Source organism: Equus asinus, chromosome 15, assembly GCF_041296235.1.
Source record: "Equus asinus isolate D_3611 breed Donkey chromosome 15, EquAss-T2T_v2, whole genome shotgun sequence".
Lineage (NCBI taxonomy): Eukaryota > Metazoa > Chordata > Mammalia > Perissodactyla > Equidae > Equus > Equus asinus.
Genome location: NC_091804.1, coordinates 21,664,696 through 21,787,094, shown reverse-complemented (window position 1 = coordinate 21,787,094; position 122,399 = coordinate 21,664,696). Strand labels below are relative to the sequence as shown.

The 122,399-nt window shown below is 49.0% G+C and overlaps 5 protein-coding genes across 18 annotated transcripts in view; 3 read left to right on the top strand and 2 right to left on the bottom strand.

The window, feature by feature from the left end:
• Positions 1–10,403: 10,403 nt before the first annotated feature.
• TMEM74B (transmembrane protein 74B) lies at positions 10,404–17,258 on the bottom strand. 2 transcript variants are annotated; one of them, XM_044748244.2, is made up of 2 exons: positions 16,966–17,258; positions 10,404–12,951 (listed from the first exon to the last, which is right to left on the bottom strand). In XM_044748244.2, the coding sequence occupies exon 2, from the start codon at positions 12,908–12,910 to the stop codon at positions 12,212–12,214; it is 699 nt and encodes a 232-aa protein (XP_044604179.1). In that variant the 5' UTR covers positions 12,911–12,951; positions 16,966–17,258; the 3' UTR covers positions 10,404–12,211. The 2 variants fall into 2 exon arrangements, with proteins under 2 accessions (XP_044604179.1, XP_044604180.1); XM_044748245.2 differs by lacking the exon at positions 16,966–17,258 and adding an exon at positions 16,723–16,954.
• Positions 17,259–29,251: 11,993 nt separating this feature from the next.
• On the top strand, positions 29,252–35,130 carry C15H20orf202 (chromosome 15 C20orf202 homolog). Its single transcript, XM_014845089.3, has 2 exons — positions 29,252–29,408; positions 33,118–35,130. The coding sequence occupies exons 1-2, from the start codon at positions 29,343–29,345 to the stop codon at positions 33,349–33,351; spliced, it is 300 nt and encodes a 99-aa protein (XP_014700575.2). The 5' UTR covers positions 29,252–29,342; the 3' UTR covers positions 33,352–35,130.
• A 13,042-nt stretch (positions 35,131–48,172) lies between these two features.
• Positions 48,173–71,209, top strand: RAD21L1 (RAD21 cohesin complex component like 1). Its single transcript, XM_014845105.3, has 13 exons — positions 48,173–48,340; positions 49,513–49,642; positions 51,208–51,301; positions 53,017–53,123; positions 54,964–55,134; positions 56,252–56,347; positions 57,506–57,616; positions 59,015–59,241; positions 59,481–59,580; positions 60,426–60,550; positions 62,732–62,827; positions 65,104–65,181; positions 70,133–71,209. Exons 1-13 carry the CDS (start codon positions 48,197–48,199, stop codon positions 70,319–70,321), a joined length of 1,668 nt encoding a protein of 555 aa, XP_014700591.1. The 5' UTR covers positions 48,173–48,196; the 3' UTR covers positions 70,322–71,209.
• An 8,167-nt stretch (positions 71,210–79,376) lies between these two features.
• On the top strand, positions 79,377–115,589 carry SNPH (syntaphilin). 13 transcript variants are annotated; one of them, XM_044748777.2, is made up of 7 exons: positions 79,377–79,535; positions 79,784–79,888; positions 105,809–105,850; positions 106,367–106,463; positions 107,164–107,271; positions 110,742–110,891; positions 114,227–115,589. In XM_044748777.2, the coding sequence occupies exons 4-7, from the start codon at positions 106,414–106,416 to the stop codon at positions 115,347–115,349; spliced, it is 1,431 nt and encodes a 476-aa protein (XP_044604712.2). In that variant the 5' UTR covers positions 79,377–79,535; positions 79,784–79,888; positions 105,809–105,850; positions 106,367–106,413; the 3' UTR covers positions 115,350–115,589. The 13 variants fall into 13 exon arrangements, with proteins under 13 accessions (XP_044604712.2, XP_070341797.1, XP_070341793.1 ...); XM_070485696.1 differs by having other exon boundaries at positions 107,065–107,271; XM_070485692.1 differs by adding an exon at positions 104,911–105,034 and having other exon boundaries at positions 105,809–106,463; positions 107,065–107,271.
• A 3,750-nt stretch (positions 115,590–119,339) lies between these two features.
• SDCBP2 (syndecan binding protein 2) overlaps positions 119,340–122,399 on the bottom strand; it is a 23,098-nt gene continuing 20,038 nt past the window's right edge. The window contains exons 6-9 of the mRNA XM_014845002.3: positions 122,273–122,399; positions 122,023–122,194; positions 119,956–120,047; positions 119,340–119,713 (exon numbers count right to left, since the gene is read on the bottom strand). The exon at positions 122,273–122,399 is cut by the window's right edge and continues 49 nt beyond it. Coding sequence (XP_014700488.1) covers positions 119,659–119,713; positions 119,956–120,047; positions 122,023–122,194; positions 122,273–122,399 — 446 coding nt within the window. The 3' untranslated portion in view covers positions 119,340–119,658. The remainder of the gene's footprint in view (positions 119,714–119,955; positions 120,048–122,022; positions 122,195–122,272) is intronic.

The following is a 122,399-nucleotide window of genomic DNA, read 5'->3' as shown; positions in this document are numbered from 1 at the left end:
TAGAGCAGGTCCTGTCTATAGGGAGGTTCCCATGACCTTTCCAGGTCTAGTGAGATTCATGGCATCACTTTTGCCTGGCTTGAAATTTCTTTGTTCATCCAGTGCCTTACAAGTAAAATAAAGGTCTGGTTCCAAATCCTTGTCCTTTGGTGAAGTGCTGTAAACCACTTGTACCATCTCTGGCAGCTCCTACATCCCCACCTTCTCCTTGCCTTATCTCCTTCCCAATTCTTAGAGCTGGCTGTGTTTTTCATTGCATCTGTCTACTCAGTCTGTCAGCCTCCATAGTGAAGTCATGAGTCTCTTGAGACCCTGAGTCCAAGAATGTATTATGGTCAGGTCAGTACCTGTTGACATGTAGTTAGAAAACGAGTGGCAAGCCCACACAGCCTCACTCTTAAGAACCCAGCTTCCCTCTCGGCCTGTCTTCCTAGTGTCATTAATGACATTGTTAGTGATCCATGCCTCTTCACACAGAGAAAATTAGAGTCTGTGGAACAGGTAATATTCTCTATCACCTTCCAATCTTGTCTACTTTGGTGCAGTTCCAATAAGACAGGTCCACCACCAAGGAGAGGAAAGATCCCACACACACGTATCCTCAGCTTTCTCTTGTACACCTTGCATGCTTGTGGGCCACTATTGACTGTTTGCACTAAAGGACAGATTCAAAGGCAGGCATCCAAGTTCACAGCCCTTGTTTGTCCTTGGGATACCACAAGGCCCGCCTCAAGCCACTGCCGCTGTGCTTGGCCCTGAATCTGACCCGGAGAGTGGGTCAGAAGGCAGGAGTGGCAGGCAGTGAGGATGGTGGGCAGTGAGGGTTGGCAAGACCCAGGTGACTAAGGACAGACCCTAGAATGCAGGGAGCAGCAATGACCAAAGGACCAGGTGGGAGATATAGAGTTGAAGGTCCAGCATCTGCTTAGGCTAATGGTGCAGTCTAATAGAGAAGATTGAATGACCGCAGAAAAGGCTATGTTCCATTTGAGCCACATAAGGTGAGTGTTGTGAGAGTGACAGTGTACAGGTTTAGAGGGAGGAGGGGGTGGGGGGATCCTGCGGAAGTCTTAGTCCTGGGGTTCAGTTCTAGTAAACAGAAGCTACTTTAGCCTTTTTAAACAAAAAGGTTTAGATACAGAGATCAACAAGATCCATCATCATCGCCATGATCTGGGGATCAGGAAACTAGAGCCACACAACAACTGCCTGGATCTGCACGAGAAAGTGAATGCACCGCTCAGCTCACTTCCAAGTTCAAGGCTCAGTTGAATGCATCTGATGGTTGGAAGCTACAGCACCTCGCAGACCACAGCTGCAAGGGAACCTGGGAAAATGCCTTTGTTCCCTTTTCCCACCTCTCCTTCAGGAAGACGCACTGGGGACAGAGGTCTGGGGAGCCAGTCTCCTGTGTCTGTCTACGCCATGGGCCATGATAACAGATGTGGACCACAGCCATGCTTCCCCAGCTTGCCTGAGCCTACCAGTCTCCTGAGATGCTTGCTCAGAGTACACAGTATATCCTGGGCCCCAACCCAGACCTGGATCCAGTTCACTAGGGAAGGGCCTTTAATCCGTTTTTATGAGTTCCTCATGTGACTCACGTGATCAAGCAAGTTGAGGACTCCTGAGAAGGGAAGGGAAAACTTTCCACATCCTTGCCACTCAAACCAACAGCCTCACCTGGAAACTTGTTAGAAATGCGGGATCTCAGGCCCTGCCCCAGACTTATCAAGTGCGAACCTGCCTTGTAAACAGTTCCCTGGTGATTCGTGTGCACATTAGAGTTTGAGATGCTGTAGTGTACAAACTTTATATCTTCCTCCTTCACCTGGATATCAGGTAGAATTGAGTCAGTCTTGGTTCGTAGCACACTATGATGCGTGCAAGAACCTGCTCATTTTAAGGTTTTCCAGGTTTACCCTGTGTTCTCTCCTCCCCTTGCTCCTTGTAGGTCACTCAAATATGTTTCATGTATGTTTTTAAATATGTATGTACCCTTGTAAAATAGCGCACATTATATCTTCAAATCATAACAAGCATAATGAGATAACTATCCCCGTTTTCTAGACCAGAAAAATGGTTTGGAAAGGTCAAGTAATCTGCTCAAAGCCAAGTAGGAGTCTCAGAATCAGGTAGGCATGGGTGTGACTCCCAGCCCTCCCTCTGCTGGTGTGCGGCCTTGTCTGCAAAATGAGCATCACCTCTACCTTCAGAATTCTTGCAGAGTTCAGCCAAATAATGTGTCTTACAAACAGATAGTTGGAGCTGTCATTAGTACTGAGACCATGTGGGTAGATAGGCTACGGGCACATGAAGAAGACAAAGGGAACTTGAGGCTGCCCTCCAGTGCAGAGCACAGGCATGTATCTGGTACCCCCAGCATGCTAGGCCTCTCCTAGGCTCTTGTAGTACTCCTGGCCACCCCGAGGGAAACGCTTAGCTGCTTTAGTAGAGGCACTGGGCTTGCCCTTCTACATGTGGCAGAACCATGATGAGAACCTGGGTCAGCCTGGTTCTAAAGCCAGTGCTCTTAGTAAAACTGCCGTGCCCAGACCCCACCCTGTTCAGGTGAGGAGCATGGATCCCTGGCCATAGCCATTCCTGAAGCGGGAAAACCAAGTCAGGACTTGTGTGAGAAAGGAACAATGTTGCATAATCCCCAGTATGCTCTCAGACTCCCAAATCAGTCCCAATTTCGAAGTGTATCTCATGTTTCGGAGCACTTCCACCTACACCCACAGCATCCAGAGCACCCAGGTTAGGAGCAGCAGAAACCACCCGGCACGACCGCCACTCCACAGAGGAGGAAACAGGCCATGGAGCCTCTGAGGGTGAGCTCCTGAGAGCCTTACTGGGCCCCAGAGATGGACCTGGGCTGCGTGGGGCTGTCACTAGCTCCAGATGATCTCACCTCAGCCTTCCGAGTGTGGTAGGATGAGAGCTACTCTCCCCATTGAACAGATGAAAAGCGGGTCCAGAGCAGTCGAATGGCCTTCCCCAGGACACAAAGACCACAGAAATCCTAGCTCCAAAACTTTCCCACTAAACACTGCCCAAAACAGTCATGTTGGTTCCTGAGTGACAAAAATGTGAGAATCCCCTTCCTTCTCACTTCCCTTTCTAAAGTCAGCCAGCCTGTGTGTTAAGAGGAAGGCGCTATACAGGTTCAGCACCCTGGTCAGCGCCCACCTTATGCGCGCCGGCCAGAGGCAGCCTTTTGGCCAGGATAGGCCAGTGCCTGCTGCTCCCGCTCAGGGTGGCCGAGCCCAGGGGACAGGCAGGCATCCCTAAGAGAAGGGAACCTGGACCTAGGTGTCCTGCCTCCAGGAAAGAGACACCTCTCCTCCTCTCCTTGAGATTAGAACTGCAGGAGCACAGTTTCATCCTTGGTTCACAGGAGATAAATTCACATGAGAAGCCTGTGAAGAGGAGAGGGACAGGCAGGGGCCCTGAGCCGTAGTGACCCTGAGCAGGGCCTGCCCCCTTTAGTTTTCCATACCTGTAAAATGGAGATAAAGGTGGGCCGACTGTCTCCAAGATTCTCCCCATCTGTGAGAGTCTGTTATTCTAAGTGGGTTCTACTCCCCGACCTGCCCTCCTCCTCCCCCACAGAGCTTCCCCATTCTCATTCACACCATGGGCCTCAAAGTGGCAGCCCACAGCCCAGATATGTCCACAAACATGCTCTGACGGGCCTGCATATTATTAAATTTGAGTCTTGATTCTGCTATTTGCCAGCTGTCTGACTTTGGGCAAGTCACTCAACCTGCCTGTGCCTCATCTTACTCATCTGTAAAATGGAAGTAACTCTCAAAGGTTGTTATGAGGTTTAAATGAGCTGGTAGATGTAAAAACTTAGAAGAGTGCCTGGCACAGAAAGAATACTATATTTCATTTAAAAAAAAATGATGATCTAATGTGTATAATGCATAACTGGTTCATTGACATGTACAAACATGAAATGTTTTCTTTTATCCAACTGTCTCAAATCCCCCTTTCTCATCTCAGCATTTGGGGCCCAACCAATAACTAACTGGTCACTTTGATTTTCAAACTCAGTCCAGTCCAGTTTAAAGCTTTCCAACTCACACCCAGTTCCAAGGGGTCTCTTCTGACATCTTTTGGACTGTTGCTTCTCCACTACGGTGGGGTGGGGAAGAGGAAGAGAGAAAATGAAGTGCCCCTTCACTGGCCGTGATGGTGGGGGTGTGGGGGGAGGTGTGCTGACTCTAATTCATACTGGATTTTGGTTTTAGTTTTTGGGGGGGTTGGATTCTGGGGTCTCCAGTAGACAACACGCATAATTTGGGGGATGATGAGAGCTTCATCCTGGACTCTGAGGGGAGTGAGGGTCTCTGTCTAGTCCACCAGAGGCTCACAGCCCATCTGCTCCTTGAGGTGGTGTGCTGGGCTGCATAGCCACTGTGCCACCCCATAGCTCCAGCCTCCTCTCACCTCCCTGTGTCGACACTTGGAGCCCTAGAACACTGAGGTCATTCACCTCCCTTCAAGGGCCTCAGCACACTGGGAGGGGATGCAGGGCTGCCCTTCTTTCTTCCTGATCCCCAATACGACTATCCCTTCAAGCGTTTGCTGTTCTCCTGGGCCTCCCACATCAGAAATTCTCCAGGTGAGAAACAGACCTGTCCTCCACATTCACAATCACCGCTGAGCCCCAGAAGATACATTTCAGGCCCTCTCAAGAATACTCTCCTTTCACCTGTTGGGTGCTAAACTTCCAAAACCTAGCACGGAATTGGTGCTCAAATCTTTGTTGAAAGAATGAATAAAGGATTTTGGATGGACAACACTCAAGTGGTCTACAGGCCTTGCAGTTCCGCAAGCCTCCAGCTGGAGGCAGAGGCTAGTCCACTTCTTGAGGGCGCCCCCATCTCTGAGTGACTTAGTAAGCCCTGGGCCAGCGGAGGGGCGGATGTCTGGCCCTAGCAGGTGGCATCTCACTGGATACTCCCTTGTCCTCAATTTTGGCCCGACAGAGTTCTCAGGCAGTGGGATAATCGCTTTCAGCATCCTTTTACCCACATGAAGGTCTAGATGTCCAGCTGCTCTTGAAAAGTTAGGCGTTCCGGCAGCCCTGAGCCCATCCACCATAGGGCAGCAGCCAGCCAGAGCTGGAGCTGAACCCTTTAATCCTGCCTCTGCTGCCCACAGCCACCTGCTTCATTCGTGACTGTCACCTGCTGAGCCCTACAGGCATTTGCACTTGGGCCCCGGCTTTCATCTTTGATGGGGAAAGATGGAGACTTTCAGAAGGAGAGTCAGATGGCTAGCAGATGAGTCAGCCATAGTGACAACTCACCTGTGGGTGCCTCACCCCCAGGAGTGGCTTCACTGAAAAGATATGTGAACACAGAGAGAGAAATCAAAAAGAAAAGGAGGATAGGGAAAGATTGGAGGAAGAGACAAACTGGGATAGGGAGAGACATGGCCTTTCCTGAATGCCCTTAACCCTAAGTCAGTATTGGTTCAGATGCTCTGCCACCTGGGAAGAGGTTGGCATGGCAGCTGCCTTCTTCCCCTGCCCTCCATGTTCCCCTGGGGCCAGTTTTCCTGTGGGAGATCCTTCCACTGACTAACCTTCTCCCAGGCCTAGGAGAGCAGCAGCTGCCACCTTGACCTTGGCAGCTCAGAGGCCAAGAAGGGACGGGTTGCTGAGATGGAGACCTGGAGTTTGAGGTCATCTTCCCTGGCTGCAGCTGGAAACCCACAGTCCCATGGACTAGCCTCCACAGTGCCAACGTCACCCCTACAATGCACCTGCCATGAGAAGATTCTTCCTGCCACACACATCTGCAAGCAATCATAATGGCTGACAGCGAGCTCTCATCACGTACCAGGCCCCCTGCTAAGTGCTGTACCAGTATGAACTCAGAGTCCTCATAACAACACCAAGAGTTAAGGACTGTGGTCGCTCCCATTCGATAGGTGATGAAATGCAAGGCCCCACGATGATGCCCCTGCCCTTCCGCATGCCTCATCTCAACATGCCAGCCCAGAACCTGCAGACCTCCCTCCCCCCCCGCCCCTCCCCAGTACACACAGGCTATTTATGCCTCTGAGCCTCTGCTCATGCTGTTCCTCTCTGCCTAGGCTGCCTTTCCTGCTCCCCTATCTCACCCCACAGCAGATACTGCCTCTCGTTTAAGACTCCTATTAGACATTATTCCTTCCAGGAAAGGCTTTTCTGACGCCAACTCAACCAGATGCCTCCTCTGCACCCCATCCCCCCTAAATACACACACAGCCTGCTGTGTACCATCCTGTTTCCCCAGATAGTCTGTGACCGACTCAAGGGCAGGGCCCGGGTGTCCCCGCAGAGCTTCACCCAGGGAAGAATGCACATTAGGTGTGAATGAACGAATGAACATGAACAGCTAACATTGCTGAGCGATGATGAAGTGCCAGGCGCTGTGCTAAGTGCTTTACAGGTGTCATCTCCTCTACTGCTCACCAGGCTTACAGGGAAGGTGTTCTTAGCACCCCCATTTCACAGATGAGGAAACAGAGGCTCAGGGGCATTAGGCATCCTCCAAGCATCCAGGCAGACAGACTCTGGAGCCAGTGCCCTTCTACTTCTATCTGATGGGTGACCCTCAGTGGACCCCCTGCATAAGGGGCTCTGCCCTCGGTCCCTCAGATCTGAGTAGGGAGAAAGCTCAGAAGCACTCGGCCATCTGGTAAGAGGAAGGCAGTAATTCTGCTGCCCTCTGCACCAGTCAGATATGGCGGGCATGCCCATCTGCTCAAGGACAACCTGACCCAGGAAGAGGACTGATCTGGGGAAGAGGGTCTTTGGGCCAAAGGCAAGAAGATACCGCAGGGCCAGGGTGCTACTGGCTTTAGCCAGGCTCTGGCCACTGGGCCATTGGGTCTCCTTCAAGGAGGGGGGTTGGAAGTCTGGGGAGCCTCTTGACCAAATCCTACCCAACTCCACTAGGCTCCATCCCTGGAGATAATCAACACCTGACTGGTAAGAGCTAACATACCTCCACTGACAAGGAGCTCCCTACCACTCCAACCTAGGCAAGATCTCAGCAAGCTTCTCCTTCCCTTAGCTGAAATGCACTTCTTCGGGGACATCAAGGGGAGTCCACTCTCTCTGGGAGAAACCAACAGTCTCAGCTGGAGGACATCTTGATGTTGTCAGTGCCACCAGCACCCCGCTTTCCTCCCAGACAGAACGCTTAGACAGAACGCCACCTCCTGTGGCTTCTTCATAATGCCTCCATTCCTGCCCCCTCCTCTTGCCTCTCCCAAGCTCCCCAGACACAGGGGCCCATGCTCTTCACTGTGGAAGCCCTCTGCTGCTGTTTCCTGATCCCCTCAGTGCCTGGGAAGGCAAGGTGGGAAGGTTTCCAATCTTACTCTGGAGGACCAGAGAGGTGGAGTGATTTGCCCAAAGACCCAGAGGGGAGGGGTGACCTGCAGGACCTGGCTCACCTGGTTCCCAGCCCAGGACCACACAGAGGGGGAGCAGAAAGGATACAGAGACACCAGCCTAACCTGGAGAGGGAAGCTTGACTGTTGCTGTGAGGTTAGCTTCCTGGGAACTGCAAGGCCCATGGCTTCTGGAGAAAGAGAAAAAGTTATCAATAATCAGGGGTTGCCCAGCTTGGAGCTGCTTCAAAAGAGTATGTGTCCTTGGCTTCTGAGCTAGGTCAGACAAGAGAAAGCCCTGTGTGTGTGTGTGTGTGTGTGTGCGAGTGTGTGTATGCATGCACAGGTGTGTGCTCCTGCATGTGAGCATGTGTGTGTACAGTCCTGCGCTGCAGAATGACGTTTTGGTCAATGGTGGACTGCATGCATGATGGTGGTCCCATAAGATTAGTACCATACAGCCCAGGTGTGTAGTAGGCTACCCCATCTAGGTTTGTGTAAGCGCACTCATGATGTTCACACAACGATGAAATCGCCTAATGACGCGTTCCTCAGAACGTACCCGCCGGTAAGCGATGCATGACTATACACATAGGTGTGTACGTGCAAGGAGGAGGACCTTTTAAAGAGAATCCCAGAGAAGGTACTGCTTACTCCCAAGGAAGGGAAGAATAGTGTTGGGATCTCAGGCAGCAGGCCTTTTTGGCAGGGAGCCTGATAGGATGCAGAGGTAAGCGGGCAGCTGTGCCTGTGGATACTGGGGTCCCAAAGCCAGGCCTGGGGGAGCGTCAGGCTGGTGTCTCTCACAGGCTCCTCAACTCCCAGCAAACGTCCCCCAAGACCAGCTGGACCCTCGCTGTCTCCTGACAAGGCTAGGGGAGTGGGTCGTCCTCCCTCCACCTCGCACACATAAAGCAGCGCCAAGGCCCTAAGAGAGGAATGCAGGTGGGCCCCCAAGCTCCAGCATCAGGGCCCAGTGACACAGTAAGCTTTCAGTACTTCCAGGCACGTGATCTACAGGATTGCTCTCACCCAAGGGGCTCCGGAGGGGGTGGCAGGGACCGTGGGTCTCCAGGCCCTGCACACGGCCCTGCCTCGCTGCAGCAGGTGGAGGAAACTTCTATGTGTCACTGTTCTAGCACCAGGAGTACAGCAGGAGCCAGTTAGACCCCAATGCCAGCCCGCATGGAGCTTGCAACCCAGTGGAGAATGTGGTGAGAGAGACAGACAGTAAATAAGTACAAGACACAGCCTGCTGGGTGGTGACGAGTGCTCGGAGGAAAATAAAGCAGGGAAGGAAGAGAGGGATGAGATTGGAGGGAGGGGAGCGCCCTTTAAATAGGTGGTCAGCAAAGGCCTCATGGAGAAGGTGATATTTGGCACTAAGGAGGTGAGGGAGTGGGCTTTGAAGATATGAAGTAGAAGCACCTTCCAGGCAGGAACAGCAAGTGCAAAGGCCCTGAGGCGGGAGTGTGCCCAGCAAGGTTGAGGAATGGCCAGGAGGCGAGTGTGGCTGGAGTGGAATGAGCAAAGAGGCAAGGCGGGGGGGAAAGGTCAGAGAGGCATAGGGCCTGACTGCCTTGGGTTTTATAGGCCACTGTGAGGGTCAGACTCAGGTTTGTGGGGACCTGAATTTTATGCAGTGTAAGGGGCCATCCTTAAAATAAGTCAAAATTACCAATAAAAATTTGACTCAGAGCCCGTGCAAGTGAGGTACCTGGATGGCAAATCTGCCTCTGGCTGTGGTGAGAATTTTGGCTTTTGCTGGGAGGGAGAGGGAGCCATAGGAGGGTTTGGAGCAGAGGAGTGACCTAACCCAATTAACCTTTTAACAGGATCATCTGGGGATGAACTTGAGTGGAGGGCAGGCAGGAGAGAAGTTAGGATGCCAGTGAGCAATTGGACCAGGTAATCATGGCTGAGGGGTGGGCAGTGGTCAGATTTCAAAGGCAGGATGAGATCTGCTGATGGGTAGAATGAGAGGTGTAGGTGTGAGAGAAGAAAGGCAGAAGGGTTGACCCTGAGGGTGGAGGACTTTTTTTTTTTTTTTTTTGGTGAGAAAGATTGGCCCTGAGCTAACATCTGTGCCAATCTTCCTCTATTTTGTAAGTGAGACGCTGCGGCGGTGTGGCTTGATGAGCAGTATGTAGGTCCACACCTGGGATCTGAACCCGCGACCCCCAGCCACTGAAGCGGAGCATACAAACTTAACCACGGTGCCACTGGGTAATCGAGTTATCCCAACTGAGAGGGGGAGGAGAGTGATCATTGTGACTGGACCCCAGACCACGCAGGTCTCTATCTTATCTCTATCTTATCTCTGATCGCCACCACCTCCCTGAGGCCGAGCATTCATTCATCCTACTTCACAGATAAAGAAATTGATACAGAGAGGTCGAGTAACTTACCCAAGGTCACACAGCCAGTAAATGGCAGAGCCTGGATTCAAACCCAGGTCTTACCAACTCCAAAATCAATACCTGTTCTGATACACCAGAAAAAGCAAGGTTTGGGGACCCCAGTAGGATGCTGGGTGGGAGAAGCAGTTCCTGGAGGTGAGGCACGTTCCAGTGACCACAGAGTCCCCGGGACCACCCCACACCTACCCCCAAAAAACCTGCAAAGACAGTTCTCAGCATCCTACTCCACACCCGACTCCTTCCTAACTCCGTTTCCGATCCACCGGCTGGGAGATGTCAGCTGCGATCTTGGGGAAATGTTTTCGCATCTCTCCAGTTCTCTTAATTCACTGACGAGGTAATGACTGCCTCCAGCCATTACACACATTTTCTCAGGGAGCTTCTGCATTAGGATGCAAAGCAGGCTTCTCTGGCTTGGAGAAAACCTGAGATTCCTGGGATTTAATCTTCTAACAGATTTAGCCCCTAAATACAGTTCATTGCCTTTAGACGGATATGAATTGATGGTCCCAGATGCATCCACTCAACAGGTCTGGTCTCCAGACAGATCCCCCATTGTCACAGTAATCCATATGGCTTGGACTGATATTTTTATTATCATCATTACGGATTGGAAAGGCCTTAGCCCATCATTTGGGATGTTTAGTTCTATTGTAGTTTACCTGGAATAGCTCATGCCACTTTCTGCATCCTCTCCTCGCCTGGAGCTCGGGAGAGACTGACACATCAGCGGAAGCCCTGGGACTTGTGAATCTTTCTCCATCTCGAGGCTTTGTTCTTCTCAAACCACACCCCTTCAACACCAGGAACAGAACCTGGCAGGCCGAGCTGAATAGCCCTTGTCCCCAGCCCTCTGCTCCTGGCAAAACCTGCCAGCAGGAGCAGATATTTGATCTGCCAGGGAAGCTGTGATGTTCCACTGCCCAGATGTTCAACTCCCGGGATTGAAGGCTCGGGTTACAGCTACTCAGAGCTGCTCCGGCCTCCAGCCCCCATGCTCACCCCACCTCCCACCCCAAGAGACAGTTAAGATCCTTGCCCACATGGCCAGCGGAGACAGAGTAAGTAGGCCCTGCACGCGGCCTGGGGGCTCACTGAAACGACCCCTTCAGAGTCTTCACGCCAGTGGCCTAGAGGGCATGTACTCTCCAAGCCCTCTAGGACATTCAGACTGGACGACGCCTCCCCCAGTTCTCAAACACCTGCCTCCCTGCCTCTCAGGGCCCACTTGCTTTCCTTGCCAGTAGTTTAAAAAAGAGTCTGGAGAGATCCGGGAAACATTCCATAGGAGAAACAGAATGAATGGTCATCAGTGTGGCTGGCGTTTCCAAGCCACCAGAATGTGCCTGATTTCTCCCCAAATAAACTGGGGCTGCACTTTACTGCTAAGGGGGAGGTTACAAATTCAGCATTACAAAAACTTTTTTTCCTGCTACCACAATAAGGTCAGGCCCAAGAGACATGCTATTGAGGAAGGGGAGGTGAAGAAGGCCCCATCGTGTCCAAATACAGCAGAGCCTTCACCCCTCCTGGTATAAAAGACCCCTCTTGTCCAGGGAGTTGTGAGCACTGTGCACTTGACTTTGTAAAATGTGTGCTAAGATCTAGTCACTGTGGGTAATGTGATCCCAAGACCAGAACTAGACTGGAGCAGACTCTGGATTTAATCCAGCCTAGCCAGGGGACCCAGGGGCTCCCTAGCAGGACCATGTGAGCTGCTGGCTGTCTGACACTGGCGGCCACCAAGGCCAGGCCAGAAAGTGGCATGGAGAATGGTCAGCCTGCTGGAGCCCCTCGTCCTCTGAAGGAGGGGCTGGAGCAGATCCTGGCTCCAATTCCCAGGGCGAACTGGAGGGGCCCCAGGGATCATCCAGGCCAACCCCCTCCCTTCACAGTCACAGAGATGAGGCCTGGAGAGGGGAGGGTCACCCAGGGCTGACTTCTCTCCTCATAGTGAAGTCACCTCCCACCTTAGATGGTCAGGGCTGAAAGCGGTCCCTCCAAGGTCGCGCAACACCCACACTCTGCTGATGAGGACAGCAGAGATCCCGGAATTCCCCAAGGCATGAGGACCAGGATGGGCAGCCTTTCAAACAGCTCTCAATCCTCGGAAATGCCAAGAAACCTCATCCTCCAAGGACAGCAGTTTCCAAACTTTTGTATTTTTAGCAGCAGAAGCCATCCTTTCAAACAAAACCTTATGCAAAACCTCAGGCTATAAAACAGGTCAGGGGGCCGCTCTCCCAAGTGGAGCCTGGGCCAGGCCCCGGGCTCCCCTCCAGCACCCAAGACTCCTTCCACAGGGCCCTCTGTGGAGCTCAGTCTGAAACCCCAGGCCTTCGGGGCCTTGTAGCCCTGGAGCTAAAGCAGCCAGATAGGGTGGCTCTTACTTAAGACCCCTGGAGGCTGTGGCTGGTCTCTGAGACCTGGACAACTTCGTTCTCCACCAGGGCCTGGCCCCCGTCCCCATTGAGCTGTCTCATGCGCAGGTTAATGGAGCCGTAGGTCTTCCTGGAGCCCCTGCCGGGGACGAAGGTGGGCCGGCGGTACAGCTCGCCCTTGCACAGGGAGACCATCAGCAGCACTGACAAGAGCATGCCGCCCACCGTGAGCAGCCCCAGGCCCGCGATGATGCACTTGTCCAGGTGGGAGCCCAGGCGGGCGTAGTACATCTCCAGTCGTTCCATCTCCCGCGCTGTCACTGTGTCCGGGTTGACGCGGGCCTCGCGGGGGATGGCGTATGCTGTCACCACCAGGAGGATCCCACTCACCAGGAAAACCAAAGCGGAAACGAAGCCGTAATCCACTGGGCGGCTCACGGGCTCCACGCCCGGCCCCTCTTCTGAACGCAGGGACACATCGTCCCGCTGGGATCGGGGCTGTGCAGGGACAGCCCCAGGGGGGCTGGGGGAGCTGCTGAGTCTGGCATCCCCAGGGTTCTGGAAATGGGTCTCATGCTCCTCTGAGGAGAAGCAGGCATTCTCGACACCCTCCCTGGGTGGGGCCACCGGGCCCAGAGGAGCTGGTCTCCTTGGGAACTTGGGGCCATTGCTCAGTGTCTTCAGTTCCAGACCAGGGGGAGATGCCATTGGGAAGGAGGGCCCCAGCTCATCCCTTGGCCCCTTGGCAGCTAGAAGAGAAAATAGAAAGTCAGTTGAATTTAGCAAACCTCTACCAAGAGCCGCTGGTGCCAGGATCACACTCGGCCCCCAGTGATCAGGTGAGTCAGGCACAATTCCACCTTGGGGAGCCCGCGGACAGAAGGGGCAGCGAGGAATAAGATAACGACCGAGCAGTGCGGTCCAAACCTGCTAGGATCCCTCTTACCACTGGCTGGCATGTGGCACTGGGCCATTCCCTTAGCCTCTCTGGGCCTCAGTTTCCCCATCTATAAAATGACACTAATACTACTATTCCCTACGTAATGGGGCTGATGTAGGGACTGAGATAGTCCACATAAAGTACTCAGAACAGTAAGTGCTCAGGAAATACCAGCGATGAGCTATTATGGTAGAGGGAATTCAGATACAGCAGATATCAGGTTCAAACCCCAGCTTCACCACTTGAACTTGGGCACACGATGGGACTCTCCAGACCCAGTTTTCGCATCTGTTAAATGGAAATAAGCAAAACACCTCCCCCACAGGTTGAGGGGAGGATTTCATAATATAATGCACATAAGGCCCCAGCCACCTCAATTAATGGACACTGCTGTGATGAGGTGAGGATGACTGGGGCAGGGGAGGGGGCAGAAATGAGGAAGGTGGCGTAGGAACAAAGAGGAGAAAGTCAGGGAAGCTTCTAGGCATTGGTGGCACTTGAGCCAGACCTCAGAGGATGAGCAGGAAATCCCCCAGCAGTGGGAGGGGATGAAGGCATTCTGGAGAAGGACTGGGGGGCCTCCGAGGTCAGCTGGGACCAGCTCTCAAAGGCCTCTGACAGCCAGGCCCAGGAGCCAGGGAGGCGAGGTGCTGTGGCAGGGAGCGCTGACACCTGCCTAGGTTTCAGACAGCTCTCTCCGGCTGCTGCGTGGAGGACTGACGGGACAGGAAGGAGCAGAGTGGAGGGCAGGGGTCCAGGGAGGAAGCCAGCGTGGTCGGGGGGGGCACCGTGGTGGCTGACAGGGCAGAGCAGAAGGAGCATACTTGAGAGCCATGACTGAGGTCAAAGCCAAATGCCTGTTTGTAAGCAGAAGTTGGGGGGGGGGGCGGGGTGTGCTGGATGAGACCATGGGAAGGGAGCCAGGTGGGGGGGGGCACTCTGCTCAAAGAGGAGATACCCCACCCAAGTACCTCACACACACCTGTAGAGACAGACAGACAGCACATGTGCATTCCTGCCAAAGGATACCTGCTTACAGCCCAGAGGCTGTATTTGGCTCATAAAAGTTTTGCTTGCTTTTCATTTCTGGCCTGTTCATTTGTTTTTGTTGTTTCAGTTGCCAATATATAAAAAGCAAAAGATTTTACATTTTAAACTTTGGATTCCTGGCTTCTCTTGCAAAATGGAAGGATCTGACCCCCCTAGGCCCCATTCCTCCCAACGACGCTCCACGGGAGTTGGTGATAGAGGCCGCCCTTCAGTAGGTCCAGGGCTGTCCCCCACAGGTCCCCCTCCGTCCCTTCTCCACCTACTCGGAGAATTCCTGAGCCACAGCAGAACTGCGGCAGTCCCTGTACACACCGATGTCCTGGGGCTGCCACACCCGGGGCCCCAGGCACACAGACCCAAGTCCCCACACTGGACAGAGACCCCCAGGTGCAGAGTGGCTCACGTGCTCCAGTGTGTCTACACATACACATGATTCTAGAGGTTTCTCTGCACTCCTATGCCTGAGTTTATTCTCCAGTGCTCTGTGGTACTGTGTGTGTGTGAGAGAGAGAGACAGACAGAGAGAGAGGGAGAGAATATGAGCAAATGAATGAAGTGAAAATGAATGAATGAATGAATGAAACTCAAAGAGCCTCAGTGCAGGCAGGCACGTTTTTCCCTTTTTCTGATCTTCCTTCCAACACGGACCTGCCTCAGACACCTCCTCTTAGCACACAGGGCCTTTCATCTGAGTACAAAGCCTGTTTCCACTTACAACCCATTTCTATCACCACCTCCCTCTTTCCTGAGTTCCAATTTAATAAATGTTTACTGAGCACCCACACCCCCTGTTGGGCCCTATAGCAGGCACTTCACTCAGGAGTATCTTGTGTAGCCCTCACCAGCCCCTCGAGCAGGAATTACTATCTTAGTTTTACAAAGCGTGGCCAAGATCCCATGGCATGCATGTGGGGGCTAGGAGCTGAATGCAGGGTCCCTAAGAATTGTTATCACCTACAAACCCCACCCTGTACCAGTGCCATCACTCCTCCCTCCCTGGCTGGCTCTTCCAGCCCTGGCTCAGTGACTCTCTATCCCACTGTTGAACAGCAGTGGGGAGCTGCTTGAGGGCAGGGATATGTCTGGATTCTGACTGGGTCCCCAGCCGCCTGCACAGGGCTTGGAACACAGCCAGCCCTCAAGAAGAGCCGGGCAACCACCCAGGCAGGCAATCTCCCTTCCCCTTCCCCCACCCCCCACACCCCACGTGGGGCCAGGCTGCACCCAAACTGCTCTCACTTTCCAGTAAACCGAGAGGAGAGGGGTGTTGTTTGGCTTTTTCTCTCTTCACACCACAAGCATTTTCCTGAGTGGCCAGCCACAAACAGGGACTGGCAGTGACCACTCTTGCCCAGTGGGGGTCCCGATGTGTTGTGTCCATGTACCCCCCTCCCTCGGTCTTCAGCACTCTCCACAGAGCTCAGCTCCTGGAGTGGTCCAGGAAGGAATCCCCTTCCCAGACGGGCACACTGATGCCTCCACATCCCAGAGGAAACCCAGGGCGCCCGAATTCTGGAAGCAGGGCTCTCCTGCACCCAGCAGGAGCCCAAAACTTTTTCTTAGAATGTCAGAGTTAGGAAGAGGGCGAGGAAAAAAGGAGGCTCCCTCTCACCCAGAGTTGCGACGTCCCTCACACACAGGCTCAAGAGAACCCACCAGTTACACAAGGGCATGTCCAGTCAATTACCCAAAACAGAAGCAGAGACAGACAAACTGACAAAGATGCCGGTGTCCACTGCTCGCAGCCGCAACTGTGCCAGTTACACTCCGGTTTCATCTGCGGTCCAACAGGACCTGAAGGGCACATCCCAGTTCCACACTCACACCCCCAGGGGCCTTGTCCACATGCAGCACCCACAGACATGGGAAGCCACACAGTGAGACCCACAGGTCCACAGACCACACTGGTACCCACACCCCGGGAAGGGGTAGAGCTGGTCACACACAGACATACACACACACACACACACCACACACACACAGTTAACTGGGGGTACCAGGACTGCTAAGATCTAAGCCAGACCCACCAAGGCCCGCCTGGGCCCAGCACCCCACCCTCCGGCGCGCACTAACACGCGGGGAGACAGACGCACAGCGGGCGTGGGTGAAGCTTCACAAAACCCAATCGACAGACACACGCACGAGTTGTACACAAAGCCTCGGGGCGCGCACATACGCACACGCAGGTCCACGCTGTCATACCCAAAGTTCCGCGCAGAAAGCCTCGGCACCCCGGCGGCCCGCTGCACCCCGCGCCCTCCTGCCCGCAGCTCAGACCCCTTGCTCCTGTCCTTGACCACAAACGCAGCCGGGCCGGGCCAGGCCGGACCGGGGCGGGCGGCGCCGGTAGCAGGGCGGCCAGGCGGCCCAGGGAGGCCGGGCTCCGCGCGGACCGGCGTGCGCCCGGGGCCCCTGGCCGCGTGTCCTTCGGCCGGGCCGCGAGGTCAGGCTGGCTCTCCTTCGCCGCCCCTCCCCGCCTTGGGCCCGCCGCCTCCCGCCGCCCCCAGCAGTTGCCTCTCCGCGTGCGTACCTGTGCCGGGCCTCCCTCCCTGCCTCCCCGCGCGGGAGGCGAGGGCGCCGGGCGGCCGGCGGGCCAGGGCGAGGGCGCGTCCTACCCGGCGCCCACCCGCCTCCCTGCAGCCGGCGTCCGCCGGCCGGTGTCTCCGCTGCGGCGCAGCCCGGGAGGGCGCGGGCCCGGCCGCCACCGCCTCGCCCTCGCCGGCTCCCGCCCCCTTCCCGGCCCGGCCCGGAGCCGCTGCCGAGGCGCACGTACCTGCTCGCGCCGCGCGGGGCTGTACGGCGGCGGCCGCGGCCGCCGGGGGCTCCGGGGAGGGAGGGACAGGGGAAGGGGCGGGAGCCGGGGATCGCCGAGCGCAGCGGATCGAGCTCCGCCCGCGGCCGGCGAGGGAGCCCGGAGAGTTAGCGCGGGGAGGGAGGGGGAGGCGGGTAAGAGACTGGGGTAAGGGTTGGGGGACGCAGCCCCATCCTCCTCCCCCTCCCCCTAGGGCATATCTGTTTCGCCCGCGCCTGGGTTTGGGGAACTGGAGCCTTGAGCCCGCCGAGCCAGGGCGCAGGGGCGGGGCGCGGGGGTGGGTGCCTAAGGAGACCCCTCCCCCCGCCGCCTGCCTCTCCCGGACGCTGGGGAGCCCCTGCTGCGCCAAGCCCAGACGCCTCCTCCGCACCCTCCCCCCGCCCCCCACACCCAGCCCCGAGGTGGGACCCAGGGTCCTCTCCGAGGTCCTCAGATCGGGGTGGTCTTCTCGGGCGCGTGCGGCTCCGTGACTCAAGGGCGCCACCTGAAGGCTGAAAGGAAGCCTCTGACGGGCCCCCTCCAACCCCGCCTTTTTCCCTGCTTTTCTTTCTCTGTGGGACAGTGGCTGCAGAGCCCGAGAGGGGTGTTCTCTTGGGGCATTGCCAATGGCCACACACACTCTCGCCCTCCAAGGCCCAGCTGCAGTGCCTCCTCCCCTGGGAAGCCTACCTGGCTCCCCCCGACACTCGCTCCTCCCAGGAGCCCCTCCAGCTGGGCCCTCCCTTTGCCTGCATTGCTGTCCTTATGTCCGGGAGTTGTGCCTTTCTGTAAGCGCCAGCCTGCTTCGTGAGACCGGCAGCTCCTGGAGGACAGGCCCGGCGCGGAGGGTGTGGGTGAACAGGTGGCAAGCAGGAGTGACTTGCACTGTTTCTTTCCCTTGCAGGGCCCAGATTAAGGTGAGCCAAGGAGGGTGCGGAGAGCGCAAAGTTAAGGAGATGCTCCTTTTTGGGGGCCCAAGCCAAACCCAGAGAGGAGTTTGGTCTGGAGACTGGGGGATTTCCGGGAAGACTCTGTGGCCAGCTCACTCATGTGGCCTCAGATAAGCCCTCACCTCTCTGAGCCTCCGTGTTGGCCTTTGCTGATGGGATCATGAAAATGCAGGCTTGGGCTTTGAGAGGGCCAGCAGAGTCAGCCATCTGGAAGGACAGCAGATGAGGATACCTTGTCCTGGCTCCTCAGCCACGCCGTGGGAGAGCCTGCCCCGCCGTGGGAAAGCCTGCCCCACCCTGCTCCTAAGTCCTGTGCAGCCCTCCACACCAGGAGAGAGGAGGCCACCCGGGAGCCAGGTGCCTGGGCCTTTGAGGCGGGTGTGGCAGACCCGGATGGGACCTCCAGGACAGGAAGGCTTCAGTCTCTTCCTGCCTTCAGAGGCCTGCATCTTGTTAGGGACTTCGAGGGGAAGCTGGCTGTGGCACCAGACTCCAGCTCCACCACTCACGGCTGTGTGGCCTTGTGCCAAAGGCTCCCCTCTCCAAGCTCAGTTCCTCATCTGTGAGACAGACTTCGGAGGGTGACGGGGATCTGCTGAGATGCTCCTTGTGAAGCGCTCACGGTTCCCTCCCTCAGTCATGCACGGCCCCGCCTCAGAGCCTTTGCCTTTGCTGTTCCTTCTGCCTGGCACACTCTTCCTGATATCCCAGAGCTCCCTGTCTTACTTCCTTCAAGTCTTTGCTCAAATGTCACCTTCTCAGAGACACCTTCCCAGACCACGCTTTTCAACCATCAGGGCCCCAGCATCCTTGACTCCTTCACTCTGAATTTTTCTGCATAGCATTGATCAACCCCTGACAGCAACTTCCTTCTTTGTTTATTGTCCCTACCTTCCCACTAAAAAATAAGTGCTGAGAGGCAGAAGCTTTGCCTGTTTCCCTCCCTGCTGTATCCCCATAGACCAGAAAAGGGGCTGACACACAGGAGGCCCTTGATAAATATTTGTTGAATAAAGAATGAAGAAAATAAGCAAATCTTTATCGAGCACCTTTATGTACTGGTTTACTGAGTAGACCACATCCCTACCCTCAAGATGTTCATATTCTGGCAGGAGAAAAAGAGAAATAAACGTAACTCTCCTACTGTAGTAAGAGCTACAAAGCCAAGGTATACAGTGCTGTGCGAGCTTGAAGCAAGGTGCTGACCCTGTCTGGGAGATGGGATGGCCCCCTGCAGAAGCTGGGATGGAGCTGAGATACGAAGGATGGACAGGAGGCAGCCAGGTAAAGAGAGCAAGGAGAGAAGCCCAGCAGAGGAACCGGTGCGGGCAGAGGCTGCGGGAGAGAAGGGAGTATGGTGCTGTGAGTTTTGATGGATGGAGACCAGGGTGGTTGCCATGGAGGGACGTGGGAGGAGATGAGGCTGGACCGTCAGCAAGCCAGGCCACTGCAGAGCCTTGCAGGCCACGGAGTTTGTACCTTATCCCCAGAGCAATGGGGAGCCACTGATCACTGTAAGTAAGGGGTCAACAAAGCCTTTTCCTCTTTTGCCTGAGAATTTGACCTTTGGTTAACTGTCTAGCCCTGTTTCCTTGGAAACAGATAAACAGATGTCCACTGTGTTACTAGGCAACATTGCTATGATAAAAATGACCCCTGAGGAGGAGGATAGAATGATCCATGTGGTTATGGATTAGAATCGGAGATATCAGTATGAACTCATGTTACCTTCATATCGATGCAGGTGATTAAATATAGAAATAGGTAGAGATGCATGTCTACACACAGGTTAGTATGCACACATACATTCCCTTTCTCTGTCAGCTGAGAGGCCCTAGAAGCAATGATACAGTATAGCAACGAGCACACCCAGCGCCCAGATCTTGGTTTCTAATACCATTCTCCAATAAAAGGAACCAGGGAGAAATGGCTGATGCTAGGACTGGAGCAGGAAATATACAGGATAAGCCCGGAGCATCTTATACTGCCAGGAACAAACAAAACACAACACACACAATGATGGGGGCATGTCAGAGGACGTGGGGGCCAACTGAAAGAGCTCCCAATGGCCAAAGCTGGAAAAATTTAATCAATAAAATAAATAAAGTAATATTGGATTGTAACCTAAAGTATGATAAATGAAAAAAAAAATGGGGAGAAATGATGACTCTCCCATGCAGAATTCCAAATATGTAGATACCCCATCCTCAAGGAGTGGAAGCATAACTCCCCGATTCTTAACTGTGGGCTGAGCACAGCAACTTTCAGAGAGACCGTATGAAAGGCGGGAAAGAGTAACTTTACATGGAGAAACTTGATTACCTCAGCCAGATGATCAAGGTCAACATCAATGGTCAAACTATGTTCATAGTGTGGACCCTTGGTACAATGGCATGAGAGGGGCACTTTACCTCTTTGGTCTTCCTCCCAAAACCCATGACCCCAGTCTAACCATGAGATAAACATCAGACAGATCCCAACTGTGGGACATTCTATAACATCCCTGACAATACGCCTCAAAGCTGTGAAGGTCATCAAAAACAAGGAAAGTGTGAGACACTGTTACAGCCAAGAGGAGCCCAAAGAGACATACGACTAAATGTAGTCTTGTATCCTCGGAACAGAAAAGGAACATGAGGTAAACACTAAGGAAATCTGAATAACATACGGACTTTAGCTAATAATAATGTATCATATTGGTTCGTCAATTGTAACAAACGTACCGCACTAACGTAAGATGTTGATAATAGGGCAAGCGGGGTGTGAAGACTACAGAAACTCTCTGTACCGTCTTCCCAATTTTTCTGTAAATCTAAAACTGCTCTAAAACGTAAAGTTATTAAAGAAAAAAAAAAGACTCCTGATTGGTAAATTGCATCTGGGCTGGGAGGAACTAAAAATACCTGGTGGGAAATCATACTTTGGGCTGCCCAGGCACTCGTGTAACTGGACAGGTCCAAAGACATCGGCTCCCGTGGGACGTGAAGCTTGTAAACCAGTAAGGGGAGCGCCTGGTGCCAGCATCAAGGGCCACGCCAGCAAGCTGAGGTTCCCGTCGTGTATCCTTCAGCGGAGGTCAATACCAAGTGTGGCTGATGATCATCCATTGAGTCTGAATTTGTAGTTGAACCCAGGAAGACCCCTTGTGGATGTTGCAGTGGGTGATAAGCAGGAGAGGGACGTGATCAGATTTGCATTTTGAGAAATTCTCCTTCTGGCTGCTCCCAGGTACATAGGGACAAGAGAGAAAACAGAGACCTCCCTCTGGGAGGTTATTGTGGTCACGTTGGCATAAGACAAGTCTTCAATCCATTCCCTGCAGTTATGAGGCTGTGAGACGTGTGGGTCTATCAGAGAGAGAACAGGGACCTCTTGTAAAACATTAGAACATCACTTAATTCAGAATTTTCCAAAGGGTAGTGGTACATAACATGATTTTAGCTGTTATACAGATAAATGTGTTTGGGTTATCTGGTGCTGCATAAGAAACCACCCCCAAACTTAGCAGCTTAAAAGAAAATCATCATTGATTTGCTCAGTTTTGTGGTTTGGGCTGGGCTTGGTGGGGACAGCTCAGTTCTGCTCTGCGTGGTGTCAGCTGGAGTGGTACAAGCAGCTGCGAGCTGGCTGGAAAAGCTCAGCCTGGGCTGTGTATCCGAGGACTCGGTTCTCACCGCCAGTGTCAGCCGGGTTTTTCTGTTCTCACCACACGATCTGTCCAGGGGGCGAGCTTGGGCTTCCTCCCACAATGGTGGTCTTGAGGTAGTCAGAGTTTTCCTATGGCGCTCAACTTCCCAAGGGTACAAAGGAAGAAGCTATTGGAGCTTCTCGAAGCTGTGGGTTGGCACAGGCACCGTGTAACTTCTGCTGCATTCTGTTGCTTTAGTGCAGGTCACAGGCCAGCCCAGACTCAAGGGGAGGGGTCCACAGAAGGGTGTCAATGCCGAGAGGCAGGGGTCACGGGGTCAGTAACAGTCTCCCACCGACTACACTACATCTGGACCTGTGCACACGCACCCATGTGTATATGTGTGTTCATTTTAGCGCCCAGGTATTTAGTTTAATATATTTTAGAACAATATATAACTAGCTCATGAAACCAGAGATATCATGGAAAATAATGCTTGGAGTGAGGGAGAAAAAAATATGAATCTATATAAACTTGGGGCAACATAATCTGCTGGTTTCCTCTAATATCACTCTCCCTTTCCCCCACTGGGATAGAATCCTTGATCAGTAGCTGGCACAGCGCACAGCCGTGATGGCCTAGTGGTTAAAGTTTGGCACTCACGGCTTCGGCAGCCCAGGTTCTGTTCCCAGGCGTGGAACCACACCACTCATCTGTCAGTGGCCATGCCGTGGTGGCAGCTCACGTAGAAGAACTACAAGGACCTACACCTAGAATATACAACTAGGTACTGGGGCTTTGGGGAGGGAAAAAAAAAGAGAGGAAGATTGGCAACAGATGTTAGCTCAGGGTGAGTCTTTCCCAGGGGGGAAAAACTGAGAGGAAAAAGAAAGCACTTAAAAAAAAAAAAAAAAAAAGCTGGCACAGTGCACTCAGAATAAGAATTCCATTTCTCAGACTACCTTGCAGTTATGTGTGACCAAGTGGATAGTAAGCCCTTAGAATATCAGAGAAGGTGGTATGGGCAAAATGTATTAACTGTTCTTAAAGGAATGGGCTACGCTCTCCTTCTCTCCTTTTTGTCCTTCCTGCTGCCAGGATGCAGACCTGATGCCTGGAGCTTGAGCAACTATCTTGGACCATGAGGTAGAAATAAGTTAGTATGGGAGACAACAAAATTGAAGGACTCTCGATCCCAGATGACCAAGGAAACACCAGCCTGGGATAGTTTCCCGTACTTTTATTTGTAAGAGAAATAGACTCCTGTCTTGTATAAGATACTATTATTTGGGATATTCTATCACTCAGAAGAGCTATTCCTATCTAATATGGTCATTTTAAAGACAAATACAAGTAAATCAAAGTAGAGGTGGTAGGTGAAAATTGAGCAAGAGATATGTGAGTGGCTGAAGTTTGGAAAATACAGATCCAACCCAACCCACTGTGTCCCAGGTGAAAAACCTCTGAAAACAGCCTGCAGGGTGTCCAGGAGGGTGACATGAAAGAATAACCTGGTAAGATTGAGGTTTCACGAGGTGAAGGAGCGGGGAGAAAGGAAAAGTGTTCCTGGAAGAGGGAACAACACTTAACAGGCTGAGAGACAAAGTAATAGTAATGAATTAGTTGTGTGTTTATTTTATTCGACAAACACTTAGCCCAGCCCTCCCCATATGCCAGGCCTTGTTCTAAGTGCTTTACAAGCATTAACTCACTTATTCATCTTAACCACCTTATCACATAGGTGCTACCATTATCCCCATTTTAAGGTGAGGAAATGGAGACACAGAGTGGTTAATAACTTGCCCAAGGTCACAGAGCAGGTATGCCACAGATCTGGTATTCAAATGCAGACCCTAGCTCAGTGCTCGTAACCCACTACTCTGGGTTCCATCATAATTTTCAGAGCATATGCAGAATTCCTGAGTTGTTAATGTGAGCCCCATTTTTACCTTTGGGAAAATTGAGTGCCAGAGAAAAGAGATGGTCCTATGGCCACACTGAGGGTCAGTAGAAGTGCAACCAGGACGGAAGGCCTCTGACTTCCAGATGGACTTTGGGACCTCAGACAGACCCACAGTCCTGGGGCTGCAGCCACGTGCCTGCTCTCCCAGCCCCATTCAGTCTCATCTGTCTCTGAGCGTCTTGCTCAGTTCTGGTGTTTGGGTCTCCTCCTCGCTTTACATCTGCCCTCTGGCACCCGCCTGCCTCATCTGGTCTTCCTGGAGCTGTGATGCTGTCATGGAGCCGCTCTGATACCCCGGTAATGGGACATAGTTCAGGGATTGGAGGAAATGAATTGGTGGCCACTCTCCAGGCCCTGGAGGGAGTGTCCACACACATGCCCACGCACACGCGCATCCTCAGCCAGCCCGCTGGCACTCCCCTCCTCTCCACTGGCCTGTCTGAAGCTCCCAGCCTTGGGGAATGAAAAACCTGGGTGCTGAGACCTCTCCCTGCCTGAAAAGAGGTAGGAGGGGAGTTGAGACCCACGTTCCAGTCTCTGCCAGAGCCTGCACCGCTGCAAGGCAGCTCAGCTCCGCGAGGGCAGAGCCCTGTCTTCTCGCACTCGCGTGCCCTTCTCCCTGGGCCAGCACAGGCCTGGGACACTGGAGGCGCTGGGTTAGCTGGGAGAGGATGGGCCCCGGAAGAGAGGGGCGGGGAGCCTTGATGGAGCTCCCGCTGTGTGCGTGTCCCTGAGCGGGGCTTCTTGTAGGCTATCTCACCCGCGCAACAGCTTGATAACTTGGAGCTCATTCACCAGGGGCGGGAACTGGGGCTCTGATCAATCAGGCAACTTGCCTCAGAGTCACACCGACGGCTAGCTGGGGCCAAGGGACACGCTTCCCACTGTCCCATTCTGCTTCACCAGAGTCTCCACCACCCCATCGGAGTCAGGAGCTGCACTCCCCTCGCATAGGACGTGGGACTGTGTACTGGATTCCGGGGTGTCAGGCGGGTGTGCGTAGGACACACGTTCATGGGGCCTGCCTGAGACATGGACAGAGTAGTTCTCATCTTTTGGCTAGGGCAAGTGGGCTCCTTTAGCTCTGCTCCTGGGTCCGACTCCTAGTCAAGGGCTCCATCCACCCTTGGGGCTGCCCCCTCTCCTACCTTGGGCACCTGAGCCCTCACCCCCACTTCGTAAAATCCAAAGGAGGGGTATAGAGCAGAAGGGCCGGAACACCCGTGTACAGGACACTCACGTCCAGTCATGACGTGACTCAGGTGTACAGAGCACACATGGATGGGACAAGTTGTAGGTTCAGTTTCCCCAGAAGTAAAGCCAAGACAGGAATTTGAGGGCGAGCGTTTTCTCTGGGAGGTGGTCCCAGGAAGCGCGATAGAGGAGTAGGGAGGTGAAACCCGGAAGCGAGGGCTTCCAACGTACCGTGGGCGTGCCGGTAAGCACACGACTGCCCTGAGCAACTGGGGCTCAGTCCTGCTGGACTGCGGGTTGTCCCACCTGAGAGCTGAGGGAGTGGAGGTATTTATCTGCCAACACCTGTTTGTCACGGTTGAGGGCTGCTCCCAGCGCTTCCAGCCTGTCCTCTGACAGCTCGAGTGTGTTAATTAAGCAGAGTCAGGTGTGCTTCGCGGTAGGCAGCCTTAGACACGTGGAGAAGGTAGGTGTTGAGGGGATGCGGATGGGGCCCTGGCAGCATTTGCTATAGGACACAGGGCACAGGGCATGTGTTCAGGACCCAGGAGGACACAGATAGAGGGCACAGGTGGAAGACAAATGAGTGGATTATTGGCCTTGATCGTCTAGGCCAAAGGGAGGGCCCACTGGAAGGGGATAAACAGCCACAGGAGGAGAGGTGGCGCTGGGACCCCCACGCCTACATCATGGAGGATGCACTCCATCCTCATGCTCCCTCTGGCTGGGTGACTGCAGGTGCTGGCATGGTAGGACGGGAAGGTGGGCAGCTTCTCTCTGCTAAACTTCCACCTCATCTGCATTTTACAAAGTGGGGATGAGGGCTAAGGTGCCCAGGATAGGAGAGGGGACAGCCCCAAGGATGGCTAGAGCCCTAGACTAGGAGTCAGACACAGGAGCAGAGCTAAATGAGCCCACTTGCCCCATCCGAGAGATGAGGATGACCGTCCATGCGTCTCAGGACAGGTCACCTACTACTCTTGCATCTCAGGGTCCTGTCTGCCCAGTGAGCTTTGTGGAAGTCCTCTCTGCTGTGGACTTCACAGAGCTGTTGTGAGGAGTAGATCAGGTCACGAATGAGAAAACACTTGGGAGAGAATAAAACACTTAAATATGTAGATGGGGATTCTGGAAATGGCCTCAGTGGGGAAATCACAAGACCTGGCTTCTACTGCTATTATTTTTAGGACATTGGTTTGACTCCTGTAATAAAGAGACCCAAAATAATAACATCTTCAATAAAACAGAACTTATTTATCTCTCATGTAAAAATATACTTGGCAGTTAAGGCTGACATGGTGGCTTCACCAATCGCAAGAGACCCAGGTTCCTTCTAGCTCGTTGCTCTGCCATCCTCCACCTTTTGTTCCAAAATGGCTGCTCCAGCTCCAGCCCTTAGGACTACATTCCAGTCAGCAGAAAGAAGTTGAGGGGAAGGGGCGGGAACCCTCCTCCTTCCTTTTAAGGGCACAACCCAGAAACTGCATACATCACTTCCATTCACATCCCATCGGCCAAGATTTAATAACATGGCTACACTTACCTGCCATGTAAGGGAGTCTGGGAATGTAGTCTTTTGCTACATGTGAATGGGAGACGGGATATTGAGGGGCAACCTGCAGCTTTTGCCACAGCTGCTGACTTGCTTGGGCAACTCACATCTCCATCTGAGCCATAGTTTCTTCAATTGCAGATTCCTTTTTCATTCATTCATGCTACATATATATGAGCCAGACTTGTGGCACAAAGTACAGTTTTTGAACCACTTGATTGCTAATGCATCTTCTAAGTAGCTAGACCATAGGTCCCGTGAGGTAGGTGTGAGGTCTTTCTTGCTCACTGCCGTACTCCCAGCATGCAGTGCAGGGTCTGGCACTTGGAATCCATATTATTAGCTGCCCATGGATGGCCATTGTGGCTTTTGTATTCAGTGAGAACGTTTTTCCTTACTCAGGAATTGAAGTTCTTTCTCTTTCCAGGCCTCCACCACCCCCCCATCCCCCTATGCCAAGCCTTTCTAAGTCTGTGGAGTAAAACGTGCTCTGAGCCAGAATCCTAAGAGTGGGATTAAAAATAAAGGATGGTGCCTCAAAATAAGTTAACCACGAGAAATGGCTTCCCAGGCTGGTTAGGCGTCAGTGCTGAGGGCCAAGGACAAGGCACCAGACGCCTGAAGATCTGAAGCCTGACTCAGACCGTCTCAGCCAGCCCACACGCTCAACAGCAAGAGTGGACAGTGGTTTGAAGGCATGGAGTTTTCGAGAGGTTCGTTACACAGTGTCCTTGTGACAATCCAACCTCGCTGTTGGGGGCAAACTCTAATTCCCCGAGAGAAGCTCTGGGTGGATCACTTGGTCACCACCCAGATCACAGCTCCTTTCACGCCAGTCACCCACAAACCGATCACCTCCCTCCTGCCCAGTCTGAAGGTGGCTGCCTCTGGCTGGGGCACCCATCTCTGATCCAGGCAGTTGTCCCATAGTTACAGGGTCATGTGACACAAAGCCCGGTGACCTGCCTAGAAGAAATCATTTCTGGCCTTTGTGTTCAGAAGGGGTGTGAACATGGCAGGTGAGTTTCTCAGATCTTCTTTGGTTCTAAAGAGTGACAACTAAACTAGGAGAAATTGCACATAAAATTTTCTATGCATCTGGCAGAATGCGTCTCAGGATGGAAACCCCAGGGTATGAAAAATGTGATGTTTCTTACAACTCATTTTAGTAACTATTTTGAGCTTCATTGTGCCTAAGATGGAAAGGATGAGGCCCAAGTTCACAAAGAAAGTTTGGTAGAGCTGGAGTTAGAACCCAGTTGTTCTGGCTCCCTATACAGTGCCCCTTTCCTGCCCGGTCGGTCTCACACTTGGAAGGAGCCCCAGGTGCCCCTCTGAGCCACTGGAGCCCCTTGTCCAGCCTCCCTGGTCATCTGGGCTGTCCTTCCACACTCCACCGACTGCGTGCCCACTGCTTGGAAGAAAAATCAGCACACTTTCCTCCTACTGAGACCCAATCAGCTTCCCTGTGTCTCGTACCCTCTGCCCTACTCTATCTTCTGGAGCTACACTACATATATACTCCTTTTTCTTTAATTTATAAATACTTGCTATAATTTTTACTTCTATAAATTCCATTTAGTTCTTTTTCAAACCTGCCTTTTTAAAATAGTGTCTTTTTTCTGATGTTTTTTATTCCTTCTTGTATGACTTTAATTCTTCTCAAAATACTTTTTTGTTGTCTTCCTCTGAAGTTCTTGGGGTGAGGGTCTGATCCTGCTGTTGACGGTGTCCGCTGCCTCTCACTCGCGGTGCATGATTTCCCCATGTGCTTCGTAATTTTGGATTGTGAGCTCATCTTCAGGGGAGCTGGATCTGTGCACGGCTTGTGTGGCCTGGATGGAGGGCAAGTCCCTCCAAAACGAGTTGTGTTTGTTTTGCTGGTCACTTCAGCTCCTTCTCTGGAATCACTTTGTTAATTCTTAGTTTGGGTTCCTAGTTCCTGTGGATAGAAAAAATTGTTTTAAAAAACCTATGTGAGCATAGCTGCTATTTATTTTCATCATAATACTAGTTTGATTATGGTTTGTTTCCATCCACGATGATGTCAGATCTAGGGAAGCACAGCGTTTGCCTCTCTGACTTTGGGCTGTGTCCCCAGTGCCTAGAGCAGAACTTGGCACACAGTAGGCACTCGATAAGTGTTTGTTGAAAGAGAGAGTTAAAGAATACCACCCACTTCATAGTGTGTTGTGAAGAATAAATGGTGTGTCAGTTAGGCTGAGTTCACCCAGTTAAACAGTGGGCTTATCGTCTCAGCCAGCAGGCAGGCTCTGTTAGTGATTCTCTGACTCCGTGATTTCAAATGCCACTGCAACTTTTCTCGGCTTTTATCTTATGGTTGCAAGATGGTTACTGCAGCTCCAGACATCACATCTACATTCAAGGTATAAGGAAAGGGAAAAAAGGGGGAGTAAAGGGTGAGCATCATCGACACTTTTCCTTTTATCAGGTAGGTAAAAGTTTTCCTAGAAATCTAACCGCAGATTTCTATTTAGACTGCATTTACTAGAAATGGGTCATCCCAGAAACAAGGGGACTTGGAGAATGAGCATTTCCCTTTCTCTAGACTACGGATAGGCGAGGGAGGGAGGAAGGGGACTGGGGACACAGACGCAGCATCTGCCTCAAGCGAGATTTTATATGTATACACGCACACATGTAGCTACACGCACACACATATATGCAAAGCTCGTAGAGCAAAACAAGCCTCGGAAAGGGGCCTCTGTTCTCATAATAACTGTTATTGTTGTCATTTAAAGCTTTGCAGTCTCTGTGATGCTGTTGGCATCAGGTTTCAGATTCTAGAACCCACAGGCACTGAGGCGCCCATATCCCAGCGGTCTCCCTCCTGCCCTCCCTCCTTGTTCTGTTCAGAGCACTGAAGCCCTTTAAAAAAAAAAAGAACCTACATTTTCCAACGTGAGCCACTTTGGTGCTCTCATTAACTCCATCCTCAGTGACTTGGCCAGATCCCGCTCCCAGCCTGAAGCAGGTGGGAGCCTATACAAGTCGAAGGTCCCTCAGGCCCATCACCAGGTCAGCGTCAAGCTCTCTCCCAAGGACACAGAGATGAAAACAGCAGAGAAGCCAACCTTGAATCTTGGGCAGACCCTGGAGTGGCTGAGAAAGGAGCTGGTAAGGCTTTGCATTTCTTTTTACCTGACGCCTCTACCCCATATCTTCCAAGGTTCCCTGGTCCCCTCTCCCAGGTGCCTCTTTGGCTGGGGCAGAGGCCACAGGCTGGGGTGTAGGCCCCGTAGGCATCCCTCTGGGACCAGGCAAGAAGTGCACAGTTCCCATCTCAGGTGCCGGGATAAGTAGGTCGTGGCCTACATAGGAGGCTCTGGGTGCAGTGCTTGCCAGACTGGTTTCAGAATGACACCGAGTCTTGGGTATGTGCCCAGCTCTGCTGCTGTGTGGCCTCTAGCAAGTGGCTTTACCTCTTTGAACCTGTTTCCTTATCATAACATGGGGATAGCGATGCTACCAACATCGCAGGGCATATTGTAAGAATTCGGTGAAGAGATGGTGTAATTCACTTAGCGTCTCCTTGGCACATCTGCGTTGGCTGTTACAATCCTGACCCAGGGGGACACAGAGCACACCCGCTGTCTTAGCCTGGATCCTCTAGAAAGAATAGGTTTGCACAAAGACTGGGCTGCTCACACTTTGTTTGGAGGTGGAAGCCCAGGGTAGTGAGAGTGAGGGAAACAGGGACTGGAGGCAAAGGCCAGGGCTTTCTGAGGTGGGGCATTGTGTCCCCAAGCTGGGGCTACTTCAGAGGGAGCCCTAAAGAGGGCCAGCGGCTCCTCAGCAGCTAGTTTACCTGGCCGCCGGATTTCCCTGCAGGGTTGGAAGGAGGATCTGCTCCTTGGAGGAGAGAGAAGGAAGAGGAAGCTTGTCTGCCCCGCTCACTCCTGTCTCTGTTTCCTGTTGGTACAGGCCCAGCCAATGGGGCCTGAACTCTCCTGAATTTACGAGTTACGTTAGTTGGTCCCTCGGTGGCTGCTCGGGGAGCCAGGCCTTATACCTCTCCTTGCAGTGTTTTCTCCAAGTCCAAAGTAGAGGGGTGCCCCAGAGTGCGGGGACACCAGCCAAGAGAGAGAAGGTGGTGGCTCGGGGAAGCTCAGAAGGCACCCAAGGTCTGTGTCCCAACATGCCAGCTTCTTCTGGGGAGGGACAGACAGGATTGTCCAGAAATGACCTTTCTGGGTTGCCAGGCAACAGACCAGCTGGGCCCCAACCCTGTCGTCACCCCGGGGTAGGGGCCGACCCGGCAGGGCTTCTGGACCCAGGGGACTCCAGCAGGAGCTGCAGCTTGTTACTGTCCTCAGGCATCTGGAGGCGGGGCGTCTGGAGGCGGGGCATCTGGAGGCGGGGCCGTGGGCCTTCCCATGCTCCCCTAGGCGCGGGCTGCTCACACTGAGACTGCTAGGTGCCTGAGCCCAAAGTGCCGATTTCCACCTGATAAAGCACCTCCCCCCACCTAAAGAGGGGGCACAAGGTGAGGGCGTGGGGGTGTCTACCTGGGGCACAGCCTCGCAGGCCCGAGCACCTCCCTCCACGTGATGCCAAGAGATGGGAGCCTGAGCCTCTTCCTGCTCATCCCTGACTCGGAACTTCCCAGTCAGCCCATTCTTCACTCCGACACGTGGAATTTACAGGACTCCGTAAGGGGCCCTCCGGAGCACAGCCAAGAAGCTCCACTTGACCATCAGGAAAGGACTAGCCCTGGACAGTCACCTCATGCAGCAGATGAAACAAATTGGTGACAATAATGAGTGCCCGCTACAGACCGAAGTCCGCGCTCTCCCTCCTCTCCTGGGGTCCTGTAAGCCCCAAAGTCCTGGTGGGATCTGAGAGCTCCAGCCGTCTGGTGACGAGGCAAACCAGGCTGATGGGGCGGTGGCAGTCACTCCGTAGGAGGACAGAGCTACACAGTTGGAGACAGCACACCTCCCTACCTTGGAAGCCACTTTGCTCAGGGTTTCCAGCCCTCACAGCCAAGGCACCGAGTCCCCTACCGCCCCTCACGCTGGCCGCCTCACTGTGCTGTCCTCAGAGCACCTACCCAGAGCTGGCACCAAAGGCTGGACGGAAAAAAACGTGGGAGGGAAACCCCAAAATTGAGAAAACCCAGACTTACCGTTTTCCCAGGAATTAGGAAGGGATGGCCCTGGGGTCCTCGAGGTGCAGCCTGAGGCATCCCAGTGTGCTCCGAGGGGAAAGGTTCAGCTGCCACCTTCAGCCTTCTCTGCAGCTCTCTTCTCTCGGCAGCATGACCACTGCTGGAGGGGGCGAGGGGGCTCCATCTTCTATTCCGCAAAGCAGTTTGTCATGCAAATAAAAAAAAAACTTTTAATGGAGAAATCATCTTAGTAATTATCTCTTGGAGAGAGCAACAGACAGACAGACAGACAGAGGGAAAACGCACGTACGTCTTTGGCTGTGCCTCAGGCGGCTTCTGAAGGGAAAACTGCTCTTCCCAGGGGCCGCCTCTGGGGGTGACTGAGCTGTGGCCTGGAGAGGGAGGAGGTGGGGGCGGCTTCACTATACGCCCTTTTGTAGCTTTTAAGTTTTGTATCATGTGTAAGAATTACCTAGTCAGAAAAATAAAATCTTAGCATTTCAAAAGAGAAAGCGAAAGAGAGAAAATGTATGGGAATAAAAGTCCGCAGGGAAAAATGGGAGAAGGAGCGGAGATGAGTGAGTGAGAAGAGTGAGTGGAGGGTTCTCAAAGTTTTGGTCTTACGACCTCTTCACGTTCCTAAAAATTACTAAGGACACCAAAAAGCTCTTGTTTATGTGAGTTATAGCTATCAATATTGACTGAATTAAAAGCCAAAACCCAGAAATTTTTAGTACTTATTTATTAAGGCATTTAAAAAAATAATAAATTCATTACATGTTAATAATATTTTATTTAGAATAACTATATTTTTTGAAGAAAATATTTAATGAGCAGAGGGGCACTGTTTTACATTGTTGCAAATCTCTTTATCGTCCCCTTTAATAGAAAACGACTCGGGGAGCCGGCCCCGTGGCCGAGTGGTTAAGTTTGTACGCTCCGCTCCAGCAGCCCAGGGTTTCATCGGTTCAGATCCGGGGCACGGACCTAGCACTGCTCATTGGGCCATTCTGAGGCAGCGTCCCACCTAGCAGAGCCAGAGGACCTACAACTAGAATCTACAACTATATACTAGGGGGCTTTGGGGAGAAGGAGAAAAAATAGATTGGCAACAGATGTTAGCTCAGGTGCCAATCTTTAAAAAAAAAAGAAGAAGAAAAGAAAATGACTGGATTCTCATCTTCTGCATTCGATCTGATGCCATATCACATGTCTCATAGCTTCTGGAAAACTCCACTGTCCGCTCATAAGAAGATGAAAGCGAAAAGGACAGATAACATCTTAGTATTCTAATGAAAGCAGTTTTGACCTCGCTGACCCCTGAAAGGGTTTTTGGGACCCGAGGGTTTCCCAGACTGATGCTGAGCACAGTGTTCTAAGGGCTCCTTAATACCTATGAAAGGATTTGTGTGCTATAGTGAGGATTAAAGCAGATAGTGGGGTGGTAAGTAAGAATGGTAATATTTAATAACGATGATGATGAAGATCATCACTCACCTGGGTAGTTGAGCACGTCGTATTCTAGAGGGTGGGCCAATTCCTTCAGTCCTCATAAGAGCCGTGAAAGGGAGGTGATTCGCCTTCCACTGTGCAGATGAAGAAACAGGCTGTGGTGGACACGGCTTCTGCACGGTTGTGCGCTTGTCCCCGATGAGACAGTGACGAGAACTTTCTGGGGAAGGTCCAGCCCCCTCACAGACTTGTTCTCTCTCCTAGGCTGAGATGCAGGTCCAAGACCAGAGACTCCTGCTCACGCTGAGACACCTTCACAGTGTCCTGGAGGAGCTGCGGGCAGAGAGTGCCCACTGGGAGGATGCCAGGTCCAGCGGAGGGGCATCCCCCATTAGAGCTCGTGCAGGCTCTGAAGGCAGGAGCCGCCGGCCCAGCTCCTCCAGGGAGCTGGCCCAGCTCCTTGGAGGGGTAGACAGCAGACGAAGCTCCCTCCCTTAACTGGCCAGAGGTGACCCTGGGCTTGAGCCCTCCCACCCCTAATCTAAACTTTGTGGTGATGTTGGGGGAGAGCACTGGAATGGGAGTCAGGAAGCCAGGGCTCTGGGTTCTCCTCTGCCCTCATCTGCTGTGTGTCCCTGGATCCATCACTCAACTTCTCTGTGTCACTGATTCCTTTCCTGTCACTTATCAGGTTTTTGGTGAGGCACAAATAAGTTATTAGATGTGAAAGTGCTTTGAAAACACAAACTTGTCCCATGGCTTCTGGCAAGCACTCAGACGGTAATCCTATCCTTGTGATAGGATAGTGAATTTCTCACTAAGTGATTAGTAAAACAGAAAGAGCTCAGTGTGCAAAGATGTTCATCTAGTGTGGCCATGGTAGAAAACAGACACCCTCCTCACTCTGCCCCCTGCGAGTAGTGACTTGATAATTGTTTTCTGTCTTCCTAGAAGGCTTTCTCAATCCTCTTTATCTGAAAGCAGCAGGCCCTGTCACCACCTGGTCGTAGGGATGGGCATGTGACCAGGCCTGGCCAATTATAATTCCTGGTCACCCTAACAACATGATTGACCCAGTGGGTGGGCATGTGACTCAGCAGGGCCCATGACAGCCCTTCCCAGGGGTTGCTATCTGGACGCTCTTTCTACCACAGTTGCTAAGCTCGGGCTACCAGAGGCCATGATCCCTGTCAGGTGAAGAAGACCTGTCTGCAGTAGGAAAGAAAGGGGCTGCTCTTCAAAGAGAAGGAGAGAGAAAGCCGCATGAGAGATGGGCAGAGAGGAATAGTGCTGGCTCTTCTTCATCCGTGGTTTTAGGCCCCAGTTCTGTGAGTTTCCACTGCATTCTTTCCAGCCACTGAAACCAGTAAATTCCATCACCACCCACCACCATACACACCAATTTGTTTTTGCGTAAGCTGATTTGAGTAGGGTTTCCCTCATTTGCAACCAAAACGGTCTTGAGGAATACAATCCAGATGTTCAAAAGAGCAAAGAAGAGAAATGATGAAGAAAACGGCATTTCACTCACTCAGGGTTGGCAATAACAGCCCTGTGACAGCAGGCAAGGGGGTTAATGAGGGGAAGAACACTCAGTTGTGTGGGGACTGGAGTCACAACTTCGAGAAATTACATCTGCCTGTAGAAAGACTTCACAATGGAGCAGGTGAAAATAAACATGTCCTGGGGTCACCACGGTCCGATTATCGGTAGACCTTTTTATTTTTGAACATCCACTTGCATGTTGTTAGAATACCATTTTTAATAGCCTTGAAAAAGTGAACCCATTGAATACAGAGGCAAAGGGCAGGGGGTGCGTTATCTGTACAATGTTTATAGTCAGACTAACCTGGGATTTTTATGTCATATTTGATAACATTGAAAAAACACTTTTCTGTTTATCGATGGCCGAATGGATAAACAAAATGTGGTATGTACATATGATGTAACATCATTCAGCCTTAAAAAGAAAGAAATTCTGGCACATGCTACAGCATGGATGAACTTTGAAGACATGCTAAATGAAATAAGCCAGTCACGAAAGGACAAATAGTGTATGGTTCCACTTACGTGAGATACCTAGCGTAGTCAAATTCATAGAGACAGAAAGTAGAATGGAGGCTGCCAGGAGCTTGGGGGAGTGGGGAATTATTGTTTAATAGGTACAGAGTTTCAGTTTTGCAAAATGGCAAAAGTTCCATGCATAAATGGTGGTGATGGTAGCATAACAATGTGAATGTACTTGATGCCACCGAACTGTACGCTTAAAATGGTGAAATTTATGTGATGTCGTATTTTACCACAATGGAGACTAAATAAATACTTAAAAAAAAAAATACCTGCTCTGTGGTGCTGGGGCTGGAGACCCACACATGTCTGTGTTACCAGCTGCTCAGGGTTAGGCTTTGTTAGGCTTTGCCAATAAGCAGGTCGGGGCTGGAGAGACAGTGCAGGCCTGGAGGCCGGCGAAAGGACTTGCATCTTTATCATTGTTCTTTGTAGCCTCCTGTTCCTAGGAGCACCACCTAGCAACGCTTCCTCACCTCACAGCAGCAATTCCTCCCTGAGGCACCAGCCAGCACCGATTCTCAGGGCTCTAGGTCCCAGCCCCGTGGGGCCCTTCCCCCGAGCTCAGAGACACCAGCTCAGAAGGCCCAGCACCTCCTCCCCTGAAGTCTGAGCTCCTGCCCTGCTTGGTCCTTCCCTGTGCTCCGAGACACGAGCCCCCGCTGAGCAGAGCTCCCTTCTCAGATCTGTGACGCTTAGCCCCGCAGGGTCCTCCTCTACGTTTTTTGGTTTTAATAATTTCAGCCTCTTCTCTTTGTTCCCTCAGCCCTGGGGGTGGTAGGTGCTTCATGCGAGCACCGCCTTCGTTATATCTTAGAGTTCTTTTTATAACCTTTCGGACTCCCAGTTAACTTTATACCTAGTTAGCAATTCTTTATGTTCAATTCTCTCTGTTAAAATAACTGGGGGGATTTCTGTCTCCTGTCTGTCTCTAACTGACCCAGTTTTTAGATATTATTACCAATGCTGCTGTAATCATTTTTGTTCCTGACACTCCTGCCCCCGTCGCCTCCTCCCCCACCCTGTACAAGTGCAGTCATGCGTTGCTTGACAACAGGGATGCAATCCAAGAAATGCGTTGTTAGGTGATTTCGTCGTCATGTGAACATCACAGAGTGCACTCACACAAACCTAGATGGTATAGCCCAATGCACACCTAGGCTCTGTGGTACTGATCTTATGGGACCACCATGGTATATGCAGTCTGTCGTTAACTGAAATGTCGTTATGTGGCACATGACCGTACAAGAGTTTCTCTAGTGTACGTAGTAAAGAGTTGTATTGGAGGTGTGTAAATGCTTTGGTTTACAAGAAACATGTTTTCCAAAGTGAGCCATTCACTTACACTCCCACATGCAATGTCTGAGAATTCCTGTTGCTCCATGTTCTCGTTAATACTTGGGATTATCAATCTTCTTAATTTTTGCCAATATAATGGGTGCATAATGGTATCACATTACATCTTAACTTTCACGTTCCAGATTACAAATCTGGTTGTTAACCTAAATTCTAATTCCAGCTCCATCACGTACTTACTTTTTGATCTTAGATATGAGGAAATTGATAAAAGAAACCTTAACTAAATTGGAGTCTGGAAGGCCTGTTGGAGGAGCTGTCATGCCCTGACATCCATCACCAATTACACCAAACAGTAGGAAAAGGACACTTGTATCTTGGACAGGAAGTAAAACGACTTTGTTACTGAGGAAAGATTTCTCTCATTGACAAGCAATGGCCTGTCAGTGAGAAAGACCGCAGCTCAGCCAACGAGAAGCTCTCGCCGCCCTGAACTTTTATTTTCCTCCAATGGGTTTTCATCTAGAACAGCTCCTTCCTACTCTCCCTTTTTTTTTCTGTAAAACAACTCCCTTTTTTTGTTTTCTGGATTTGCCTATGGTTTGCCATAGCATGCACCTCCAGAATTTCAATTCTTTTGGCTATTCCCAAATAAACTCATTTTGAGATAAAATAATTAGCAAATTTGCTTTTTAAGTTAACTTATAAGTTCCTCAACTTCTCTGAGCCTCAGTTACCGCTTCTGTAAAAAAAAAAAAAAAAAAAAGAAAAAGAAGAAAAAGGGATAATAGTATCTTGCTCAGAAGATTTTTGTACAGATTAAATGAGATTATGCATATACAGCACTTTACACAGCACTTGGCATTGCAAAGGCTACTAAATGGCAGCTTGCCGTTATTGCTGTGTGATTATATACTGATTTGTGAAACTATGACTTACAAATAGACAAGCTTGTTAGCAACCATCATCGAGAGAGATATCTGCCTGGCCATGCAAAGTAGAAATGACATTGGTTTCCCATGCCCAGTGCCAACCACTAGCACCCTCTGCCTCTCCCAGCTTCCCACAGCTGGGCCCCCAGACCAAAAATCCCTGCCAACATCCCGTCTACCAGTCTGGGAAGACAGATCTGGAGCCCTGAGCCTGCCCCTCTGCTGGGGCGTTTGTTGTTCTCCAAGACCCCACATCTGGAGTAGCAGGTTGGAGTGAAAATGACATCCTCAGTGTGGGTTCCTAGAGGGCTGGGCTGGAAATCATGTCCATCCAGACAGTCAGCGAGCACCAGAGGGAACATGTGGATCGTGGGCTCAGGGAGGAAAATCCAGAGTTTTCTCTGCTAATGCAGCAAAAACAGGACTCTACACCCAGGCTTACATCCAAGGGTGAGGAAAGGAGGGCACACAGATGGGAAAGGAGTGATGAGGTCAGAAGCTAAAAAATTGGGAGCAGGAAGAACAGTTCAAGATGTGACACCTAGAGAGGGTCAGGGCAGGCAGTTCAGGACTTACGCTGTGACTAAGAGAAATGATCAGACGACCTTTACGCAGTGCCTGCCTCCAGTCCTGGGCCAGGCGCAACACCTGATGGATCCTGTGTGTTCTGGCTGTATCCTGGTATGTAAGAAACTGCCCCCAAACTTAGAGCAATGGTCACTTCCCTATTGCAACAACCATTCCTTAGCGTAGTAGATCGTATTTCCCAAGGCTCTGGGGTTACCTGGGCTCGGCTGGTGGTTCTTGCTAGCTCTCTCAAGTGGTTGCACTTAGATGGTGCCTGTGGCTTGATCAATCTCAAAGGCTCATTCACACGTCTGGCAGTGGACATTGGCTCTTGCCTGGGACCTTAGCTGAGGCTGTCAGCTGGAACACCTATGCGTGACCCCTCCCTGCGGCCTAGGCTTCCTCATGGCATAGTGGCTGGGTGCCAAGAACAAGCATCCAAAGAGGGCCAAGAAGAAGCTGTATAGGCTTTATGACCTAGCCTTGGAAGTCACACAGTGTCACATCCACTGCATTCTATGCAGTAAATGCCAGGCAGTAAGGCCAGCTCATATTCAAGGGGAAGGGAATCAGACTCCACCTCTCAATGGGAGGGGTGTCAAAGGATTTACACACATGTTTTAAAGCTACCACACCATGTAAAGCTAGACATGTTTCTAGTGTGGCGCACCGGCCGCAAGGAACAGGCACCAACTCAGGTGGGGCTAATTGTAAAAACGGAGGTAGAGTGATAAGAGAAGCAGAATCTCATCAAAATGCAAGAGCAGGAACTCTTGGAGGTGAAGGGTAGGTCTGGACCTACAAGAGTTCCGTCTGTTGCCCCGGTATCGCGGTGTTTCAGTGTGTGACTGAGAGGCGGGCTCGGCTCTGCTGCTGTGGCAGACAGACCTTGAGACCTCAGTGCCTCCACGCCACCAAAGTCACTTCCTTGCTCACACTACATGTCTTACGCATGGGGTGGTCAGGGAATGTGCTCCTGCTCAGAGATCCAGCCACCATTCACAACGTCACCAGATGCCACAGCAGGGAAGATACATTTGGAAGATACATTTGGAGTCACTGGCTCTTTGACATTTTAGCCAGGAAGTGCTATATATCCCTTCTGCCTATAGCCCATTGGCTAGAATTAGTCATGTGGTCCGTGCCGGCAGGGGCTGGGAAACGTGGGGAGCAGAGGGAGCATGTGTTGAGTCTCACCACATCAGCCACAGGCTCCGTTCTCTCTCAGCAGACCAGCTTCCTCGTCCTGTCAGAGCAGGGTCCTCATCGGTCTCTACCACGGCCTCAGAAGCTCCTCAGATGCGCATTAGAAATGCCAACCCCTGGGCCCCACCCAGGCCCACGGAATCAGAGCTTCTGTCCACAGTCTGCATACCCCCACTGCCCCAGAGAAGTCTGAGAACCAGGGCCGGAGGGTGATCTGCATAGACTGTCCTACCTAGTCTGTCCTACCTCGTGGCTTCAGCTTCCTTTAACGCTACCTGGGCTTTACTTTCTGGTCTTCTTTCTGCATCTTTCCAGTTTCCACTCCCACCGCTAAAGATTTTGCTCTCCCGCTATTTCTCTACAGTGTCAGTGTCTATAGAAAGGGATCTGATTGATCAACTCAACTTTGACACCTGGACACATCACAGGTTGTTAGCATAAGGTAGGTTCACTTTCTCCTCCTCCTCCCTCTCTGGCCCCTCCTCCTCCTCCTTCTTTTTCTCCATCACCATCATCGCTACATAGGTCATATAATGTAGTGATTAGGAGTGGAGGCTTTGACACCAGGCTGCGTGGATTTGAATCCCAGGTCTGCTACTTATTAGCTCTGTGGCCTTAGCCATAACAACTTTTCCTGCTTCAGTTTGCTCCTCTATAAAGTATGGATAATAACAGAAATTACCTCATAGGGCTAATGAGCACAGGCAATGATTCAACATATTCCTAGCACAGAAATTTTCACTATTGTAATTAATGATAACAGTACCATTTTTGAAGTCAGGAGAACATAGCGGTTATAAGTACAACCCGGAGCCTCATTGCCTATGTTCAAATCCCAGCTCTGCCATTTACTAATTACGTGCCCTCGGGCAAGTCATTAAACTCTCTGTGTCTCAGTTTCATCATCTCTAGAACAGGAATAATAGTATTTCCTGTCTCCTGGGGTGGTTGTGAGGAACAAGTGAGTTAATGCACGTAAAACATTTACGACAGTGCCTATCATCTAACAGAGGCTGCGTGTGAGCCACGTAAGCTATTCATTAGCATTATCGGTCATCCACCCCAACCACTGGCACCGTATGAAACACTGAACTCAACAGCTCTGCAAGGGTGATATTATATCTCCATTTTATGGAGGAAGGAATTGATGTTTAGTGGAGCTCAGTTGCCGAAAATAATGCAACAGGTAAATGGCTGTGGTGGCACTAAATCTTAGATGTAACTTCTGCCTAAGCAGAGCTCTTACCCACAATATGGTGTTCCTCCTTGGGCAGCAACAGCCGGGGGAGGAGTGCCATGGGAGGGAGGAGGTGGGGGTCATCAGGCTCACATGCCCCTCCCCCTCCTCCTGGCGGGGTCTGGGGCAAGATGGTCTCCGCGTGGTCCCTGTGCCTCTGAAGGGAACTCAAAGACATTTCCAGAACAACACCCTCTGGAATCATGGTTAGTAAGCAGACTCAGAATCTGGGTGTCCCCAGTAGTGTACCCCCTTGCCTGCTCCCAGTATATCTTGAGCCCCAGTTCATGGATGGGGTTTCTGCCCTGCCTCCACCTGTCCTGTCTCTGTCCCCCCGGGGCCACAGCTCTGCTCCTCTTTCACTGGGCCAAAGTCAAGGTGTAGGCCAGACTGCACTTCCTCAGGGGGCTCCAGGGGAGAATGCGTTCCTGGCCTCTTCTAGCTTCTGGTGGCTGCTGGCAATCCTTGATTTGAGACCCCATCACTCCCATCTCTGCCTCTGTCTCCAAAAAGCCTTCTCTCTGAGTGTGTAAAATCTTCCTCTGCCTGCCTCTCACTGAGAATACGTGTGATTGCATGTAGGGCCCATCCGGATAATCCAGGATAATCTCCCCATCCCAAGATCTTCATCACATCTGCAAAGACACGCTCCCCGACTTTTCCCCTCTTAAAGTAACATTCACAAATTCCGAGGATTAGGATGTGGGGGTCATTTTTCAGCCTGCCACAGTAGGTGATCCACAAAATGGAATTTCTCTCTTGTTCCTTCTGGAAATCATTCTCTGGCCAATGGACAGGGCTAAGAATTTCGTATAGCTGGAGATTGCCTTGGGCCCTGTCAGAAGAAGGAGAACACATGCTTGTTGAACATGTAGTATGCACAGGCCCCAAAACATATCACCTGGCTAGGATGTACGCATTAATATTCCCATTTGACAGAGGAGAAAACTGAGGCCCTTTGAGATAATAGAAAATGTCTATTGGTCTTTGCCCCTGGTTCCTGGCACAGGGCTCCTGAAACTCTTGTAGATTCCTAAGTGATAAGAGCACCGGAAGCATCTTTCGTTCTACTGTTCTATTGACTCTGGTGGGATCCTGGAGGGCTCCTGGGAAGGGGCTGGTCACCAGAAAGACTAAGCTGTGATTAGAAGCTTGGAATTCTCAGCACGCCCCCACCCTCCAGAGAGGGGAGCAGGGCTGGAAGTGGAGTTTTTAATTGATCATGTGAGAAAGCCTCCTTAAAAATCCCAATAGTAAGGGGTTTGGAGAGCATCCAGGTTGGTGAACACACCCACATACCAGGGGGGTGACAAACCCCAACTCCACAGGAACAGAAGCTCCTGTGCTTGGGACCCTCCCAGACCTTGCCCTATATGCCTCTTCATCTGGCTGTTCATCTGTAGCCTTTACCACATCCTTCAATAAGTGGATAAACGTTAAGTGTTTCCCAGAGTTCTTTGAGCCGCTCTAGGAAATTAATTGAACCCAAGGAGAGGGGAGTGAGAACCTCTGATTTGTAGCCAAACTGGCCTGAAGTTGTAGGTAACCTGGGGACCACTACTTGCAATTGGCATCTGAAGTGGGGTGGGAGTAGTCCTGTGGGACTGAGCCCTTACTCTGTGGGATCTGACACTATCTCCAGGTAGACAGTGTCAGAACTGAGTCAAATTGTAGGACACACCGCTGGTGTTGTGGAGAACTGCTTGGTGTAGGGAAAAAACCCTACACATTTTGTGACTAGAAGCGTCAGAGGTAAAGTGTTCTGTGTAAAAGTGGAGACACACACAGGAGGAGGAGAACTGGGTTTTTCCCTACTCAGGAGGGAGATACTAGGTTTTTCTATTCAGGCCCAAAGAGCAATGGCCAAGGAAGCAAAAGCAGGACAGTTGAGAGCAAATTAAGCTGGTGGTTTGAAGCTCCGTCTTTGGCAAACGTTTTTGCGATCCTTACTGAGCGCTGTCAGAGGAGGGTAACTACTCTGTGGGTGGGCGCCACCTGGTGTCCATGCAGAGTAATTCTTCCGGGAATCAGCCTGCACTGGGCTGCAGGACCGGCTCCTCCACCGCCTGCTTTTCTATTATGGGACAGCTTTTTGGGAGGGCCGTGGAGGATGAGGCTTTTGGACCCTTGAGATCTGGGTTTGAATTTCAGCTCTGCCACTGACTGAGTAACCTGTGGCAAGTCACTTCTTCTCCTCTGATCCTCCATTTAATCTTAACTCTAAAATGAAAATGACACCCCTCAGAGGTGTGGAGAGGATCTTGGGAGAGGACTTTATAAACTGGGCATAACTGGAGGCAATGGAAAGAAGCACTGTCTGAGCTCGAACAGGTCTGGATTCATTTTTAAAAACACAATCATGTGCCTGCTGTATGCCAGGTAGTATTCTGGATGTGAGACTATAGCAATGAATAAAAGACAAAATTCACGTAGTTAACATGCTAGCATTCCAGTTTCTGAGTCACTCATTCATTCATCTATAAATATTTTTCTAATACAACTATGAGCCAGGCACTTTCCTAAGCAGTGGGCGTAGAGGGAATGCAATATGGCCAGAGCACAGGGGAGCCACGGGATAGGGTTGGGCAGGAGCGGACCAGGTTTTGTGAGGCCTGAAGCTTATCAAATTTAGGGTATGCCGCTCTTAGAGAAAAAGAATACAAATTCACAAATACAGAACTATATTCTTCTTTTTTTTAGAATGACAAAAAGAAATAACAAATTACAAAACTTTTAAAGCTGACCAATATCATAAACATCATACAATCTAGAAACATCATATTTTTATTAACTGCATGATACGGCTCTATAAGAATTTTTCTCTACATTTTTTGCTGTGTATTCTTTGATTATCTAATCATCAGACAATGGTTGTGTTGTCTTTCCATTAAGAAGATTATTTGGTCTCTACAAGATTGATTAACTTTTTGTGGATAGTTTAAACAATTTTCTTTACGTTGTAAAGCTTAATGCTATGTAAATTTTTAGGATTATTGTCCAATTTGGGAAAGCCTCTAAGTTTCTTTTGTATATGAGCTGTAAGTCTTCTCATATAGCGACATTTTAAGTACTCTTTGAGGTGACAGCACATTAACCAGTTTGTTGTCAGTCTCCCCCCAAAAATCTTCATCCATGTCAGTATTTCACGTCAAAGTCTTTTCCCAATGTATTTATATAATTCACTCCTTTTAATTAGTTACTATCAAACAACCCAAGTCTATTCATTACTTTAATTTGAAATGTATCTATTCCTCTTAATGAATTATTACTTTTGTTACCATCTGCAGGCCATTTCATGTGTAAGCACCAGACATAGCTAGGGCAGAAATGTTAAGTAAGACATGACCCCATACAATGAGATCAAAAGACACGCAACTTCCCACGTGAACATACTAGCTGTTTATAGTACTGCCACGTGTTCGCCACATGGCCAACAAACACAGGACTCTGATATCTGTAGTTTGTGCAAGTCCAACTAGAAAGGAAGAAAAAAATGTGCCAGGCATTTATAATTGTATATGCTGCACTGCCAAATATATTTCTGACTGGGAAGAACCTCTGCTGTAATTAGGCTTTGCTGAGAATTAAATCCTCTGCTTATAGTTTACTATGTCTGGTGATTGGGAGAATTTTCTTCTGGCTCTGTATGTTTCAAATCTTGTTTCCCACCCACTATGTACACACTCCTAATGCTGGGCACTAATCAACGTAGGCCCTGCCCCTTCATGTCACAGCGCAGGAGTATTCCTGGAAGCCATTCCTAGACTAAGATGGACAGCAATGACATCACTATAGATGAGAGTGACTGTGAACCATATAAATGGATCTGGCTGTCTTAGTCTTTTGGGGGCTGCTCTAACAAACCACCATAGACTGAGTGATTAAACAACAGACACTTGTTTCTCATAGTTCTGGAGGCTGGACGTCCAAGATCAAGAGGCTAGCATATTCGGTTTCTGCTGAGAATCTGCCTCCTGGTCCATAGACAGCTGTCTTCTCACTGTGTCCTCACTCAGCAGAAGGGGCAAGAGAGCTCTCTGGGGTCTCTTTTACAAGGGCACTAACCCCATTCATGAGGCCTTCACCCTCATGACCTAATCACCTTCCAAAGGCCCATCTCCTAATGCCAACACACTGGGGCTTAGGATTTCAACAGATTAATTTTGGGGAGACAGAAACATTCAATCCAAAACACCTCTGAACCTGAATTAAACGTACACCTAACTCAACCCTGCCTTAGCTGCATCCTTCAGGGACTCCATTGCCACCAACCTAGTGTGATAAAGGAAGAGTTGGAGTGGAAAAAGATGTTGGTCTTAAAGGATTACAGTTAAATATGCTACCTCTGCAACATTTACAAAAACATATGCCCTGGTGAACATTTGTTATGTTTCTCCCTGGGCCTTGGAGGGGCCCTTGCTGGCATGGGCCCTGAAACTGAAGATTCAGGATTGTCCAGATAAATCCAGCCATGTGAAATGAAGCTGGAATAATAAGTGGGAGACCATGCAGGACCCTGCAGTTGTTAGTAGGGAGTTTGGGTTTTATTCTGAGAACAACAGGAAGGGCAGGGGGTAATGTGATGTGATTTATATTTTCCAAAGACCCCTCTTGGCTTCAGTGTGGACAATGAGCTTAAGGGAGGCAAGTGACACGAGGGAGACTGCTGAGGATGCTGTTGGGCCTTTCCCAGCGGAAGGGTGGAGCAGGTAGAGATAGTAGGAAGTGGATAGATTAAAGTCGTATTTGAAGGTGGAGGGATGGGCTTGCTGATGGACTGACATTAAGGTAGAGGTGAGGTTGGCATCAAGGATGTCTCCCAGATAGCTGCTTGAGTGGTCGCTGTGACACCATTCCTTGAGGTAAAAAATGGGAGCTAAACCTGAGTTTAAATCCTGTCTCTACCCTTCCCCCTAGGTGACCCTGGACAGGTCGCTTTTCCTCTCATGGCCATTTCCTCATTGCAAAAGGGAGAGGACTGGTAACTACCTTGTGAGGTTGCTTGAAGAGTAAACGAGATAACCTATCAACAAGGAGACTGGAATGTTATCAATAGCTATGTACTAGATGCCATTTCTGTTCCAAGATTTATTAGGATTTACTATGAATCTCATAGGAGGAAACCAGCCTTGGATCCTCATGCCGTACTATGACTTTTCTTAGATTCTAACAGTTGGCTTTGACTATTGAAAGCTGCCAGGCAGGAAAATATTTGCTGTCCTCATAGGGTGGGTCAATGTGAATGATCTTTTTAACAACGACAGTAATTATAACTAATATTTATTGAGTACTTATTGTTGCTAGCTCTTTACATGCTCCATCTCATTTATCTCTTACAACACCTATGGCACAGGTACTTTTATTATCATGATTTTGTGGAAATTAATAGAATCCTTAACTAAATTGGAGGCAGGGAGGCCTGTAGGGGGAGCTCTCACCCCTTATCACCATCATCAATTACCTCAACCGGGAAGAGAAGCACTCTCCCATCTTCACGGCAAGTAAAACTACTGAACTACAGCAGGAAGATTTCTCTCTCCACCCAGCAACAGCCCAGCCAATGAGAAATGCCTCAGCTCAGCCAATGAGGAGCCGGTTGCCACCCCCAACCGTTACTTTCCCTCGATGGACTTTCTTTTAGAAGAGACCCTCTCTACTCCCTTGTTTCTCTATAAAAGCAAGTTTCCCTGTTTTCCGCCATAGCATGCACAACCTGAGTTGCAATTCTTTTGGCTATTCCCGAATAAACTCATTTCGAGGGTAAAATAACAGACGAATTTGCTTTGAAGTTGACAATTTGCGCTTTACAGATGAGAAAAACTGAAGTTCAAGGGATTAACTTCTCCAGGGACCTATTAGCTAGTAAGTGGAAGGGACAGGACTCCATCCTAGGGATGTTCAGAAACCAGGCAGAAGCATCAGACATTACCACCTTTCAGTTATTCTGTAGGGCACAAGCCCGCCCCTGTCACCCCACTGCGCAGGCGAGGTCCAAGGTTGGAGGTCCTAGAGTGCAAGCACCACGCCTGGAGACCCTGCTAAGAACTGGAGCGCCCAGCCCCTCCCCCGGCCCCATCCCCTGTCGCCCCGCCCCATCCCCTACTCACGGCCACGCCACGCCCCTCCCCCAGGCCTTGGACCTCCCAGCCGCCTGCCGCTCCGCCCCGCCCCTCTCCCCGCCGCATCCCCTGCGTGCCCCGCCCATCCCTTGTCGCCGCGCCCCTCGCCCCGCCCTGCCACCGGCTCTCGGCCCCGCCCCGCCCCTCTCCCCGCCGCATCCCCTGCGTGCCCCGCCCATCACCTGTCGCCCCGCCCCTCGCCCGCCTCTCTCTCCGCCCCATCCCCGCTTGCCCCGCCCACCGCTGTCGCCCCGCCCCCTCACCCCGCCCCACCCGTCGTCCCGCCGTGCGCTCCCCGACGGCGAGCGGCTCAGGGCGGGCAGCGCCTCAGACCTCCGCGCGGCTCCTCCTCCGGCCGCCGCCCCGGCGCGCCTCTCCTCAGACCCGACGCTGAAAGTAGGGTGCACCCCGAGGGGCCGGGCGGGACCCGGCGGCCGAAGGCGGGCTGAGCGATGAGAGCCGCGGCCACGCGCCACCCAGCGCGCGCCCCCCGGGCCCCTCACGGGCGCGAGCCCCGTGGACCTCGCCTGAGGGAGAACGCCGCAGCCCACGGCCCGGGCTGGAGGCACGACCCAGGCGCTCCTCCCCGACGGAGGGACCCCTCTGGCCCCGGTTCCCGGGCCTGCCGTCCCTGCGCCCCGCCTCCGCGCCCCGGGGCGGCCGGACTCCGCGGGCGCGCCGTCGGTCTAGCGAACCCACACGGCCGGGGCGGCTTGGGCCGCATTTTGGGGGGGGGCAGGGAGAGGTGCTCAGGAAAGTCAATGTCTCAGGAATGTGAAATTCACTGGGTGGTTTTTTTCTTAAGGTATATTAATAATCCTACACCTGGGAGCAATTTAAAGAGATCAATGGAGACTTTTCTCAGATAGCAGACGCGGACTAGAAAGGAAGGGATGGAGCCAAGGCGTCCGTCTCTGGCGCGCCGCCGGGGGATGCGGTTTCTGGGATGCGGTTTCTAGCCTGCGTAGCCCGTGGCCAGGGCCCCGTGACCGGATTCCTGGGGTGGAAAGGGGCGCCGATCACAGTTCACCTGGACTTTTAATTCTGTGGCTGGTTTAGTTTCTGTATTCATTTTGGCTTAATTTCTCTTTCATCAGAACTTGAAGTAGAAAAGAAGCGAAAAGAAGCTTTTCTAGTGGCAGCTTAAGAATTCTATGTAAGCAATAGTTTGATTCTTCTCCAGAAGTCAGCCCAAGTGTTAGAACGTCCCTTAATAACGGAGCCTCTGGTGGTGTTGAGGATAGTACGATTTGCAGGAAAATTCTTTAAGTGGAGGTTTTCTTTTACCACTCTCGTTGCAAAATAATTTGATTCTGGTTTCCTTTCTGCCCTTCTTCTGATTCTTTCCCTAAGGTTTCTTACAGTTTCTTATTTTCTTAATTTCTCCACGTTATGGTCTTTTGGAGTTCCATTGTTCTAACTTCCATGTGTTTAGTGTATTATTGAATAAACCATAGTGTCTTAAAGAGAACAAAGAAATTCAACACCTGGGTATAAATCACTTCTCAGAATCCTTAAGTTTTAGAAAAGTGCTGACCTGTGTTCACTTTTCTTAGCTTTGCCCACCTTTTCCTATTCTAGAGTGTTTTCCCTGTTTCCATCTATTTTTTCCAGCCTTCCTCCTCTATTTATTGGACCCTGTTAATAAGAGAACTCAGATCTTTGTAGGGTGAGACAAGGCCAATGGAAGACGAGATCAGTTATCAGAATACCCTTATCCCAGGTGTTTCTTTACAACAAAAGACTTGGAATTGAATAATACATTGAATTAGAGGATCATCTGAGTGTTATTTTATAGAATTGATGAAAAATGTTTTTGCTTGCCGTCAGAGAGCGCTGAAAGGTTTTCCTAATCAAATTTCAAATATCTTTTAATGTTCTCTCCAGTTCGTTAGATACAACCGAGGAGTTCCGGGGACATGTTCTACACGCATGTGCTTATGAGTAAGCGAGGGCCCTTGGCCAAAATATGGCTGGCAGCTCACTGGGAGAAGAAACTCACGAAGGCCCACGTGTTTGAGTGTAATCTAGAGATAACCATTGAAAAAATTCTTTCCCCTAAGGTATGCTGCTGATTCAAATTGTAGTGTGTATGTGCCATGACTGGTGGAGAGGAAAGGAATTAAAATGCATTTATGTCACGGAATACATTTCCGGGGAAGTTTTACTTCTCAAATGGTCTCTCTTTTAATTCCTATCGTGTTTATTATCAAAATATAAACATATATGTTGGCAATTAACTGTTTCATAGGTTTATCATAAATAGATTGTACCCTGAAGGAGAAAGGCCACAATTTATACGTATTTCGTGATCTTTTCTTATTCCCTAATAAAATACTGTATCCATAGTAGGGACCAAATAAGTGTTTCTTAGAAAAATAATGAGTGAATGAATGGAGAGAGTAGAACGAAAGAAGGAAGATTGAGTGTAAATCAAACTATATATGAAAACACTTCATAAGCAATAAAGTACTGTGTTCATTATAAAACACTATAACGAGCTTTAGAATTTGCATTAAAATATTTTAACGTTTTCATAGGTTGAGTATTTTTCTGTTTGGGAGAAGGAAGAATTCTAATTGAAAACCTACCGCGTATCAGGCACTGGGCTAGACTCTGTTCATTAGTTTATTTAATCTTCACAACAACTCCCCGAGATGGGCTTTGAGCATCAGTGGGGTGTGGTGGTTAAGAGCGTGAACTTTCAGAGTTGGTCAAATTTAAATTTAGTTTCTGCTCCATCACTTAATAGTTATGTTACTTTGGGCATATTACTTAACATATCTGAGTCTCAGTTTTTTCTTCTGAAAATAGAGGTTGTCGTCAAAATTAAATTAAGGTATGAAAAGCTTTAGGACAATTCCTGGCACAAGATAAGCAGATAATAAACTGTAGCCATTATTAATAAATTGAAATTCAGGAAGGTTAAGTGACTCAGCCTCAGCAGCTGATCCAAGGCTTGAACCCAAGTCTGCCCGACTGCAGAGCTCACATTCTTCCCATAAAACCAGTAATAGCATCCTTCACTCAAAGGCCACATTAAATTATTTTCATTAAATAAGAAAAGAAGGTAATCATTTTACAAGGTGAGGTAAAAGTTAAGTGATTCACTTTAACTAAGAATACAAAATGTCTGCTTTTAAAGAGAAGAAATTCTTATGATTTTGTAATTTTCAGACAACAGGGTTTATGAGTCTAATTTTTAATATTCTAATACTTTAAAAATTATTGAAAGGTGAAAATTGCACTTCGAACGTCAGGACACCTTCTTTTGGGAGTGGTTCGAATCTATAATAGGAAGGCAAAGTATCTTTTGGCAGATTGCAGTGAAGCATTGCTTAAAATGAAGATGACATTTCGCCCAGGTATCCGTGCAGTATTGATTTGTGTCGCTCGTCTTGGTTCCCTTGTGCGTTTTTAGTGAATGTAATCTTCCTTTTGATTGAATGGTTTCCATGGTTAAGGACAAATTGTATTCTTTCCCTTGCTTTTTTCTTGTATTTGCAGGAAAAGCTTACGCTTTCAAAAACTTGTAATGTTTGTGCGTATTTACATAAGAAATATTTTTAAAGCTGCCACACTTGTGTAAGAAACTCTGATATTCAGTTTTAATGGGTCACTTTGTTTGCTGTAGCTGTTTGTGCCTTTATGAGATAAATTGGAAATAGTGTGATTGACAAAACCTAGATATCGATAATTGTCCTTGTTTTCAGAATTACCAAGACTCTACGTAATTCTTATATAATTATAATCATATAAAATTATATATATATAATTATAAATTATTAAAAAATAAATATAAATGCTATTTGTAACATATTATAGAAAAATCTCTAGGCTTTCCAAAGTGCTAGGGATTTACATGTGTCATATAACACCTTCGAAATTTAATTTAATTTTAATTTCAGACATTCATCACTTTCCACCTGATATTACGGTTACTCAGGTGCAGGTCTCAGCTCTCACGATAGTCTGCAAGCTGCTTGAAGGCAACATCTGTGTCGTATTTATTTTCCGAGTCCCTTATAGTTCTGGTCTCAGTGTCTCGTGCATGCTATTCCCGTAATATTTATTGAATTGAGATTGAGAAGGGTTTTTTTCTTTATTTAAAATATTTTTAGAATCTCTAGATGGATTTGTAATCATACCAAATATGGTTCATTTGTTCATTATTTCATTTGTATATTCCACAAATATTTATTGATCCCATATTTATGTGAAACACTATGTTAGGCTCTGGGATACAAGGACAAACAAGACAAACAAGGTCCCTTTTGGTCTGGTGAGGAAATCAGATAATGAAAAAGGTTTTTTAAATTATTACAATAATTATAGATTGTGATTGTGCTATGAAGGAGTATAAAAAGAGTACTACAACAGAAAAATAACAGACAAATCTATTTTAGTTAGACTAGTCAGGAAAGACCTTTCTGAGAGGACAGAATTTAAGCTCCGACTTGAAGAATGAGAAGTACCCAGCCAGGTAAAAAGTCCCCCAGGGAATAGCATTCTGGGCACAGGGAACTGCAAGAGCAAAGGTCTTGAGGTAGAAAGTGCTTGACTTGTTCAGGGAACAAACAGGCCAGTCTGGCTGGAGTATAGTGAGTGAGGGAAAGAGTGTGGTTAGGTGATGCCAGTAGGTTTTGTAGGGCTGCAGAGACCCTGATCAGAAATCTGATTTTATTTAAATGCACTGGGGACGTCACTGAAGCACTTTAAGCATGGGAGTGATGAGATCTGATTGCGTGTTTAAAATATCTCTCTGGCTGCTTTGTAGAGAATGGACTGAAGAGGGGTGGGAGTGGATACAGGGAAACCGCTTAGGAGACTAAGCAGAGTGGTCCAGAGAGAGAAAGAAAGGATTTAGGTGGGAGTTTCTTATTTTGTAAAGCGTCATTGCTTATTGAATGTGGGTTCTGATTCTTTTCAGGACTGGTTGACCTTCCAAAAGAGAATTTTGAAGCAGCTTACAGTGCTATCACATTGCCAGAAGAATTTCATGATTTTGACACCCAGAATGTGAAGTAAATTATTTTACTTGTTTTCCTTCAGTTTGATTTTCTTGATATTTTATTGTTTCCGTCTTCAGATTTCATGAACATAAATGGAATGTAGTTAACAACTGAAGTACAGATGCAGTTGACAAAGACAAACTTAGTGTGAAATTTTGAAGTACAACACCAAAAATGTGTCATCATGGTTTCGGAACATAGTTTGCAATATTGGCAGTATATCCATCCATTCATTCAGTAACCCTTTATTGGATGCCTTCCATATGGCGGGCACTGAGGAGATAGCAATGAAGAAAATACAGCTCCTGGCTGCATGAATCTACATTTTAGTTGGGGTAGACAGACAATAAACAAATAAATAAATAAATATACAATATGCCAGGAGATGATCAGCCTTATGTAGAGAAATAGAAAATAAAATAAAATGAATAATAGAATGGTCAGGAAAAGTTTTTGTAATAAGGTCAGAACAGAATCCTGAAAGAGGTGAAGAAACAAATCACTCCGTGATGTGGGGAAGAATGTTCCAGGCAGATAAGAGGAAAGGCCCTGAGGCAGAGCACATTGGACATTTTCAAGGAACAGCAAGGAGGCAAGTGAGACTGGGGAGTGGAGGACACGAGAGTCCAGGCGGTAGGAATGAGGTCAGAGAGGTAGCTGGGGATGCGGCGATGCTGGGTGTTGGAGGCTACAGTTAGTACTTTTATTTTACTCAATAGGGAGCACAGGCCGGTTTTGAATAGGAGAGTGAGTGGATCCGCCTTGATTTCAACATGCTCCCTCTGACTACTTAGTGTAAGGAGGAGAGGGAGGAAGCAGAGAGCCCGTGAGAAGATTAGTACAGTGAGAAGTCCAGGTGAGAGGTGACAGTGTCCATGGTCAGTTCTCAGTCTTCATTTTAGCAAGATGGTAGCAGTCAAATTATGGATCTGTTTTGAAGGCCGAGCCAACAGGATTTGCTGATTGGACATGGCTTTAAGAGAAGGAGAGAAGTGAAGGATGACTATGTGAATTTTGGCATGAGAACGGAGTTACTGCTTAATGATATTGGGAGAACCAGGGAATGGCAAGTTTAAGGGGGGCGGGGTGAAGGAAGTAATTAGGTTTTGGACATCAGTTTTGAGATGACTGTTACACATCCAAGGGGAGTAGGTAGGCTGTTGAATATCTGGGTCTGAAATTCAGGAAAGAGGTTTGGATGGACTATTTAAATTTGGGAGTTGTGAGTTTATAGATGGAACTTCAACCATGAGTCATAAGAGATCTCCAAGGGAATGAGTGTAGATTTTAAAAAAAGAGAGCGATCTGAAGACTGAGTGTTGGGTCATTCTTAATAGCTAATAGTCTGGGAGATGAGAAAGAACTAATAAAGGAGATGGAAAAGGAGCAGCTAATGAAGTAGGAAGGAAATCAGGAGAGAGCAGTATCCCAGAAGCCAAGAGGAGAACGTATTCTGTGAGGAAGAGTGAGCATCTATTTCAAATACTGTTGGTTAGGGTACAGAAGACAAGGATGAGAACTGACCGCTGGGTTTGGTAACCTGGAGATCATTTGTATATATGCACATATAATAAACTAGTGTTTATAAATAATACTATTGAGAAAATGAAAATCTCTTATTTTTGTAATAAAACCTATTTTTTGTTTTAGGAATTTTTTTTTGCTGTAAACAGCAAAATCATTGTGTTCTGTTCACATGTTTTCCTCAATCTTGTATTTCTCCACAGTGCTATTGATGTTTCAAAATACTTTACTCAGAACCAGAGCAGACCAGAAGAAATCACACTTAGAGAAGATTATGGCAGTGATCTACTTTTCCAAGCTGGGAACTTTGGTGAGAATACTTGAGAAATTAAAATTACAAGTCATAATCAATTAAATTAGCATTTTTATATTAAAATGATGCCAATAGAAATAGCTATTTCTATGCCAATAGAAATATCTTTAGAATGAATCTTTTGATATATAAACATAACCCCCAATAAGTTTGTCCTTGCCTTTTTCTAGTATAGGAGAGAAAAGCATATTCTTAGTAGACCTACAGACCTAGGTTTGAAACTAACCTTTCTCTATCGACTTGCTATGTGATATTGGGCAAATTACCTAGCTTCTCTGAGCCTTACTGCCCTATATGTAAAATTGAGACACTACTAGCAACATCACAGAGTTATTTCCCTTATTCCCTCCTTCAGTCCTTTCCACCAATAAGTGATATTTCTCTCCTTCAAAAACTAGCTCAGACCTAACGTCCTCTAAGAAACGTTTAATCTTAATCCATCCCTTTCTGGATTACAATATAAGATTGAAGTCAATGATTATTTCTTTAATCTTTTTGAGTAATCTCAGGTTCTCGTGATGCTCAGAGCTCAGAATATAGTGTCTGTACATAAATGCTATTATCTTACTGACCAAGGCTGATTTTTCTTTTGGGAGCTATCAAGCTACACCTGGAAGATGTGAACATATTTTTAGTTCTTTTTGAAAAAGTCTTTTCTATTGAGCAAATCTTTAGTCCAGCACAGTGAAGGTTGCCTTTTTCAACTCTCCCTTTCTAGAAGTTGTATGCCTATAGAAGAATTTTCGGTATAAGCGATACTTCATGACTTTCTGTACTGAGTAGCACTGATGTGGGTTGTTGGAGGGAGGGAGGAGAAGACCAACCTCTCACGTCTGGAGTTTCAGACTCCTGGACCCATAGATTCAAACTCGAGGAAGGGAAAGAATATGCCTGCACTAATGGCCAATCTGGAAGCCGGTCAGTTTGAAGCAGGGGTCATTTTACCTGCTGCTGTCAGTGTCTTCAGAGTTTTGAAGTCTCATAAGGCTCCATTTTGAAATTATTTTACCAGTCGGAATGCTAACACTGATACTATCACTGTCTCTGCTAGGTTCAGATCCCAGCTCTGTCATATATTAGGGTGTGACTGTGTGCAGGTTACGAAGCCTTTCTGCGGATGTGTTTCCTTGCCTGTGCAATGAGGATTCTAGTGGTATCTTCTAATATATAAAATAATGCACATAATAAGCACTCAGTTAATGTTAGCTGACTGGTTTTTGTCTTTTTTACCACTGTATCTCCAACCCCTAGCATATTGCCTAATACCCAGTCATGCAGTAAATATTTATTGAATGAATGTTGTAAGCCTATTCTTTAATATTTGCCCACCTTTCCTTTCCTAAGGAGGCAGATATGCTCCTTATTTTCTAAACCACATTATGGATAAACAACACAAGGAAGTGTCCTCGAAATAATACAAAGTAGTACTTGAACAAGCATAACATGACCTACCTAAAGTAGAAGAAATCATTCTACTGCCAACAATAACCTGGGAAATTATTAAAATGTACTGCCACTAAGAACTCTCTCCTGATGTTTTGGCTTTTTTTCCTATTGTGTTGGAAAAAATATTATAGTAGAAATCCAGTCTCCACTGATTACCTGGGTGACTTCAGATGTATAATTCCAATAAGCTTTTGCGCTCTCATTCTCCTTGTCTGTAAAATGAGGGGGAGCTATACATCTGAATATATCTATATATATATATATAGATATAATATATCTATATATATATATATATAGAATATATCTGAATATATATATCTGAATTTCCTTCTAACCCTAAAATTCTATGTTTCTATGATTAACTCAGTAGTAATGATATACATTTATTTAGAGGAGGAACCTGAAATTCTCAGAAGACATAGCTTCTTTGATGACAGCGTATTGCTGAGTTCCAGTGGTCCTTTAGTTGAACATAGTTCTGGAAGCCTCATTGGAGAAAAATCTCTGTTCTATGACAGTGGAGATGGATTTGGAGATGAAGGCGCTGCAGGAGAAATGATTGGTATGCTGTCTAGTTCTGTAGAAATTGAATATTTATTTCAATCAAATTACTGTAATATATTAGTAGATCTATTAGATCAAACTAAAATTTCATATATGCTTTTATGTCATATAAATCAACACTTTTTTACGTAAGTCTTCAAAATTTATGGTATATTTAAACATTTAGGCGAGGTCTAAATAAATAGCCATTTGTTTAAACATGTTTTCCAGATAGGTTATGAAATACTGCTTGTTTTTACTTTTACAAAATTTTAATTTTTAGAGAGGAAAGAGTGATAGTATATTCTTCACAAAATATACTGGATCATATACTAAAAAAAAATTGTTTTCTTTAACAGAAATTGTGGGACACCTATTCTAAAGGATCTGTCCAGCATTTTATATTACTTTATTTTTATATTATGATATTAAAAGTAGTCGTAGAAATAGCATAGACAGAAACTGAAAAATCCAAATGCACATATTTTAAAGATATTGACTGTTACACATCAGATCTTTTAAAATTCTCTAGTTTACCTTAAAAGGTTGGTTATGACAAACTTTTGGAAATTTGAAAATTATGAAAAAAACAATGACTCCACCTTAGATCTCTACTAAAGGAGTTTTGAACACTTTTACTTTTTTTTTTCTTTGCTGAGGAAGATTCGCCCTGAGCTAACATCTGTGCCAATCTTCCTCTATTTTGTATGTGCATGGCTGCTGACAAGTGGTGTTGGTCCACGCCTGGGAACTGAACCAGGCCGGTGAAGTGGAGCATGCCAAACTTAACCACTAGGCCACAGGCCCAGCCCCTGAACATTTTTACTTCTTGATTTGAAATCTTAACATGGCTTTGTAACACAGCTGCTATCTTGGTATTAGTCTAGTAAATATTTCCTGAAAATAAACATCTAAAAACAGATTTTAATAAAGTAAAGGAAGTTAAATATATAAAATTCTGTGTTATCCTTCATGAAATGTGATAGTCTATGTAACCAATCAGATCTAATTAAGTAGGGTTCATTCATTTTTGTATCCATTCATGATTCCTTGCATCTAATAATGCCAATAAATGTTTAGTGAACAAATGACAGATTCCACTCTGTATGACTAAAGTATTTATTGTGTTTTTCAAGACAATCTGTTACAAGATGATCAGAATATCCTGTCAGAAGACATGCATTTGAACAGAGAAATTTCCCTGCCTCCTGAGCCTCCTGCTACTCTAGTGGGTATGTTGAAACTTTCCTTTGTGTAGAAACTGAACAGATGCTAATATTCAAATTAAACCTCAGAACTTCTGAGTTTAAGTAGCAGTATAGTATAGTGAAAGATAATAAAGAACATTGTCCCTCAAACTCTCCTAGTCTGACTCTAAACAATAGAGAATAGGAAACTGGGTTCTGAGAAAGGTGCAATGATGCTTATTTAACCAGGATTGGGTTTATTTGGTATGAGAGCACATTTAAATACTCTGCGAAAATATTGTGCTTTTGAATCATTAAAATTATATATATTTCATGGTAAAAACATCATTAATGTTTGACATTAATATGATTATTAAATATTAATATTAATACCATATTGATGTGATTTGACAAACTATACAATTTGAGGGAAATTACAAATGTGTGGATATTTTCTACTTGAAATTTATATGATGGTACTTCAAATGACTTGAGGTCTTTTAGTCTGATTTTTCTTAAGAATTAAAAGTACAATCAGGAAGATAAATGAACATACAAATACTATAAAATACGGCAGACTAAAAGGATTGGAAGAGAAGAGGCAATATCCCTCTCGTGTTTAACCTCAAGCATGTTTTTAGGAATAAATAATAAATATGAATCTAATATATAACTAGACCTTTTAAGAACATGCTGGCCCATTAGACCATTTTGGTTCTTCATTCTTTTTTCTGTTACATTTGCTTCCGAACACAATAGTAGAAATTTAAAATGTAGAAAGAAATAGGCAATAAATATTTAGTTATGGTTCTTTATGAGTCAATTAATAATTAAATGACTTAACAGAATGGAAGATGTTAGCAAATATATAATCAAATTTATGTCAGTCATTTGTTCTGGCTGGTACCACTGTTTTCACTTCCACAGTGACTATAGTCTGAGATGAGTCCAGCCTTAGATGTCACATGTGCGAAAGAAGGTGATGATACTTGACTCACCTAGACACTGTGGGTCCCAGGCCATATAATCTCTGAGCCTCTTCAGTTCTATTAAATATATGATTCTAAAAGAATTCAGACGTGGCTCTAGTTAGCAATATAAATCTTCAATTAGTTTATCTTTCACTTTAATTCCCATATAGTCCTCTAGCTTGTAACATAACCATTATTTTTTTGTAATTCCTTTCATGGTGATGTGGACTAGTAGAGACAGATAATCCAGAGTATGTGTGTCTATCTAAAACTGAGAACATGGATGAAACCACATTATCACATGAAGAGGAAGGATTTACCCTTGACCCAATTGATGCTTCAGGTCAGAGTCATTCATGCTTTTATTTTTGATACACTACTATCTTATTTACTGTGATATATTTGAATGATCTATGAAATATTATAGGAGGTGGTCAATCTAGTAATGACATTTGTAATACAGTAGGGTAAGAGCATGAAGGAAATTTGAGATGATCTTTTCATTATATTCAGTCCTGGTCAAACCATATTTCCAATTTGGAAAACTGGAAAATTTAAAGCTGAGTTCAGTTCCAGTAGTTATTGAGCCATTACTCTGTTTGGGGTACGGAAATGAAGAAGACATAGTTCCTGCTTTTAACAAGCTTACAATCTGATCAGGAAGATTAATAAACATACAAATATTAAAAAATACGGCAGACTGAAAGGATTGGAAGAGGCAATATCCCTTCTAATGTTTAACCTCGAGCATGTTTTTAGGAATAAATAATAAATATGAATCTAATAGATGTAGACCTTTTAAAGAACGTGCTAGTTTTAAGTAGTATAATTGATATGGATTTCAGTTTATAAACTCAGGCATGCAAAGAATAAAGCATTCCAATTTTCTTCTTTACTAAATTCAACTCTGAGCCTCTAGCCAACTGGGCTTGCAAGAATTTCAGTCTTCATAGCTCCCCTATCTTCCCTAAGCCATAGAGTATCAAAATTTGGGAGAGGGGTGTGGCAGGTGGAAGGGAAACTCTGGTCATCAGCTCACCAGCTTGTGGTGCCCACTGACCCAGTTTACATAGCCTCTGGGCCATCACGCAGCCAGCCCCTCTGGGATCTTGTTATGTTCCTAGGATTTTACTGAGGCACATTAGCAAGCAGCTTCCTCTTCCTTCTGGCTCCATCTGATTTCAGATCTTCACCCATTCTGGGAAATCTAACCCTCCCTCCCCTTTTGCATCTTTACTAAAGAAAAGTTTGACTTCTGTTTTCTACCTGATGAAATTACTTATGGGAGCAAAATCCCATGGGCCTGGCTACCTACTTGGAATTTGTGTATGGGTTTCAGTGGGGAAGGGAAAAATACACTGGAAAATACAAATTAATGTTTCAAAAAGTTATCCTATAATGTAGATATTTTTAAGGAACCTCAAAATCGAGTGACTTCCCTCTCAATATACCCTCTGCTCCTCATTTCCTCAGTTGTCCACTTAGTAGGTCAACATAGTCCCTCCTAAGTACCTTCAAGCAACACCATGCAAAATCCATCAACTCTTGGCTGCTCAGACACTCTAGCTGTGTAAAAACCTTGTAAATTTAACATAATTTTCAGTAGAGAGAAGGAGATTTTCTTCCCAATGCAACTCTGTATGTTGTATTGTGGTAGACATTTCTTAGATATGCAGTGCCTACAATATCATTTTACAAAGCTATACAACCAATCACATTTGTGCCTGTTTCTTATATTTAGACATTGCTGAGAAAAGGAAAGTCAAAAAGAGGAAATTGCTCATAGATCCAGTCAAGGAGATCAGTAGCAAAATTATGCATAAACAGCTTACTTCCTTTACTGACACCCTCATGGTCTTGGAGCTTGCACCTCCCACCCAAAGACTGATGATGTGGAAGAAGAGGGGAGGGGTAGATACGCTTCTGTCAACTGCTGCCCAGGACTTGACTCATATTCAACTGCAAATGGTAATAGTTTCCATCCTTTTACATGGGTGTGATGTTTGGTTATAAATAAATAAATGCATATTTACATCCATATGTACAACAGAATTTAAACTTGTGAAAAAATACCTCCTTACTTTTGAATTAATTTGCTGGATGTGTGTGCATGAATTATAGTTTTTACTTTTTAGCATATGTGCCTGTATTTTATTGAATTGCTTTACTTGTGCAGAAATGAGAAACAAAAATTTATATTTTTACAGTTGTTTACAAAATGCCTTGTGTCCTCCGGCTTTAAACTTGGAAGAAAATTGATACAGAAGGAGTCAGTAAAGGAAGCAGTGGAAAGTGACAACATAGTAGGTGAGACATCCTAATTGTGTTGGTGTTTAAGGGAATGTTGTAGAAATAAAAGTTTCATGTTGCATTTCAAAATGAAGATGGGGTCCAATCCCATATTCCCAAATATAAATGCTGTCTCTAGCAGAGTATTTGAATTTAGAAGAAATTGTTACATCAGCATTATATTTTTCTGCTTTGCAGATTGATTTTTGTCCAAAAAGCTACATTAAAAAGATGAAGTAAATATACTATGTGGACTATTCTTAATCTCACTCTTTCCCACCTTCCCACCCCCAAAGACAGTATTCACAAACCCTCATCAAAGGAAAATTTTGTATCTACTAGGATAATGTTTCACTTTAAGACCACTAACATGAAAAGTCACCTAGTGACAAGAATAGCATTTAAACAATACAATTAACCTGAGACATAGCTATTTCCGTCCACCCAGAGGATACGTGGAGTATTAACAGTTGCTGATTATTATTGTGATTATTATAGAGGAATAGTAATACCAACTTATGCGGTGAGTGAACCTCTGCTTCCGGATCACCCTTTCTGAAGGCATTAAAATCTGCTGAACAGTATCCCAAGATGAGCTTGAACCATCCATGTTGTGAGTGAATGTGTGGGAGTGAGTGCAGCGAAGAGAGTTAATGGAGGTTGGGGAGTGGAGGTGATAAAGAGGCAGATGAGGGAAAAAGAAGATAAATGTATGAGACTTAGGGAGCCATAAAAAAGTTTGTTCACCTTTTGTTTAAATTCTGAGATTCTGGTGTCAGAAGTTTTCTTTAGTAACAACCATATCCCAGTTTAAGTTTGAAAGATATTTTGGTGAAATCTTCTTTACTTCCTTAATAATTCAGAGACCTCCATTATGGAAGAGCCAAATTCCCAGCAAGAGTTAAGTCAAACCAAAACCTCAAAGGATGTGATCGATGGATCTAAGTGTAGCTCTCATGAGGGTAGCAATAAAAATATTAACTCTGAGGTAAGTTAACCAAAGAGGATCATAAAAATATTATTATTTTGCTGCCACAGATATAGTGAAGGGATGTTGAGACTTTGGTATATCTTCTTATATTAATAGTTTATATTTCATCTTATATTATTCTGTAATTTCTTTAGTGAGTAGCAGTACTACAGAATAAAACATGATTTTCATCTGCAGAGCAGTATTTTCTAGAAGTTTAGCATAGTAAATCAGAAGATAAGTAATTTCATACTGAAATAGTGTTTTGCATGGTATGTTAAATAAATGATTATACTTGAAACTGGTTGTATGCTGAGAATCCTAAGAGGCTCCACATTCAGTATGTCATGGAATCTTTTAGGACTCTAGACGATATACCTATGTTTTGTTTCTGATCATAAATTCACCCTTCCCACCTTTAGGAATAATATGTTTTAGACCCACTACTTACCTTAGCTTTGAATCTGAAAGATTATATAAAGATCCATGACCAAACAAAATTAAAAACAAATTTTATTTGAAGACATAATTTTTATTTGGAAAACGTAGTTATTTGAAAACATACTTGGAAACAATGTGCTTTAAAATATTTTCCTACTTGTCACTTTATTGATTGTATAAATGTAAATATTATAGCCATACCAGATAAAAATAAACCAGTGCTTTTCTGGTCTGTTCTGTCATCACTGTATTTTGATAAACGCTCAGGGAATTCGAAGTCAACCCCCGTTGAAACTGAATGCTCTTGGAAGGAAAGACTATTCATGATGCATTGAAAGAGAATGTGTTTTACTAAATATTTGATAATAAACTGGATATTGAGACCCTGGATTGCCAATACTATTCTCCTCCTTATTTGGGCTCAGGCATTTGTTAGAGCACACCTACTGAAAATTAGGCAAGCTTGTTTAGTTTATGACTTTTTAAACATATTCACAAAATAGATTTTCCCCAGTATGTGAAATGAAGGAAAGAGATTGTTGCACTAGTTCTTTTGAATCTTTTATTCCTTTACCCTACACTTATGCTTTAACCTTCAATTCCGTTCTTATTCTGCTTCCAAAAATGGCGAACAGATGTGAAATACAGTTAGGAATGGGAGCACAGTCAGGTTGAAGGGACAGGAAAATATTGATTCCGATTAATCATTTTCAAATCTCCATAAAAGAAAATTTTTATGTAAAGTAACTGCAAAATTGAGAGTATTTAAAATGTAGAATATTCATAGAAATTAAGAGAAAAAACACAATATGTATATTAAAGAATAAAATGCACCTCCTTATATTCACTAAAATTTTATAAGCTCAAGAGAAAAATCAAGTAAACTATGTTGTAGGAAGCTCCTAACTTAAGATCACAGGTTACAGCTCGGGGATGAAGCTTGGAGACAGGTTGAAGATGAAAAAACTGGCGGACAGCTTCTATAGCAATGAAGAAGGGAGATGATGGGGAATAGAGAATTTCTGGCTCTCTCTTTTTCCTTCTTCTTTTATGTCTTCATACCATTTTCAGAGGGTACAGGGTTTTTAAAAAACTTATTTTATTGAGGTCATACCAGCTTATACCATTGTGTAATTTCAGGTGTACATTATTATATTTCAGTTTCTGTGTAGACTGCTCGTGTTCACCACCAATAGTCTAGTTTTTTATCTGTCACCATGCACGTGTGCCCATTTACCCCTTTGTTTTTCTTCCCTTTTGCCAGTGACTGCTCCAGCAGTGGTGGCAAGAGCCTTGTCATGGCCTTGTTGGGATATTAATAACCCTTCTCTCATTCCCACTCCCTCTGCTTGCAGATCTCCATCCTCTGCCACCTGGTGCTGACGTGAGAAGAGAGGTGGGGGACGGAGGCTAGATAAAATGCTTCAGAGGAAAGCGGTCTCAGCCACACAGCAGCAGAGATTTTTGATATGAAGTCTGCCGTGGGGAGGGAAAGAGGAAGGCGAAGACAGGAAGGCAGGAGGGAAGGGGCATGCAAGTTCTTCGTCTGTAGGAGGCGTATGAAAAACAGGAATATTTAAGTCAGGGGCTGCCTACCTGGGATATTTCAGAAGTAACATTTTGAGAATGCGGGGAGTATTTTAAGTTAGTTTTAGAAATGAGCATTCATGTGATTAAAGCGTTTAACAAAATGAGATTGTTCCTATGATGACTACTACTACTGGGATGACTTACCTATCCTTTCCTCATTTGCTTTAGCAGGATATTATGGAAATGATTTCTTCAGCTGCTGAGGAATCTTCTTTAATGAATTCCATCTTGACAAAAGAAATTGAAAATTGTCCAGTTGAATTGGTAAATATTTGTATAGTCTTGTGAATGTTTTTAAAAACTTTGTCCCTAAATATTTAACATCTTATTTACCTAAAAACTGGTTTTAGAGCTGTCATGTTACTTTTTAAAGTTGTAATTTAAATTAGTGATCTCAACAAAGATGTGTGTGAATAGTTTGATGAAACATTTTTATGCTTTGACATTTTTCGTCTTTAATTTAGTTTGAAACTGAATAATTTTAAAGGAAGGTGGGAAATTTTATGCTTATCAAAGGTAGTCTCAGGTTAAAAATATTGAGAATCACTGTTTTAAGTAACTTTTATAACACCTATAGAGAAACAGAACTATTAGGGGTATGGCCTAGGGCATTTTAAATTTTATTTTATTTCCCAAAAAATGCATGGGAATTTTCTTCCAAAACATTGTGTGCCTCAAGGCCTATATCTGTAGAAGACTTCTAGAGATCATAAAAAGAAAATAGTCTGCTCGAAGGGCCACAAATCAATAGCAAAGCCAGAAGAAACATTTGGCTTACCTGACTCCATTTCTGTCACTGTCGTATTTCTCTAGCCCTTGTCCCAGGGTACTGAAGGCGTTTTTAAGATCGTGATGAATTTTAGCAAAAGTTTCTTAGTAAATAATATCAAAACTCATATTAATGCCTGATGTTAATTTTGTTTTTAAATAATCTTTATAATGAGTCCCACGACAATTAGATTGTTTTTTCATATGTGGGAAACAGACTGAATTCTCTGGATAATCTAGGACAGAATAAGTACCTGAACTTTTTACTTGAGACATCCAAACAGCCAACTAGAAGTAGGTTGATTCATTTTTGCCTTTCTCTTTGCTTCTATAGACACAGGTTATTTTCATACGTGGTCAGGCAAACCACAACACAGCACAAGTTCAGCTATTTTAATAATCCACTGGGCTTGCCACACAATGGATCCAGCTGTAGGGTGTCCAGATAGATGAAGTGGGCGGGCTTCAGCAAAGCACACAGACTGTTTTTCTGAGCCTTTTCCTGGTTAGTTTAGTTGTGAATGTAGGTGAAGCTGTGGTCTCATGGATCTTTAACAAAGAGTTGGACAATTACTTTTTATATTTGAAAAATAGCATTTGTGTATTTAACAATAAAATAAACCTTAGTAATTGGATGAGCTCATTTATCCCACAACAGACCAGAAAGGAATAAACGTAAATTGTAGCTGGAGGGATTTGGAAAACTCTTCAGAATAAGGTGACCGTATTTTCAAATCATCTCTGGAATGTAAGAAAGGATACAGCATAGGCAGGACCAGGAAGCCGGTATAGCTGGTGGGCATGGGAACTCAGCAGTCCCCTTAGCCTCAAATGATGTCAAATGTCCTACAGAATATTCTAGAGCTTCCTGAAATCATCTTGGAGTTCATGAAATTGAAAGCACTTTTAGAAGTGTCTGGGCTCCAGGGGTATACCTGAAGACTTGACTGTGGACCTGCGATAAGGGTGACACAGAGGCTGTTGGGTGTCTTGGTGAGAGCTAGCCTAGGAAAAATTACAGAGTAGGTCAGGTTTGTACACTTTCCTTCCCCAGCCCTTTGTAGTCTTTTTTATCAGACTCCTCAGCACCTCTCCTATGCCCAGTTTCCATTCTCAGCTCATAAGGTGTTAGTTGGTAAGGGTGTAGAGTGAGTTCCTGCGAAGGGATTTCAACTTTACGATTTTTAAATATTGAATGGTTTCTGAAGGTGGCCAAATTTTAAAGACCGAAAAGAATGAATCTTTTCAGATAACATGACAGGCAGTGGGTTGATCTTTTTTGGATAAGGAAGGCATCCTCAAAATCCGAAAGGTTTCTAACCCAACTGCACACAAACTGCTAAACATCAGTTATTATTACCTGTATCACTAGGTGAGTTCAGATAAAGGCCTTTACAAGGCAGTTTTTCTATAGCTCTCCATTTACTCCTGTTGATTGAGTTCGGATTGACCAGAGCTGGGACACTCCAAGCCAAAAGTGGTCGTTTTGGATGACTTTACTTTTGAAAGTAAGGGCACCCTGCCCTGGGATGCATTACCAATATAGACTGCCCTTTATCAGAAGATACCTGGGGAGCATAGACATAATCCTGCAACTGTATTTGTGTATTAGTCTTATTCTCTCTATTATCAGACCATAAGCTCCTTATTTTGCAGGGCCCAGGCCCAGTGTTATAGTTGTGTTTCTTCTAGCGGCTAACACTGTACTTGGCAAATAGTAAACACTCAGTAAAGTTTGCTTAAATGAAATATTTTATCACTCATTCAAACAGGAGTCATTGGAGAATGAACAAAATATTGAGGCGGAGAAGTGGAATCGAAGAATACTTCGGATGTTAAATAGTTTGCGGGTAAGATGGTAGGGTTTATCAGCACTATTTTTATTTTTAAAAATAAATGAAATGTTGGCTTCAATCTTCTAGATAGTAATAAAAACGAAAGCATTTTCATTATGTTTTTGTTGATGCCAAATTCCACTAGAGTGAAATGCTTTGAGCAGTATACCCAGGGCTAAATATGGGAGTTTGTTTTTGGTGCCTGCATGTTCTAATCAACTTCTTACCCCCTACTCATGCCTCTGGATATCCATTCTGTGTCCCATTCTTGTGGTTAGGAGGCTATCAACTAATTCTCAGTATGGAGCTAGGTTTATAACAATTTAAGAGTGAAACAGATCATTTTAAAATTTAACATATTTTTTATCAAAATAATACACGTATATAATTTTGAAAGTTCAATAGTGCTATGCTGGAGGCCTGAAAAGGAAACGCAGAGGTCCTTTGTCATACCCCTTCTTATCCCTAAGTCCTGCTCATCAGAGGCAACTATATTAAGCTGTTTCTTTTAGTATTTATATCTATATTTCTAATTGCGTGTTCTTACTGCTGTTTCTTGATATTTCAGCTTTAAATTTTATCTGTTGACGTCTTTCAACAGAAAATGAAAATTTAGCTCAGTTATCTCTCCCCCACCCCAGTTTATTTTTAGCACAGTATTCAGTGTTTACAATGTTGTAATTGTAATAGTTATGATACAGGTTTGATTGTGACAGAGAATCGAAATATCAGTGGCTTAAAAAGATAGAAGTTTGTTTCTCTCTCAGGTAAAGTACAATCTGGTATGGCAGCTACGCTCACAAATGGTTCCCTTTATCTCATTTTCCTTATTCTCAGGATCTAAAATGGCTAACTACCCACCATGTCTGCATTCCAATCTGCAGCAAAGTTTCCTGTAAGGGTCCATCCAGAAAATGTGTGGCTCACTTTTCACATTTCATTGACCAGCACTTAGTTACCTTGCCACATCTAGCTGGGAAATGTAGGCCTTATCTGGCAACCTTGGGCCCAGCTAATAATTCTATTACTATAGAAGAAGAGGAGAGTGGGTATTAAGGGACAACAGCAGTCACTGCCACAAAGACTACGTAAAAATTAGTTTACATTGAAGTTTCAAAATGTAAATACATTTCTTGTCAACTTTATGGTTTTTTTTTTGGAGTTAATTATTACCCCATTTTTCCCATTTGCTTTGTGTCTATATACCCATCCTTAATTCTTTTTCTAAATTCTCTGACAATATAATAGACCCCTTTTAGTATGGTCAAATATATCAATTGATTCATCTGTTCCATTTTTTTTCTTGAAGATATCCTTCCTGGAGCTCCTCATCCTCTTCTTCTAATCCAGACTAGTTGCTCTCTGATCTGCTCCACAGTTTTTGTCTTGGAACGTTCCTTTACCGTAACATGGAAATTCCTTTGTCTCTTTCCTATATTAGTTCCTCTATTTCTTGGTGCCTTGATCTTCTTTTATCTTGAAGTTTTTGGTGGTTAACATCCTCTGTTATTTTCTGAGATAAAGAATGCATAAGAGGGGCTGGCCCCACGGCCTAGTGGTTGAGTTTGGTGTGCTCCACTTTGGCAGGGTTCATGGGGTTCAGATCCCAGGTACAGACATAGACCACTTGACAGCCATGCTGTGGTGACGACCCACATATGAAGTAGAGGAAGGCTGGTACAGATGTTAGCTCAGGGCTAATCTTCCTCAAGGAAAAAAAGAGGAAGATTGGCAATGGATGTTAGCTCCAGGCCAATCTTCCTTAGAAGAATTAAAAAAAAGAAAAGAATGCTTTAAAAGAAAAAGAGTGCCAGGGCCGGCCCGGTGGCACAGTGGTTAAATGCGCACGTTCCACTTCTCAGCAGCCTGGGTTTTGCCGGTTTGGATCCCGGGTGCAGACATGGCACTGCTTGGCACGCCATGCTGTGGTAGGCATCCCACATATAAAGTAGAGGAAGATGGGCACAGATGTTAGCTCAGGGCCAGGCTTCCTCAGCAAAAAGAGGAGGACTGGCAGTAGTTAGCTCAGGGCTAATCTTCCTCAAAGAAAAAAAGAAGAAAAGAAAAAGAGTGCTTAGGAGATAGACACTACGTACAAGTCCGAAAATTTCTTTATTTTACCTTTAACTTGATTGATTGTCTCTAAACATAGTTTGAAAATACTATCTCTTAGATGTGGAAGGCTTTGTAACATTTCTAGGCTTCTTGTGTTATTATTGTGAAGCCAGATGCTGCTTGATTGGTGATCCTTTGTAGGTGACCTTTCTGTTCTCTCTGGAAGCTTTTAGATCTTTTCTTTATCCCTAGTGGTCTGAAATTTTATGATGATGTACTTTGGTATGGGTCTTTTTTCATTTATTGTGCTGAGCATATAGTGGGTTCTTTATTCTGAAAGTTCATTTCCTTGAGTTCTAGGAAATTTTTTTGTATTTCCCTCCTTGTTATTAATCTGTTCTTTCTTTGTGGACTGCCTGTGGGTCAGATGTTGGATCTCCTGAATTGTGCCTTTAATTTTTAAAAAATCTTTTATCCTCTATATTAACTTCCTTTGTCTTTTTATTTTTCTACTCACTAGAAGATTTATTCAACTTTATCTTCTAGTCTTTATTGAATTTTATTTCTGCTTTCACCTTTTTTGTTTTCCAGTTTTTTCTTAGTTATTAATTTTTCTTTTGTTTTATAGCATCCTAATCTTTTTATTTAGTCCTTTTTTTAACAGTTTTGTTGAGGTATGATTAACATACAATAAACCATACCCATTTAAAATATATAGTGACATACAGCTGTCCCTTGTATCAGCGGGGCATTGGTTCCAGGATCTCTCCCAGGTACCAAAATCCTCAGATGCTCAAGTCCCTTAGTCCATCCTTCGTATCAGCAGGTTCTGCATCCATGGATATGGAGGGCCAACTGTATGTGTATAACTGTGAAACCATCCCCACAATCAAGATAGTGAACAGGTCTACAACCCCAGAAACTTTCCTTGTGTTAATTATCCCATTTCTCCCACTGGTCTCCCTCGCCCATCCCCAAGCAACCGCTGATCTGCTTTCTCTCAGTCTCATCCTAATCTAATCACTTTTTACAGATGCAGTGTCTTCTCAATAGTTTTCTTCTGCTCCCTGCCTTGTCTCTGTTTTCTTAGTGATTCTCTTGAATGCATTCTTTTTTGCTCTTGAATGTTAAACATTTTACTCAATTGTCTGGTAGATCTTTGGTTATCTATTTTTATTCAAGAGTGAGACACCAAAAAGCTGATTAGAAGTGATATAAGCGTGGGTGGGGATTGCAGACCAGCGTGGTCTTTATAGTGAGGTAATTGGGTGGTACTCCTCGCCTCCCCCAAATGCAGATGCTATTATCTGTAGGGTGTTTTTCCTTGGAATAGTCAGTTTTCCCAGCTTAATCTTCAAATATCCTGCCTAGGAGATACAGGCATGATGCTCCTGGTTCAGGAACCAAAAAGGGGTAATGGAGAGGCTGGCTGTCTCACTGTTCAGAGTATAGAATTTCACTTGAACCCCCAGTTTGTGGTATGACACTTCTCCACCATCCACAGGGCCTGGCATCCCAAATCTAGAGCTTCAGTGGTTGGTATCTCCAGAGTGGCAACTTCCCGCCTCCTGCTGGCGTATGGGAGTAGGGTCTGCTGGCTCAGTGAGCTGGTGGAGTGGACCTGAGTGTCTACCTGCTCCCAAGCAGACTTTCAACAAATTCTCATGTTTTTGGCTTCACATCTCATCTCCAGCTTATGACAATACTGTTGCCTCCAATTCCTGAGCTTTTCCACCTCTGTAGCTCAAATTGGCTTGCTTTTTGCTGGCTTTCCTCCCCACTGGCATTTAGGTTTCACCTTTCTTTACTCTGCTAAGTCAGTTAGTCTTCCACTTTCTTTGTCTTTATCTACTTCCTTTGTCACCTTTACTTTCTTTTTAGAGAGGTTTCTGGAGGGAACAGAATAAGCACATATGTCCAGTCTTGGATATTTGTCCCCTCAGAGTGTTTTTCAGAAGGATTCTTGAAATTGAAAAGGCTGTCCCGCTCTCTCCCAGGAGAAAAAGCCACCCAATCCACATCTCGTCTCCTCAAGAGAGGGAATAATTAAGGCTTTGGCATGCCATCTCTGAGAAGTTGCTGACACTGGGCTGCTCCTTTGGTTGAGATAAAGTATTTAACATTAATTTGTTAAATGTTATGGACTGGTAAAGAAACCTTGTCTATGGTATTTCTAAAAATGCTTCACAGCTGCCCAAGGAATACAGTGCTCACGAGGATGCTGCCAGTATTCACCACAGTATTTCTAACCAAAAACTGTGCTTCCAGTCTAGGAATCGGATTCCAAGTCTTCATAAAAGGAGCTATCTTCATCCATAATTAAATACTTTATTGTACCTCAGTTTATTCTAGTAGTTTCACAGGTGCCCTAGGTGAATCCAACATCTTTTTAATCTGTGCAGAGAAACTGGGAGATGTTTGTATAGTCCTATTCCCCTGCCACTGAGATGTACAAATATACTGCTACATTTGCACCAGAGTTGTTTGTAATCACCCACCCCAGTACCTTTAAAGAAAAGAAGCCTGATAGGCTAATTTTCATTGTATTTAAAGCTTCCCAAAGTCCTGTGGATTTTTTTCTCCTTGCAAGTCTAAACTAATTGCACTTTCCACAGGAGCCATTTATGTTAACATCAATTTTTTAAAAGCTAACATTTGCATAACACATTAGAAATTTGTATAACACTTTAGAGTTCTTTTGCATGCATTTTCTCAATGAACCAAGCTTGTGCTCAACGACCTATGATGGTTTTTGAGTTTACTAATGGGTCATTTGCATTTCTCCATTTAAGGATTTTACAGCACTTATCAAAAATATCAATACTTTGTTGCTCATTATGCATCCACGGCCTGCTCTACTTTTAATGATTTTGTTTCCGTTTCCTTTCCTCTTTTCTACCTATTTTCCCAGGAATCCAACAAGATGGGAATGCAGTACTTTAGTCTGATGAAGCTCTGCAGAAACAGTGACCGAAAACAAACTGCGGCCAAATTTTATAGCTTTCTTGTCCTAAAAAAACAGCGGGCTATTGAGCTGAGCCAGAGTGCTCCCTATGCAGATATTATAGCAACAGTAGGACCAATGTTCCATAAAATGTGAAGGAAATCCAGAACATGCAGATTTATGTCATCATTGGAATTTTTGTATAGATTGTTCGATTTAATGAAGAAGCTGTCTGGAAGCAGCTGAGTTCTGACCAGTTTCATAGATAGGCCAACCTCCTCTTTCTTCTTTGTAAGTTCAGAATAATATAGCCAGAATTGGAAACCTATATGCTTACAGAAATACTTAATTATAGCTAAGTAATATTTTTAACTTAGCTGACTTGAATGTATAGTGTTTACCATTTCCCTGACTTGAATGTTGCATTTAAAGAACATTTTTTAAACACTATATGCCTTCAAGAAACATTCAAGGATGTGTTCTAAAAGGCTATTTTATATTGGATTATTTACTTAAATTTTATGGGGTTACTTAATAATTAACACTTTATTTCCCCACAGACAATAATTTATTTGATTCTAATGCATTCTAATGTCATGGTTTTTAATCTAATATCTTAATTGAAGAGTTATAAAATTCATCTTTGTTTTAAATTGTCTTAGTGGCTTTTAGTCTATTTATAGTTCATTTCACCTTTTTATTTACTATTTAATGATTATTATAACCACCATTCATGTGTCAGCAAAACTAACTCTGCTTCTTATGTTAAAAAAAATTAACAGACAGTTATTCAGCATTTTGTCTACAGCTACAATTCAAGTAAAAGTCATGAAAATGTTCTTTTATGTGGTGTTTAGTGAGCATTTTTTACATTAAAACTGCTGTTTTTCTTTTTCTTAGTTGAAGTTTTAGTTAGGAAATTTTCATAGAATGCCTTGTGAACTCCATAGTATACTGTAAAATGAAGCCTATGGTACTCTCTAAAATACTGTTGTATCTGGAATTATGCTATAAAATAAATTCTAAATGGCCTCTTTGAATGTATTAACCATATGATTTAAATATCAAAATTGCCTTTTTAAAAATTTCTTTTATTTTTTAAATTAACATACAGACAATTTGACTTTTTTATTTTGGTGCACAGTTCTCTGAATTTTAACACACATATAGATTTCTGTAACCACCACCACACTCAGGACATCAACAGTAACATCATCCAAAAAAACTCCCTGTGTCACACCCTTCTCCCACTCTAACTCCTGGCAACCCCTCTCTTCTGCATGACTCTAGTTTTGTCTTTCTAAGAATGTCATATAAATGGAATCATATACTATGTAAGCTTTTTGAGGCTGGCTTCTTTCACTCGGTATAATGTCTTTGAGATTTGTCCCAAGTTATTCCCTGTATCAGTGGTTTGATCCTTTATATTGCTGAGTAGTATTCTGTTGTCTGGATATACCAAGTTTATTTATCCATTTACCCCCAGAAGGATATTCAGTTGGTTTCCAATTTTGACAATTATAAGTAGAGCTGCTTCATACCCTTATGTACAGTTTTTGTGTGAATAAAAGTTGTGATTACTTTAGGGTAAACATCTAGGAGTAACGTTGCTGGCTTATATGGCAAGCGCATGTTTAACTTTATAAGAAATTACCAAACTATTTTCCAGAGTGAATGTACCTTTTTGCACTCCCATTGGCAGTGTATAAGACTTCCAGTTGACTTTTTGTTTTGCGATAATTCTAGGTTCACATGCAGTTGTAAGAAATAATACAGAGAGATCTTATATATCCCTGCACCCAGTTTCCCCAGTCTTGCATAATTGTAGTACAATCACAGCAAGTTGACGCTGGTACAGTCCACTCACCTTATTCGTGTTTCACCAGGTTCACACGCACTCATTTTTGTGTGTGGATTTAGTTCTATGCAGTTTTCCTACATATGTAGCTTCATGTGACTACCTCCACAGTCAAGAAACACAGCAGTTCCATCACAAGGACAGTTGTGCTGCCCTTTTGTAGCCACGGCCACCTCCCTCTCTACTCTACTCCCGGGCCCCTGACAACCACTAATCTGTTCTCCATCTCTATACTTTTGCCATTAATACAATTAACTTTGTATCCCGCGACCTTGCTAAACTCACAAATTAGTTCTAGGAGTTCGTTTTTTTGTAGATTCCTTGGGATTTTCCTATGCAATCTTGTTGTCAACAAATAGGGACAGTTTCATTTCTTTGCAATCTGTTCCCAATTCGAGGAGGGAAGCATTCATTCTTTCACCGTTGAGGATGACGTTAGCCATAGTTGGTTTTGTATATGTGTGTGAGTGTGCATGTATCTGTGTGTGTAGGTAATTTTTATCTGCGGATATTCCTTTCTATTCCTAGTTTGCTAAGAGTTTTCTTTTAAAATCATGAATGGATGTTAAATTTTGTTAAATGCTTTTTCTGCATTGATTGATTGGACCATGAGATTTTTCTTTAGATTATTAATATGGTGAATTACACCAACTGATCTTTGAATTTTTAACCAGCTTTGCATTTCCAGAATAAACTTTACTTGGTCATGATGTATTATTCCTTTTATGTATTGCTGGATTCAATTTGCTAATATATTTTAACAGCTTTATTGAGACATAACTCACATACCATAAAATTCACCCTTTTAAAAGTGTTCAATTCATGATTTTTGGTATATTCATAGTGTCATGCAACCATCACCATTATCTAATTTTTAAAACATTTTCATCACCCAAAAAGAAACCCCATACTCATTAGCAGTCACTCCCCATTCCTTCCTTCCCCACAACTCTTGGCAACCACTAATCCACTTTCTGTCTCTCATACAATATATGGCCTTCTGTGTCTGGCTTTTTTCACTTAGCATAATGTTTTCAAGTTTATCCATGTTGTAACATGTATCTGTACTCGATTCCTTTTAATGGCCAAATTAATATTCCATTATATGGATATACATTTTGTTTGTCCATTCATCAGTTGTTAGACATGTAGGTTTTTCTGCTTTTTGACTATTTGAATAATGCTGCTGTGAACGTAGGTGTATACATTTTTGTGTATACATGTTTTCATCTTTCTTGGATATATACCTAGGAGTAGAATTGCTGGGTCATATGATAACTCTATGTTTAACTTTTTGAGGAACTGTCAAGCTGTTTTCCAAAGTAGCTGTACTATTTTACATTTCCACCAGCAATATGAGAGTTCCAATTTCTCTACATGCTTGCCAACACTTATTGTCCCTTTTTGACTATCGCTATCCTAGTGAGTCTGAAGTGATATCTCCTGGTTTTGATTTACATTCCCTAATAACTAATGATGCTGAGCATCTCTTCACATGGATTTGCTTATATTTTGTTTAGGATTTTTGCATCTGCGTTCATGAGGAATATTGGTCTGTATTTGTCTTCTCTTGTACTGTCTTTTTCTGGTTTTGGTATCAGGGTAATAATGGCCTCATAAAATAACTTGGAAAGTGTTTCTTCCTATTTTATTTTTCTGGAAGAGACTGTGTAAACTGGTGTTATTTCTTTTTTAAATGTTTGGTAGAATTCACCCATGAAACCCTCTGGATCTGGAGATTTATATTTCGGAAGGTTTTAAATCATGAATTCAATTTTTAAAATAGTTGTAGGGCTATTCAGTTATCTATTTCATTTTGGGTGAGTTTTTGTAGTTTGTGGTCTTCAAAGAATTGTTCCATTTCATCTAAATTGGTGATTATGTGTGTGGAGTTGTTTGGAGTATTCTCCTATTATCCTTCTAATGTCTGCGGGGTCCATAGTAATAACCCCTTTCATTCCAAATACTGTTAATTTGTGTCTTCTCTCTTTTTTTCTTTTCAGTTGTACTAGAGGATAATTAATTTCATCGATCTTTTCAAGGAACCCGCTTTTGGTTTCATTGATTTTCTCCTTTGTTTTTCTCTTTTCAATTTCATTGATTCTCCTCTGATATTTATTTCCTTTCTTCGGCTTGTTTTGAGTTTATTTTGCTCTTATTTTTCTAGTTTTATTAAGGTGGAAGCTTAATTGATTTGAGACCTTCCTTCTTTTCTAATATAAATTCTCAATAGTATATTTTCCCCTCCAAGCACTGCTTTAGCTGCATTGCACAAATTTTGATATGTTGTATTTTCACTTTTGTTCAGTTCAAAATATTTTCTAATTTCCCTTAAGACTTCCTCTTTGATCTGTGGGTTATTTAGAAGTATGTTGTTCATTTCCAAGGGAGATTTTCCTGTTATCTTTCTGTAATCCATTTCTAGTCTAATTCGTTGTGGTCAGAGAACATACTTTAAATGATCTTGGTTCTTTTACATTTTTTAAGATTTGTTTTATGACCTAGCGTAGGGTCTGTCTTGGTGGATGTTCCAGGGCCCTTGACTCTATCATGCAGCTGTTAGGTGGGGTGTTCTATAAATGTCAGCTGGACCTAGTTGGTTGAGAGTGTTCAGTTTTTCTGTACCCTTGCTTATTTTCTGTCTGCTACTTCTACTGATTACTGAGAGGGGAGTGTTCATGGCTGCAGCTATAACTGTGAATCTGTCTCTCTCTCCTTTCAGTTCTGAGAGTTGTTGCTGTGTGTGTTTTGAATCTCTTTTATTAGATGCATACATTTACAATTACTATGTCTTCCTGGTGAAGTGACCCTTTTATTATTGTGGAATGATTCTCTTTATTCCTGGTAATTTTCTTTGCTCTGAAGTCTACTTTTTCTCACATTAAGCCGTTCCAGCTTTCCTTTGATTAGTATTTACATGGTATATCTTTTTCCACCTTTTACTTTTAGCCTACCTATATCATTATATTTAAAGTGAGTTTCCTGTAGATAGCATCTAATTCACTTTTTAATCCATTCTGATAATCTGTTTTAATTTATGTATTTAAACCATTTACATTTAATGTAAATATTGATATATTTGGATTTAGAGCTACCATTTTATTATTTGTTTCTTGTTTGTTCCTTCTTTTTTTCATTCCTCTGTTTCCCTCTTTCTTGTCTTCTTTTGGAATATTTGAATTTTTTTAGAATTCCATTTTAATTTATATATTAGGGTTTTTTTTTTTTTTTACTATATCTTTTGTTATAGATATTTTTAAATGGTTGCTTTAAGAATACAAAATACACACAACTCTATTTTTTTCTTTTAAGATTGGCACCTGAGCTAACAACGTTGCCAATCTTTTTTTTTTTTTCTGCTTTTTTCTCCTCAAATTCCCCAGTATATAATTGTATATTTTATTTAGCTGTGAGTCCTCCTAGTTGTGGCATGTGGGACACCGCCTCAACTTGGCCTGACGAGCAGTGCCATGTCTGCACCCAGGATTCGAACCGGCAAAACCCTGGGCCACTGAAGCAGAACTGCAAACTTAATCATTGGGTCACCGGGCCAGCCCCCCGTACTTAACTCTTTATACTCCACTTAGAATCAATATTTTACCACTTGAAGTGGATGTGGAAACTTTGTACCATGTAAGTCCCTTCACACCCCTCCTTTATGTTGTAATTGTCCTATGCCTTACACCTACAAACATTGAAACCCCATCAGACAACGTGACAACTTTTGCTTTCAACTGTCAAACATATTTTGAAGAATTTAAGAGGACAAGAATAGTCTTAAATCACCCAGATATTTACCATTTTTATTGCCCTTCCTTCCTTCCTTATGTTCCAAATTTCCTTGTAATATAATTTCCTTTCTGTCTGAAGAATTTTCTTTAGCAGTTCTTTCAGAGCGGGTCTGCGGGCAATGAATTGTCTTAGTTTCCTTTATCTGAGAAAGTATTAATATAACTTTCGTTCCTGAAGGATGTTTTCACTGGGTACAGAATCTGCTTCCCTGCTCTTTTCTTTTAGCTGTTTAAAAATTTTGTTCCATTTTTCTCCTCCTCTCCATGGTTTCGGTTGAGAAATCCACAGTTATTAAAATCATTCCTGTATAATTAACACACCATTTTTCTCTGATTGCTTTCACAGTGTTTTCTTTGTTTTTAGTTTTCAATAGTAACTGAAAATTATTACTTTTCTATTATTATCATTATTGTTATTTGGTTTATCCTCTTTGGGGTTCACCAGAAAGCTGGAGCTTGGAGCTCTGTTTGCTCTGTTTGGCTGCCTTCTTCCCACAGTCGCACCTGCACCTGGAGTCAAATGGTGGGAGGACAGAAAGAGACAAAAAACAGCAGAGGCTCGCCCTCTCAGGATGACAGCTACTCTGATTGGAGAAGTTCCTCCCTTAGAGTTTTAGGCACCTGGGGGTCCCTGCTGTCACAGCCACCACTGCAGGACTGCCTGGGGGCTGAGTCATGAGCTGATGCAGAAAAGGTTAAAAAAGAAAAGAAAAATATTTCCCCCACTCACCCTGAGCATTAGGGATCTCCCTTCCTGATTCAGAACTAGGGAGATTCCTTGGGTGCTCTCTCTGTGTCGATTCCCCCATTCCAGATTTTGGGCCGCCTTGAGACCAGACCAGGGGATACCAGGAGAAACAAAAGTGGTAAACTCAGTTCAGGGGTACGTCAAATGCTGGCCTCTTCCCCAGTTTGCCTGCTAGCATTTCTCTTCAGCCCCCAAGTAGCTGCTGCACGCATGTCGTTCAGGTTTTATCAGTGCATTCAGTGGCAGGAGTGTGCTGACCCACAACAGGAACCCAAATTGCTTTTGAAACTACACAAATCTAAGTATTTCCCAATTAGTACAAAACAAAACTACAAATTTCTTTAGAATAATTTTGTTTTATGCTTAAAATCCTCATTTGTTGCCATTTACATTATAACTAAACACTGGCTCTGTTCCCCATCACATGCTTTATGATGCTGAGGAGAGAATTCTTCACTAGCTAACACCATTCCAGATGGAAGTAATGTGGGTGGAGGTGCTCTCTTGTTTGGGAGAAATACCTTGTGGAGATTTCTGGGAAATGTAGTCTTCTCAGTGCCAAGCAAAAAAACATGGGGGACAGAAAACCAGGTTTTTTAAATGAGGATCTCAGCAATTATCTCCTGATAAACAGGAATTACATGGCTTCCTTCACTTTTGCTTTAAGTGTAAAGAAGTCACTTATGTAGTTTAAGTGGGCCTTAGGGCAGATAAAACATTCATCAATTAACTTGCTAATACAGCATTAGTTTTTTTTGTACAGCAGGCCTCATTTCATATGGCTTTTTCAACTATAGTTTCCTATTCCTGCTACAATTACTCTGCCATGTTTTTCCGCAAAGCATAATATAATGATGGACATCCAATAGGAGAATTCAAATTAATTGAATAGAGGGAAAAATATAACCAATGCCAAAAAATTCTATGGGCATTTGTTGCAAAATTACAGGCATTGTTATAGGGTGATGGATTTGCCACAAATCAAAGCTACAGAGGGGCCGGCCTGGTGGTGCAGCGGTTAAGTTCAAACGTTCAGCTTCTCCATGGCCTGGGGTTCGCCGGTTCAGATCCCGGGTGCGGACATGGCACCGCTTGGCACGCCATGCTGTGGTAGGTGTCCCACATATAAAGTAGAGGAAGATGGGCACGGATGTTAGCTCAGGGCCAGCCTTCCTCAGCAAAAAAGAGGAGGATTGGCAGCAGTTAGCTCAGGGCTAATCTTCCTCAAAAAAAAAAAAAAAAGCTACAGAAAAAGATTTAACTTTGAAAAGCAACAGTAACTTTAAAATAATTGTTTTTTCATGTATTATAAATGTTATAAATATTAACTATTTCTTACCAGGCCAGTACTGCAGCATCATAATATAAAGTCGGTGAAGTTAGTTCACAAATTCTCCTTCAGCTTAGGATGAAGAGTAGAGGGCACCAAGTTCAGCCTTGTCGAGAGCAGACAGAGACTTAAGGACTTAAGAGTCTTAAGAACAGGATGGCATCTGGCTGAGTGTTTTTACAGAAGACTAGCGCAATGCGTGCTTGCTCTCTCATTCACTCAGTCAACGTTTATTGAGCACCTAATACGTGTTAGGTGCTATTTGAGACACTGGGGATACAGTGGGGGACAAAACAAAGTTCCTGCCCTCGTGGAGTGTACATTCTAGTGGGGGTGACAATGACAAACAGGAACTGTACAATATGTCGGCTGTGAGTGACATAAAGCAGAACCAGGGCAGAGGGGGAAGGGGAGGAGGGAATTACCATTTTAGGGAGGGTGGTCAAGGCAGGCCTCCCGGAGACCGTGACATCTGAGCAGAGATCTGGAAGGAGTGAGAGATGGCTTTGAGCAGAGGAATGACTGATCAGAGAGTTAGGGCTTGTTCAGGAGGAGGGAGCCCTTCCCGCTGAGCCCCACTTCTCACAGCCGGAGCAGATAAGAAACCAGGCCCAGAGAGTGAATTAACTCACCTGAAGTTGCATGGCTAGAAGTGGGAGGGCTAGGCAGAGAATCCAGTTTTCTGGGTCTTGGCTTCCCCTGTGATAGCAGGTGGAAGACAGAAGGAAAAGGTGTATAGCAAACACTTTAGGTTCTGACTAGTTTTCCATCTTTCCAAAGACTCACCATCTTTTTTTTTTTTTGCTTTTTCTCCCCAAATCCCCCCACTACATAGTTGCATATTTTAGTTGTGGGTCCTTCCCGTTGTAGCATGTGGGACGCCGCCTCAGCATGGCCTGAATAGCAAGCGGTGCCCTGTCCGGGCCCAGGATCCAAACCGGCGGAACCCTGGGCCGCCCAAGCCGAGCGCGGGAACTTAACCACTCGGCCACGAGGCCAGTCCCAAGACTCACCATAGTAATACTTCAAAGATTTTCGTTTTCAGATATTTAAGACTCTTGCCATCATCTTTCTTGGTAGTCCAAGTGCTGTTCGCATTACATAACCCTGGTACTCAGAGATACATGGTTTGGGGTGTGAAAAATGTCCCTAAAGAAATGCAGATAAAATTATTATTTAACATAAGCCGACTGTGTGCCAGGAAGTGTGGGTATCATCATCCCCTGTTACAGGTGAGAAAGCTGAGGCCCAGAGAGGTGAAGGGACTTGCTCAGGATCACACAGCGTGCCAGTGGACCAGGGCGCTTTCCGCCAGGCGCCACAGCCGGGCTCCAAGTACAGGCTGGTGCGTGGGTGGGAAGGGACTCCATTCCGTGCGTGCTCGCGTCTCCGCTCCCGCGCCCTCTGGAGCAAGATGCCAACTATCTCTTTAAGAAGGAAAGTGAAGACGGGCCGCTTACGCAGCCGCCGGCGAGCCGCGGACTGGCTGGTCCTTTCCATCCACCTCGCCCTCCCCTCCCTCCCTCCCTCCCTCCCGGCAGCCCCAGCCCCGGCGAGCGCCCGGCCAGCCGCCTCCAGCAGGGGCTCCGGAGAGCAGTTCGGCGGCCCGGGCAGGGCAGCCGAGGCCATGGGAGCCTCCGCAGGTGATGACAGGGACCCCGGGGCCTCCGGGCCCGCCGCCCGGCTGCGCTCGCCGCCGCCCCGAGGGCCGAGGGCGGGGTGGGGGGAGGGGAGGCGCGGGCCGCCGAGGAGCCGCCGGAGCGCCCGGCCCGAGCCTGCCCTGCGGGCTTCTGGCTGCGGCGGCCCAGCTGTCAGCGGTCTGGGGCTCGGTGCCCGCTGTCCCCGCCGCGTTCACCCGCCCCTGTCTGTCTGCCTTTCCCCACCGCCGCAGGTTGCTGATCCGGGCCAGACAGCTGCAGCAGCGACTGCAGAGGCGCTGCGCCAGGCGGCCGGAGTGGTGCGAGCCGGCGGGGCTGCGGAGGGCCAGTGGACTCAGGTGAGGAGGCCGCGGCCGAGCGGGAGGGGGCCCTGCCTGCACCGCGGCGGGAGGGCGGGCGGGGGCAGCTTGCGACCGCTCGCTGCGGTAGGATCCCTCCGGGGGCACCGGCCGAAGAGGGGTTAACTGTGACTCATTCTTACCTTCCCTTCATTCCCCTACATGCCTCTAAGCGCCCCCCCCCCCCACTCCTGTGAAATTCACTAATTGGAGGATGCTGAATGCAGCAGGGGAGATGCCCAAGGAGGGCGATTAGGAGGGTTTTAAGGACCACCCAGTCCTATTTATCTTCCTCTTCGGGCATTTGGCAAACATTTAAACCGCTTTCCTTCTTGGAGGTGGAGCAAGAGTACCTAGGGGTGGGAGAAGGATGGAACCCTACACCCAACCCAAGGTCAAGTGCCAATGACTGCCTCGTTCCCATATTCCCCCGAGAAGCATCAGAGCCCTGCGGTAGATCCGGAAGACTTGCCCATGACCCCTCTAGTGGGAGATCTGAGCCTCAGTCTCCCTGGAGCCCCCGTGGGATGTGATGCGTTCTCCTTGTGCTCCTCAGCAGGGAGCTGGGTAGCCCCGTATCCCGTCCCCGACCCTGCAGACTGAGGAGAGGCCTGGTCTACCTGTTTCCTCTGACCTTCTGGTGGTGTGGGGTGGGCTGGAGGGGCTTCCCAGAAGCAGATGATCTCCGCAGGCAGGGGGGTGGAGGGGAAGTGCCAGCAATTGGAGTTCTAGTCCCTTAGCTTGCTAGTAGGCCACAAGTAGCCATCTTAACATTCTTTAGGCGTGGGTGTCTGTTTGCTCATCTGTTAAATGCAGGAGTTGGATTAGATGGTCTGTACGATTTTAATATGCCCCTCAAGTAGCTCTTACATGTCAGGGGGATCCCTCTACTGAAGCAACCCAGAATTTAAATAATTGGGGTTTCCTTAATTGATCTCTTTTAGCTCTGGACTTCTCAAGTGAAACGTTGACCTTGTGGGCCTCCTGGAACGGGAGGCATCAGACAGTCCTATATTGGCATCCCTGCCCCGTCACCGGGGTACCGTTGTCAAGTTACTTCCCACCTCCAAGCTTCAGTTTCCTCATCTGTAAATCTGGGAAGTACGTGCCTCAAAGGGTTGATGTGAGGATTAAATGAGATGTACATGGAAGCACCTAAAATAGTGCCCGGCATGTAGTAGGTTTGCAGGGACACAGGACTCGGGAGACAGACTGGGGGAAGAGAGGAGGGGTGGCTGCTTCCAGTCCTTTGCTCTTCCCCTCCCCCTCCCCCACCAGTCTCTTCCACATCCCTGGGGATGCTGTGCCTGCCAGGGGACAATGAATGCTGGAGTGTGCTGGGCTGCTGGGCTGAGGACCTAGGAAGCAGCCAAGAGGTACAGCCATTTCCATTGCAAAGGCTGTGACATCATCCTAGCAAATGATGGTCCCAAGGAGGCGTCTATAGCCCAGCACGGGGTTTGGAAAATCTTGGCATCTGAGGGCAGAGACCCTAAGGGGACAGAAGCATCAGAATCTTGTGTGCGGGCAGGGGGCAGGGACCACGGCTTCCTGCTTTCATCTGGGTCCCACTACTGCTCCCTCGCCCTCCCTGGAGTCTCTCACTAGAATCTCCCAGAGACATGCAGTCGGGTTTTTGGTGCCCATGTTTTCGATTCTTTATCTTCCCTCCTGCTGTCGTTGTCAACCAGCATTCACCTTCTTGCTCCAGTTTATTCCACAGATGCACTCTGCTTCTTGACAGCATAATAAAGAATGCTCCCCATAGGGTGGGGCGGGGCATTTGGGCCAAAAGAAATTATGTCCCCACCTCCTGTAAATCCCCATTAGATTGTGAGCTCCTCCCAGCAGAGGCCCTGTCTTTTTCCTCTCTGTGTCTCCAGTGTCTAGCCCATGGCTAGCACCCAGGAGGTCCTCAGTGAGTGTTGAATCGAATAAGTTTGAGAAAATTATGTCCCTAAGCCAATTAGATTAGGGAGAAACTGTGGGACTGTGTTGACGGTGGAGGTGAAAGCCCTTTCAAGTATAGGGCCCTGTGCAGGTTGTTGGTTGTTCTTACTATTGCTGTTACTAATACTATTATTATTGTTGTTGCTAATATTGTCATTATTGCCATTGCCAGTGGCCCACAGTTGTTTCTCTCCTCTAGTGAGGCTTGAAGGGGCTAGATGGGCCTGGCAGAGTGCTGACATTGGCAAACAGATGGCGCTGGCTGGTATAAGATGAACGTGAGGAGGATGGGATGAGAGCGATTCCAGCCGTTCGTTCGCTGTGTTTGGGGGAGGGCGCAGATGAGGAGAACCAAGTGGCTGGAATGGACATGCAGCAGTACTCTCAGTATCATTTCTGGACTCCCAGCCCATGACCTAGCTCAGGTAGTCCTCATAGCACATCATACCTATTTGAAAGATGAGGAGACTGAGGCTGAGAGAGATTGACGTGCCTAAGATTGCACAACTACAGGTGGCAGAACTGTAATCTGACACCAGCTCCATCTGACTTGAAAGAGTGTGCTCTTCCAAAGGTTCCCTGCCCACCCCCCGTCCATCCCTTGCTGTTGTGTGTTGGAGCTGTGTGTACACTTGCACGCATGCATGGGGAGAAGGGAAAGCGGTGAAGGAGTCATGACAGGAAGTCAGGCGTTTCCAAAGCGATGGCTGCAGGGGACCCGCTGGGCTGAAGAGTGTGTGAGTCAGTGCTGGGAAGTCTTCCTTTCACCGTGAGCTCCGCTTTGCTGGTGGGCGGTGCCCCTCGTCAAGGAGAATGGCTGGGAATGAATGACAGTCATGACAGACGCCCTCTCTGAGCGCTTCCTGTGCGCTGTGATCTGTTTTACCCAGGTTCGCTTATTGACTCCTCAGACAATCCCAGTATGTAGAGCTATAATTTTACCCGTTTTACAGGTGAGAAAGCCGAGGCAGGGAGGCAAAGGGTCTTGCCCAGAGTTACACGGCTGATGTCTTGTGGAACCTGAGGAAGTTAGGCTGGAGGTGCGCTGTGCTGGGAGTCAAAGGGCTGCTTTTAGTCTGAGCCCTCTCACTGAGTAACTGGGTGAGCCGGATTCCCCCCAAATGTCGGGGTTCCCATCGCGCAGGTGGACCCCATGCATCTACTGGCTCTAAAAGGCCTAAATGCCACCTTGTCCCAGAATAGGAGTGGAGGGGACTCCTTGTCTGGCTAACATTGACAGCATTTGTTTATTATTAATTAGCCAGGCCCTGGACTATGTGCACGGGGTACAGGAAGGGGTAAGAGGTGATCCTTGGTTTCAAGAAGCTCACAGCTGACAGAGGGAGACAAATATCTAGACCTGTAGTGATGATAAACCATCTAGGCGCTGTGATAACACTGACACAGGGCGTAATGGGACGGGGGAAAGGGATGGTCTTTCCCACTCAGTGGGTCAGTAAGGCTTCAGCGCGATGATGCCATTGTCTTCTCCTTATTTTCTGCATTGAGTTTGTGAAACAGTAATAATAATAAAATATTCTACCCAGTTTAGGACATTTCCAAGCAGCTCTAAAGACTCATTGGCATTTGACCCAGCAATCCAAAAGGTGGCCACAGATTCTGGGGGACCACTCAGGCTTGCTATGTAGCACGGGTCCGATGGAGCTATCCATTTGTCCCAGGTGGGCCAGAGCCTTTCCTGTCCTTAGAGGCTTCTAGAGGCAGGACTCAAATTCCTCCTGGGAAGCCTGTCTAGTGCCTATACCTGTCCAATAGGCTTGGGGAATGGCCCCTCATCTCTCCTCTCAGCATTCCACCTGTCTGGAGCACCTAACACCTGGAGAGGTGAAGGCATTTACCCAAGATTACTCAGCAAGGCTGGGATCATAACTCTGACCTAATGGGGATTGCATTTCTGAGCCATATGGGACCTTTCTACATCCAGGTCACCAAGGGCCTGAGGGCCGTTTCTCCACTTGATGGGCAGCTCGCACCGGGTGAAGGTCTGATGCGGGCCATTTGAAGCTTGAGCTGGGGGCCGTTGGAGAGAGGGAAGCCTGTGTTCCCTGGGCTGCTTTGCACCTCTTAATGGACAGATATTTTATGAAGTGTTTGTCACATGCTCAGCACTCTCCTCTGAACTGAGGTGCTGAGCCAACCAAAAGGGAGCGTCTGGGAAGCAGCCTGGCACAGTGGAAAGAACTAGTGCCGGGGAGACAGGAGACACACCTCGGCTCTGCCATCGGCTCTCTGGGTGCCTGAGGAGGGGCCTTTGGTTTTCCACACCTGCAGAATGAGAGCCAGCGGTGGTGTCTCTGGGGACTCCTCAGGCTGAGACGGGCTAACAATTCAGCACCTATTCTGTCCTTCTGTAATCACTTTGGGGGTACAAGAGTGGCTTGGCTCCAGATCGCTGTAACTTGAGGAAGAATGAGATAAATATAACAAGAGGCGCGAACAAATGCTCTGTGGGTTTACTGGAGGGAGGGGGCTGGGGAAAGGCTCCGTTTAAAAGCCACCTCTTTGAAGCTGGGGTGAGACGCACATCGAGGTGGGGGGTGCTTTTGAACCCGGAGCAGAGCAGCAGAAGCATGCTGCCGTTCTGGGGCAGGAAGGCTGTATAGCAGAAGAGTGATCCTCAGACTCAGGTTTCAAAGATCGGGACATTTGGGAATCTATCCTGGGCTGGCCAACCTTACATTTTGCCAGCTAAGGATATTCAAGTGACAGTTAGAGTTCTGTTTACTGTCACCATCATATGGTGAGAGAACCAGCATTTAAACACCTCTGTCCCCAAAGTAAGAAGGCTCTATAGTATTGGAACAAAAGGTACTCCTTCAACGTGAGTGCATTTTGCGTTATTAAAAACTCACTGCATCATCCGTATTTTGCTCATTTTGCTGCAGACCAGTGTTCTTGTGTCTGACGCTGAGTCAGGCTGCTTGGGTTCAAATCCTGGCCAAGTTACTTTTTCTGTGAGAGCCTCTCTTTGCTCATCTGTAAAGTGGGGACATGATAATACCTACCTCATAAGGCCATGTAGGAGGTCTCCAGGTAGTTCTTACATGTATGGAAATATGGAAAGCAAGGGGCCTCCAACCCAGCGGTCTACAGAGCAAAACATGTCGGTTGGGCTGTTTGGGGCTTATAGCGAATTGCACAGAGCATCCCTGAAAGGGGTGGCTGCTGGCCTCCCCCCACCCTTCTTGCCACACACGAATGTGGGCCCAGTGCAGTTAGAGCTTCTCATCCATCAGACAGAAATCCGGATGTTTGTTGGTGACATTTCTTGATTTTTTTTTAACTGTGGCCAACTAGACAACATTTTTAAGTGCACATATTAAAATATATCTGTGACAGGCCATCAGTCTCTGTCCTCTGGTGCCATGTTCTAGATGCCGGACACGTAGCACTCAGTAGTTGTCAGCTGAGGCTCAGGGCGGAGAAGGGGAACAGGCTGGAAGGCCAGTGAGGGCCAGGGCACACCTTGTCTGCAAGGCTAGGTGACGCGTTCCTGTGGCAGCCTGTGATCCTCTGCGGCTGTGTCCCCAGCGTCAAAGGCCCTGTTTGTGCCCCTTCCCTTTCAGCAGCACTGTCACGATTGAGTCTCTAGGGACTGAGGTCTCCAGACACTTCTGTGTCCCCTTGAAGCTGGCACTAGCCCGGCCTCCCTACCACAGGGTCCCTGGAAGCTTGGTCGACAGGCTCCAAAGAGGGAATTTGGCTGATGGCCTGTGAAGCTGGCACAGAAGCTGCCCTCCAGAGGCAGGCGTGAGAAGAGGCACTGACAGCTCCTGATCTTTGGAAGCCGGGCTGGCCTCGTGTCTGAGGTTCTGCCGCCTTCTGCTTGGGGTGTGAAGAGGTCTGGGCAGCAGGCCCTCTCTGTAGACAGCCCCGCCACACGGCCACCACAGAGGAGAAGGTGGGATCTGACTGGGGAGGAAACCCAGAGCCTTCTCAGAGAGGGACCTCAGAGCAGTTCCTAACTAGCAGGAGGAGCCCCGCTGACATGGTTGCAGGGCATTCTGGGATTCAGAATAAAGCCACTGATGACGGTTTACATTTTTGTGGCTCCAGTTAATCGAATATGCATCAAGACCCACCGTGGTAAGGCCCTATCTTGGCCACGGTGGGGGAGTGCAAAGAAGTATTTACATCCATTCCTTCTGCCACTACGTACGCAGTGTCTGTTCCATGGGCAGCCACCCAGGTGTGGTCCCTACCCTCTGGCTTGGTGGCCTGATGATAAAGATATATGGACGGTGCACGGGGCCTTGCTCGTAGAAACGTTAATAACAGCTGCCATTTGATCGTGTGCCTTCTGAGTGTTAGGTGCTGGCCACATAGCTCCTGTTTTAGAGGGTGGATATGGGGGTTGAATGGACTCTTCCTCTGAAGCCCCCAGCACTGTGCCTGCCACACAGTGACACTCGATGAAAGGGGAGCTGCGTCGTTCTTGACCTGGACAGCTGGGCAGATGCAGAAGAAACGCCAAGACACAGATGGTCAGAGAAACCAAGATGAGGCAAAACAATTCAGGCCCCCTTAGCCTGTTATCCTCATCTTATAGACGAGGACACCGAGGCTCAGAGAGGGGAAGTAGTTTGTTCGAAGTTACACAGCTGCTGTGTAGCAGGGCCAACGCTTAAATGCTGGTTCGTTTGGCATGGAAGCTGTTCTTTCTTCTAAGCCATATTGCCTCTAAATAAGTGATTCATGAACAAAGTAATGAAACTACCACGTAGGACAGGTGTGGCCCAGTGCTGCCTGGTGAGGTAGGGAGCTTTGTAGTTGAGGAAACTGAGATGACTAGAGAGAGGAAACAGGCCAGAGTCACACAACCTTGAACCTGGGGTCAGGACTCCAGCCCAGGTGTTGGGCGTGGCTTCCCGTACTGTCAGGACAGAATGTAGGCTTCAGCGGTAAAGATCGTCGTCTGCAGATGCTCAAAGTACAGTCATGGGAGAGAGCCCGGTCTTCCACATGCCCTGAGGGGCAGACCCCAGACCAGCCCTTACAAGTGCCAGCCAGGGAGGCAAATTTTGGCTCAGTTCAAGGAAGGACATTCTAAAATGGAAAACTATCTAGCAATGGAATGGTGTATTTTGCGAGCTAGTTCATCATCGCTAGGCTGTGCGCATAGGTCTGGATGTTCTAGAAGGAATTCTTGCCATGGGACGGAGTTTGGAGTGGCTGAGCCTGACAGTCTTTTGACCCAGAGGATCTGGAATTCTAGTGTAGGACTGGTCACAGATGATGCAAGCTGTGTGTGCCACTGGTGTTCCCATGAGAAAGAGTAGCTGTAGGGCTATCTGGGAAGGCTTCCTGGAGGAAGAAGAAGAATTAGAGCAGGAGTGAAAGGGAGAGGAGTAGGACTGTGTAAGATGAGTGAGTCCTGGGGCAGTAAGCCCACCAGTCTGGCTGGGTTACAGGGCTGGTGCCCTTCAGCAAATGGCATTCCCCTGTTCTCTTTGGCCTCTTAAATGGTGGAAACAGAGGCACAGCAAATCCTGGGTCTTTCCTACAGCCTCATTAGGAGGCTGGTCTGGCACCACTTCCCGTCTTACCTCCCAGCCACCCCCTCCTCTCTTCATTGCACCCCTCATCTCCCTTCCATCCTCCCTTTCAGAAGTGGCCAACTTTGGACATCTGAGCCCAATGAGAAGAATGGCACACCAAGCATTGCCTCTGCAGAGAGGCGGAGCCTATGGCGTCCCACGGAGGCCACTTTCCTCACATTTGGGGCACAGAGCCAGAGTCAGGCGAGCCTCGGCTCCTTCCCCCAAAGCAGCCCTGGGCCTCCTAGGAGCTCCTCGCTCGCTGCTCAGGGTGACCTCCTGCTTCAGAGGCAGGCCTGGCTCTTCTCCAGTTCTGCTACTGGTTAGCCTGGGACCTGGGACAAATTGTCTTCCCCTGGGGCCATGTTCCCATCTACCAAAGAGGGCTCGATCATTCCTGCCTGAAAGGAGAAGGGATGATCTGCTGAGATCCTCTGTGTGAAATGGACACAGCAGCCATCCCCACAAATACCACTGCTCCCTACGGCCTCAGCTGCTTCTCTGCCCCTCTGAGTCCCACCAGGTTAATGAAGACAGCTACACCACACACCGGGCAGGGGTATGTGACCTTCCAGCTTCCTCCTACAGCTCTGTTGAGGAAAGTAGTTTTGCAAAAGAGGAAACTGAGTCTCAGGAAATTTAATCAGCTCGTCCAAGGTCCCACAGCTATTACATGTGGCCGAGTGACCAAATACCTGATACTAGAGCCAGAGAAGGGCATTTTGATGCTTTGTTACCCCAGAAATGTCCCTGAGGCACCCTCAGGTGCTCCACTTTGGGCCGGCTGTGTCCCCCCGTGGCCGTTCCCTTCCACATGTGACTTTTTCTCACCCCTCTTCGCTCTGCCTGATGTTGTCTTCCTGCCACTGCTGTCTCCCGGGTTCCAATCTGTGTCCAGGCCCAGCTCCAATGCCATCTTCCAGGACTCCCTCTTCTGACTCCCACAGCTCCTTCACAGAGCCCAGGCTCTTGGTCACCATGCCAAGCACCATGCTCCGAGGATGGCGAGTACCTGACCCCTCCCCACCCTCCTGTTCACTGCCCTGCAGAGACTAGCCCATGCTGGGTGGAACCCACGGCCCAGCCTGGAGCGTAGGACAGCTTGAGTCAACTCCCTGTTTTGTGGCTTCCTTCTGGAGAGCCCCTCTCCACCCCGACAGGAGGGGGCTCCTCACTCTGGGGCCTCTGTGCCTGGGAGAGGATGGGCCTTACAGTTTGTTAGGGCCAGCAGGAGGTTGCTGTGGTAAGGAATCCCGGGGCCAGCATCCAGATGAAGGAGACCAGGCCAAGAGCCTAGACAGCATCAGACCCCTCGCCCTGCCCTCCGAGTGGTCCAGAACAGAGAGCATGGACTTTGGACTTGGCCTGGACTGCCAATTCCGTCTCTGCCATGGATTGACTTTGTGACCATGGGCAAGTCACTTAATTTCTTTGACCCTTTGAATCCTCCATAGTAAAAATGGGCATCATGATCATAATTGCAGCCTCATAGGAGCAAAGCTGGTGTGAGAATTAAACTAGATTAGAAATTCCATATGTGTGAGGCCCCCAACACAGGGTTTGGTACACAGTAAGTGCTTAATAAATGCCAGTACTCTTCCATCCATGGTTAGAAAGAAAGAACTGTATAACTTCCCTCATTTTCCAGAAATCTGATACATCTTCAGTTGGTAGTGAGCTCCCCTCTCACTAGAGGTGTTCAAACTGGGTGTGGGTGACTGCAGAACAGCAATGTTATTTAGAGAAATGGAGCTTCAATCAGATGGATGTTGGGCTTTGAAACCTGCAGATTCTTTGCTGCCCTGAATTTCTGTGATTCTGTGAAGTCTTGACTCAGATCTCGTTAGTCAGTTATTAGAAATCAGTCGAGGTTTGGCGTGGATGTCTGTTTAGCACAGATAAAAGGGAATTCTGCTGGAGCTGTGAGCTAGTTGGAGGCTTTCTCCCGAGAGGAGGCAAGGCTGGAAACAAAATCAGGTCCAAGAAGAAGAGCTGGAATACATCCTGTGGAGGGACCCTGGCTGGGCTGTTTGGGGCTTGTGGCTAAATGTTTAGTCTGAATTTTGGGAAGGCTCCACCATGGCTGATAGAAGTCAGGGACTGTGTTTGATGGACCTCTGAATCCCCAGTGCCCGGCACAAGCCAGGCACACAGGAAGAACTCTAGAAAAATAATGAGCAAATGACAGGTAGCCTTGGTGTCTCTTTCCAATGGAATCCCAGGTTGAGAGATTGTCAGGGCTGCCCTAGAGGCCATGTGGCAGTTTCATACTCAATGTGTGTGCGTGTATCTCTGTGTGTTGTCCATGTGCGTGTGCCCGGCTTGCTGCGAAGGACTCCTCCAGCTTGCTGCTGCTCCTCCTTCTCTTCCCCTTGCCCCTCCCTCCCTTCCCCATGTACCCACTGATCTGCTTCCTATCACTGTAGATTACTTTGCATTGTCTAGAATTTTATATAAATGGAATCCTACAGTATGTACTTTTTTCGTCTGACTTCTTTCACTCAGCATAATTATTTTGAGATTCGTGTTTTTGTGTATATCCATAGTTTATTCCTTTTTACTGCTGAGTAATTCCATTGTATGGAAGGGTAAACCACGATTTGTTTATCCCTTCATCTGTTGATGGACATGTGGGCTTTTTCCAGTTTTTTGCTGTTATAAGTAAAGCAGCTATGAACATTTGTGTCTAAGTCTTTGTATGGATGTACACCCCATTTCTTTTGGGTAAATACCTAGGAGTGAAGTGGAGTGACTGGATCATTTGGTGAATATATATTTGACTTTTTAAGAAACTGCCAGAGTGTTTCAAAAGTGGTTGTACCGTTTTACATTCCCTGCAGCAATGTGGGAGTTCCGGTTTCTCCACATCCTCACCAACACTGGGTATGGTCAGTCTTTTTAATTTTAACCATTCTGATAGCTATGCAGTGGTATCTCCTTATGACTTTAATTTGCATTTTCCTAATGACTAATGATGTTGAGCATCTTTTTGTGTGCTTATTTCTCATGCATATATCTTCTTGGTGAAGTATCTGTTCAAATATTTTGCCTACTTTTAAATCTTTAACCATTTGGTTATTGACCGTCTTATTTTTTAGTTGTAAAAGTTCTTATACATTCTGGATACAAGTTCTTTGTTAACTATATATTTTGCTATTTTCTCCCTGTCTGTGTCTTGCCCTAGAAGAACCCTGTGGGAGGTTCAGACTCTGTGTGCTTGTGTGTGTGTATGTGCGTGTGTGGGTGAGAGAGAGAGACTGGCTTCCGCAGAGACTCCTGCTTCTGAATTCGTGTCTTCTCTCCTACCATCTAATCACAGAAGGACAGCACCCAGAGGTACTTAAAGTTCTCACATCTCAACAGCTTCGTTTTGTGGACAGGGAGCCTGAGTCCCTGAGACCCCACGGATGTAGTGTCAGAGCCCACACAGACCCCTGATGCCTAGAGGAAGAGGGCGCATGGGGGGGCACCTTGATGCCTTTTATTCCTGTGACCCTTTCTGAGCCTCCCTCCCCTTGTCTGTAACGTGGGCACAGCAGTGCCTTCCTATGGGTGAGAGGCTGGAGCAGAGCCGTCTAGCTGACCATCCTAGCTCCAAAGCCGAGGATCTGTGTTGGCGCTCTCTCTCACCCTCACATGGCCTTGAGGGGCAGAGGAGGAGGACCCATGTATTCATTAGGGAGGGTTTGTTGAGTGCCTGCTGGCCGGGTTTAGGGATGCGCCACTGGAGCAGTGCTGGGCACACTTTTCTGCTTTGCTCTGAGCTGTGTGGAACCTGGCTGAGGGCCTCATCACCTCTTCTGCCAGAGCCCTTTCACAGCTCACCAGCAGCACACATTCTGCCTAAGCCCAATACCTCTGTGTGTGTGTGTGTGTGTGTGTGTGTGTGTGTGTGTGTAGGCTTAGAAACCCTCAAAAGATGGAATATTGTGGTCCGCAGGTGGAGATGTGTGTGAACAGCCTGTGTCCCATTGGTGTAAGAAGTGCTCCAAAAGGAGGTTGCACAGTGGGGCCACCAAGGAGGGAGCCGTGAACTGTCTCCTATGAAGCTACGCACAAGCGTCCATGCTTGAATTGAGCTTGGAAGATAAGTAGTAGGTGGAAGAAGCTTGGAAGGAAGATAAGTAGGTAGAAGCTTGGAAGGAAGATAAGTAGGTAGAAGCAGCTTGGGAGGAAGATAAGTAGGTGGAAGCAGCTTGGGAGGGCTTTCTAGGCAGAGGGCACTGCATAGGCAAAAGCATGGAGAATCCACAAGGTGAGCTCTGTCAGGATGGTTGGGAAGAAGATGGGATGGGAGATGAGGCTGACAAGGAAGGCAGAGGTCAGGTTGTTACAACAGCTCTATGAGAGGGGGAGGTGTTATCTCCATTTTCTAGATGGGGAAACAGGTACCAAGAGGTCAGGAGAGGTGTGCCCTTAGGCCTGTGAGTCAGCGGCAGAGCCGAGTGTCCTGGCTGCCAGCACTGTGCTCTCTCTACTGCGCCAGGCTGTGTCCTGGGAAAGATGTAGGGTGCAGCTCTCTCAGGGCCCCTTTTCCAGGTACCTGGATAGACTGTGTGGATACAGGACTCCCGCATCATGTTTGGCTGCCTGACTCTCTTCAGCAGGTGTTCACTAGGCCTTGATTCCGGATCCAGCCCTGTTCCTGGGAAGACCCCCAGCCACCGAAGGCATGATGCCCTCTTCTCTTTTGGCCCAGGGTGTCGCCGCTCACAGCACACAGGCCAGAACTGCCACTGCCACTCTGGATACTTATGTGTTTTAAGCTGGGTCTGTTGACACCCCTGGACAAAAAGGGGTTCTGTTATTAAGGGAGAAGTGGGTACTGAACGTCAGGTAGCCAGTGGTGCGTATCCATCACGCCCAACCTGCCCAGAAGCCTGGGCATCGTCACGGTTCTGCCCGTTCCCTGGCTCCCCACAGCCCGTCTCTTCTGGGCCCTCAGGAGTCTCCCCCCCAATTTCTCTTGAAGCCCTCTTTGCTTCTGTCACTTCTTCTCCTCTCCTCATCTCTTCCCCATCCATTCTCGGCAGAGCTGGCACAGGGTTATCTTCTGTAATGTGGACCCCACCCCGTCATTCCTCTGCTCAGAATTTTTTCTGTAGGCTCAAGAGGCACTCCCCCAGCGCCCAGCCTTCCTCTCTCCTCCTCCTCCACCCCTGCACTGCTGGTCCAGCAGTACCCATGCCTCTGTGATGTTAACTCCTCGCCCTGAGCTCTGGAACGCTCCTCCACAGGCAGCTCGGCATCCATCCTTCAGAACCCTGCTCAAGGGTGCCTGCTCCTGAGTTCTGCAGGGGGACTCGCTCCCTCCTCTGCCCAGCCCCTCCCTGACATGCGCTCGATTACTGGGACTATCCGAGGCCCACCCAGCACAGTAAACACTTGGTAAATGTTGACGGAAACAGCCCTGCCGGAGCTGCCACACAGATGGGAAGTGCTGTAATTAGGAGGGGGAGAAGCTCTGGGGGACTTGCTTTCAATCTTGGAGCTAGGCCGCTTTTAGCCAGGTCTCTCCAGGAGGCCTCAGTTGCCCCCTTGCCGCATGGGGGTAAAGATACTTGCCACAAGGCCGAAGAGACACAGGAGGTTCATCTTGGATAATTCCTGTGTTTGAGCTTGAACTCCTTGCCTTCCAGGAGGCGAGGCTGAGTGCCAGTGGTTCTGGCAAGCGGAAAACACAGCTGATGTGTGTATGTCAGGGGTGGGGGATCAAATGGGAGCTCAACCCTTGAGGGAAGCAGTTTGGTGGCACCTTCATGCTTTTTGACCTGATAAATCTACTACTGGGGCTTCATCCTGAGGAAATAGTTCTAAATACAGAAAAATAATTATCCACAAAGATAACTATTGTAGCATTCTTTTTGATGTGAGAAAGTGTACATTTTCAACAGAGGGAGGAGGTTAACTGTGATAGACCCATGAAATGGAATATTAAGCAGCCCATAAAATACTTTTTATAAAGAATATGCTATATTCTGGGCAATTCTTAAACCATGTTAAATTTTTGAAAGATACAAAGTTGCATGTATGCTCTGGTTATAACTATGTAAAAATAACAACCCCCTCAAAAAAAAGGGTTTTTCTGTGCTTAGGAAAAAAAACCTAGAAGGGACAGCAAATTAATCAATGGTTTATCTTTGAGTAGCAAAACTGGAGGATTTTTTTAAAAAGTATGCACTACTTTTAGAACTATAGTAACCGCTTTCATAACTGTAACTATATTTAACGTTTATAAATTGCCCACTTGGAGCTAAGGGAGCCTGTTTTAATTCTGTGACCTTCCTGGGATGAATTATTCATTTGTCTCCAGGCCTTGGTTTATAAAATAGGGGAAATAGTGTGCGTTGGGCGGTGTGTGCCAGGCTCTTCAGGGGCGTTAGCTAATTCAGTCTTCACGAGTGAAACCTCATTGTGCAGATGAGGAAACTCATCTTGTGGTCAGTCCTCTGCTAAGAACTAGGTTTCCAGCCGGGTTCTGCCCTGGGACCAAGCCCCTGCTCTGCACACTGCCCCCCACACCCCGCCACACACCCCAGGCCCGTGTGATTATGAAGATCTCTGATGCTCAGGGGACAAGGCAGGTGAGAGGGACACCTGAGAGCACGGTGTCAGCAGAGCCCTGCAGGAGTTCGTCTCACTGCCGGCAGGTGGGAAGAAGGGAGCTTTTGGCTGACTGCAGTCTGAGCTGGCGTGCTCTGCTGTACCTCTCCCGCCCCAGTGGCCTTTTCCTGAACAGGATTTCCCCCTCAGCTCAAGTCCCCCGTTCTGTGTTCCAGCCTCCTCAGCCCAGCACCTTGGATTCCGAGCTGCCAGCCTAGGGTTCGAGTCTGGCCTCCACCCCTGATTTACCTGGGGACTTGGGCCACCCCCACCCCAACATCAGATCCTCTGCCTTTAAAATGGGACTGGACGAGACAAGAGATTCCAAATGCCAGTACTAGGCGACTGACAGACAAAGCCACTCAGGTGTGAGAGCAAGAATGCTGGCAAAAAGGAGCCACTCCTTTTCTCAGCCCATCCCTGCCAGGCGGGAATGCAGGCACAGGGCTGCAGGATCTTTGAGTTTGTTTAAGATTAGCTGGGAATCTGGATTTTTTTTAAACATGAAATCTCTCTGTCTATAAATGCCAACTCAAATTAAAATGCATACACATCAGGCCAAAGGAGAGTGGTCTACATGAGTGATGCGGCTCTGGGCTGCCAGTTCGGGACCTCTGGAGTGCCTGCCTCTGAGCACTTCTGGCTTGGCCCTCTGGTTCCTGGACTCCTGGTCTGCACACACTGCTGCAAACCGTGCTGGGCAGCCTGAGGCCCAGGCCTGTGAGAGCAAGAAAGACAGTCTGCTCAGGAGGAGGAGGAGGGGCCTAAGTGTGGCTCTGTTGGGCCCCCACACACGCCCTAGGCAAACACACAGGCCTCCATAGGGCCCCGTCCTGCTGCCTGCCGGAAACTCTGTCCCAGCTGTGACTTGCTCTGTGCGAGGCACTGCTGTTGGCAACTTGACCCACACAACCTCTTTATCATCAAGACAATGATTAATCGCAAGGACTTATAGGGAAACTGGCCCTCAGAGTGACTGACCTAAGGGCACACGACTCCAACTGGGCTGGGATTTGAATCCAGAAGTGCCCAGTTGACTCTACCATCTGAGCTCTCGCATGTTGACATCACGCCCCTCAGAGGGCACCTGCTGGCGCGGGTGGCCGTGTTTAGTCCACAGAGCTGAGCACATACTGAGTGTGACTATGTGCGCACACTGGTGCATAAACACAAATGGACCTATGGTGTCTAACTCTGTACTGGATAGCTGTGCGTAGTACAGTTGATTCCTGCTATTTGCACTTGTTACATTCTGTAAAGCCGCCGCGAGCCCTGAAGTGGTGAATACCGAACGTTGCTCCTAGGGAAAACACAGGGCTGGGCTCCTGTGAGCCTCTCCTCCCAGGATTGTCATCAGTCGATCAATACCTGACCTTGTTTAGTGTGTGTTCTGAAGACACCTTCTTTAATGTGTGTTGTTGATTCATTCACTCATGCCAACAGCACTATAACTTGCACCTGAACGAGGCTTATCTGACACACATGTTTTCTCCATAAGGCATGTCACAGCCTCCTGTGCATAGGACACTAGACAGCGCTTTCAGGACTATGCTTGGGGCCATTTTAAACAGTGAAACCCCAACAAAAAGCACCAAACTGTTAAAACCATGGCGCTAAATAGACTGCGAAAGGGACACTTGTTTAGAGCATGGGAAGTGAAACAAGAAGGTCGCCCTGTCCCGCCTCAGTGGGGACGTGCGCATCAGGCAACTCAATGCTCCACTGCTCTGCGCCTGTCCACGGGTGACCGCGAGAGAACTGGAGTGTTGTTTAGGGGTCACATGTGAATCTTAGTGAGTAGGTGGCTGCGTGGACACAGAATCCGTAGATAATGAGGATCCGCTGCAATTTTGTGTCTCATCTTTCTCTGGGGGCTGTGAACAGGAGCCGAGGTTGTTGCCACACTGACTGGGTTTTCTGAGTGCAGCGATGTCATTTGGAGGGGCAGCTGGGACCAGTGCTGGTTCCACTGTGGGTGTTACGCACCTTCGTGACAGTTCACTGGTCTCTGGAGCCTGAACGTCCTCAGTGGTAACATGGAGAGGACACCCGCTAACCTGTGGGGCATGGGAGGGTGAGCCATCCGGGAATAAGTGTGGGGCACCAAGCACAGTGCATGGTGAGGTCCTGACTGAATGGCAGCTTGCTACTGTGCTCCTCTCATCTTTTCCCTTAAGATCCAATTATTCGGAGTTTTGCTGTCCAGTCCCTGCTGGACACTGAGGAACCGGCGATGAATACAACCCTTGGGGCTCATCGTCTAGTCGAAGGGACAAGCCCACCTACATGGGACACCATGTGTAAAAGGACTATAATGATGTAAACAAAGCACCACAAAGCCTTTTTTTGCCCCTTTGACTTGCTAAGAAGCCCGTGCTTACTTGGGTGGTGACATCAACCCAGCTGAGTGCAGACCCACTGACTCACTCAGCAAATATTTATCCGGGGCCCATGGTGTATTAGGCACCGGTCCAGGTGCTGGGAACTAACTGAAGAACAAAATGGGCAAATATCCTTACCTGCCCAGAGCTTCTAGAGACAATAAAGGAAATAAACTCATGACTATATCAGCTGTTGCTAAGGACTGTGGAGGAAATAAAGCCTGGGGAGAAAGAGGAGGGTACGGGGGCAGAGGGGTTTATTTTAAATAAAGTGGTCAGGAAGGTCCACCGAGGAGGTGACACTGGAGCAAAGACCTGAAAGGAGAGAGAATACGCTGGGCAGGGATCTGGGAAAAGTACATTCCAGGCAGAAGGCACAGCATGTGCAAAGGCCCTGAATGGGAGTATGCGAGGAGGGAGTGTGGCTAGAGCAGAGTGAATGGGGGGGGGGTGAGGTCAGAGAGACAAGGGAGGGGGACAGGAGGTACAGGGCCTTACGTCAGCCAAAATAAGGGCTTTGGCTTCCAAGCCAAGGTGGGAGCCCTTGGAGGGGTTCTGAGCGGAGGGGCAACATGATCTGATTCACATTCTACAAGGATCCCTCTGGCTACTGTAGAGGTTGTAGGGGTGACACTGTCACAGCATCCAGGAGAAAGATGGTGTCTTAGACCAGGGAGGGAGCAGAGAGGTGCCGAGAGGCGTCACATTCAAACCAGGAGTTCGTATTCTGGACATGTTCATTTGAAGATGCTCTGTCGGATCAAAGTGGCAAAAATGTCCTGAAATTCTGTTGTTTGGTAGACAGTGATTGGTTTGTATTTTTTTTTTTTTTCTAATAGACCTAGGTAGGTATAAGTGATTCTGTAGTCAGTGACCCCTGAGATACAAACTCTTTTATAGTATTTCAGATTAAGATTTTGGACTGGATCAAGATGTAATGTATATGAATTGGAAGAATATACTTAGGTGAATAAGTAATTACTACCATTTGTGGTGTGCTTTCCCTCTGCCGGGTCCTTGCTGGGTCTTTAGCATGTGGTATTGTTCTCATCGTGACCATACTCATGCACAACTATAATTAGCCCCATTTTACAGATAGGGATACTGAGGCACAGAGAAATAAAGTGGCATTCCCACTGTCATAAAGATGGCAGATGGCGGAGTTTGAATTCTAATTGGAACCCAAAGCTGTGGTTCATTGGTCTCTAAGCAAAGGGGAAAAACTCATTCTAAGACAGAGAGCTTTTAAAATAGGACCTAGATGTTTACAGAATCTCTCTCTTAAAACATTTTTTAAATCCTCACTTTAGCTAAATTCAGGGGTAGGGCAGTTTCTCTAGAGAGGGAAGACTTCTTGGGAGAAGGGTTTATGAATTACCTTCTTCCAGCAAGTGTGAGCTGTGCTGGGCCCTGTCAGAGGCCCTGGATCTTAGTTAAGGCAAAGACTTCAGCTTGACGTCGGCAGTGCCATTGGAAATCAGCCTGATAGGAATCAGCTGCAGTGGATGGCGGGGAAGCTGGCAGCTGGAGAAAGAAAGAGGATCTGGGAGGAGAGACGAAGGATGCTGAGTGGGGTGGGCATGGCTCCTGGGCTGGAACAGGAACGGTTGGGTGAGCTGAGCTGGTATGTCTGCGCTGAGCCCCCAGGAGCCTCGAGGAGATAGATGAGACTTGGCTTCCAACAGGAGCCGTATGCCAGAGTGGTTGGTAGGATGAGAATCAGCTGGCCCACCTTCAGCCTCATGTCCCCTGCTCCTAGAGCTCACATGTGGCTTTTGGCAAAGTCTTTGGTTTTCTGTTTTGAAAATGTGGCAGTTGGACTAGATTGTCGTGAAATGCCAGGAGAGAGAGCGCGAGAGACAGCATGAGTTTTTGTGGTTTCCTGTTAGGGATTCCCGGGAAGACACAAGCTGTCTGATCTCAGATTGGGTGGGGGGCTCTCTCCATGGAAAGGGGCTGGCGTCCCCGGCAGATCAGATGACATCTCCACCTCCACTTAGCCCTTTGGTCCTTGTGTTCCGCGGGTCCTCTGATCTCACATTGGCAAAGCACAGCACACACAGGGCGGCTAAGGTGAGCTTCCAGGGCACCTCTTTCCTCCATCTTAGGACCTTCCTTGCAGGTTCCCAGAGGACAGGCCTCCCCGCTACAGCAAATCCCATGCGATGATGTGTCTTTTAGTGTCCATTTTAGGGGATCTTTATTTCTCCTGGGGATCTAGTTTGCTTCCTGCTCTCCCTTAACCATTAGAACAAGAAGACTGGGCATAACTTCTCTTTTTGCATCTGTGGCCAGGAAGCTCAAAGTGAAATCTGGACCTCATTGTTGTCGTCATGGTTGTGTTCGTGGTCAGGCTGTGATACTCCCTTCTTCCATGGGCCTCAGTTTCACTACATGTCATTTGCAAGCTGTCTTAAAGTTGGTGGGACTTCTCCTGCTTTACCCTTAGGCTGTCCTGCCATGACTTCTTTACTCAAAAAGCTACGCTGTGTTCTTATTTTGCTAACCTTTTGCCTGGATTCAAATGGGGGGTGAGAGGTGGGGGCTGCTCCCAGAACCCTCATCACTGGAGTCAGGGGTCAAGTCGCAGCGCAGGCTCTGTCCTGTACTTACTGGGCAACCTCAGGCAAATCACATACTCTCTCTGGGTTTCGGTTTCTTTCTGTAAAATAATGGGCTGTGACAAAGTCTACCCAAGGTCCTTCCCATTTTAGAATTCTGAGAGTCTGTTAGCCCCTGTTGGTAGCTGGGATAAATGTGGGGAGAGTACTGATCAGGGATCCTAAGAACCAAGGCAGAGATCTGAAAAAAGGAGGATCCGATGGGATGGAGGCCTATCATCTTCCCTTTATTGATGCTTTAGAGCGGGAACCTCGGGAGCAGGGGGCGGGAGAGGACTGGCTGAGGCTGACAGCTCTATCAGCCAGAAGCCCAGGGAAGCATATGCTGCAGCCAAGGTCACTGAAGGGCCTCCATCTGCCAGGAGCCACTTGCCAGGCAGCCGCTGAGCTGGGGGCAGCACTACAGCCCCTCGGTTCCCCACACCTCCTCCTGGGTGACTGCAGGGGCAGCCCTGGAGCAGCTGGACAGTGGAGGGGTGGAAACCAGTGTTCCCGCTGCCGCCCCTGCCCCATGGAGGAGGCCTGCTGGGCATTGCCCTGGAGAGTCATCCAGGGCACTTGGCTGGGCAGGGGGTGCCAGTAATTTGAGGGTTGCCCCCTGGGCCTGCTCTGACTTCATCTGAGGTGGTAAAACAGGAGGTGACCCCTTCCAGAAGTAGTGGTAGTAATAGCAAGAGAAGTTCAGTCGTCTAATTGTCCAGGGACTTTCAACATCCCTCCGTTCATTACCTTGGTGGGATCCCAAAGAGACGGGCGGGGTCAGGAGGGTGGTTCCCACTGAATGCATGAGGTAGCTGAGACTCCAAGAGGTCAAGGGCCCAGGGTCACAGAGAGGGACCATGTGATGTGGCTCGCAGGAGCCGAGGGTCTCTCCACGGTGGGCTCTCTCAGCACCTGGGTTGCTGGGTGGGGTGTAGCAGCTGTTAGAAGAGTTGAGGACAGTGGTCCTCACAGTGAGGGCTTCTCCTTTGCCCACAAGGCTGATTCCTGGAGGAACACAGAGAGACTGACGCTGGTTAGGGAGGAGCATGTGAAGAATTTCTTTAACGATCTTCCTTGCTCTGCTCACCTCCTGTTTCTGTGGCGTCCTGCCTTTATGGAACCACGAGGAGACTCTGATCTCCACCATGGTATTTTGGAGTCTCCCGGGAAAGCGCATTTTTTCTCTTTTATGCAGCGTAATGATATGCGTCCCAGGTCTGTCGTATTATGATGCAGCAGCCCACGACCTTGGGTGACTCGAAGCCTCTGCGGCTTCAGCTTTCCCATGTGTCTGATGGAACAGTTTCCGCCTGGCCTCCCGCCACAGGGGATTTCTGAGGATCAGATGGGGTTGTGGATATGCAAAACCTTCAGAAGGGGCAGCCTCGGTCGACACTAGGCAGCGCCTGGCCCAGCCGCCTGAGGTCGGGGAAGGGCTGGTTCCAGCTCCTGTTCTGTCACAACTTGCTGAGCCATCCTAGGCAATTCCCTTCCCCTTTCTGGACCAGGCCTGTCCTTTTACAACTGTTCATTCACAATATATATTATATAGATTTTTTAAAATTGTTTTTTAGGGGCCGGCCCAGTGGCGCAGTGGTTAAGTTTGCATGTTCCGCTTCAGCGGCCCAGGGTTCACCAGTTCAGATCCCGGGTGCAGACATGGCACCGCTTGGCAAGCCATGCTATGGTAGGCGTCCCACATATAAGTTAAAGGAAGATGGGCACAGATGTTAGCTCAGGGCCAGTCTTCCTCAGCGAAAAGAGGAGGATTGGCAGCAGTTAGCTCAGGGCTGATCTTCCTCAAAGAAACAAACAACAACAAATAGAATTGCTAGGTCATATGGTAACTGTTTAACTTTTTGAGGAATTGCCAAACTGTTTTCCACAGAGGCTGCACCATTTTACATTCCCACCAGCAATACACAAGGGTTCCAGTTTCTCCACGTCCTCGCCTGTACTTGTTAATTGTCCGTCTTTCCGATTACAGCCATCCCAGTGGATGTGAAGTAGTATCTCACTGTGGAAAATGTGTATGACAGAGATTTTTAACCTGCAAAACCCTTTATAAGAAGTGGTTTTACTTCAGACCTTCCGTGTGCAGAAGAGAGCCAAGAGGAGCCCTTCAGGTGAAATGGGAAAGGGGGCCGGAGCCTACCCCTCAGCAGGTCCCAGAGGCAAGGTCTCTGGGTAGTTTGAAGACCACTGGGCTCGAGGTCCTCCAAGCTCTGGAATCCAAGTCTAACCACCAGAGGCTTCCTGAGGAGTGGCCGCCTCAGCCCTCCATGCCATCGCAGTTGCTCTGGGAAGCCCTCAGATCATTTGGCTAAGCTGTGGGGCTGCCCTACGACTGTGCTGGGGTTGCCACAGGGATGAGAGGGAGTCCGATGGCTCCCATCTGTGGTTCCAGCTCTGAAGGCAACTTGCGCAGGCACAGGAAGCGAGCTGGAGAAATGCCACCAATGCCTCCGTTCCCAAGTCCAGGAAGAACGGTCCTGGGGTTTGCTGACAGTGTGGAGAAGCACTGCGGCTTCACAATGTTGTCGTGAAGCCAGTGGAATCGCCCTCCCAGCGCTAATGCCCTGAGAGCCAGAGTACGGCTGCTGGCACGCTCCCAGGCTGGTCCGCCATCTCCCACTTCTCTCTCTGCATTAGCATTCTAGCAGCATCAGGCACTCTGCTGTTTGACGGGCAGAATGTTCTGCATTCTCACGTTGCCTTGGCAGAGGGAGGACCCCTCCCAAGTTCTGTTCTTTTGGTTGCGAGGCTCTGCTGTCCACAGCTGTCAGAGGCTTGAGTCATCAGACACAGATTGTTCTGTTCCCTTGGGTTTAGGTTAGCTTTCTTCTTTTATTGATGGCTGATGCTTTGCAAATAGACGGTTTACAGTACATACAGCGACTTTCACTTAGCTAGAATATTAGATTAACCGGCTTTCTCCCCCCTTAACTTGTTGATTGAGTAAAATGCCATAGTGTCTCTTTGAAGAATGCAGCTTCCTACTTTTACAGATGTGAAAACTGAAGCCCGGGACTTCTAGTAATTGGAGTCAGGGAGGAAAGCGTCAATTGGAAGTCCATCATTTCATTAACGGCCGTAGAGTCACAGAATGTTGGATCCAGAAGCACCTTAGAGACCATCTAATCCAACCCCTTGGTCTATCAAACATGCCTGTTTAAACCATTGTGTTACTAACAGTTGTGTGTTGATTGTGTTTCTTTCTGTGAAGTTCCCCAGAGGGTGGTGTTCCATGAGCATCAGCCCAGGGCATGGCATGCTAAGTGGGCAAGACAGTAAGTGACCCGAGACGTCCCAGGAGGAAAGGGCTGCAGGGCGGAGCCCGACAGAAAGCGTGTGATGTCCGCATGAGGACGGGCAGGGACGGTGCTGCAGGCTGGGCAGGCAGCCTGCGCAGATGTGGGAGCCACTGACCGGGCTTTCCCAGGGGGTCAGCACGCAGCTGAGAGCAGGTCGGAAAGGGTACAAGTGAGAGGGCCTTGAATGCTAGGATCAAGAGTTTTGTCCTAATTTTTACTTCCCTGGGGGCATCTGATGAATTTTGAGGAGTTTCCAGGCCCTCTTCTCCGTTGCTCCTTCTGTCGCCCTGACCCAGGCCCTTCTAACGGGTCTCCCTGACTCTCTTCTTGTCCCTTCCTGGCCATAGTCCTTGAAGTCCCCCTCCCAGAGGCTTTCTAAAATTCAAATCTGATTGTGTCTCTCCCCATTTTAAGGTCCTTCCACGGCTACCTGTTGCTCACAGGACAAGATCCTGGCTTGTGTGGCTGTGTGGCCTGGAGCCCCCTCCTTCTGCAACCTCACCCCCACCATGCCTCCACCTTCACCAGGTGCCCTGGTTTACTGAGCAGCCTTTTTGCCCAGGCTGCTCCTTCCTTCCCACTCACTTTCTCTGCCTGGTGAACTCCTATTCATCTTTCAAGACCCGGTGTAAATTTCTTTTTGGAGAAGCTTTCCCTGACCCGCCTGAGGCCAACATCATGCCTTGAAGGTGTTTCTGCTTTGAAGCTCACATTGTGTTGTAATTCTCTACTTCCAAAATACTGGGCAGCTCCCATTTGTGAGTGTTTGCTGTGTGGTGGGCCCTGGGCTAAGCCCCATGCAGGCATTACCCTGTGTTATTCTCACAGTAACCATATGAGATGCGTTCTATCTTAGCTCCACTTACAGATGAGGAAGGTAAGGCTCAGAGGAGTGGTGTGACTTGCCCGAGGCAGGCAGCTGGAGGGTGACAGAGCTGGGATTTGAGCCCAAATCTGTCTGACTCTATCTCCACGTCCTTCCATCTCCTGCTCCCTGGATCCTGCTGTATCCCCTCGACCCCTGTGAAATGCCCTCAGGAGACGCTGGGCGCGTGAGGGAGTGGAAGCAGTGGGTTGCCATGGTGCAGCAGGTTGGGGAAATGGAGGGAGGCTGGAGAGAAGGGGCTGGGTTTACTCTGGGTCCAGGTGGTGAGAGACCATCAGCCCAGCCCCCACGGCTAAGCGTTTCTTATCCACCTTCTGTTCCAAGTGGCAGCTTCTGGCCACCTGGGGCCAGGCCTGGGGAACTCCAGGCCGAGCAGGCAGCGTGGCGACAAACGCCATGGCAACCTGCCTCCTCTCTGGGGCCTAGAAGGGAGGGAGGACTGGAGAGAGTACAGGGTGTACACTGAGGCTTCTGAGCAGGATTCTGGAGAGGCAGGTCGCTGAGGGCCTGGGTGGCTTCTGCCCTCCCATGAGGGACCCCAGCCTGCAAGTTCTCGTCCCAGCAGGGGAAATGTCACTTCCACCTCTGTCCCGGATGAATGGCTGGCTCTGGCCTCCCAGGAGACTATCAGCTCCATCCAGGTACAAATGCTGTCCCCTTCTCACCCCCGGGCCAGAGAGGAAGGAAGAGACAGCTCAAAGGAGTGGGGGCTGGAGTTGCCAAACGAGGTAGGAGCTGGGACAGCCAGGACAAAGCCCTCATTGTCCCAGGGCCATAGGCAGCTCCCTGGCCAACCGGGCGTCTTTCCTGCCTCCCAGGACCCTCCCTAGAGCTCCACCTGGACTTTCCTAGCTCCTCAGCAACACTCGCCCAAGCTGATGTGGAAAAGCGAGGCCTGTCCTCCCATCTGAGCCCTGCCTCCACTGAGAAGTCCTGCTGAAGGCACAGCCTCCTCTTTGCATCCTCCCAAAAGCCAGGAGGGAGGGAGCGGGGGTGGGAAGACGTCTGTGGAAGCCAGGCTGACTGGGGCTAGAACCCAGGGTCTGCTGGGCCTGCGGCTTTGTGACCTTAGGCCCAAATGTGCCAGCAAACCCTGCCTTGAGGACAGCTGTTTGATATAATGGGCCGAGGCTCACAAAAGTGTTCGTTGTGGTTGCCTGGCCACAGAAGGGTTCATCAGTGGCAGGTGATCCTTGAAGCCCTGGCCTACACAGGAGGAAGGACGGTCACCCCTGCCCCCCACACCCCACCTGCTCCTTGTCAAGGCCCTGCTGGGCCCAGGAGGCAGTGAGACGTTGGTGGCTCTCCTGACAAGTGTAGGGGTGCACCATTGTCCCCCCCCCCGTCCCGTGCTTCCTCCTCCAGGGGCCAGCCCTGCAGTCCAGGAGACCCTGCCTCGGCAATTGGGCATGGGCGTGGGACGCGTCACCAAGCTGGGGCGAGTAGCTCGAGTGACGGGAGTGGTGTCGGCAGCTCCTGCACCCGACACCTCCGGGCAGACAATGCTGGCTGTGTCTGGGCCCTCTGGGGGAACAGGCCACACTCTGTGTCACAGCCAGGAAACAGGCCACCTGAGCAGCGCCTTTCTTGGCTCAGGAGGCAGCCCCGCCGCTGGTCAGGATGACCAGGCTCCCCGGAGGCCCTGACGCGGGAAGGTGTGGTGTCCCGGGCTGGGGACTCAGGGTTTGAGATCCAGCCCCTCAGCATCTGGTGTTGGCCTGGTTCAGGGTTGGCCCTGCCACACATGGGGGTGAGACTTGGGCAAGTCCCCTCCCTCTCGGATTCCTCATCTGAAAAGGAACGATCGCAACGCTTCCTCATAGGCTTGTTGGGAGGAGTCGATGGCGTAATGTACGTAGAGTGCTTGGCTGGGGGCCTGGCGCAGAGCGGGGCTCAGTGAGTGCTTCTCTCCCAGCATGAGGGAGGGTCCAGGGCACAGTGTCCTGGGCTGACCTGTCACCCAGGCTGCTGTCCTTAGTCCCTGCTCTGAGCATGCCAGGAGGGGACTGGGGTCTCTGGAGCTGGCACAGGACTAGCATGTTGGCTGCAAAGAGCCCAGGCCCCTCCACCTTGGACTCCAGGAGCTGATGCCCAGCGTGGGCCTCTTCCCCACAACGGCCAACACCCAGCCCAACACGGGGCCTCTCTCCTCCTTAAACTCCCATAGGGCTGCGCTTGGAGCCCAAGGCCTCACCCAGGAAAGGGGCCTAGGGACTCCTGGGCAAGAGCCAGAGGGCCCGAGTCCCCCTACCCACCTGTCAAGAGGGCTGATGATGGGTCTCTGTAATCATGGTCACTTCCTACTGGGTCCAGCCCACCAAGATACCCCAGGGGAGGGCTTCTGCTCCCATCCTCATCCGCTTTGAGCCTATGCCCTGAGTTCCTGGTGCATGTCAGAACCAGCACGCGTATTTGCATGGATGGGTGTGGGCATGGCTGTGGGCAGCATGTGTGCTGGAGGGCCTGGCTGCATGTCCTGCATTGTGGGCAGCCCCCTGAGCACGTTCACTAAGACTTGTGTGACACAGCTCGGAATGGCAGAGACATGGTCCTTTTGTGTTCATGTGTATCCATATGTCTTTCTACACATGTGTGGTATGTCGGTCTGTCTTGTCTCCCCTGTAGACGGGAAGCCCCGAGCCACGCATCAACGGGCACTCTGGGAAGGTGACGTCGAGACTAGCCCAGACCAATTTGGGGTTCCTGGTTTTGCTCCAGGAGTCCTCCAGCCTGCAGCCCCTGCTGAGGAGGGAGGATTGACCAGCACGGGGGTGGGGGTCCAAGTGTCAGGGACCCTGGGGGTGCCTGGCTTGTAGCGTGGAGGACTCATTGCTGCGCTGGTGGTCAGGAGGCCCCGCCCTGATGCCCCTGTGACCTCGGGCAAAGCCTTTGCTCTGTCTGGGGCCATTCGCTCATCTGGAGAACGTGGGGTTGGACCAATGAGTTCTGGCCACCCCTGAGGCTCCGACCATCGTGATTTTAAGTCGGGTAGCGGGAGCCTGCTAAATTCGTTGGTGGAGGTGGCTGTGGCCAGAGCCCGGCCTGCCAGACCCTCTCTCGGTCCCGGGCTGTCCTGCTGAAGGGCGAGAGGAGAAGCCATGCCGGGCAGCGGCCCCAGCGAGAGGATGACGTGGCCCGGTCCGGCCCTCCCCGCGGCCCCCCCAACGCGCCCTCTCTCCTCAGCCCCGGGGACACCACCCATCCCGCCCCTCACCCGGACCCGCAGCCTCATGGCCATGTCCCTGCCGGGCAGTAGACGGGCCTCTGCTGGATCCCGCAGGTGAGTCTACCCCTTCTCAGAACCTTGGCCTCAGAGGGCGGGAGGAGAGGGGGTCTCTGTCCCCACTCTGCCACCGACTTGCCGTACGTCTTTGGACAAACCTTTTCCCATCTTTAAAATGGGCTTGCTAATACTCGCCTGCTCCTGGAACTCTTTGAGGGCTCACATGACACAGTGGATATAAATATTCTTGGAAGAATTAAGCTGTTGGATGCCCACCATCCTCAATGTTGCTGTGTGGTCTTCCCAGTTACTGGAGGGGTGTCCCGCAATCTCCCGCTCAGGCTCATTCGGCCTCCCTTGACTTCAACCCCTGTGTGCCCCTCCTCCTGCCTGCCCCTTTCCTTTCCACGTCTGTCTCAGTCCCTGCAGGGACCTCCCCCTCTGGGCTTGGGGACCCTAGAAGTCAAGGACCCTTGGTAAGGGCAGGTGGGGCCCCGCCCTCGGCCCGCAGCCCTGCCCAGCGTCCTTTCTTGTCCTGGGGAGCCAGGAGGACCAGCCTCCTTCTGGTTTTCCATCTTGATTTGCACTGTCTGTTCTGTCACCCCTGTCTGTGCGTCCCCCCTCCCCTCTGCTTCTCTCCCCGGCGGTGACCCCGAAGTGGGGGCCCTTTGGGCCGCAGCGGCCTGGCGGTGTTCGCCCAGTGTCCGCAGCTGCCCGCCAGCCAGAACGAGCACCTGCCTCTTCTTCCCGCCTCCAGGCGCACCTCTCCGCCCGTGAGCGTGCGGGATGCCTATGGCACCTCTTCTCTCAGCAGCAGCAGCAACTCAGGCTCCTACAAGGGCAGTGACAGCAGCCCCACGCCCAGGTAACCAGCCCCTCCCCTCCACCTGGCCAGCCCCGCTGGCTGGGAACCTGGGTGCCCTGGGGGTGGGGAGAAGGTGGGTGTTCTAAATGTCTCGACTCCAGCACACTCCCTGGCTGTGCGACCTTGAGCAGGTCACTTCTCTCCAAGCCTCAGTTCCTATCTTTAAGATGGATGTGATAATACCCAGCTGCACGTGACCTGATATAGTGGCTTAGACACACTAGGGGTGACGCTTTCAGAGCAAGGGGCCAGAGGCAGGCAGCTCCCGCAAGTGTAAGGGACGCTGTCTCCTGTCTTCCTGCTCCACCATCCTTGGTGTACAGCTTCTGTCCTCATTGTTACAAGATGGCTCCTGCACCTCCAGGCATCAGGTTGGCATCCAGGAAGGAAGAAGACAGAAAGGCCAGGGCCCTCCCCACTCCCTAGAGGCTGGTGTTTCTCAGAAGGGACACCCTCCCCAGGGAACTCTGTCTACCCCTTGCTGGCTGGAACTGGGGGACGTGACTGACCGGCTGCTCCTGTTCTCCCCTGCGCAGTGCCACTGCAGACAAAGCTGGAGTTCTGTTGGGAAAAAGGCAAGAATGGATGTTGGAAGGCAACTTGTGACGTCTGCCATCTTGCTCTTCTCAGGGCAGGGCACTGAGGGTGGGAGAGGTGGGGTTGGTTTAGAAAGCACAGTGTGTCTCGAATGCAGCCTGTGTTAAGTGGTACTCTCAGGAAAGGTGCCCGAGACTGAAGATGAGAAGCAGGATCTGGGTTGGGGAGACAGGCACAGGGGAGCTGTGGGTCCTCGAAGACCGGGAAGGAAGAGCTGTGATGGCCACGCCCCATCCCGGTTTCCGTTTGAAATACAAGGGGAGGTGGGGCACGTGGGCGTGGGATGCAGTCACTTCCTGTCTCTGAGTCTCCATTGCCTTATCTGTAAAGTGGAGTGAACAACCCCGGAGGCTTCAGCGAGTTCTGCGCCTGCCGTACACTGCCAGGGGCCTGTAGCATAACCGCATCATTAGGAGGCACAAGAAGGCCAGGAGACTGGCTTCAGCTCCCCTCGCCGGAGCACCGCCCAGGATGGCTTGTCTTGCCTCTTCCCACAGAGACCGTGTCGTGTGTGTGAAGTGATGTCTGGATCCTGCTGAGGCAGCAGCTCTCAGAATTTTCCACCATGACACCGTGATGGGTGACACATGTATGCAGGAGCATACCCCAGCTTCTTGGCCATAACCCCCACCCCCCAGAACGTGAGGGGCATGAGTGAGGCTGATGCCTTCTCTGACACTTTGAAAAGTATACAGTTGGCAACTTTAATACTTCTTCATTAGTAGCAGATTTTTGTAATGCATGTCATAACTGCCCTCGGGGGCAGTCCCAACCCTGAGGCTGAGAACTGTGCCATGTAAGGGTCTTCTTGCCCCCCATGAGAGACGCTGCTGCTGGGGGGCATCGGGCCCTCGCTCTGGCCTCACAGCAAATAGCCAGGCGTCCCAAGGCGTGAAGAGCCAAGAAACGTGAGTGATAGTATAATTTTCTTGTTATTTATATGTCCATATTTTTTTTCCCACAAAGATAGAGCTAGTGACTAAAAATGTATGAATGTTAAGTGTTATATTGGGAAAAAACACCCATGAAAGCTAGTGGGAAAAGTTAGAATCGTTCCTTCCTCTCTAATCCTTTCCTCTTCCTGGTTTATCCAGTCCTGGCCCCTCCACCCCTGGGTTTGGGGGAACACCCTTCTTACTCGCCGCAGACCTGCGCCCCTCTGCCGAAGTCCTGGCAGGGTCCCGGCTGTCTGCAGGACTAGTGCTGGGCTGTCTGAGGTCCACACCCTTGCTGGCTGGCTTCTCTTTTAGAAGGAGATTTCATAGGAATCCCTTAGCTCCCAGCCCACACCACTCCTCTGCCCCTCGTTGCATGGAAAACCGGCCTGCATGGAGCTTGAATTTGAATGTAGAGACCACGAGGCGAGTAAGTAGAAGAGAATCATTTCTCATTCTCTCCACTTCCGTCGCCACTTTCTCTTCGACAGTTTACCATTTACAAATACGTTCTCCTCAATAAACGTTAGACAGCGTCCACAACACTTTTGAAACTGCCTCCAACTTGGCTGCTTCAGCAAATGGGCCTCCCCAGGGCCTGTCTTTTCCAGGCCCATAAAATGTCATTGCCCCTCCCTCGTCCTGGGGGTCCCCATCCCCTAAAGGAGCAGAGCTGGGTGACAACAAGGCCTCTGCCAAGTTGTGTGAGAATGTGCCCAGGTTTTTAAGCCCAGATCCCAAGGGGTTTCTTTGTGAGCAGAACAACCCACAGGCAGGAAGCTGGGAGTCGAGGAGGCCAGGCCACAGTCTGTGGGTGGAACTGGGTGCTCCCCTTCCCTGGGTGAAAGCCTTGGCATCCCCCCCTCCTCTACTGGGTGGAGGTTCCTCCTCCTCGCACTGGGGGGACCAGGGTGTGCTCACTACATGCACGCCTGTGCCGCCTGGTGCTGGGGAGCATGTGGCTGCAGGCAGCAGTGAGTGTACAACCTGCTGCCACCTCAGGGCACAGCTGTTAATGAGTGGATGCCCAGAGCCAGTGGGTGGTCACACATGTACTCACATGTGCCCCTCCAGTGCACATGTGTACATGCAGATAGAAAGGGTCTGCGTGCATTTGTGTGAAGGCGTGCATGGGCTGGTGTCCTAGTATTTGCGACTGCCCATGAGGACGGCAGCAAGATGGTGGGTACGCGCGGGCACAGGTGTGTGCACACGCATGTGGGCATGCAGGCACAAATGGACCGAGAATCAATGTACTCAGATGTGCACTCCAAGTAAGTGTGCGTGTGCATGTAGTGCAAGCCCACGTGTATGTGAGGACAGGCGAGGAGGGCATCAGAGTGTGATGGAGACAGCTGTGCCTGCACACACCCGTCTGCCCTCCCGTCCCCGTCCTGGTCCTGCAGACCAGGCTGTGAGGGCTCTCAGCTCTGGGAGATGTTTCCTCCTGCACAAGGGAGACCTTGTCACCATGCAGACCCCCCACGCGGGCCCTGGGAGACTTACGGGGAGAGGGTGGCCTCTCCCACCCCAGCCTCCAGCCCCCAAACTTGTCCTCTGGGTTGGGAGACTGGACACCTGAGCTCTGGAATGCACCACTGGGACTGGATTGACAGAGATGGTGTTGGTAGAGTGCCCAGCATGGTGCCAGGCTTGTGCACATGCTCTGTAATCTGTTTCCCCTCCAGCTAGAGGAGCCCTGAGCCCCCTACCCTGACGCCGTGGTCCTCACTCAGAAGAGCTACAGTAAAACCCGCCTTCCAGAAGGGCTGGTGCTCTCCTGCCCACACGGGCCCTGTGGGGGAGGCCTGGCCTGGAGCCCGCTGGTGGCCAGGGAGCCTGGATGGTTAGGCTGGCGTCCCCTTGCTCCCTGGAGGCACAGGGCCTGTGCCTGGCCAAGCTCTTCCTCCCTGCCCGCTGACAAGCGTCCCCTTGCAGGCGCTCCATGAAGTACACACTGTGCAGCGACAACCATGGCATCAAGCCGCCCACCCCGGAGCAGTACCTGACCCCCCTGCAGCAGAAGGAGGTGTGCATCCGGCACCTGAAGGCCCGGCTGAAGGACACGCAGGACCGGCTCCAGGACCGGTGAGCGGGCAGCCCCAGGGCAGCCTGGGACACACCACAGCTCCACATCAGAGGAACCGGGGCCCTGGGGCCTCTCTGGGAAAAATGAGTGGCTGGGGCCTCCTTCCCAGCAAAGCCCCGTTGGAGCCCATTTCTTGAGCCCCAGCCCATCCCTGTCTTCCCCTCAACTCTCCTTGACTGTGTGGGATTGCTGCTTGGGGCCAGGCTGGGAGCATGTCCCCGTGAGGGCCTTCCGACCGCCCCCTAGCAGTGCTCTCCCCGTTTTAGCCTGGCAGCCCCTTGGGGCCACTTCTTAGCCTGTGGCTCCTTTTGTCCTGGGGGTAGGAGCGCAGGGCGTTTCTCCTGGCTTACCTGCCCTGTGGGGACAATCTTTGGCTCTCCTTTGCTTCCTCCCAGCGAGTCACTGGGGGCTCTTGGCCCACCAGCTCAGGCCCCCGAAGCCTTCCTTCTCATCTGCTTACGGGTGTACGATCATGAGGAATCTTTCTCTGAGCTCCTGCCCCGCCCAGGGGTCTGTCAGGAGCCTGCGCAGGCTCATCGGAGTGCATTCTCCAGACCTGAAGGCCAATCCTAACCCCCCAGCCTCTGCCTCTCCAGGCTGGCGGCTTCGTCTTGATGGTGGAAGCTTCAGGGCTGCCGTCTGATCTCTTCTTCATCTTAACCACCCTTCCCAGACTCTGTCAATTCAGATACACAGCCAAATGCGAGCTGGACGAGGCGCTGTGCGGGGCACTGGAGGTCAGGGCAGGCCACCCCAGCCACGTCTTCCTATCTTTTCTTTTTATATATATATAACAGTTTTATTGAGATGTAACTCACATACCATCCAATTTTTTCTTCTTCTTCTTCTTCTCCCCAAAGCCCCCCAATACATAGTTGCATATTCTAGTTGTAGGTCCTCTGGCTCTGCTATGTGGGACGCTGCCTCAGCATGCCCTGATGAGCAGTACTAGGTCCGTGCTGAGGATCCAAACTGGTGAAACCCAGGGCCACTGAAGCGGAGCGCACCAACTTAACCACTCAGCCACGGGGCAGGCCCCCACATAACATACAATTTGATGGTTTTTATTATATTCATAAAATTGAGCAACCATCGTCAGTACTGATTCTAGAACATTTTCATCACCCCGAAAGAAACCTCATTCCCAGTAGCATTCATGCCCCAACCACCCGAGTCCCTGGCAGCCACTAACCTTTCTGTCTCTCTGGATTTGTCTGTTCTGGACATTGTGTATAAATGGAAGCATTCAGTATGCATGGCCACATTATCCCTGACCAGAGGTCTGCCAAGTGGCCAGTCCAGTTTGGATTTGTTGTGGTTTTGGAGTGCAAAGGTTCCAAGTGGCATTCTGTGGGCCTCCTAGTCTGTAGAGCTGGGATTTCTACTTTTATTTCCCATCGTCTTCTCAGTGATGCCCTGGGTCAGCTTGGCCATTTGCACTAATGTCCTCAGGAAGCAGACAGCCCATCTCCCAGCTTCCTTTCGAGGGCTGCCCTGGCGGCTCAGAGCTGACCATCTGCCTGCATGGTTTGGGCGGATGCCCTGTCATGGACACGCCTTGCACCTCAGCCCCCTGGCCGCTCTCTGCCTGCTACACCCGCAGTTCTTTCCTGGCTATGTGTCACTCCCCGCACACTCTCTGGATGTTGCATTTGATCCCTGTCACCCCCACAGGGAAGGAGCCTACCTGCTCCTCAGAGATGCGTCTACACTCTGTGCCTTCACAGAAGGGTCTCCACTTCCTGAGACGCCCTCTCCCCCATCTTGCTGCCTTGGCAAACATCCTTCAAGACCCAGTTCAAATGCAGTGTCCTGCAGCCCACTGAGACCTGGACAGGGCTGGGAAGCCATAGGTCCCTGGGGTCCTACTGGCTCCAAGGAGATGGGGCGAGAGCAGCTGAACTGAGCATGCCCAGCTCCTCCTTCCTTGGCATCAGTGAGGAGGGGAAGAGATGGGGGAGGTTACCCTGGAGTGAGCCCCTACCCCGAGGCAGGAGGAGTGAAGAACAGGCATCCTGCATACCTGTTGGCATGTCTCTTATTGCCACTCTGAGCAGCTCTGGTCCCCGCAGCCATCCCACTGCCAACCCTGAGCTGTATCAGGTTCAGCAGTCCGTTCCCTTCCAGAACATGCCATGTCCGACCTTCATGGCCACTGCAGCCCCTCAGTCCCAGTCGCTTCAGCGAATTGTTGCATGAGGTTCCTGGGGCATCTCCTGAACAGAATTTCCCACCTGACTGAAAAGTACGTGGTGCTTGATCTGGGTTGGTCACTCTGCCAGGTCTGCAAGCCCCAAAGTGACAGTCGTGCCTTTTGTGGGTTGTATTTACAAGAACGTAGGGTTGGGCTGAGCGGCTGCGTGTGGGCTGGGTCACTAAGAAATGTGCAGGACGAGGGCCGCGGGGCAGGATTTCCTCTCTCTTGAGTGATTTTCCTCCTCTCTCGCTGCCTTTAGTCCATCTTGTCCAGTCTTGCCCTGGGTTTACCTCTGGACTCGATGGCATGTTTTTCTAACTTGCCTCCCTCCCCTGTGCCCCTGGATGCATCTATGACTCAGGGATTTAAAAGCCTGAGTGTTTCTGCATGAGTCTTCCGACTCTCTGCTCTGCCACAGCTCACCCCTCCTCTCAGGAGCAGCTCTGTGCCTTTCCCGTCCATGTTTTCACCCCCTCCTCTTTGCAGTGGATACGAAATGGAGATGTCCAGCATGGATAGAAGAGAGACAGGCTGTTTTCATCATTCTCCTCTGATTCATCCCCCCACTGGAGGGAAGACGTAAAATTACCAGCTTCCCCCCTACATTGAAGGCCGTAATTTCTCATAAAAACAAAGTGGTCCACCGCCCTCTCCCCAGGGCTTTCTGGCCAAATAGCCCTTCATTTCAAATTTCCACAACCAGCTGGAGTAAGAGGCCACATCCTTTTCTGTAGAGCAGAGATTTTAGCTTTAGTTTTTATTGTTTTATGTTAAGATATATTAGGTTTTTATAGCAGTAGCATTTTTAAATTGAGAACTGTTACTGACTAGTCTTCCTCAGGTCATAGATTTCCATGTGGACGGTCATGTGCATTTCGGCCCCTAAGGGTGGGAATGCGGTGGGGTCTCCTGTCACTATTTCTTCCCCCCATCCTGGAGGCCTCTCCTGTCTTGACCCTTGGCCCCCTCTCCTGCCCCCTCTCAGAAGAAGGGAGGAACGTTGAGCCCTTCCTTTTGTTTTTAGCTCTGAGCGGCCGCAGCACAGGCCCTCTCTCCTTGGTGACAGCCCCCTCCTTGCCTGTCCTTGGTGATGGTGACAGGCCAGGCAGTGAGCGTGGGTGTCTCCTCTGCTCACAGGGACACAGAGATCGATGACCTGAAGACGCAGCTGTCACGCATGCAGGAGGACTGGATCGAGGAGGAGTGCCACCGGGTGGAAGCCCAGCTGGCCTTGAAGGAGGCCCGCAAGGAGATCAAGCAGCTCAAGCAGGTCATTGACACGGTCAAGAACAACCTGATCGACAAGGACAAGGGGCTGCAGAAGTACTTCGTGGACATCAACATCCAGAACAAGAAGCTGGAGACGCTGCTGCACAGCATGGAGGTGGCTCAGAACGGCATAGCCAAGGAGGACGGTGCCGGGGAGTCGGCTGGTGGGTCCCCCGCCCGCTCCCTCACCCGCAGCTCCACCTACACCAAGCTGAGTGACCCAGCTGTCTGCGGTGACCGTCCCCCTAGCGACCACCCTGGCACCTCCACCGAGGATGGGGCTGACAGTGGCTTCGCAGCAACCGATGACACACTGAGCCGGACGGACGCGCTGGAGGGCAGCAGCCTGCTGTCATCTGGGGTGGACTGTGGCCCTGAGGAGACCTCGCTGCACAACTCCTTCAGCCTGGGCCCCCGCTTCCCCGCCAGCAACACCTACGAGAAGCTGCTGTGTGGCATGGAGGCCGGCGTGCAGGCCAGCTGCATGCAGGAGCGTGCCATCCAGACAGACTTCGTGCAGTACCAGCCTGACCTGGACACCATCCTGGAGAAAGTGACCAAGGCCCAGGTCTGTGGGACAGTCCCTGAGTCAGGGGACAGGTGCCTGGAGTTGGATCCCCACCCCCCGGGGCCAAGAGACCCCAGCTCAGCAGTGGTGGTGACGGTGGGTGACGAGCTTGAGGCCCCGGAGCCCATCACCCGAGGGCCGACCTCACACCGGCCTGGTGCCAACCCCAACCCGTCGGTGAGCGTGACATGCCCCATGGAAGAGGAGGAGGAGGCGGCCGCAGCCGAGAAGGAGCCCAAGAGCTACTGGAGCCGCCACTACATCGTGGATCTGCTGGCCGTGGTGGTGCCGGCCGTGCCCACCGTGGCCTGGCTCTGCCGCTCCCAGCGGCGCCAGGGCCAGCCCATTTACAACATCAGCTCCCTGCTGCGGGGCTGCTGCACTGTGGCCTTGCACTCCATCCGCAGGATCAGCTGCCGCTAGCTGAGCCCGAGCGAGGCCGGTGGCGGCTCCCAGCTCTGAGGGGGTCCCATCCCGGCCAGCGGCCCCGGCGGCCTGACCACTGATTGTAGGGGTGCCGTCCTCCCTCTCGCACATTCCTGTGGGGCATCATCTTATTTATTTAGTTTTCGGTTTGGAAGTGTTTTTTTCGGGATGTTAACAGTGTTGGGGGCTGGGAGGAGGGGTTGAGGGAAGGCACCCCAAAACTTTGATGGGACAGAAGGGAAGAGAGACCAAGGGCAGGGAGGCCAGCTGACTGGACAAATGGCAGAGAGAAGCTGGTGAGTCCCCCAGCCCGGCCCCTGTCCGCCTGGCCCTTCACACAGGGCAGCCCCTGCTCAGGAAGTCTCGGGGGGAGGCTGGGCTGAGTTGCCCTTCAGCGCTCCCCCAGCCCCACGTCCTGTCCAGTTCTCTGCTCACTCCAGGCCTTCTCTCCCAAGCCACCCCTTGCCCTCGGCCCAGCCGTCTGGCCAGGTACCATCTCCTCAGATGGAGGCAGCTACAGCCCAAAGTATAGGCACCTGGGACTCTGAACAGTGTCTGGAGCCGCTGGGCCTCGGCTGGAGCTCCAGCCTCCTCAGGTACTGCCCTCTCTGGGATTCTGAAGCGCAGTCAAGGCCACGGGCTAGAGGAAAGACAATGACGGGCAAGAGGTGGCAGAGGGCAGTGTGGCTTCTGTGTCTGTCTGTTCGTCCAGACCTTCCTCACGATCCACTTTCCTCTTGGCGTTTCTGGGTGCGTCTGATAATTCTTCCTGTGAGAGCCAAACCAGACGGGCTCGGTGCTGGGGTAGAGCACTGGCCTGGGCCCCAGCTCGCGTCTGGAGACTCTGCCAGCACAAGAGGAGGAGGCGGGGGCTGGCAGCTTGGGGGCGGGGCTCCTCCAGCCTTCTGAGATGAGGCCCTGTCGTCTGGGAGTCAGGGCTGGACTCACAATCCTCAGCTGGTTCGAAAAGCCAGAGGCTGTGACTGCCCCCGAGAACTCCCCCTGAGCTGCTCTGGGGGTCGCAGGCCCACTCCTGCTTTGCACTACGTTCACTTTGGAGCTTGGTTCTCTGCACCCCAGGGTCTCCTGTGAGGGGGCTGCTTGCTTTCTAGGGTGAGGGATCCTAAAGCTTAGACCTCCCAGCCTCGGGGGGGAATTCTGACAGGATGAATGGCGAGATGGGGTACGGAAGCCATGATGTTTGTCCAGGCCAAAGCGGGGTGCCCTGGGGTGTTTCCTGGCTGGGGTGGGGCGGACGGGAGCCCTGCAGCCTCCTGCTCCCAGCCCAAGCCCTGGTGGCCTGGGAAGGCCCACTGTGGCCCCTCCTTCCTCAGGACCACATCTGGGACCCCAGCAAAGCTGCTGACATTTTATCCCCATGATTAGTTTACAGAGTAAAGCCACCCCTCGTCCCCACAGGGCACACATGTCCACCTGGTCACCCGCTCTGCAGAGTTGGGCCCCACAGTGGAGGGCTGGGTACGACCTGTGTCTTACTCCCTCTCTGGCCCAGGGGCCACTCTGGTTCTCTGCCAAGGTTGCTTGCCCACTCCCGCTGCTCCCACAGCTGCTGCCTGACTCGTGGGCTCCACCCTTCCTTTCTGTGCCCTCCACTCCAGGGGGGACACCGCATGCACTGGGAGTGGGCAGCCAGCCCCACCATCAGCGACAGCCCTCCCTGCCACACGCTTTGTGCCTCCAAAGCTCCCCCCGCCTCGGTCGGGGCCTCAGACCAGCCATCCTTTGTGGAGCATTTGTGGCCCCAGCTGAACCAAACCCAGACTCCTGGGGCCTGGCTGGGCTACCCCAGAGAACACTAAGGTGGCGATATGGAGGGCCAGTGGACAAACCCACTCCAAAGCCAAGCCGGGACTGGCCACGGACCCAGCCTCCTGTGCCATGTACTCACGGAGCTGCGTAGTGTCTCCTTAGAAATAGTCAAAGCTTTGCCGAGAAAATAAACGTATGACTATATTTGACAACATAAAAATCTATATATTTTTCACCGCTGGAATTTAGCCAAGCTGCGTACCCCTCTGCTCCTGTCCGTGTCTTGCTGTCTGTGGCCTTCCTGTTGTGTCTTGTGTTTTGGTGGATGTGGTCAGGGCTGGGGCCATTGTCCACTCTGTCCTTGCTGCTGGAGAAGCCAGTCCAAAGGGCTAGACGGGGCTGGACCCGAGGCCTATGGATGAGGCGGGTGGGACTGGCTGCTGCCCTCTGCCGCTGCTCCTGTTGGAGATCTGCCCATCTGGGTTAGAGGGCCCAGCCCAGTGTTCAGGGTCTGCTTTCTGGGGAGTCTGATGGGGCCTTTGACGGGCTTCTCTTCTCCTTGTCAGTGGAGGAGGCAGCTCACAGCCCCAGCCCTGGGACAGCCCGGGACGGTGGTGGCCGGTGGCCCCTGCCCGGCTCCTGGGTGTGTTTGTGTGCGTGCTCGGTATCCGCATCTATGCAAAGGTGCAGCGCGGCTGGGGCGGCTCCACGCGGCAGAGGTGCGCAGCCTGCAGGCTCGGGCACCAGGCCCTGGCTCTGAGGGGCTGCTGCGCGAGGCCAGGGCCAGGGCGCCCGCTGAGAGCTCATCCTCTAAAGCTTGGCCCTTTACCTTCCCGCTTACCACCCCCTCCTGTTGGGCTGTGACCTTCCCTCCTGCCCTCGGCTTCTGGAACAGAAGTCTTCGGGGCCTCCCCTCTGCCCAGCCTCCAGCAGGAGCTGATCAGGACCCAAGGACAACATTGCCAGGAACCACCTTCCGGAGCTGCTTGTCCCTTGGAACCCAGCAGCTGGAAGCAGCTTTTCCTTAGTTGCAGGGCCTGGGCCAGGCGGCCCTGCTGCGCCTCTGGTCCAGGCTCAGGCAGGAATCCGAGTTGGGGGCTGGGACTCTGCACAGAGAGCTGGCCTCGAGTGGAGTTTAGTCCAAATATCTCCCAAGGGGATAACTTAGCTTTTTACCGAACACCCTTCCCAGTTGCCACTAGCATGGGGCTATCTGACAGCACCTTGGGGTGGAGTGGACAAATGACCAGGTTCTGGGGCTGAGGCCGACTGAGGGGCCTCTGCCCCGTGAATCATGACCCCTCTCTGACCCAGGGGGACAGTGCACACGAGTCATGGTGCACACACATTCGCCCATCCCCTTCATGGAGAATTCAGGGGATGCAGGAAGGGGGGAGGTGGGGCGGGGTCTTCACTTTCGTCTCCTTTGTCCTTTTGTTCATGCAGAGTTGTACCTGCAGCAGACAGCTCTGAATTAAAGCATGAAAACACAGCAAGACCTTGGCCTGGCTTCTTTATATTGTGTCTTTTTTCTCAGGGGGCGAAGGGGGCTCACTCTGTCCCCGCCAGCCTGGGAGTCAGAACGTGCGTGTTGGAAGAAGCTGCGGGCAGAGATCTTGTCCGAGGTGGAGGGAACCAGAGAGCTGTGTGCTGGTTCAGCTCTGCCACGCGTCTGCTGTGGGCAGCTGGCAGTCACTCCCATCCTGGGGCTCAGGCAAAGGACCTAGAAGCACCTCCTTGCTACCACCAACCCCCCCTCCTCCCCCCACCAAGTGTCAGACCCGCTGGGCCCTGTCAGTGCGTCGCCTTCTGTCCTTGGCCGTACCCTGGGGCAGTTCTCATTCTCATTCTGCAGATGCAGAAGCAGACCACAGTCGCTGAGCAGAGGCTGCTCCCGAGCCAGCGCCCCTCTTCCAGAGTCCCACGCTGTCCCCACTCGGACTGGCAGAGAGCACGTGACGGTGGCACAGCCAAGTCGCTGTTCTCAGAGGCAATGCGCAGAGAGGCCTAGGTCTCACCACCGCTTAAACGAAAACCAGCCCTGGCGTGTCATGGGACCGAGGGCTCTGGAATTTTCAATGACTTTTGAGGAAGGGATTTTATTTGAAATCAAATCTTTATTCAAAAGAAGTGAAGGGTTATAACTATATACGGTTTGTGACAAAGAGCAAGTAAAGGAAAAAGAAACAATTTTCACAAAGATTGTATTTCTGTTCTCTCAAAACATGGAACTATTTTTCTGGTAGAGGCAAAATCTTGAAAGGGACCCGCTGCAACTTTTAGAAGTGTTTAGCGGGCTGGCTACGTGCCCAGCATTTAAACTGGCGCAAAAACTTGGCTGCCTGGGGGCCCTGCCCAGCCCAGCCGTGTGTTCAGAGTCTGAGGCTCCAGGAGGCCTGGGGATGAATGAGACCCACGTGATCCGACGTTGCCCCAACTGGAACACACCCCCAGGCAGCAGGCCTCCGCAAGGTCGTCTGAGGACTCTGCCCTTTCCTGCAGGAGGGTGGGAGGGCTGAGCTGCCCCCGTGTGGCTTTAGATGTCTGGGATGGAGTGGTCCATGGTGTGGTGAATCAGGGTCGGGGACAACCTAGACGCAGCAACGACGACAGTGGCCACAACTGGCAGCCTCTCCTCCCCCACCCCCCGAGCCTGTGCATCCCATGTGGGCCTTCACTTCCATTTCTAAGCCTTTCAAATCACCAGAAGCCACCAGCCACCCTGAAGGGAGGAGGGGAGGGCAAGTTGGTCTGTGCCCCACATAAGCCTGGAGGGAGCTGAGGTGGCCGGGCAGCGGGGAGGGGAGGGGCGGGCAGGAGGGGGCAGCCTTACCTTTTGACCATGTGCTCGTAGATCACCGTGGGGATGATGGTCAGGGTGACAACATTCCCGGCCGTGGCCAGAATCTCCGTGACCTCTTTGTCCTGGAGAGAAGGGGAGGGAGCGGTCACCCTGGGGACCCGGGCAGCTCTTCGGACACCTCTGTCCAGGGGCTTGGCACGGCCCCTGTGAGAGGACACCACTGATGCCTGGCTGCCTGTGGGTGAGGGGCTCAGGCAGACGCCCAGATGAGGCCTTGCTCGAGCAAGAACGTGGGCCTCCCAGCTGAGGATCTCCTCGGTAAAATGAGCACCCCACTCCCACCTCACCCTGGGGGCCAGTCGAGTGGGCCTGACGTGTAACAGGGCCTTCTAAACTCTGCTCTCCTTCCCTTCCCCACAGCCCATGTCTTCTGTCCCATCTCCCTGGCCCCAGTCACACTCTGGTTCCGGCCCCAAAGCACAAAGAGGATAACCATGCAGTGGGGACAGGAGGCCCACCCACCCCCCCACTGGGCTCTGTCAGCCAGCCAGCCTGAGCCAAGCCCACAGGGACCTTGGAGCTCTCACGTCTTGTTGACCAGTAAAAAGAGAAAGGCCTGCAGACGCCACTCAGGTCATGGGGAGAACCAGCAACGAAACGTCTCTAAGCGAAGTGTGCCAAACAGTTCAATGCATCAGTGATGGCCATTGGAAGAGGCGCAGGTCCTCCCTCAGAGACCAGGGGCCTTTACTTCACACACATCTTAACTCGGCTGTGCATTTTCTGAGTTGTTCCGGATAGATGGGAGAAGCTGTGCTGAGAGGACTAGTGATGGGCACAGCGTGGAAACACACAAACTGAAAAGATAAATGATCTCAAGACAATAGCTGTCCCGAGCCATTCAGAAAGGGGACACAGCCAGTCCCAGGAGCCTCCAGCACCATGGTGGCAGGATAACTGAAATGTTCATAATGAAGCCTTGAGCCATCAGGGAGGACGAGAGAAAGTCAGCACATTTAAAAGGACTGCTCTCCAGAATAGTTAAGACCAAAAAACTGTAATGCTTTGAAAGAAGTGAACTCACTCACCGAAAGAGCCAGCTAGTAAGAATTGGTATTAGTGTAGTCAACTTTCCAGGTATCATGGGTTCCCTTTGGATTGTAGGGTCTGATTCCAGACGGAGGAGAGAGATGCAGCAGGAGGGACTTTAGACAGACATTAGGAGAACTTCCTGATCGCAATGCCATGAGCTGTCAGAGCAAGCCTCCAAGGAAGGCAGGGAGACTATCAAGCACAGGGAAGCAGCTATGTGACAGGAATGGCTTGGTGATGGCCCTTGTGAGGGTGGAAAACTGGCATAAAACACTGTGCCAGCTGCGACGTGAGATGCCACCACCCAGGCCACTTGCGCTGGGGGAGCCCTGCCATGTGAGTCTCCAAGCCCAGGCTGCAGGAGGGGAACGGACCCTCGCTCTACATCACAACTGGGATTAAGAACCACTCTCGTCCATGTGGCATCACATCAGGATAGAACCGCTTTCACTTGTTCTGGGACCAAAAGCCATGTGACTCATCATCCTCCACAGTCTGTTCCCCAAGGCAGCCACCCCTCAGTCCACATCCACAGCGCTGACCCTGAACCACGTGCTCCTTCTTCTTTTTTAAAGATAAAACTCGCCATACCCACCCCCTCCAAAAATGGACGGAGGGCAGAAACAGCTTTCTGAATAGCAATTTTCTAAACTATTCCTACTATGGAATGTGACCCAGTGTGCAAACAGAAATGCCACACAGAGTAGGGAGGTATCCGTGCAGCCAGCAGCCACCTGGGTGCCTGTGTCCTTACACGTGCCATCTGTCACAGCTCTGGCCTCCACGTGTTAGTAACAATAGCTAATATTTATTGAGCACCTACTGTGTGCTAGCACCGTGCTCGGAGCTCTGTGTACCTTGTCTTAGTGACTCCTCACAGCAACCTTAGGATGGGGAAATTGAGGCTCGGGGGGAATGCAGCTGCCCAGAGACACGAGCCTTCCCACCACCCAGCAGAGTCTCCGAGCTCCTGAAGGTCCTGAGGCGGAGCGTGGCACGGCCTACCTTCAGCCCGATGACATTCTGTCCATTCACCTCGCACACGGAGTGGTTGGTGAGGAGCCCGTTGCGGGCCGCAGAACTCCCTTTGACCACAGAGATGACCTTCCCCTTCTTGATGACAAAGCCAACGTGGCCCATGCTGTCCTTGTGCAAGGTGATGTTCCGCTGGAACGGCCTGGCGGGGAGGGACAGTGAGCTGGGCCTGGGGCGTGGCTGGGGGTGGATAGAGAGGCTCCTGGGGCTGGCTATTCACCTGTCTCGAACGACCATGACGATCTTCTCCGCCGATGCCTTCTTCATCACCCGGTGGGCTTTGTCCGTGCTCCACCCGGCACAGTCACGCCCATCAATCTGCAGGATCTGGTCCCCAAAGCGCAGCC

Bases quoted from the DNA above. Each gene is read 5' to 3' on its own strand.
- TMEM74B (XM_044748244.2), bottom strand. From the start codon at position 12,910: ATGGCATCTCCCCCTGGTCTGGAACTGAAGACACTGAGCAATGGCCCC.
- C15H20orf202 (XM_014845089.3), top strand. From the start codon at position 29,343: ATGAAAACAGCAGAGAAGCCAACCTTGAATCTTGGGCAGACCCTGGAG. The intron at 29,409-33,117 runs GTAAGGCTTTGC...TCTCTCTCCTAG, and splicing joins AGTGGCTGAGAAAGGAGCTG to GCTGAGATGCAGGTCCAAGA.
- RAD21L1 (XM_014845105.3), top strand. From the start codon at position 48,197: ATGTTCTACACGCATGTGCTTATGAGTAAGCGAGGGCCCTTGGCCAAA. The intron at 59,242-59,480 runs GTAATAGTTTCC...ATATTTTTACAG, and splicing joins CTCATATTCAACTGCAAATG to TTGTTTACAAAATGCCTTGT. The intron at 59,581-60,425 runs GTGAGACATCCT...TTAATAATTCAG, and splicing joins GGAAAGTGACAACATAGTAG to AGACCTCCATTATGGAAGAG.
- SNPH (XM_070485689.1), top strand. From the start codon at position 105,574: ATGTCAGAACCAGCACGCGTATTTGCATGGATGGGTGTGGGCATGGCT. The intron at 105,851-106,366 runs GTGACGTCGAGA...CTCTCTCCTCAG, and splicing joins TCAACGGGCACTCTGGGAAG to CCCCGGGGACACCACCCATC. The intron at 106,464-107,163 runs GTGAGTCTACCC...TCCCGCCTCCAG, and splicing joins GCCTCTGCTGGATCCCGCAG to GCGCACCTCTCCGCCCGTGA.